Below are 144179 nucleotides of genomic sequence, written 5' to 3'. Positions count from 1 at the left end.
GGGGTCGTGGCGGGTCGTGGCGGGTCTTGGGGGGGTCGTGGCGGGTCGTGGCGGGTCGTGGCGGGTCGTGGCGGGTCGTGGCGGGTCTTGGGGGGGTCGTGGCGGGTCGTGGCGGGTCGTGGCGGGTCTTGGGGGGGTCGTGGCGGGTCGTGGCGGGTCTTGGGGGGGTCGTGGCGGGTCATGGCGGGTCTTGGGGGGGTCGTGGCGGGTCTTGGGGGGGTCGTGGCGGGTCTTGGGGGGGTCGTGGCGGGTCGTGGCGGGTCTTGGGGGGGTCGTGGCGGGTCTTGGGGGGGTCGTGGCGGGTCGTGGCGGGTCTTGGGGGGGTCGTGGCGGGTCTTGGGGGGGTCGTGGCGGGTCTTGGGGGGGTCGTGGCGGGTCTTGGGGGGGTCGTGGCGGGTCTTGGGGGGGTCGTGGCGGGTCTTGGGGGGGTCGTGGCGGGTCGTGGCGGGTCTTGGGGGGGTCGTGGCGGGTCGTGGCGGGTCTTGGGGGGGTCGTGGCGGGTCTTGAGGGGGTCGTGGCGGGTCTTGGGCGGGTCGTGGCGGGTCTTGGGGGGGTCGTGGCGGGTCGTGGTGGGTCGTGGCGGGTCTTGGGGGGGTCGTGGCGGGTCTTGGGGGGGTCGTGGCGGGTCGTGGCGGGTCGTGGCGGGTCTTGGGGGGGTCGTGGCGGGTCTTGGGCGGGTCGTGGCGGGTCTTGGGGGGGTCGTGGCGGGTCGTGGCGGGTCTTGGGGGGGTCGTGGCGGGTCTTGGGGGGGTCGTGGCGGGTCGTGGCGGGTCTTGGGGGGGTCGTGGCGGGTCTTGGGGGGGTCGTGGCGGGTCGTGGCGGGTCTTGGGGGGGTCGTGGCGGGTCGTGGCGGGTCTTGGGGGGGTCGTGGCGGGTCTTGAGGGGGTCGTGGCGGGTCGTGGCGGGTCTTGGGCGGGTCGTGGCGGGTCTTGGGGGGGTCGTGGCGGGTCTTGGGGGGGTCGTGGCGGGTCGTGGTGGGTCGTGGCGGGTCTTGGGGGGGTCGTGGCGGGTCGTGGCGGGTCTTGGGGGGGTCGTGGCGGGTCGTGGCGGGTCTTGGCGGGGTCGTGGCGGGTCGTGGCGGGTCTTGGGGGGGTCGTGGCGGGTCTTGGGGGGGTCGTGGCGGGTCGTGGCGGGTCTTGGGGGGGTCGTGGCGGGTCGTGGCGGGTCTTGGGGGGGTCGTGGCGGGTCTTGAGGGGGTCGTGGCGGGTCTTGGGCGGGTCGTGGCGGGTCTTGGGGGGGTCGTGGCGGGTCGTGGCGGGTCGTGGCGGGTCTTGGGGGGGTCGTGGCGGGTCGTGGCGGGTCTTGGGGGGGTCGTGGCGGGTCGTGGCGGGTCGTGGCGGGTCTTGGGGGGGGTCGTGGCGGGTCTTGGGGGGGTCGTGGCGGGTCTTGGGGGGGTCGTGGCGGGTCGTGGCGGGTCTTGGGGGGGTCGTGGCGGGTCGTGGCGGGTCTTGGGGGGGTCGTGGCGGGTCTTGGGGGGGTCGTGGCGGGTCTTGGGGGGGTCGTGGCGGGTCTTGGGGGGGTCGTGGCGGGTCTTGGGGGGGTCGTGGCGGGTCGTGGCGGGTCTTGGGGGGGTCGTGGCGGGTCTTGGGGGGGTCGTGGCGGGTCTTGGGGGGGTCGTGGCGGGTCTTGGGGGGGTCGTGGCGGGTCTTGGGGGGGTCGTGGCGGGTCGTGGCGGGTCTTGGGGGGGTCGTGGCGGGTCTTGGGGGGGTCGTGGCGGGTCGTGGCGGGTCTTGGGGGGGTCGTGGAGGGTCTTGGGGGGGTCGTGGCGGGTCGTGGCGGGTCTTGGGGGGGTCGTGGCGGGTCGTGGCGGGTCTTGGGGGGGTCGTGGCGGGTCTTGGGGGGGTCGTGGCGGGTCGTGGTGGGTCGTGGCGGGTCTTGGGGGGGTCGTGGCGGGTCGTGGCGGGTCTTGGGCGGGTCGTGGCGGGTCTTGGGGGGGTCGTGGCGGGTCGTGGTGGGTCGTGGCGGGTCTTGGGGGGGTCGTGGCGGGTCGTGGCGGGTCTTGGGGGGGTCGTGGCGGGTCTTGGGGGGGTCGTGGCGGGTCTTGGGGGGGTCGTGGCGGGTCTTGGGGGGGTCGTGGCGGGTCTTGGGGGGGTCGTGGCGGGTCTTGGGGGGGTCGTGGCGGGTCTTGGGGGGGTCGTGGTGGGTCGTGGCGGGTCTTGGGGGGGTCGTGGCGGGTCTTGGGGGGGTCGTGGCGGGTCTTGGGGGGGTCGTGGCGGGTCTTGGGGGGGTCGTGGCGGGTCGTGGCGGGTCTTGGGGGGGTCGTGGCGGGTCTTGGGGGGGTCGTGGCGGGTCTTGGGGGGGTCGTGGCGGGTCTTGGGGGGCTGTTTTTGTCTCACCTCTTTCAGGATTCTCTCGTTGAAAAACTGTTGCAGTTTCTCGTTGCAGTAGTTGATGCAGAACTGTTCAAAACTGTTGTGCTCAAAGTATTCTGGGAAAACACAAGTTGTTCATTTAGTCAACCCGACCCGCCCCGCTCGCCCCGCCCCGCGTGCGCTCGCCCCGCCCCGCGTGCGCTCGCCCCGCCCCGCGTGCGCTCGGCCCGCCCCGCGTGTGCCCGACCCGCCCCGCGTGTGCCCCGACCCGCCCCGCCTGTGCCCCGACCCGCCCCGCCTGTGCCCCGACCCGCCCCGCCTGTGCCCCGCCCCGCCCCGCCTGTGCCCCGCCCCGCCCCGCCTGTGCCCGCCCCGCCCCGCCTGTGCCCGCCCCGCCTGTGCTCGCCCCGCCCCGCCCGTGCCCGCCCCGCCCGTGCTCGCCCCGCCCCGCCTGTGCCCGCCCCGCCCCGCCTGTGCTCGCCCCGCCCCGCCTGTGCCCGCCCGTGCCCGCCCCGCCCCGCCTGTGCTCGCCCCGCCCGTGCCCGCCCCGCCCCGCCTGTGCTCGCCCCGCCCGTGCCCGCCCCGCCCCGCCTGTGCTCGCCCCGCCCCGCGTGTCATGCTTGTGCTTGTATAAGTGGTGTTGCGGTTGTGGCTGTGACTGACCGAAGCCGGCGATGTCCAGAACTCCAATGAAGTTGGACGAGGCCTTGAAGGGGAAGCACTGGTTCACTCTGGTCACCACGTGGTCAAAGAGGCGACTGTACACGGCTTTGGCCAGAGCGTCTCGAGCGTTATTGGCCTGCTCCACCTTCAGAGGAACTCTACAGGAACCAAAAGAACCTGGTTATTTAGGACTCTACAGGAACCAAAAGAACCTGTGCGTCTCATGAGTGTGAGAAGTGTGCGTCTCATGAGTGTGAGAAGTGTGCGTCTCATGAGTGTGAGAAGTGTGCGTCTCATGAGTGTGAGAAGTGTGCGTCTCATGAGTGTGAGAAGTGTGCGTCTCATGAGTGAGAAGTGTGCGTCTCATGAGAGTGAGAAGTGTGCGTCTCATGAGAGTGAGAAGTGTGCGTCTCATGAGAGTGAGAAGTGTGCGTCTCATGAGAGTGAGAAGTGTGCGTCTCATGAGTGTGAGAAGTGTGCGTCTCATGAGTGTGAGAAGTGTGCGTCTCATGAGAGTGAGAAGTGTGCGTCTCATGAGTGTGAGAAGTGTGCGTCTCATGAGAGTGAGAAGTGTGCGTCTCATGAGAGTGAGAAGTGTGCGTCTCATGAGAGTGAGAAGTGTGCGTCTCATGAGAGTGAGAAGTGTGCGTCTCATGAGTGTGAGAAGTGTGCGTCTCATGAGTGTGAGAAGTGTGCGTCTCATGAGTGTGAGAAGTGTGCGTCTCATGAGTGTGAGAAGTGTGCGTCTCATGAGAGTGAGAAGTGTGCGTCTCATGAGTGTGAGAAGTGTGCGTCTCATGAGAGTGAGAAGTGTGCGTCTCATGAGAGTGAGAAGTGTGCGTCTCATGAGTGTGAGAAGTGTGCGTCTCATGAGTGTGAGAAGTGTGCGTCTCATGAGAGTGAGAAGTGTGCGTCTCATGAGTGTGAGAAGTGTGCGTCTCATGAGAGTGAAAAGTGTGCGTCTCATGAGTGTGAGAAGTGTGCGTCTCATGAGAGTGAGAAGTGTGCGTCTCATGAGTGAGAAGTGTGCGTCTCATGAGAGTGAGAAGTGTGCGTCTCATGAGTGTGAGAAGTGTGCGTCTCATGAGAGTGAAAAGTGTGCGTCTCATGAGTGTGAGAAGTGTGCGTCTCATGAGAGTGAGAAGTGTGCGTCTCATGAGTGAGAAGTGTGCGTCTCATGAGAGTGAGAAGTGTGCGTCTCATGAGTGTGAGAAGTGTGCGTCTCATGAGTGTGAGAAGTGTGCGTCTCATGAGAGTGAGAAGTGTGCGTCTCATGAGAGTGAGAAGTGTGCGTCTCATGAGAGTGAAAAGTGTGCGTCTCATGAGTGTGAGAAGTGTGCGTCTCATGAGAGTGAAAAGTGTGCGTCTCATGAGTGTGAGAAGTGTGCGTCTCATGAGAGTGAGAAGTGTGCGTCTCATGAGTGAGAAGTGTGCGTCTCATGAGAGTGAGAAGTGTGCGTCTCATGAGTGTGAGAAGTGTGCGTCTCATGAGTGTGAGAAGTGTGCGTCTCATGAGAGTGAAAAGTGTGCGTCTCATGAGAGTGAAAAGTGTGCGTCTCATGAGTGTGAGAAGTGTGCGTCTCATGAGAGTGAGAAGTGTGCGTCTCATGAGTGAGAAGTGTGCGTCTCATGAGTGTGAGAAGTGTGCGTCTCATGAGAGTGAGAAGTGTGCGTCTCATGAGAGTGAGAAGTGTGCGTCTCATGAGAGTGAAAAGTGTGCGTCTCATGAGTGAGAAGTGTGCGTCTCATGAGAGTGAGAAGTGTGCGTCTCATGAGAGTGAGAAGTGTGCGTCTCATGAGTGAGAAGTGTGCGTCTCATGAGTGAGAAGTGTGCGTCTCATGAGTGTGAGAAGTGTGCGTCTCATGAGTGAGAAGTGTGCGTCTCATGAGTGAGAAGTGTGCGTCTCATGAGAGTGAGAAGTGTGCGTCTCATGAGTGTGAGAAGTGTTCGTCTCATGAGAGTGAGAAGTGTGCGTCTCATGAGTGAGAAGTGTGCGTCTCATGAGTGTGAGAAGTGTGCGTCTCATGAGAGTGAGAAGTGTGCGTCTCATGAGAGTGAGAAGTGTGCGTCTCATGAGAGTGAGAAGTGTGCGTCTCATGAGAGTGAGAAGTGTGCGTCTCATGAGTGTGAGAAGTGTGCGTCTCATGAGTGTGAGAAGTGTGCGTCTCATGAGAGTGAGAAGTGTGCGTCTCATGAGTGTGAGAAGTGTGCGTCTCATGAGAGTGAGAAGTGTGCGTCTCATGAGTGTGAGAAGTGTGCGTCTCATGAGTGTGAGAAGTGTGCGTCTCATGAGAGTGAGAAGTGTGCGTCTCATGAGTGTGAGAAGTGTGCGTCTCATGAGAGTGAGAAGTGTGCGTCTCATGAGTGTGAGAAGTGTGCGTCTCATGAGTGTGAGAAGTGTGCGTCTCATGAGTGTGAGAAGTGTGCGTCTCATGAGAGTGAGAAGTGTGCGTCTCATGAGTGTGAGAAGTGTGCGTCTCATGAGAGTGAGAAGTGTGCGTCTCATGAGAGTGAGAAGTGTGCGTCTCATGAGTGTGAGAAGTGTGCGTCTCATGAGTGTGAGAAGTGTGCGTCTCATGAGAGTGAGAAGTGTGCGTCTCATGAGAGTGAGAAGTGTGCGTCTCATGAGAGTGAAAAGTGTGCGTCTCATGAGTGTGAGAAGTGTGCGTCTCATGAGAGTGAAAAGTGTGCGTCTCATGAGTGTGAGAAGTGTGCGTCTCATGAGAGTGAGAAGTGTGCGTCTCATGAGTGAGAAGTGTGCGTCTCATGAGAGTGAGAAGTGTGCGTCTCATGAGTGTGAGAAGTGTGCGTCTCATGAGTGTGAGAAGTGTGCGTCTCATGAGAGTGAGAAGTGTGCGTCTCATGAGAGTGAGAAGTGTGCGTCTCATGAGAGTGAAAAGTGTGCGTCTCATGAGTGTGAGAAGTGTGCGTCTCATGAGAGTGAAAAGTGTGCGTCTCATGAGTGTGAGAAGTGTGCGTCTCATGAGAGTGAGAAGTGTGCGTCTCATGAGTGAGAAGTGTGCGTCTCATGAGAGTGAGAAGTGTGCGTCTCATGAGTGTGAGAAGTGTGCGTCTCATGAGTGTGAGAAGTGTGCGTCTCATGAGAGTGAAAAGTGTGCGTCTCATGAGAGTGAAAAGTGTGCGTCTCATGAGTGTGAGAAGTGTGCGTCTCATGAGAGTGAGAAGTGTGCGTCTCATGAGTGAGAAGTGTGCGTCTCATGAGTGTGAGAAGTGTGCGTCTCATGAGAGTGAGAAGTGTGCGTCTCATGAGAGTGAGAAGTGTGCGTCTCATGAGAGTGAAAAGTGTGCGTCTCATGAGTGTGAGAAGTGTGCGTCTCATGAGTGAGAAGTGTGCGTCTCATGAGAGTGAGAAGTGTGCGTCTCATGAGAGTGAGAAGTGTGCGTCTCATGAGAGTGAGAAGTGTGCGTCTCATGAGAGTGAGAAGTGTGCGTCTCATGAGTGAGAAGTGTGCGTCTCATGAGTGAGAAGTGTGCGTCTCATGAGTGTGAGAAGTGTGCGTCTCATGAGAGTGAGAAGTGTGCGTCTCATGAGAGTGAGAAGTGTGCGTCTCATGAGTGAGAAGTGTGCGTCTCATGAGTGTGAGAAGTGTGCGTCTCATGAGAGTGAGAAGTGTGCGTCTCATGAGTGAGAAGTGTGCGTCTCATGAGAGTGAGAAGTGTGCGTCTCATGAGTGAGAAGTGTGCGTCTCATGAGAGTGAGAAGTGTGCGTCTCATGAGTGAGAAGTGTGCGTCTCATGAGAGTGAGAAGTGTGCGTCTCATGAGAGTGAGAAGTGTGCGTCTCATGAGTGTGAGAAGTGTGCGTCTCATGAGTGAGAAGTGTGCGTCTCATGAGTGTGAGAAGTGTGCGTCTCATGAGAGTGAGAAGTGTGCGTCTCATGAGAGTGAGAAGTGTGCGTCTCATGAGAGTGAGAAGTGTGCGTCTCATGAGTGTGAGAAGTGTGCGTCTCATGAGTGAGAAGTGTGCGTCTCATGAGTGTGAGAAGTGTGCGTCTCATGAGTGTGAGAAGTGTGCGTCTCATGAGTGAGAAGTGTGCGTCTCATGAGAGTGAGAAGTGTGCGTCTCATGAGAGTGAGAAGTGTGCGTCTCATGAGAGTGAGAAGTGTGCGTCTCATGAGTGAGAAGTGTGCGTCTCATGAGAGTGAGAAGTGTGCGTCTCATGAGAGTGAGAAGTGTGCGTCTCATGAGTGAGAAGTGTGCGTCTCATGAGTGAGAAGTGTGCGTCTCATGAGTGTGAGAAGTGTGCGTCTCATGAGAGTGAGAAGTGTGCGTCTCATGAGTGAGAAGTGTGCGTCTCATGAGTGTGAGAAGTGTGCGTCTCATGAGTGTGAGAAGTGTGCGTCTCATGAGTGTGAGAAGTGTGCGTCTCATGAGTGAGAAGTGTGCGTCTCATGAGTGTGAGAAGTGTGCGTCTCATGAGAGTGAGAAGTGTGCGTCTCATGAGAGTGAGAAGTGTGCGTCTCATGAGAGTGAGAAGTGTGCGTCTCATGAGTGTGAGAAGTGTGCGTCTCATGAGAGTGAGAAGTGTGCGTCTCATGAGAGTGAGAAGTGTGCGTCTCATGAGTGAGAAGTGTGCGTCTCATGAGAGTGAGAAGTGTGCGTCTCATGAGTGTGAGAAGTGTGCGTCTCATGAGAGTGAGAAGTGTGCGTCTCATGAGAGTGAGAAGTGTGCGTCTCATGAGAGTGAGAAGTGTGCGTCTCATGAGTGTGAGAAGTGTGCGTCTCATGAGTGTGAGAAGTGTGCGTCTCATGAGTGTGAGAAGTGTGCGTCTCATGAGAGTGAGAAGTGTGCGTCTCATGAGTGAGAAGTGTGCGTCTCATGAGTGTGAGAAGTGTGCGTCTCATGAGAGTGAGAAGTGTGCGTCTCATGAGAGTGAGAAGTGTGCGTCTCATGAGAGTGAAAAGTGTGCGTCTCATGAGTGTGAGAAGTGTGCGTCTCATGAGTGAGAAGTGTGCGTCTCATGAGTGTGAGAAGTGTGCGTCTCATGAGTGTGAGAAGTGTGCGTCTCATGAGTGTGAGAAGTGTGCGTCTCATGAGTGAGAAGTGTGCGTCTCATGAGTGTGAGAAGTGTGCGTCTCATGAGAGTGAGAAGTGTGCGTCTCATGAGTGAGAAGTGTGCGTCTCATGAGAGTGAGAAGTGTGCGTCTCATGAGAGTGAGAAGTGTGCGTCTCATGAGAGTGAGAAGTGTGCGTCTCATGAGAGTGAGAAGTGTGCGTCTCATGAGTGAGAAGTGTGCGTCTCATGAGTGAGAAGTGTGCGTCTCATGAGTGTGAGAAGTGTGCGTCTCATGAGTGTGAGAAGTGTGCGTCTCATGAGTGTGAGAAGTGTGCGTCTCATGAGTGAGAAGTGTGCGTCTCATGAGTGTGAGAAGTGTGCGTCTCATGAGAGTGAGAAGTGTGCGTCTCATGAGAGTGAGAAGTGTGCGTCTCATGAGTGACAAGTGTGCGTCTCATGAGAGTGAGAAGTGTGCGTCTCATGAGAGTGAGAAGTGTGCGTCTCATGAGTGAGAAGTGTGCGTCTCATGAGTGAGAAGTGTGCGTCTCATGAGTGTGAGAAGTGTGCGTCTCATGAGTGTGAGAAGTGTGCGTCTCATGAGTGAGAAGTGTGCGTCTCATGAGTGTGAGAAGTGTGCGTCTCATGAGTGTGAGAAGTGTGCGTCTCATGAGAGTGAGAAGTGTGCGTCTCATGAGAGTGAGAAGTGTGCGTCTCATGAGAGTGAGAAGTGTGCGTCTCATGAGAGTGAGAAGTGTGCGTCTCATGAGAGTGAGAAGTGTGCGTCTCATGAGAGTGAGAAGTGTGCGTCTCATGAGTGAGAAGTGTGCGTCTCATGAGAGTGAGAAGTGTGCGTCTCATGAGTGTGAGAAGTGTGCGTCTCATGAGAGTGAGAAGTGTGCGTCTCATGAGTGAGAGAAGTGTGCGTCTCATGAGTGTGAGAAGTGTGCGTCTCATGAGAGTGAGAAGTGTGCGTCTCATGAGAGTGAGAAGTGTGCGTCTCATGAGAGTGAGAAGTGTGCGTCTCATGAGTGTGAGAAGTGTGCGTCTCATGAGTGAGAAGTGTGCGTCTCATGAGAGTGAGAAGTGTGCGTCTCATGAGAGTGAGAAGTGTGCGTCTCATGAGAGTGAGAAGTGTGCGTCTCATGAGTGTGAGAAGTGTGCGTCTCATGAGAGTGAGAAGTGTGCGTCTCATGAGTGAGAGAAGTGTGCGTCTCATGAGAGTGAGAAGTGTGCGTCTCATGAGAGTGAGAAGTGTGCGTCTCATGAGTGAGAGAAGTGTGCGTCTCATGAGTGTGAGAAGTGTGCGTCTCATGAGTGTGAGAAGTGTGCGTCTCATGAGAGTGAGAAGTGTGCGTCTCATGAGAGTGAGAAGTGTGGGTCTCATGAGAGTGAGAAGTGTGGGTCTCATGAGAGTGAGAAGTGTGCGTCTCATGAGAGTGAGAAGTGTGCGTCTCATGAGTGAGAAGTGTGCGTCTCATGAGAGTGAGAAGTGTGCGTCTCATGAGTGTGAGAAGTGTGCGTCTCATGAGAGTGAGAAGTGTGCGTCTCATGAGTGTGAGAAGTGTGCGTCTCATGAGAGTGAGAAGTGTGCGTCTCATGAGTGAGAGAAGTGTGCGTCTCATGAGTGTGAGAAGTGTGCGTCTCATGAGTGAGAAGTGTGCGTCTCATGAGAGTGAGAAGTGTGCGTCTCATGAGAGTGAGAAGTGTGCGTCTCATTAGAGTGAGAAGTGTGCATCTCATGAGAGTGAGAAGTGTGCGTCTCATGAGAGTGAGAAGTGTGCGTCTCATGAGTGTGAGAAGTGTGCGTCTCATGAGAGTGAGAAGTGTGCGTCTCATGAGTGTGAGAAGTGTGCGTCTCATGAGAGTGAGAAGTGTGCGTCTCATGAGAGTGAGAAGTGTGCGTCTCATGAGAGTGAGAAGTGTGCGTCTCATGAGAGTGAGAAGTGTGCGTCTCATGAGAGTGAGAAGTGTGCGTCTCATGAGTGTGAGAAGTGTGCGTCTCATGAGTGTGAGAAGTGTGCGTCTCATGAGAGTGAGAAGTGTGCGTCTCATGAGAGTGAGAAGTGTGCGTCTCATGAGAGTGAGAAGTGTGCGTCTCGTCTTCAGCTGGACACATTGCACTTTAGGACACACAGGTGCTTCTTACTTGATGACGGTGCCTTTAGCGCCCCCTGCAGACGTGAGCATGACTCTGGAGGTCAGGCTGACCTTCAGATCCTCCTGTTCCAAACCCAGAAGATCAGCACAAAACTCCACCGACTCACTGCACTGGCTCCTGATCGCACAACCTCCTGAGACACACACGAGAGACACACATGAGACACACACGAGAGACACACATGAGACACACATGAGACACACACATGAGACACACATGAGACACACAAGAGACACACAAGAGACACACACGAGACACACACATGACACACAACCTCCTGAAACACACACATGAGACACACAACCTCCTGCAGGACTAAAGCAGGTCTAAAGCAGGACTAAAGCAGGTCTAAAGCAGGACTAAAGCAGGTCTAAAGCAGGACTAAAGCAGGACTAAAGCAGGACTAAAGCAGGTCTAAAGCAGGACTAAAGCAGGACTAAAGCAGGTCTAAAGCAGGACTAAAGCAGGTCTAAAGCAGGTCTAAAGCAGGACTAAAGCAGGTCTAAAGCAGGACTAAAGCAGGACTAAAGCAGGACTAAAGCAGGTCTAAAGCAGGACTAAAGCAGGACTAAAGCAGGACTAAAGCAGGACTAAAGCAGGTCTAAAGCAGGACTAAAGCAGGACTAAAGCAGGTCTAAAGCAGGACTAAAGCAGGACTAAAGCAGGTCTAAAGCAGGACTAAAGCAGGTCTAAAGCAGGACTAAAGCAGGACTAAAGCAGGACTAAAGCAGGACTAAAGCAGGACTAAAGCAGGTCTAAAGCAGGACTAAAGCAGGTCTAAAGCAGGACTAAAGCAGGACTAAAGCAGGACTAAAGCAGGACTAAAGCAGGACTAAAGCAGGACTAAAGCAGGACTAAGGCAGGTCTAAAGCAGGTCTAAAGCAGGACTAAAGCAGGACTAAAGCAGGTCTAAAGCAGGACTAAAGCAGGACTAAAGCAGGACTAAAGCAGGTCTAAAGCAGGTCTAAAGCAGGACTAAAGCAGGTCTAAAGCAGGACTAAAGCAGGTCTAAAGCAGGACTAAAGCAGGTCTAAAGCAGGACTAAAGCGGGACTAAAGCAGGACTAAAGCAGGACTAAAGCAGGACTAAAGTGGGTCTAAAGCAGGTCTAAAGCAGGACTAAAGCAGGTCTAAAGCAGGACTAAAGCAGGTCTAAAGCAGGACTAAAGCAGGTCTAAAGCAGGACTAAAGCAGGTCTAAAGCAGGACTAAAGCAGGTCTAAAGCAGGTCTAAAGCAGGACTAAAGCAGGACTAAAGCAGGACTAAAGCAGGACTAAAGCAGGTCTAAAGCAGGTCTAAGGCAGGACTAAAGCAGGACTAAAGCAGGACTAAAGCAGGACTAAAGCAGGTCTAAGGCAGGACTAAAGCAGGACTAAAGCAGGTCTAAGGCAGGACTAAAGCAGGACTAAAGCAGGTCTAAAGCGGGACTAAAGCGGGTCTAAAGCAGGACTAAAGCAGGTCTAAAGCAGGACTAAAGCAGGACTAAAGCAGGTCTAAGGCAGGACTAAAGCAGGACTAAAGCAGGACTAAAGCAGGTCTAAGGCAGGACTAAAGCAGGACTAAAGCGGGTCTAAAGCGGGACTAAAGCGGGTCTAAAGCAGGACTAAAGCAGGACTAAAGCGGGACTAAAGCGGGACTAAAGCGGGTCTAAAGCAGGACTAAAGCAGGTCTAAAGCAGGTCTAAGGCAGGACTAAAGCAGGACTAAAGCAGGACTAAAGCAGGACTAAAGCAGGTCTAAGGCAGGACTAAAGCAGGACTAAAGCAGGACTAAAGCAGGTCTAAGGCAGGACTAAAGCAGGACTAAAGCAGGTCTAAAGCAGGACTAAAGCAGGACTAAAGCAGGTCTAAAGCAGGTCTAAAGCAGGACTAAAGCAGGACTAAAGCAGGACTAAAGCAGGACTAAAGCAGGACTAAAGCAGGACTAAAGCAGGTCTAAGGCAGGACTAAAGCAGGACTAAAGCAGGACTAAAGCAGGTCTAAGGCAGGACTAAAGCAGGACTAAAGCAGGACTAAAGCAGGTCTAAAGCAGGACTAAAGCAGGTCTAAAGCAGGTCTAAGGCAGGACTAAAGCAGGACTAAAGCAGGACTAAAGCAGGTCTAAGGCAGGACTAAAGCAGGACTAAAGCAGGACTAAAGCAGGACTAAAGCAGGACTAAAGCAGGTCTAAAGCAGGACTAAAGCAGGACTAAAGCAGGTCTAAGGCAGGACTAAAGCAGGTCTAAAGCAGGTCTAAGGCAGGTCTAAAGCAGGACTAAAGCAGGACTAAAGCAGGTCTAAGGCAGGACTAAAGCAGGACTAAAGCAGGACTAAAGCAGGACTAAAGCAGGACTAAAGCAGATCTGTAGTATCTGCAGTATCTGCAGTATCTGCAGTAACTGCAGTATCTGCAGTAACTGCAGTAACTGCAGTGTCTGCAGTATCTGTAGTATCTGCAGTATCTGCAGTATCTGCAGTAACTGCAGTATCTGCAGTAACTGCAGTATCTGCAGTAACTGCAGTAACTGCAGTATCTGCAGTATCTGCAGTAACTGCAGTATCTGCAGTAACTGCAGTATCTGCAGTATCTGCAGTATCTGCAGTATCTGCAGTATCTGCAGTAACTGCAGTAACTGCAGTAACTGCAGTATCTGTAGTATCTGCAGTAACTGCAGTAACTGCAGTATCTGTAGTATCTGCAGTATCTGCAGTATCTGCAGTATCTGCAGTATCTGTAGTATCTGCAGTAACTGCAGTATCTGCAGTAACTGCAGTAACTGCAGTAACTGCAGTATCTGTAGTATCTGCAGTAACTGCAGTAACTGCAGTATCTGTAGTATCTGCAGTATCTGCAGTAACTGCAGTATCTGCAGTAACTGCAGTAACTGCAGTATCTGTAGTATCTGCAGTATCTGTAGTAACTGCAGTTACTGCAGTTACTGCAGTAACCGCAGTAACCGTAGTAACCGTAGTATCCGTAGTATCCGTAGTATCCGTAGTATCTGTAGTATCTGTAGTAACTGTAGTAACTGCAGTATCTGCAGTATCAGTAGTATCTGTAGTATCTGTAGTAACTGCAGTATCTGCAGTATCAGTAGTATCTGTAGTATCTGTAGTAACTGCAGTATCTGCAGTAATTGTAGTAACTGTAGTATCAGTAGTAACTGCAGTATCTGTTGTAAAAGTAGTAAAAGTACACACCTGAAGTACTCCCGGCCTCCTCAAAGTCGATGTTCCCCAGGTGCATTACTCCTGCCACGGTCCTGAACAGGTCCAGCTTCTCCGACTGGTCCAGACCGATCTTCTTCATGGCGTCGCTCATTCGGCTGAAGTCCAACTGATCGTCCAGGAGAGGATCCTTCAGAGGACCATGTTTAACATGCTAAAGAACACGGAACAGAACAGTCAGAGAACAGCCAGAGAACGGTCAGAGAACAGTCGGAGAACAACCAGAGAAGAGTCCAAGAACAGCCATAGAACAGCCAGAACAGCCAGAACAGTCAGAGAACAGCCAGAACAGCCAGAACAGCCAGAGAACAGCCAGAGAACGGCCGGAGAACAGCCGGAGAACGGCCGGAGAACGGTCGGAGAACAGCCCGAGAACAGCCCGAGAACAGCCCGAGAACAGTCGGAGAACAGTCGGAGAACAGTCGGAGAACAGTCGGAGAACAGTCGGAGAACAGTCGGAGAACAGTCGGAGAACAGTCGGAGAACAGTCGGAGAACAGTCGGAGAACAGTCGGAGAACAGTCCGAGAACAGTCCGAGAACAGTCCGAGAACAGTCCGAGAACAGTCCGAGAACAGTCCGAGAACAGTCCGAGAACAGTCCGAGAACAGTCCGAGAACAGTCCGAGAACAGTCCGAGAACAGTCGGAGAACAGTCGGAGAACAGTCGGAGAACAGTCAGAGAACAGTCGGAGAACAGTCGGAGAACAGTCGGAGAACAGTCGGAGAACAGTCGGAGAACAGTCGGAGAACGGTCCGAGAACGGTCCGAGAACGGTCGGAGAACGGCCGGAGAACGGCCGGAGAACAGCCGGAGAACAGTCCGAGAACAGTCCGAGAACGGTCGGAGAACAGCCGGAGAACAGCCGGAGAACAGTCCGAGAACAGTCGGAGAACAGAACAGTATCTCGAGCTTTATCAGAAACATGAGTAAAATACTGTTGAAAAGAAAAATCTTTGAAAAGTTTGTTTATTGTTGTTGTGTTGTTGTGTGTTAAAGGCCCTCTCGGGGTCCGGGCCCCATCGGCCCCATGTTTGAGGCGGAGCTACTGAACCGTCTTTCAATATATTTTCACGAAACTTTCACTCAAAATGAATACTTTTTGATCCCTCTCACGAGCATATCCATCCTTGTTTACTAGTCAATTTGTGCGTTTTTACAGCCCCCAGATAGAATTTGAATAAGACCGTCGCCGTGGCGACTCTCGTCCTTCGGCTCGGGCCGAATGAATTCCATTCCGTGTTTAAGCCTGAGATAAAGTTTATGATTTTTGAAAAAGACTATTAGGTTGAAATCAGTATGTTCATAAAGTTGTTGATTATTCTAATGTTTGCTGCCATCTCATTTTTCACTGCTGTTTTCTGACACTTTTTTAAAACTCATATAAAAGTTATGTTTTTTTCTGTTTTTAATCTGTGAAAGTTTCTGATGAAGTGTCAACTTCACCTCAGTTTAATCTCTCCAAGTGTCACTGCCAAAACCTCCACTTGTCAACAACATCCTGTGTCAGATGCCCTCCCCTTAGTCCCGCTTTAGTCCCGCTTTAGACCCGCTTTAGTCCCGCTTTAGTCCCGCTTTAGACCCGCTTTAGACCCGGTTTAGTCCCGGTTTAGTCCCGGTTTAGTCCTTACTTCGGGGCTCTTGCGGTTCTGGAGGATCTTTTTGTCCGTGTCTTTGGTGGCGAAGAACCTGGTGCAGCCGTTCTTCAGATACTGAAACACAAAGAAAACGTGAATCAGTCCAGTTCAAACACGACAGTTTGATTCTACACCATTTATACACAGCAGAGGGAAGCGTCTGGGGAGGTGGAGAGGCACTAACAGTATTTGCATGTGTTTGCAGCAGCATGTGGTCAGAGGCTGTGGTCAGAGGCTGTGGTCAGAGGCTGTGGTCAGAGGCTGTGGTCAGCAGATGGACATGAAACTGCACATTATCCTCAAATGTTCATAAACATCTGCTTCTATTTCAACAGAGAAAGTCAAACCTCACCACAGCAGGGTCCAGAGCCCACCACAGCAGGGTCCAGAGCCCACCACAGCAGGGTCCAGAGCCCACCACAGCAGGGTTCAGAACCCACCACAGCAGGGTCCAGAGCCCACCACAGCAGGGTCCAGAGCCCACCACAGCAGGGTCCAGAGCCCACCACAGCAGGGTTCAGAACCCACCACAGCAGGGTCCAGAGCCCACCACAGCAGGGTTCAGAGCCCACCACAGCAGGGTTCAGAACCCACCACAGCAGGGTCCAGAGCCCACCACAGCAGGGTTCAGAGCCCACCACAGCAGGGTCCAGAGCCCACCACAGCAGTGTTCAGAGCCCACCACAGCAGTGTTCAGAGCCCACCACAGCAGGGTCCAGAGCCCACCACAGCAGGGTCCAGAGCCCACCACAGCAGGGTCCAGAGCCCACCACAGCAGGGTTCAGAGCCCACCACAGCAGTGTCCAGAGCCCACCACAGCAGGGTCCAGAGCCCACCACAGCAGTGTTCAGAGCCCACCACAGCAGGGTCCAGAGCCCACCACAGCAGTGTTCAGAGCCCACCACAGCAGGGTCCAGAGCCCACCACAGCAGGGTCCAGAGCCCACCACAGCAGGGTCCAGAGCCCACCACAGCAGTGTTCAGAGCCCACCACAGCAGGGTCCAGAGCCCACCACAGCAGGGTCCAGAGCCCACCACAGCAGGGTCCAGAGCCCACCACAGCAGGGTCCAGAGCCCACCACAGCAGTGTTCAGAGCCCACCACAGCAGGGTCCAGAGCCCACCACAGCAGGGTCCAGAGCCCACCACAGCAGGGTCCAGAGCCCACCACAGCAGGGTTCAGAGCCCACCACAGCAGGGTCCAGAGCCCACCACAGCAGGGTTCAGAGCCCACCACAGCAGGGTTCAGAGCCCACCACAGCAGGGTTCAGAGCCCACCACAGCAGGGTTCAGAGCCCACCACAGCAGGGTCCAGAACCCACCACAGCAGGGTTCAGAGCCCACCACAGCAGGGTCCAGAGCCCACCACAGCAGGGTCCAGAGCCCACCACAGCAGGGTCCAGAGCCCACCACAGCAGGGTCCAGAGCCCACCACAGCAGGGTTCAGAGCCCACCACAGCAGGGTCCAGAGCCCACCACAGCAGGGTCCAGAGCCCACCACAGCAGGGTCCAGAGCCCACCACAGCACTGAAACTGCACTAGTTAAAGTCACAAATGATTTGTCATTAGCCGCTGATGATGGACTGGTCTCAGTCCTGGTTCTGACCTCAGCGTTTGACCATCGACCACAACATTCTACTGCAGAGGTTAGAATGTGATGTAGGTGTCAGAGGCCCCGCCCTCAGAGGCCCCGCCCTCAGCTGCTTTACATCCCATTTATCTGATTGGTACCAGTTTGTTCATGTAAACCAGAGCTCCTCCCCTTGTTCTAAAGTAATTTACGGCGTGCCACAGGGGTCAGTACTCGGTCCAATTCTGTTTCCTCTTTACATGCTGCCGTTAGGTCACATGATCAGGTCACATGATCAGACAGACTTAGAGCTCGTGTGAAGTAGATAAAAACCTGGAGGACACTTAATGATCTGCTTCTTAACCCTGAACAAACCGAGGTCATTGTGCTGGAGGTCATTGTGCTGGAGGTCACTGTGCTGGAGGTCACTGTGCTGGAGGTCACTGTGCTGGAGGTCACTGTGCTGGAGGTCACTGTGCTGGAGGTCCTTGTGCTGGAGGTCCTTGTGCTGGAGGTCCTTGTGCTGGAGGTCCTTGTGCTGGAGGTCCTTGTGCTGGAGGTCATTGTGCTGGAGGTCATTGTGCTGGAGGTCATGGTGCGGGAGGTCATTGTGCGGAAGGTCATTGTGCTGGAGGTCATTGTGCTGGAGGTCATGGTGCTGGAGGTCATGGTGCTGGAGGTCATGGTGCTGGAGGTCATGGTGCTGGAGGTCATTGTGCTGGAGGTCATTGTGCTAGAGGTCATTGTGCTGGAGGTCATTGTGCTGGAGGTCATTGTGCTGGCGGTCATTGTGCTGGCGGTCATTGTGCTGGCGGTCATTGTGCTGGAGGTCATTGTGCTGGAGGTCATTGTGCTGGAGGTCATGGTGCTGGAGGTCATGGTGCAGGAGGTCATTGTGCGGAAGGTCATTGTGCTGGAGGTCATTGTGCTGGAGGTCATTGTGCTGGAGGTCACTGTGCTGGAGGTCACTGTGCTGGAGGTCACGGTGCAGGAGGTCACTGTGCAGGAGGTCACAGTGCAGGAGGTCACTGTGCAGGAGGTCACTGTGCAGGAGGTCACTGTGCTGGAGGTCACTGTGCTGGAGGTCACTGTGCTGGAGGTCACTGTGCTGGAGGTCACTGTGCTGGAGGTCATTGTGCTGGAGGTCATTGTGCTGGAGGTCCTTGTGCTGGAGGTCATTATGCTGGAGGTCATTGTGCTGGAGGTCATTGTGCAGGAGGTCATTGTGCTGGAGGTCATTGTGCTGGAGGTCATTGTGCTGGAGGTCCTTGTGCTGGAGGTCCTTGTGCTGGAGGTCCTTGTGCTGGAGGTCCTTGTGCTGGAGGTCCTTGTGCTGGAGGTCATTGTGCTGGAGGTCATTGTGCTGGAGGTCACTGTGCTGGAGGTCACTGTGCTGGAGGTCACTGTGCTGGAGGTCACTGTGCTGGAGGTCCTTGTGCTGGAGGTCCTTGTGCTGGAGGTCATTGTGCTGGAGGTCATTGTGCTGGAGGTCATTGTGCTGGAGGTCATTGTGCTGGAGGTCATTGTGCTGGCGGTCATTGTGCTGGAGGTCATTGTGCTGGCGGTCATTGTGCTGGCGGTCATTGTGCTGGAGGTCATTGTGCTGGAGGTCATTGTGCTGGCGGTCATTGTGCTGGCGGTCATTGTGCTGGAGGTCATTGTGCTGGCGGTCACTGTGCTGGAGGTCACTGTGCTGGCGGTCACTGTGCTGGAGGTCACTGTGCTGGAGGTCATTGTGCTGGAGGTCATTGTGCTGGAGGTCATTGTGCAGGAGGTCATTGTGCTGGAGGTCATTGTGCTGGAGGTCATTGTGCTGGAGGTCATTGTGCTAGAGGTCATTGTGCTGGAGGTCATTGTGCTGGAGGTCATTGTGCTGGAGGTCATGGTGCTGGAGGTCATTGTGCTGGCGGTCATTGTGCTGGAGGTCATTGTGCTGGCGGTCATTGTGCTGGCGGTCATTGTGCTGGAGGTCATTGTGCTGGAGGTCATTGTGCTGGCGGTCATTGTGCTGGAGGTCATTGTGCTGGCGGTCATTGTGCTGGAGGTCATTGTGCTGGAGGTCATTGTGCTGGCGGTCATTGTGCAGGAGGTCATGGTGCTGGAGGTCATTGTGCAGGAGGTCACTGTGCTGGAGGTCACTGTGCTGGAGGTCACTGTGCTGGAGGTCACTGTGCTGGAGGTCACTGTGCTGGAGGTCACTGTGCTGGAGGTCACTGTGCTGGAGGTCATTGTGCAGGAGGTCATTGTGCAGGAGGTCATTGTGCAGGAGGTCATTGTGCTGGAGGTCATTGTGCTGGAGGTCATTGTGCTGGAGGTCATTGTGCTGGAGGTCACTGTGCTGGCGGTCATTGTGCTGGAGGTCATTGTGCTGGAGGTCATTGTGCTGGAGGTCATTGTGCTGAAGGTCATTGTGCTGAAGGTCATTGTGCTGGAGGTCATTGTGCTGGAGGTCATTGTGCTGGAGGTCATTGTGCTGGCGGTCATTGTGCTGGAGGTCACTGTGCTGGCGGTCACTGTGCTGGCGGTCACTGTGCTGGCGGTCACTGTGCTGGAGGTCACTGTGCTGGCGGTCACTGTGCTGGAGGTCATTGTGCTGGAGGTCATTGTGCTGAAGGTCACTGTGCTGGAGGTCACTGTGCTGGAGGTCACTGTGCTGGAGGTCATTGTGCTGGAGGTCACTGTGCTGGAGGTCATTGTGCAGGAGGTCATTGTGCAGGAGGTCATTGTGCAGGAGGTCATTGTGCTGGAGGTCATTGTGCTGGAGGTCATTGTGCTGGAGGTCATTGTGCTGGAGGTCACTGTGCTGGCGGTCACTGTGCTGGCGGTCACTGTGCTGGAGGTCATTGTGCTGGAGGTCATTGTGCTGGAGGTCATTGTGCTGGAGGTCATTGTGCTGGAGGTCATTGTGCAGGAGGTCATTGTGCTGGAGGTCATTGTGCAGGAGGTCATTGTGCTGGAGGTCATTGTGCTGGAGGTCATTGTGCAGGAGGTCATTGTGCTGGAGGTCATTGTGCTGGCGGTCATTGTGCTGGAGGTCATTGTGCTGGCAGTCATTGTGCTGGAGGTCACTGTGCTGGCGGTCACTGTGCTGGCGGTCACTGTGCTGGAGGTCATTGTGCAGGAGGTCATTGTGCTGAAGGTCATTGTGCTGGAGGTCATTGTGCTGGCGGTCATTGTGCTGGAGGTCATTGTGCTGGAGGTCATTGTACTGGAGGTCATTGTGCTGGAGGTCATTGTACTGGAGGTCATTGTGCAGGAGGTCCTTGTGCTGGAGGTCATTGTGCTGAAGGTCATTGTGCAGGAGGTCATTGTGCTGGAGGTCATTGTGCAGGAGGTCACTGTGCTGGAGGTCACTGTGCTGGAGGTCACTGTGCTGGAGGTCACTGTGCTGGAGGTCACTGTGCTGGAGGTCATTGTGCTGGAGGTCATTGTGCTGGAGGTCCTTGTGCTGGAGGTCATTATGCTGGAGGTCATTGTGCTGGAGGTCATTGTGCTGGAGGTCACTGTGCTGGAGGTCACTGTGCTGGAGGTCATTGTGCTGGAGGTCATTGTGCTGGAGGTCCTTGTGCTGGAGGTCATTGTGCTGGAGGTCATTGTGCTGGAGGTCATTGTGCTGGAGGTCATTGTGCTGGAGGTCATTGTGCTGGCGGTCATTGTGCTGGAGGTCATTGTGCTGGAGGTCCTTGTGCTGGAGGTCATTGTGCTGGAGGTCATTGTGCTGGAGGTCATTGTGCTGGAGGTCATTGTGCTGGAGGTCATTGTGCTGAAGGTCATTGTGCTGGAGGTCATTGTGCTGAAGGTCATTGTGCAGGAGGTCATGGTGCTGAAGGTCATTGTGCTGAAGGTCCTTGTGCTGGAGGTCATTGTGCTGAAGGTCATTGTGCAGGAGGTCATTGTGCAGGAGGTCATTGTGCTGGAGGTCATTGTGCAGATAGTCCCACTGAAGCCTCCAGTTCTACTGTAAGAAACCTCAGAGTCTGATTGGACCAGGAGCTCTCATTTAAAGCTCATATAAATCACATCAGTAAAACAGACTCTTTCCATTTGCGCAACAAGAGCCAAAATCAGAAGAATCCGGCCTAAAAGTGAAGCTGAAACGTCTCCTGCATTTGTAACGTCTCGATTCTCCTGTAACTCCTGCTCACAGCAGGTCCTAAAAGCTCCATAAAAAGCTTTAACTGGTTCAAAATGCAGCAGCAAGATTACAAACAGGAACAAAAAGAAGAGAGCACATTACGCCGGTGCTGGAGTCTCTTCACTGGCTCCTGTCCAGTTTAGAATCACATTTAAACTCCTCCTCCTGATTTACAAAGCCATCAATTACGTCACAAAGGCGCCGGTCCAGCTGGCAGCCCGGTGTAACGCCCGCTCTTTTCTCACACCTTTTTCACACTTATTGTGCTTTATCTTTTGTATTTTGTAAATATTTTTTCGACTTTACTTGTACGATCGGGACACGCGCTGGAATCGCTTTAATTCAACTTGTTTTGACTTTGTTCGGCTGGATTATTGAGTGTTTTCGTCGTTGCGATGTGCCCCCGGGGCCCCCGGCCGGCGCCGTACCGCGTTTACACAAAGGAGGAACTCATGAAACTGCGGAGAACCGTCGTCTTACCCGGAGATCGTCACGTTATCCCGGCGGACATCCTAAGATTTTTAAAAGAGATCTTCTACTGAGACTGTTTTTGAAACTTCCTATAAATTATCTGTTCTTTTCCTCTGTATCTACCTGCGTTGCAACAATGAAATTTCCCCATGTGGGACAATAAAGGAATATCTTATCTTATCTTAAATGACATGGCCCCTCCCACCTCAAAGATGCTATAGAACCATCTCATCCAATCAGAGCTCTTCACTCTCAATGCTGGACTTCTGGTGCCAAGAGTCTCTAAAAGCACAGTAGGAGGTGGAGTCCTGTCCATGTTAAAGAGGCGACACAGTCTCTTCATTTAAGTCCAGGCTTAAACGTTCCTCTTTGAAATGACTTATGGTCAGACTAGTTAGGAACAGAAACATAAACCCACAGCTTCAGCTCCGCTGCCCTAGCAGCAACTCAGGGGGAAGTATGAGCTCTGTCCTCTGAGAAACACTTATTCTATCACACTATATTTTCACTTGTTTTGTTCATCGTCTTTTCTTCTTCTCTCACTTCCTGTCGAGAGTGAAACAGACTCATCCCTGATGTGGATCCAGATGATCCTGGAGAAACATCTACTCCAGAGGAACGGTTCTCCTCCTGAAGAACCGGTTCTCCTCCTGAAGAACCGGTTCTCCTCCTGAAGAACCGGTTCTCCTCCTGAAGAACCGGTTCTGGGACATGTGTCTAAGGACAGAGGACTCTGGGACACGTGTCTAAGGACAGAGGACACTGGGACACGTGTCTACGGATAGAGGACTCTGGGACACGTGTCTAAGGACAGAGGACTCTGGGACATGTGTCTAAGGACAGAGGACTCTGGGACACGTGTCTAAGGACAGAGGACACTGGGACACGTGTCTACGGATAGAGGACTCTGGGACACGTGTCTAAGGATAGAGGACTCTGGGACACGTGTCTACGGACAGAGGACTCTGGGACATGTGTCTAAGGACAGAGGACTCTGGGACACGTGTCTAAGGACAGAGGACACTGGGACACGTGTCTACGGATAGAGGACTCTGGGACACGTGTCTAAGGACAGAGGACTCTGGGACATGTGTCCAAGGACAGAGGACTCTGGGACACGTGTCTACGGACAGAGGACTCTGGGACACGTGTCTAAGGATAGAGGACTCTGGGACATGTGTCTAAGGACAGAGGACTCTGGGACACGTGTCTAAGGACAGAGGACACTGGGACACGTGTCTACGGATAGAGGACTCTGGGACATGTGTCCAAGGACAGAGGACTCTGGGACACGTGTCCAAGGACAGAGGACTCTGGGACACGTGTCTAAGGACAGAGGACTCTGGGACATGTGTCTAAGGACAGAGGACTCTGGGACACGTGTCTAAGGATAGAGGACTCTGGGACACGTGTCTAAGGATAGAGGACTCTGGGACATGTGTCTAAGGACAGAGGACACTGGGACATGTGTCTAAGGACAGAGGACTCTGGGACACGTGTCTAAGGACAGAGGACTCTGGGACACGTGTCTACGGACAGAGGACTCTGGGACACGTGTCTAAGGACAGAGGACTCTGGGACACGTGTCTAAGGACAGAGGACACTGGGACATGTGTCTAAGGACAGAGGACTCTGGGACATGTGTCTAAGGACAGAGGACTCTGGGACATGTGTCTAAGGACAGAGGACTCTGGGACACGTGTCTAAGGATAGAGGACTCTGGGACATGTGTCTAAGGACAGAGGACACTGGGACATGTGTCTAAGGACAGAGGACTCTGGGACACGTGTCTAAGGACAGAGGACTCTGGGACACGTGTCTACGGACAGAGGACTCTGGGACACGTGTCTAAGGACAGAGGACTCTGGGACACGTGTCTAAGGACAGAGGACACTGGGACATGTGTCTAAGGACAGAGGACTCTGGGACATGTGTCTAAGGACAGAGGACTCTGGGACATGTGTCTAAGGACAGAGGACTCTGGGACATGTGTCTAAGGACAGAGGACACTGGGACATGTGTCTAAGGACATTGTGAAATGGTTCCATTCTCGAGTGAGTTGAAGACGGTTTTAGTTCTGCTTTAGACCCTTTCCAGTCCCACTTCTTGGTCTTTATTGCAGCCAGAGCCAGAGGAGCCCACAGAGCCAGAGGAGCCCACAGAGCCAGAGCGGAGCCCACAGAGCCAGAGCGGAGCCCACAGAGCCAGAGCGGAGCCCACAGAGCCAGAGGAGCCCACAGAGCCAGCGGAGCCCACAGAGCCAGAGGAGCCCACAGAGCCAGAGCGGAGCCCACAGAGCCAGAGGAGCCCACAGAGCCAGAGGAGCCCACAGAGCCAGAGGAGCCCACAGAGCCAGAGGAGCCCACAGAGCCAGAGCGGAGCCCACAGAGCCAGAGCGGAGCCCACAGAGCCAGAGGAGCCCACAGAGCCAGCGGAGCCCACAGAGCCAGAGGAGCCCACAGAGCCAGAGGAGCCCACAGAGCCAGAGGAGCCCACAGAGCCAGAGCGGAGCCCACAGAGCCAGAGCGGAGCCCACAGAGCCAGAGCGGAGCCCACAGAGCCAGAGCGGAGCCCACAGAGCCAGAGCGGAGCCCACAGAGCCAGAGGAGCCCACAGAGCCAGAGCGGAGCCCACAGAGCCAGAGCGGAGCCCACAGAGCCAGAGGAGCCCACAGAGCCAGCGGAGCCCACAGAGCCAGAGGAGCCCACAGAGCCAGAGCGGAGCCCACAGAGCCAGAGGAGCCCACAGAGCCAGAGCGGAGCCCACAGAGCCAGAGGAGCCCACAGAGCCAGAGGAGCCCACAGAGCCAGAGGAGCCCACAGAGCCAGAGGAGCCCACAGAGCCAGAGGAGCCCACAGAGCCAGAGCGGAGCCCACAGAGCCAGAGCGGAGCCCACAGAGCCAGAGGAGCCCACAGAGCCAGAGGAGCCCACAGAGCCAGAGCGGAGCCCACAGAGCCAGAGCGGAGCCCACAGAGCCAGAGCGGAGCCCACAGAGCCAGAGCGGAGCCCACAGAGCCAGCGGAGCCCACAGAGCCAGAGGAGCCCACAGAGCCAGAGGAGCCCACAGAGCCAGAGCGGAGCCCACAGAGCCAGAGGAGCCCACAGAGCCAGAGGAGCCCACAGAGCCAGAGCGGAGCCCACAGAGCCAGAGCGGAGCCCACAGAGCCAGAGGAGCCCACAGAGCCAGAGCGGAGCCCACAGAGCCAGAGCGGAGCCCACAGAGCCAGAGGAGCCCACAGAGCCAGAGGAGCCCACAGAGCCAGAGGAGCCCACAGAGCCAGAGCGGAGCCCACAGAGCCAGAGGAGCCCACAGAGCCAGAGGAGCCCACAGAGCCAGAGGAGCCCACAGAGCCAGAGGAGCCCACAGAGCCAGAGCGGAGCCCACAGAGCCAGAGCGGAGCCCACAGAGCCAGAGCGGAGCCCACAGAGCCAGAGGAGCCCACAGAGCCAGCGGAGCCCACAGAGCCAGAGCGGAGCCCACAGAGCCAGAGGAGCCCACAGAGCCAGAGGAGCCCACAGAGCCAGAGGAGCCCACAGAGCCAGAGGAGCCCACAGAGCCAGAGGAGCCCACAGAGCCAGAGGAGCCCACAGAGCCAGAGCGGAGCCCACAGAGCCAGAGCGGAGCCCACAGAGCCAGAGCGGAGCCCACAGAGCCAGAGGAGCCCACAGAGCCAGAGGAGCCCACAGAGCCAGCGGAGCCCACAGAGCCAGAGGAGCCCACAGAGCCAGAGGAGCCCACAGAGCCAGAGCGGAGCCCACAGAGCCATGAGTCGTGCGGTTTCTACAGTCGAGTTCCTGAGTCACAGCCTGAGACTGAAGAGTGTTCTAGGCCTGGTCAGTTACAGCAGAACCTCAACCTCTCACTGCACAGACTGTTCAGCACCACAGGGCTTGAGCCATTAGGTCATTTGAGGGCCTGGTCCTCCCCCCCGCTGCTGGACCTCCCCCTGCTGGACCTCCCCCCTGCTGGACCTCCCCCCTGCTGGACCTCCCCCCTGCTGGACCTCCCCGCTGCTGGACCTCCCCCCTGCTGGACCTCCCCCCTGCTGGACCTCCCCCCTGCTGGACCTCCTGCTGCTGCTGGACCTCCTGCTGCTGCTGGACCTCCTGCTGCTGCTGGACCTCCTGCTGCTGCTGGACCTCCCCGCTGCTGGACCTCCCCCCTGCTGGTCCTCCCCCCTGCTGGACCTCCTGCTGCTGCTGGACCTCCTGCTGCTGCTGGACCTCCTGCTGCTGCTGGACCTCCTGCTGCTGCTGGACCTCCTGCTGCTGCTGGACCTCCTGCTGCTGCTGGACCTGCTGCTGCTGCTGCTGGACCCCCTGCTGCTGGACCTCCTGCTGCTGCTGGACCTCCTGCTGCTGCTGGACCTCCTGCTGCTGGACCTCCTGCTGCTGGACCCTCTGCAGGTCTGCGGACGACCCCATCAACCTGGCTCTTCAGTTCACCTGCAGCACCTGGACTCCTCCTCCACCAGGATCAACACCACCTCCTGCTCTGCTCCAGGACAAGCTCTCCCAGCTCAACGTGCCGACTCCACCTGCGGGAGGAGCACTGACGAGAGGCCGCTCCCCTCAGGCAGGAGGCCGCTCCCCTCAGGCAGGAGGCCGCTCCCCTCAGGCAGGAGGCCGCTCCCCTCAGGCAGGAGGCCGCTCCCCTCAGGCAGGAGGCCGCTCCCCTCAGGCAGGAGGCCGCTCCCCTCAGGCAGGAGGCCGCTCCCCTCAGGCAGGAGGCCACTCCCCTCAGGCAGGAGGCCACTCCCCTCAGGCAGGAGGCCACTCAGGGTCAGGTCCAAGAGGCACAAGCTTTGACTCTCAGGATTAGACTGTACTTTGGACTGTACTTTAGACTGTGTGTGTGTCCACTTTGAACCAGGTTTACAGTCAAATGAATCCAATTAAACACATTTGTTTAGACCTGGTTTAGTCCTGGTTTAGTCCTGGTTTAGTCCTGGTTTAGTCCTGGTTTAGTCCTGGTTTAGTCCTGGTTTAGTCCTTTAGACATAATGAATGAGTTTAATCTCATTAAAACAGAATCGTCTTTAGTTTGTCTTAGTTTTAAAATAACGTTCGTTAAATCAGATTTATGACTCGTTCTGTTCTTTCCATCTTCACGTTCTATTCAAACCATAAAGCTCAGGGTTCAGCACCACGGACAGCGATCAGGAATAAACTGCTTTTATCTGTGAAAGGCTCTAAACACAGGTGTAAACAGGGCTCTAAACGACTCAAACACAGGTGTAAACAGGGCTCTAAATGACTCAAACACAGCTGTAAACAGGGCTCTAAACGACTCAAACACAGGTGTAAACAGGGCTCTAAATGACTCAAACACAGGTGTAAACAGGGCTCTAAACGACTCAAACACAGGTGTAAACAGGGCTCTAAATGACTCAAACACAGGTGTAAACAGGGCTCTAAACAACTCAAACACAGGTGTAAACAGGGCTCTAAACGACTCAAACACAGGTGTAAACAGGGCTCTAAACGACTCAAACACAGGTGTAAACTGGGCTCTAAACAACTCAAACACAGCTGTAAACAGGGCTCTAAACGACTCAAACACAGGTGTAAACAGGGCTCTAAACGACTCAAACACAGGTGTAAACAGGGCTCTAAACGACTCAAACACAGGTGTAAACAGGGCTCTAAACGACTCAAACACAGGTGTAAACAGGGCTCTAAACAACTCAAACACAGCTGTAAACAGGGCTCTAAACGACTCAAACACAGGTGTAAACAGGGCTCTAAACGACTCAAACACAGGTGTAAACAGCTCAAACACAGGTGTAAACAGGGCTCTACACGACTCAAACACAGGTGTAAACAGGGCTCTAAACGACTCAAACACAGGTGTAAACAGGGCTCTAAACGACTCAAACACAGTTGTAAACAGGGCTCTAAACGACTCAAACACAGGTGTAAACAGCTCAAACACAGGTGTAAACAGGGCTCTACACGACTCAAACACAGGTGTAAACAGGGCTCTAAACGACTCAAACACAGGTGTAAACAGCTCAAACACAGGTGTAAACAGGGCTCTAAACGACTCAAACACAGGTGTAAACAGGGCTCTAAACGACTCAAACACAGGTGTAAACAGGGCTCTAAACGACTCAAACACAGGTGTAAACAGGGCTCTAAACGACTCAAACACAGGTGTAAACAGGGCTCTAAACGACTCAAACACAGGGCCACTCCCCTCAGGCAGGAGGCCACGCCCCTCAGGCAGGAGGCCACGCCCCTCAGGCAGGAGGCCACGCCCCTCAGGCAGGAGGCCACGCCCCTCAGGCAGGAGGCCTCTCTCATTGTTACTCTTGTCATGAGCAGATTTAAATTGTTCTTTTGACTTGTCAGTGCCAAAGTCTGGTTCTGGTGCGGCCAGGGTCAGGATTAGGGTCAGGGTCAGGATTAGGGTCAGGATTAGGGTGAGGATTAGGGTCAGGGTCAGGATTAGGGTCAGGATTAGGGTGAGGATTAGGGTCAGGGTCAGGATTAGGGTCAGGATTAGGGTGAGGATTAGGGTCAGGGTCAGGATTAGGGTCAGGATTAGGGTGAGGATTAGGGTCAGGGTCAGGATTAGGGTCAGGGTCAGGATTAGGGTCAGGATTAGGGTCAGGATTAGGGTCAGGGTCAGGATTAGGGTCAGGGTCAGGATTAGGGTCAGGATTAGGGTGAGGATTAGGGTCAGGATTAGGGTCAGGATTAGAGTTAGGGTCAGTGCTAGGGTCAGGATCAGGGTCAGGGTTAGGGGTCAGGATCACCCTGGTCTTACCCTAAAGGTGTCCGGGGCCTTCAGGTGCAGCCTCTCCCTCATCTCCTCGGGGGCCCCTGCACACAGGCGGTAGAAGATGTGGTAGTTCCTCTCCTCGTGGCTCTGGGTGCAGATCCGAGACTTCTCCAGGAGATAATGAGACACAAATCCACCGACCACAGCGTTCTGCAGAGAAGAGGCACCAAAGACAGGGTCAGGGTCAGGTCAAGGGTCAGATCCAGGGTCAGGGTCAGGTCCAGGGTTAGATCCAGGGTCAGATCCAGGGTCAGGTCCAGGGTCAGGTCCAGGGTCAGGGTCAGGTCCAGGGTCAGATCCAGGGTCAGATCCAGGGTCAGATCCAGGGTCAGGGTCAGGTCCAGGGTCAGGTCCAGGGTCAGATCCAGGGTCAGATCCAGGGTCAGATCCAGGTCCAGGGTCAGATCCAGGTCCAGGGTCAGATCCAGGTCCAGGGTCAGGGTCAGGTCCAGGGTCAGGGTCAGGTCCAGGGTCAGGTCCAGGGTCAGGTCCAGGGTCAGGTCCAGGGTCAGGTCCAGGGTCAGGGTCAGGTCCAGGGTCAGGTCCAGGGTCAGGTCCAGGGTCAGGTCCAGGGTCAGGTCCAGGGTCAGGTCCAGGGTCAGGGTCAGGTCCAGGGTCAGATCCAGGGTCAGATCCAGGTCCAGGGTCAGGGTCAGGTCCAGGGTCAGGTCCAGGGTCAGGGTCAGGTCCAGGGTTAGATCCAGGGTCAGGTCCAGGGTCAGGGTCAGGTCCAGGGTCAGGTCCAGGGTCAGGTCCAGGGTCAGGTCCAGGGTCAGGTCCAGGGTCAGGTCCAGGGTCAGGGTCAGGTCCAGGGTCAGATCCAGGGTCAGATCCAGGTCCAGGGTCAGGTCCAGGGTCAGATCCAGGGTCAGGTCCAGGGTCAGATCCAGGGTCAGGGTCAGGTCCAGGGTCAGGTCCAGGGTCATGTCCAGGGTCAGGTCCAGGGTCAGGGTCAGATCCAGGGTCAGGTCCAGGGTCAGGACCAGGGTCAGGACCAGGGTCAGGTCCAGGGTCAGGTCCAGGGTCAGGTCCAGGGTCAGGTCCAGGGTCAGATCCAGGGTCAGATCCAGGGTCAGATCCAGGGTCAGGGTCAGGGTCAGGTCCAGGGTCAGGGTCAGATCCAGGGTCAGGACCAGGGTCAGGTCCAGGGTCAGGACCAGGGTCAGGACCAGGGTCAGGTCCAGGGTCAGGTCCAGGGTCAGATCCAGGGTCAGATCCAGGGTCAGATCCAGGGTCAGATCCAGGGTCAGATCCAGGGTCAGATCCAGGGTCAGGGTCAGGGTCAGGTCCAGGGTCAGGGTCAGATCCAGGGTCAGGACCAGGGTCAGGTCCAGGGTCAGGTCCAGGGTCAGGTCCAGGGTCAGGTCCAGGGTCAGGGTCAGGTCCTGGGTCAGGTCCTGGGTCAGGTCCTGGGTCAGGTCCTGGGTCAGATCCAGGGTCAGGGTCAGGACCAGGGTCAGATCCAGGGTCAGATCCAGGGTCAGATCCAGGGTCAGATCCAGGGTCAGGACCAGGGTCAGGTCCAGGGTCAGGTCCAGGGTCAGGTCCAGGGTCAGGTCCAGGGTCAGGGTCAGGTCCTGGGTCAGGTCCTGGGTCAGGTCCTGGGTCAGGTCCTGGGTCAGATCCAGGGTCAGGGTCAGATCCAGGGTCAGGACCAGGGTCAGATCCAGGGTCAGATCCAGGGTCAGATCCAGGGTCAGGACCAGGGTCAGGTCCAGGGTCAGATCCAGGGTCAGATCCAGGGTCAGATCCAGGGTCAGATCCAGGGTCAGGTCCAGGGTCAGATCCAGGGTCAGATCCAGGGTCAGATCCAGGGTCAGGTCCAGGGTCAGATCCAGGGTCAGATCCAGGGTCAGGTCCAGGGTCAGGTCCAGGGTCAGATCCAGGGTCAGGTCCAGGGTCAGGTCCTGGGTCAGGTCCTGGGTCAGGTCCTGGGTCAGATCCAGGGTCAGGTCCAGGGTCAGGTCCAGGGTCAGATCCAGGGTCAGGTCCAAGAGGCACAAGCTTTGACTCTCAGGATTAGAATGTACTTTAGACTGTACTTTAGACTGTACTTTAGACTGTACTTTAGAATGTACTTTAGAATGTACTTCAGACTGTACTTTAGACTGTACTTTAGACTGTACTTTAGAATGTACTTTAGACTGTACTTTAGAATGTACTTTAGACTGTACTTTAGAATGTACTTTAGAATGTACTTTAGACTGTACTTTAGAATGTACTTTAGACTGTACTTTAGACTGTACTTTAGACTGTACTTTAGACTGTACTTTAGACTGTGTGTGTGTCCACTTTGAACCAGGTTTACAGTTAAATTAATCCAATTACACAATTGGATGCCAACCGCCATAAAACAACAACAACAACAACAACAACAACGGGAGATGGCGGAGGAGAGTGGATCGGTGGTCGAAGACGTTCTGGACGGCGTGGAGGAGCAGCCTTTTCTGGCTGCACGTGCCCGGAAACGTAAAAAGTCCCTTAGCTCGTCCGAGGGTTCTGGGAATGAGCAGCAGGATGAGGCTGAAGCTATTGATATCCGGGGTGAGAGCAAAGACTGTAAGGTGATCATAAAGCTTGCACAGGATAGTGCATCCTTTAAGGAGTGGAATTCAGTGGCATTGTCAAAGAGCCTAACTGTAGCTGTGGGAGTGATCAAGAGTGCGAGTGTCCTTAGAGATGGCTCGCTGCTGGTCGTGTGCAAGGACGCGGCTCAGCAACGGAAGGCGATTGGAACTAAACGTCTGGGTGGAAAGGACATTCTTGTGTCTGATGCTGAAAGGAACATGGTCAGAGGAGTTATCGTAGGTGTCCCTACGGCGACGTCTGTGGATGAAGTTAAGGAGAATTTGACGGGAGTTACGGTGGTGGACGCTAGGCGTTTGAAGGTGACCCGGTTTGGGGTAAGATGTGACAGCTTGTCGGTAATGGTAACACTTGAAGGGAGGTGCCTGCCTAGTAAGGTGTTCATTGGGTTCATGTGCCCTGACGTTAGGCCATATGTTCCACCGCCCCTGCGTTGCTTCAAGTGCCAGCGCTTTGGGCATATTGCAGCGGTCTGTAGAGGGAGGCAAAGGTGTGGTAAATGTGCAGGAGATCACGAGTATGGGAAGTGTGACGTGGGAGCAAAACTGAAGTGCTGTAACTGTGGGGAAGAACATAGCTCTGCCTACGGGGGATGCAGGTTTAGCAAAAGAGCTGCTGAGGTGCAGAAAATAAAGGTCTCTCAAGGTATATCCTATGCAGATGCAGTCAAGAAAGTTTCAAGTAACGAGTTTAGAGTAAATACAGAGAGAGGAGCCAGCGCTGCTCCCAGCCAGGGCGAAATGAGAGAGGCCAGCGTGGCTCCCAAGAAGTGTGAAGGTTTCAAGAGTGGAGGTCCCAAGTGTGCAGGTTCCAGAATGAATGAGAATACCCTGGTTGTGGATAGAGAGGATTTTGTACTCTTTATGGTGGATGTTGTAAACTGTGCTGCTCAGACTCAAAGCAGAACTGAAAGGATCGGGATCGTTGCTAAAGCTGCAGGGAGATTCCTTGGAACAAAGGAGCTTGATTGGGCAGATATAGAAAACAGGCTAAAGGCGCTAAATGGGAGTCGGAGTGATGGGGGTCTGCTTGTGGGGAGTCAGAGTGATCAGAGTGACGAGATGGGGGTGGGGGTGGTCTCCTGTCCTCGCCCAGTCTCGTAGACGCACGGCTACCAAGCGGCGACATCAGTGGAAATATTAGAGCCTATAGAATGAAGCCTGAAGAATAAAGCTGTACGGTGGAAGCACCGAACGTCAAAGAAGGAGAGGAAGATGAAGAAGAGTCTCCCTGGAATAAAGCCGGTCGGTCTCTGAAACAGCAACAACTATTCTAGTCACAAAGACATATCATGGGCTTTGTAACACCAAAGCAATGGAAGGAGTACTTTTACGGACTACGACAGAGTCTGAGGACTACAGTCTGGCGGTAATGCAACACTCGGACGCCAACCGCCATAAAACAACAACAACAATTAAACACATTTGTTTAGTCCTGGTTTAGTCCTGGTTTAGTCCTGGTTTAGTCCTGGTTTAGTCCTGGTTTAGTCCTGGTTTAGTCCTGGTTTAGTCCTGGTTTAGTCCTTTAGACATAATGAATGAGTTTAATCTCATTAAAACAGAATCGTCTTTAGTTTGTCTTAGTTTTAAAATAACGTTCGTTAAATCAGATTTATGACTCGTTCTGTTCTTTCCATCTTCACGTTCTATTCAAACCATAAAGCTCAGGGTTCAGCACCACGGACAGCGATCAGGAATAAACTGCTTTTATCTGTGAAAGGCTCTAAACACAGGTGTAAACAGGGCTCTAAACGACTCAAACACAGGTGTAAACAGGGCTCTAAACGACTCAAACACAGGTGTAAACAGGGCTCTAAACGACTCAAACACAGGTGTAAACTGGGCTCTAAACAACTCAAACACAGCTGTAAACAGGGCTCTAAACGACTCAAACACAGGTGTAAACAGGGCTCTAAACGACTCAAACACAGGTGTAAACAGCTCAAACACAGGTGTAAACAGGGCTCTACACGACTCAAACACAGGTGTAAACAGGGCTCTAAACGACTCAAACACAGGTGTAAACTGGGCTCTAAACAACTCAAACACAGCTGTAAACAGGGCTCTAAACGACTCAAACACAGGTGTAAACAGGGCTCTAAACGACTCAAACACAGGTGTAAACAGCTCAAACACAGGTGTAAACAGGGCTCTACACGACTCAAACACAGGTGTAAACAGGGCTCTAAACGACTCAAACACAGGTGTAAACAGCTCAAACACAGGTGTAAACAGGGCTCTACACGACTCAAACACGGGTGTAAACAGGGCTCTAAACGACTCAAACACAGGTGTAAACAGGGCTCTAAACGACTCAAACACAGGTGTAAACAGCTCAAACACAGGTGTAAACAGGGCTCTAAACGACTCAAACACAGGTGTAAACAGGGCTCTAAACGACTCAAACACAGGTGTAAACAGGGCTCTAAACGACTCAAACACAGGTGTAAACAGGGCTCTACACGACTCAAACACAGGTGTAAACAGGGCTCTAAACGACTCAAACACAGGTGTAAACAGGGCTCTAAACGACTCAAACACAGGTGTAAACTGGGCTCTAAACGACTCAAACACAGGTGTAAACTGGGCTCTAAACGACTCAAACACAGGTGTAAACAGGGCTCTAAACGACTCAAACACAGGTGTAAACAGGGCTCTAAACGACTCAAACACAGGTGTAAACAGGGCTCTAAACGACTCAAACACAGGTGTAAACAGGGCTCTACACGACTCAAACACAGGTGTAAACAGGGCTCTAAACGACTCAAACACAGGTGTAAACAGGGCTCTAAACGACACAATCGAGAGTAGAGTTTATTCACCTTCTCGTGAAAGTGAATCTCCACAAACTTCCCGAATCGGCTGCTGTTGTTGTTTCGGACGGTTTTGGCGTTTCCAAACGCCTCCAGCAGCGGGTTCGCTGTGAACGCCACAGGAAAGTACATTAGGATACGATTATATTGTACTGCAGTATACATACTGCATTATACATACTGCATACTACATACACTGCATACTACATACACTGCATTATACATACTGCATTATACATACTGCATTATACATACTGCATTATATATACTGCATTATACATACTGCATTATACATACTGCATTATACATACTGCATTATACATACTGCATTATACATACTGCATTATATACACTGCATTATACATACTGCATTATACATACTGCATTATACATACTGCATTATACATACTGCATTATATACACTGCATTATACATACTGCATTATACATACTGCATTATACATACTGCATTATACATACTGCATTATACATACTGCATTATACATACTGCATTATATATACTGCATTATACATACTGCATTATATACACTGCATTATACATACTGCATTATACATACTGCATTATACATACTGCATTATACATACTGCATTATACATACTGCATTATATATACTGCATTATACATACTGCATTATATACATACTGCATTATACATACTGCATTTTACATACTGCATTATACATACTGCATTATATATACTGCAGTATACATACTGCATTATACATACTGCAGTATATATACGGCATTATACATACTGCATTATATATACGGCATTATATATACGGCATTATACATACTGCATTATATATACTGCATTATACATACTGCATTATACATACTGCATTATACATACTGCATTATACATACTGCATTATATATACGGCATTATACATACTGCATTATATATACTGCATTATATATACTGCATTATACATACTGCATTATACATACTGCATTATACATACTGCAGTATATATACTGCATTATACATACTGCATTATATACACTGCATTATACATACACTGCATTATACATACACTGCATTATACATACTGCATTATACATACACTGCATTATACATACTGCATTATACATACTGCAGTATACATACTGCATTATACATACTGCAGTATACATACGGCATTATACATACTGCATTATACATACTGCATTATACATACTGCATTATACATACTGCATTATACATACTGCATTATATATACGGCATTATACATACTGCATTATATATACTGCATTATATATACTGCATTATATATACTGCAGTATATATACTGCATTATACATACTGCATTATACACACTGCATTATACATACTGCATTATACATACACTGCATTATACATACTGCATTATATATACTGCAGTATACATACTGCATTATACATACTGCAGTATATATACTGCATTATACATACTGCATTATACATACTGCATTATACATACTGCATTATACATACTGCATTATATATACTGCATTATACATACTGCATTATACATACTGCATTATATATACTGCATTATACATACTGCATTATACATACTGCATTATACATACTGCATTATATACACTGCATTATACATACTGCATTATACATACTGCATTATACATACTGCATTATACATACTGCATTATACATACACTGCATTATACATACACTGCATTATACATACTGCATTATATATACTGCATTATACATACTGCATTATATACACTGCATTATATACACTGCATTATACATACACTGCATTATACATACACTGCATTATACATACTGCATTATACATACTGCATTATACATACTGCATTATATATACTGCATTATACATACTGCATTATACACACTGCATTATACATACTGCATTATACATACTGCATTATACATACTGCAGTATACATACTGCAGTATATATACGGCATTATACATACTGCATTATATATACTGCATTATATATACTGCATTTTACATACTGCATTATATATACTGCATTATATATACTGCAGTATACATACTGCATTATACATACTGCAGTATATATACGGCATTATACATACTGCATTATATATACTGCATTATATACACTGCATTTTACATACTGCATTATATATACTGCATTATATATACTGCAGTATACATACTGCAGTATATATACGGCATTATACATACTGCATTATATATACGGCATTATATATACGGCATTATACATACTGCATTATATATACTGCATTATATATACTGCATTATATATACGGCATTATACATACTGCATTATACATACTGCATTATACATACTGCATTATATATACGGCATTATACATACTGCAGTATATATACTGCATTATACATACTGCATTATATACACTGCATTATATACACTGCATTATACATACTGCATTATACATACACTGCATTATACATACTGCATTATATATACTGCAGTATACATACTGCATTATACATACTGCAGTATATATACGGCATTATACATACTGCATTATATATACTGCATTATACATACTGCATTATACATACTGCATTATATATACTGCATTATACATACTGCAGTATACATACTGCATTATACATACTGCATTATATATACTGCAGTATACATACTGCATTATACATACTGCATTATACATACTGCATTATATATACTGCAGTATACATACTGCATTATACATACTGCATTATACATACTGCATTATATATACACGGCATTATACATACTGCATTATACATACTGCATTATACATACTGCATTATACATACTGCATTATACATACTGCATTATACATACTGCATTATACATACTGCATTATATATACACGGCATTATACATACTGCATTATACATACTGCATTATACATACTGCATTATACATACTGCATTATATATACTGCATTATACATACTGCATTATATATACGGCATTATATATACTGCATTATATATACTGCATTATACATACTGTATTTTACTGACCTTTTTTTCATAGTTTTGGCCGAGGTGCAACTTATACTCTGGAGCGACTTATGTGATATTATGTCTTTTTCTTCTCTATCATGCATTTTTTTCGATGGTGTAATTTATAGTCCAGAAAATATAAGTACTGAATATAAGTACTCGGGGTGTGTTTTCTGCGTTTGAACATGTCGTACCTTCTACGATGCGCTCGTCGATGTCCTGCCCAGTGCCGTACGACGTGGTCAGATATCTGAGAAGAGCAAAGTGTCTACATATAAATTATGTACACACACACACACACACACACACACACACACACACACACACACACACACACACACACACACACACACACACACACACACACACACACACACACACACACACACACACACACACACACACACACACACACACACACACACACACACACACACACACACACACACACACACACACACACACACACACACACACACACACACACACACACACACACACACACACAGCTCTGACCTGAGGACAAACTTGGTGTTTTCCGTCTTTCCTGCTCCAGATTCTCCAGAAACGATGATGGACTGACTCATCTTCAGCACCTTCATGTCTCTGTACGCTTTGTCCGCTGAAACAAGAGTGAAACCAGGTCTAAACCAGGTCTAAACCAGGCCTAAACCAGGCCTAAACCAGGCCTAAACCAGGCCTAAACCAGGCCTAAACCAGGCCTAAACCAGGCCTAACACACAGCAGGTTCTGACAGTCCCACAGTGCTCTCTGGTGGTGATATTTCAAACTGCAGCCTCATGTCCTGAGCAGCTCTGAAGTGTTAGTGTGTACCATGCAGTAGTACATGCAGTAGTACATGCAGTAGTACATGCAGTAGTACATGCAGTAGTACATGCAGTAGTACATGCAGTAGTACATGCAGTAGAACATGCAGTAGTACATGCAGTAGTACATGCAGTAGTACATGCAGTAGTACATGCAGTAGTACATGCAGTAGTACATGCAGTAGTACATGCAGTAGAACATGCAGTAGTACATGCAGTAGTACATGCAGTAGTACATGCAGTAGTACATGCAGTAGTACATGCAGTAGTACATGCAGTAGAACATGCAGTAGAACATGCAGTAGTACATGCAGTAGTAGTAGTATTTGCAGTACCTATAGCGTAGACGTGAGGAGGCAGCGTCCCCAGAGAACGACCTCGATATTGTTTGATGGTTTCTGGAGCGTAGAGTTTGGGCAGGTCATAGTACGGATTCACCGCGATCAGGATGTTCGCCACGTACGTCTGAAACACACAGGTCATCACTGCGCCGCTCCACAGACCTGATCCAACATGTGTGTGCGCGCCGCTCCACAGACCTGATCCAACATGTGTGTGCGCCGCTCCACAGACCTGATCTAACATGTGTGTGCGCCGCTCCACAGACCTGATCTAGCATGTGTGCGCGCCGCTCCACAGACCTGATCTAACATGTGTGCGCGCCGCTCCACAGACCTGATCCAACATGTGTGTGCGCGCCGCTCCACAGACCTGATCTAACATGTGTGTGCGCCGCTCCACAGACCTGATCTAACATGTGTGTGCGCCGCTCCACAGACCTGATCCAACATGTGTGTGCGCGCCGCTCCACAGACCTGATCTAACATGTGTGTGCGCCGCTCCACAGACCTGATCTAACATGTGTGTGCGCCGCTCCACAGACCTGATCCAACATGTGTGTGCGCGCCGCTCCACAGACCTGATCTAACATGTGTGTGCGCCGCTCCACAGACCTGATCTAACATGTGTGTGCGCCGCTCCACAGACCTGATCCAACATGTGTGTGCGCGCCGCTCCACAGACCTGATCTAACATGTGTGTGCGCCGCTCCACAGACCTGATCTAACATGTGTGTGCGCCGCTCCACAGACCTGATCTAACATGTGTGTGCGCCGCTCCACAGACCTGATCTAACATGTGTGTGCGCCGCTCCACAGACCTGATCTAACATGTGTGTGCGCCGCTCCACAGACCTGATCTAACATGTGTGTGCGCCGCTCCACAGACCTGATCTAACATGTGTGCGCGCCGCTCCACAGACCTGATCTAACATGTGTGCGCGCCGCTCCACAGACCTGATCTAACATGTGTGCGCGCCGCTCCACAGACCTGATCTAACATGTGTGCGCCGCTCCACAGACCTGATCTAACATGTGTGTGCGCCGCTCCACAGACCTGATCTAACATGTGTGTGCGCCGCTCCACAGACCTGATCTAACATGTGTGTGCGCCGCTCCACAGACCTGATCTAACATGTGTGTGCGCCGCTCCACAGACCTGATCTAGCATGTGTGTGCGCCGCTCCACAGACCTGATCTAACATGTGTGTGCGCCGCTCCACAGACCTGATCTAACATGTGTGTGCGCCGCTCCACAGACCTGATCTAACATGTGTGTGCGCCGCTCCACAGACCTGATCTAACATGTGTGTGCGCCGCTCCACAGACCTGATCTAACATGTGTGTGCGCCGCTCCACAGACCTGATCTAACATGTGTGTGCGCCGCTCCACAGACCTGATCTAACATGTGTGTGCGCCGCTCCACAGACCTGATCTAACATGTGTGTGCGCCGCTCCACGGACCTGATCTAACATGTGTGTGCGCCGCTCCACAGACCTGATCTAACATGTGTGTGCGCCGCTCCACAGACCTGATCTAACACACGTGTGCGCCGCTCCACAGACCTGATCTAACATGTGTGTGCGCCGCTCCACAGACCTGATCTAACACACGTGTGCGCCGCTCCACAGACCTGATCTAACACGTGTGTGCGCCGCTCCACAGACCTGATCTAACATGTGTGTGCGCCGCTCCACAGACCTGATCTAACATGTGTGTGCGCCGCTCCACAGACCTGATCTAACATGTGTGTGCGCCGCTCCACAGACCTGATCTAACATGTGTGTGCGCCGCTCCACAGACCTGATCTAACATGTGTGTGCGCCGCTCCACAGACCTGATCTAACATGTGTGTGCGCCGCTCCACAGACCTGATCTAACATGTGTGCGCGCCGCTCCACAGACCTGATCTAACATGTGTGTGCGCCGCTCCACAGACCTGATCTAACACATCATGTAAGTCATGAACTTTCATTGAAGCGTCCCTTTGAGGCCACAAGGTGTCACTGTTGTACTTCACTCACATTCATGACAAAGAGAAAGGCTTTATCAGAGAGGCATCTGACCCAGTGTGGAACGGGGACACATTTGACCCACACTGATGGGGGACACATTTGACCCACACTGATGGGGGACACATTTGACCCACACTGATGGGGGACACATTTGATCCACACTGATGGGGGACACATTTGATCCACACTGATGGGGGACACATTTGATCCACACTGATGGGGGACACATTTGATCCACACTGATGGGGGACACATTTGATCCACACTGATGGGGGACACATTTGACCCAGTGGGAGGGACTTACGTAGATGTGGTCTTTGCTGTATCGGACTCTGACGTTGTTGAGTAAAGTGGCTTCATTCAGATACATGAGAGAACCTGAAACACAGACACACTTAGTCAATGTTCCTCACATTTGACCCAGTGTGGGAGGGACGTAGACATTTGACCCAGTGTGGGAGGGACGTAGACATTTGACCCAGTGTGGGAGGGACGTAGACATTTGACCCAGTGTGGGAGGGACGGAGACATTTGACCCAGTGTGGGAGGGACGTAGACATTTGACCCAGTGTGGGAGGGACGGAGACATTTGACCCAGTGTGGGAGGGACGGAGACATTTGACCCAGTGTGGGAGGGACGGAGACATTTGACCCAGTGTGGGAGGGACGGAGACATTTGACCCAGTGTGGGAGGGACGGAGACATTTGACCCAGTGTGGGAGGGACGGAGACATTTGACCCAGTGTGGGAGGGACGGAGACATTTGACCCAGTGTGGGAGGGACGGAGACATTTGACCCAGTGAGGGAGGGACGGAGACATTTGACCCAGTGTGGGAGGGACGGAGCCCTCTGCGGGCTCTAGCGCCCTAGCGCCCTCTGCGGGCTGTAGGGCCCTAGCGCCCTCTGCGGGCTGTAGGGCCCTAGCGCCCTCTGCGGGCTGTAGGGCCCTAGCGCCCTCTGCGGGCTGTAGCGCCCTCTGCGGGCTGTAGCGCCCTAGCGCCCTCTGCGGGCTGTAGCGCCCTCTGCGGGCTGTAGCGCCCTCTGCGGGCTGTAGCGCCCTAGCGCCCTCTGCGGGCCGTAGCGCCCAAGCGCCCTCTGCGGGCCGTAGCGCCCAAGCGCCCTCTGCGGGCCGTAGCGCCCAAGCGCCCTCTGCGGGCCGTAGCGCCCAAGCGCCCTCTGCGGGCCGTAGCGCCCAAGCGCCCTCTGCGGGCCGTAGCGCCCAAGCGCCCTCTGCGGGCCGTAGCGCCCTCTGCGCTCTGCGGTCCGTAGCGCCCTCTGCGCTCTGCGGTCCGTAGCGCCCTCTGCGGGCTGTAGCGCCGTGGCGCCCTCTGCGGGCTGTAGCGCCGTAGCGCCCTCTGCGGGCTGTAGCGCCCTCTGCGGGCTGTAGCGCCCTCTGCGGGCTGTAGCGCCCTCTGCGGGCCTCTGCGGGCTGTAGCGCCCTCTGCGGGCTCTAGCGCCCTCTGCAAGCCACAATCTTTCATGTTTCATGAATAAAAGACTGAAAACTATTATAGAACGAGTTCATTTGTGACGGGGCAAAATGCCACAGAGTCACATGACTCTAGCTCGAGTTCTTACGGGAAAATCGTCTGAAAAAAGCTTCTGGTATTGATAGGCCCGAGCCCCAGCAGGGGGCGGAGGGCCTATTGCTCGCGTTGCAACTGTGCCCGCATGTTTGGTGCCCTGTCGCCCCTGGCAAGTACAGTGAACTAGCCCATGCCGAAGGCATGGATCATGCATACTTACTCCTGCTATGACAGAAATAGTCAACAATGAGTGAATGGGCGTACTCACTAACGCACTCCTTCACTCACGCACGCCCTGTGCATACTAATTAGTAGTAGGAAAATGGAACATTACCGTTGTAAACGGGTGAAGCCCGTGCAAAAGTGCGCACTAAACGAGCACTTTACATTTCGCGGCCGTCATCCCCATATAAAGCACTCATTTGCGCTAAGTAGCTCACGAATACGTTCCCCATCTCTTGCATGTTCCGTTCATATAAACATGTAATGCAAAAAATTAACATTATTACTGTATAGAGGGCCAAAAACACAAAGTGGGCGGAGCCCACTCAAAATTAACGAAAGTACCCGTCAGTGACCAGGGACCCCAAAAATGGGAAACATTGTTTTCGCATCGGAATATTATTCTTTCTTCTTCTTCTCGGGACACGCCCCCCTATATTTCACCCAGTGACATTGACGAAAAGTCACAAAACTGTTCACACCTCTAAAAATCGTGCCTCTACATTCTGGCTATTTCCCTTTTCTAAAATAAAAAAAATTGGCGCGTCAGCGCCCCCAAATGTACCAAAAATGCATTGAGATAGGAAATGACCCAAAAAAAATCTGATCGTAGAACTCCTCCCCCTCAGGGCGTTAGACATATTAACCTGAAATTTGGTGAGACTCATCTTCAGGACCATCAAAAGTGATCCACATTTTTATTCAAAGAGTCACGGTGTCTGTGCGGCAGAGCCGCACATTTTGCCAAGAATTCAAAATAAAATGTCTTTTTGATGTAAAACAAAGTGAGAAGATGTGACAGCGTCACAGATTCAGCAGTAGGTGTAATAAAAGGACAATTGGGGCGCGTTAGCCCCGCCCCCTCCTCTTCCGGCGTGACGATGAGGGCCGATCATTGCCGCTTGCGGCTTTAATTGTAATTTTTTTCCCTCCCACAAACCACAATGTTTCTGCGGGGGAGGGGCCAGAGGTGCTGTCCCAGGGGGGAGGGGCCAGAGGTATTGTCCCAGGAGGAGGGGGAGGGGCCAGGGGGTCTTTATAATTATAATGATGAGTATGTCTCACAGTTGTCCTCCACTTGTTTGTCCACATCATCTTCTGCTGGAAACACCTGGTTTATTGGCGCCAGAAAAGTCTGAAAAACAGAAAATATCAACAAAAGTGTCTGAAGCTCCAGGACGTTGTCCCTGATGTCCCTGATGTCCCTCATGCTCCTGATGTCCCTCGTGCTCCTGATGTCCCTCATGTCCCTCGTGCTCCTGATGTCCCTCATGTCCCTGTCCTCATCACTATCCCAGAGTGTCCAGAGCAGAGGTAGGAACAATCTGCAGCTGTGTTTTCAGAGGGACACATTAGTGAGGCGCGCTCAGGTCGTTTCTATGGAGACGGACAGTTTAAGTCTGATGTATGTGAGACAGGTTCATTACAGAGACAAACAGAGACATGAACCCTAACCACCTGGACCTGGACCTGGACCTGGACCTGGACCTGGACCTGGACCTGGACCTGGACCTGGACCTGGACCTGGACCTGGAGCGCTCGCACCCAAAAGTATGGAAAGCCAATATGATGAGACTCTCAGGAGCGTCGTCTGGCGTAAATTGCAGCGCTCATTTACGGCGTTAAAAGCGCCGCTTTAATTTGTAAAAGCATCGGAAAATACGGCGCTCGAAGAGGCGGAGTCTGATCATATCGGCCGCAAGCGCCGAAGGCGCGAGCGCACATTTTTAAGTCCTTATTACTAGCGCCGCCTACGGCGGTGTCCCACCCTCAAACCTCAGCCCCGCGAGAGTATAAAGAGTGTAGTCCATCTGCAGTACTGACAGTACTTGAAGTATAAAGAGTGTAGTCCATCTGCAGTACTGACAGTACTTGAAGTATAAAGAGTGTAGTCCATCTGCAGTACTGACAGTACTTGAAGTATAAAGAGTGTAGTCCATCTGCAGTACTGACAGTCCTTGAAGTATAAAGAGTGTAGTCCATCTGCAGTACTGACAGTACTTGAAGTATAAAGAGTGTAGTCCATCTGCAGTACTGACAGTACTTGAAGTATAAAGAGTGTAGTCCATCTGCAGTACTGACAGTACTTGAAGTATAAAGAGTGTAGTCCATCTGCAGTACTGACAGTACTTGAAGTATAAAGTACCTTTGTGTTTCCTTTGAGTGGCTCAATGGTCAGAGAGTCGGGTCCGATGTCGACGATGGTCCCGAGCTGAAAACCATCAGTGGGGTGAGGGGCCCACACGGGCCTCCCGTCCTCCATCCTCCTGTTACACACAATACTACTGCTACTACTACATACACAATATACACACACATATATAATTTAGAGGTGCACCGATCTATATCGGCCACGACTTATGTCATGTGACCAGGTCATGTGACCAGGTCATGTGACCAGGTCATGTGACCAGGTCATGTGATCAGGTCATGTGACCAGGTCATGTGATCAGGTCATGTGACCAGGTCATGTGATCAGGTCATGTGACCAGGTCATGTGACCAGGTCATGTGATCAGGTCGTCCAGGGGAAGTGACCGATCTGACCACTTGACCATGAATTCTCTGAAGTCTGCTTTGATGTTGCAGCACCGTTAAAACAGAAGGTCATTAGGTCAAAGCGCCTCCTCCTGGTACAACTGAGAACTGCACTGACATAAACAAAGAGTTAGAACACGATAAAGAGCCTTAGGCCCCTCCCACAAAGAAGAATCTCTAAAAGCTCCTGTCCAATCAGCAGGCTCCGTGTGAGGCCCAAACCAGAGACTATTCACATCTAAGAGAAGCAACACACTGTAACCATGGTAACACACTGTCACACTGTAGTCATGGTAACACACTGTCACACTGTAGTCATGGTAACACACTGTCACACTGTAGTCATGGTAACACACTGTCACACTGTAGCCATGGTAACACACTGTCACAGCTGTAGCCATGGTAACACACTGTCACAGCTGTAGCCATGGTAACACACTGTCAAACTGTAACCATGGTAACACACTGTCACACTGTAGCCATGGTAACACACTGTCACACTGTAGTCATGGTAACACACTGTCACAGCTGTAGCCATGGTAACACACTGTCACACTGTAACCATGGTAACACACTGTCACACTGTAGCCATGGTAACACACTGTCACACTGTAACCATGGTAACACACTGTCACACTGTAGTCATGGTAACACACTGTCACAGCTGTAGCCATGGTAACACACTGTCACAGCTGTAGCCATGGTAACACACTGTCACACTGTAACCATGGTAACACACTGTCACACTGTAGCCATGGTAACACACTGTCACACTGTAGTCATGGTAACACACTGTCACACTGTAACCATGGTAACACACTGTCACACTGTAGCCATGGTAACACACTGTCACACTGTAGCCATGGTAACAGTGTCACACTGTAACCATGGTAACACACTGTCACACTGTAGCCATGGTAACACACTGTCACACTGTAACCATGGTAACACACTGTCACACTGTAACCATGGTAACACACTGTCACACTGTAGCCATGGTAACACAGTGTCACACTGTAGCCATGGTAACACAGTGTCACACTGTAGCCATGGTAACACACTGTCACACTGTAGTCATGGTAACACACTGTCACACTGTAGTCATGGTAACACACTGTCACACTGTAGCCATGGTAACACACTGTCACACTGTAGCCATGGTAACACACTGTCACACTGTAGCCATGGTAACACACTGTCACACTGTAGCCATGGTAACACACTGTCACACTGTAGCCATGGTAACACACTGTCACACTGTAACCATGGTAACACACTGTCACGCTGTAGCCATGGTAACACACTGTCACGCTGTAACCATGGTAACACACTGTCACGCTGTAGCCATGGTAACACACTGTCACGCTGTAACCATGGTAACACACTGTCACGCTGTAACCATGGTAACACACTGTCACGCTGTAACCATGGTAACACACTGTCACGCTGTAGCCATGGTAACACAGTGTCACGCTGTAACCATGGTAACACACTGTCACGCTGTAACCATGGTAACACAGTGTCACGCTGTAACCATGGTAACACACTGTCACGCTGTAACCATGGTAACACAGTGTCACACTGTAACCATGGTAACACACTGTCACACTGTAACCATGGTAACACACTGTCACACTGTAGCCATGGTAACACAGTGTCACACTGTAACCATGGTAACACACTGTCACACTGTAGCCATGGTAACACAGTGTCACGCTGTAGCCATGGTAACACACTGTCACGCTGTAGCCATGGTAACACACTGTCACGCTGTAGCCATGGTAACACACTGTCACGCTGTAACCATGGTAACACAGTGTCACGCTGTAACCATGGTAACACAGTGTCACGCTGTAGCCATGGTAACAGTGTCACACTGTAACCATGGTAACACACTGTCACACTGTAGCCATGGTAACACACTGTCACACTGTAGCCATGGTAACACACTGTCACACTGTAACCATGGTAACACACTGTCAAACTGTAACCATGGTAACACACTGTCACACTGTAGCCATGGTAACACACTGTCACACTGTAGCCATGGTAACACACTGTCACACTGTAGCCATGGTAACACACTGTCACAGCTGTAGCCATGGTAACACACTGTCACACTGTAACCATGGTAACACACTGTCACACTGTAGCCATGGTAACACACTGTCACACTGTAACCATGGTAACACACTGTCACACTGTAGCCATGGTAACACACTGTCACACTGTAGCCATGGTAACACACTGTCACACTGTAGCCATGGTAACACACTGTCACACTGTAGCCATGGTAACACACTGTCACACTGTAGCCATGGTAACACACTGTCACACTGTAACCATGGTAACACACTGTCACGCTGTAACCATGGTAACACACTGTCACGCTGTAACCATGGTAACACACTGTCACGCTGTAGCCATGGTAACACACTGTCACACTGTAGCCATGGTAACACAGTGTCACGCTGTAACCATGGTAACACACTGTCACGCTGTAACCATGGTAACACACTGTCACGCTGTAGCCATGGTAACACACTGTCACGCTGTAGCCATGGTAACACAGTGTCACACTGTAACCATGGTAACACACTGTCACGCTGTAACCATGGTAACACAGTGTCACACTGTAACCATGGTAACACAGTGTCACACTGTAACCATGGTAACACAGTGTCACATTGTAACCATGGTAACACAGTGTCACACTGTAACCATGGTAACACACTGTCACACTGTAGCCATGGTAACACAGTGTCACACTGTAACCATGGTAACACACTGTCACACTGTAGCCATGGTAACACACTGTCACACTGTAGCCATGGTAACACACTGTCACACTGTAGCCATGGTAACACACTGTCACACTGTAGCCATGGTAACACACTGTCACGCTGTAGCCATGGTAACACACTGTCACACTGTAACCATGGTAACACAGTGTCACGCTGTAGCCATGGTAACACAGTGTCACACTGTAACCATGGTAACACAGTGTCACGCTGTAGCCATGGTAACACAGTGTCACACTGTAACCATGGTAACACAGTGTCACACTGTAACCATGGTAACACAGTGTCACACTGTAGCCATGGTAACACACTGTCACACTGTAGCCATGGTAACACAGTGTCACACTGTAGCCATGGTAACACACTGTCACACTGTAACCATGGTAACACACTGTCACACTGTAACCATGGTAACACAGTGTCACACTGTAGCCATGGTAACACACTGTCACACTGTAACCAGGGTAACACAGTGTCACGCTGTAGCCATGGTAACACACTGTCACGCTGTAGCCATGGTAACACACTGTCACGCTGTAGCCATGGTAACACACTGTCACGCTGTAGCCATGGTAACACACTGTCACGCTGTAGCCATGGTAACACACTGTCACGCTGTAACCATGGTAACACACTGTCACACTGTAACCATGGTAACACACTGTCACGCTGTAACCATGGTAACACACTGTCACACTGTAACCATGGTAACACAGTGTCACACTGTAGCCATGGTAACACAGTGTCACACTGTAACCATGGTAACACACTGTCACACTGTAGCCATGGTAACACACTGTCACACTGTAGCCATGGTAACACACTGTCACACTGTAGCCATGGTAACACAGTGTCACGCTGTAGCCATGGTAACACACTGTCACACTGTAGCCATGGTAACACAGTGTCACGCTGTAGCCATGGTAACACACTGTCACACTGTAGCCATGGTAACACACTGTCACGCTGTAGCCATGGTAACACACTGTCACACTGTAGCCATGGTAACACACTGTCACACTGTAACCATGGTAACACACTGTCACACTGTAACCATGGTAACACAGTGTCACACTGTAACCATGGTAACACACTGTCACACTGTAACCATGGTAACACACTGTCACACTGTAGCCATGGTAACACACTGTCACACTGTAACCATGGTAACACACCGTCACACTGTAGCCATGGTAACACACTGTCACACTGTAACCATGGTAACACACCGTCACACTGTAGCCATGGTAACACACTGTCACACTGTAGCCATGGTAACACACTGTCACACTGTAACCATGGTAACACACTGTCACACTGTAACCATGGTAACACACTGCCACACTGTATCCATGGTAACACACTGTCACACTGTAGCCATGGTAACACACTGTCACACTGTAGCCATGGTAACACACTGTCACACTGTAGCCATGGTAACACAGTGTCACACTGTAACCATGGTAACACACTGTAGCCATGGTAACACACTGTCACACTGTAGCCATGGTAACACACTGTCACACTGTAGCCATGGTAACACACTGTCACACTGTAGCCATGGTAACACAGTGTCACACTGTAACCATGGTAACACACTGTAGCCATGGTAACACACTGTCACACTGTAGCCATGGTAACACACTGTCACACTGTAGCCATGGTAACACACTGTCACGCTGTAGCCATGGTAACACACTGTCACGCTGTAGCCATGGTAACACACTGTCACACTGTAGCCATGGTAACACAGTGTCACGCTGTAACCATGGTAACACAGTGTCACACTGTAACCATGGTAACACAGTGTCACGCTGTAGCCATGGTAACACAGTGTCACACTGTAACCATGGTAACACACTGTCACGCTGTAGCCATGGTAACACAGTGTCACACTGTAACCATGGTAACACACTGTCACACTGTAACCATGGTAACACACTGTCGCACTGTAGCCATGGTAACACACTGTCACACTGTAGCCATGGTAACACACTGTCACACTGTAGCCATGGTAACACACTGTCACGCTGTAGCCATGGTAACACACTGTCACACTGTAGCCATGGTAACACACTGTCACACTGTAGCCATGGTAACACACTGTCACACTGTAGCCATGGTAACACACTGTCACGCTGTAACCATGGTAACACACTGTCACACTGTCCCTCGCTGGGGGGAGGAGCCTGAGCTTGAGCTGGAGGTGGAGCCTCACCTCCAGCTCAGTTTGGGCTCTGGAACCATCTCCAGAGGAGCCGGTCACTTCTCTGGTGCTGCCCATGAGGAGAGGCGGGGCTGGTGTGGGCGGGGCTGGTGTGGGCGGGGCTGGTGTGGGCGGGGCTGGTGTGGGCTTATAGCCCCTCAGCTCAGCCGCCACGTGTTGGAGTTCACCCCGGTGGACGAGAGGGTCCCTTCGTCTTCGGGTGGGGGACATGTTCCTTGGGAGGTCTAAAGCAGGTCTAAAGCAGGTCTAAAGCAGGTCTAAAGCAGGACTAAAGCAGGACTAAAGCAGGACTAAAGCAGGTCTAAAGCAGGACTAAAGCAGGTCTAAAGCAGGACTAAAGCAGGACTAAAGCAGGTCTAAAGCAGGACTAAAGCAGGACTAAAGCAGGACTAAAGCAGGTCTAAAGCAGGTCTAAAGCAGGACTAAAGCAGGACTAAAGCAGGACTAAAGCAGGTCTAAACCAGGTCTAAACCAGGTCTAAACCAGGACTAAAGCAGGTCTAAAGCAGGTCTAAAGCAGGTCTAAAGCAGGTCTAAAGCAGGTCTAAACCAGGTCTAAACCAGGTCTAAAGCAGGACTAAAGCAGGACTAAAGCAGGTCTAAAGCAGGTCTAAACCAGGTCTAAACCAGGACTAAAGCAGGTCTAAAGCAGGTCTAAAGCAGGTCTAAAGCAGGTCTAAAGCAGGTCTAAACCAGGTCTAAACCAGGTCTAAACCAGGACTAAAGCAGGACTAAAGCAGGTCTAAAGCAGGTCTAAAGCAGGTCTAAAGCAGGACTAAAGCAGGTCTAAAGCAGGACTAAAGCAGGACTAAAGCAGGACTAAAGCAGGTCTAAAGCAGGACTAAAGCAGGACTAAACCAGGTCTAAAGCAGGACTAAAGCAGGTCTAAAGCAGGTCTAAAGCAGGTCTAAAGCAGGTCTAAAGCAGGACTAAAGCAGGACTAAAGCAGGTCTAAAGCAGGTCTAAAGCAGGTCTAAACCAGGACTAAAGCAGGTCTAAAGCAGGTCTAAACCGGGACTAAAGCGGGACTAAAGCGGGACTAAAGCGGGACTAAAGCGGGTCTAAAGCGGGACTAAAGCGGGACTAAAGCGGGACTAAAGCGGGACTAAAGCGGGTCTAAAGCGGGACTAAAGCGGGACTAAAGCGGGTCTAAAGCAGGTCTAAAGCAGGACTAAAGCAGGTCTAAAGCAGGACTAAAGCGGGACTAAAGCGGGTCTAAAGCGGGTCTAAAGCGGGTCTAAAGCGGGACTAAAGCGGGACTAAAGCGGGTCTAAAGCGGGACTAAAGCGGGACTAAAGCGGGTCTAAAGCAGGACTAAAGCAGGTCTAAAGCAGGACTAAAGCAGGTCTAAACCAGGTCTAAACCAGGTCTAAACCAGGTCTAAAGCAGGTCTAAAGCAGGACTAAAGCAGGTCTAAAGCAGGACTAAAGCAGGACTAAAGCAGGTCTAAAGCAGGACTAAAGCAGGACTAAAGCAGGACTAAAGCAGGTCTAAAGCAGGACTAAAGCAGGACTAAAGCAGGACTAAAGCAGGTCTAAAGCAGGTCTAAAGCAGGACTAAAGCAGGTCTAAAGCAGGTCTAAAGCAGGTCTAAAGCAGGTCTAAAGCAGGTCTAAAGCAGGTCTAAAGCAGGTCTAAAGCAGGTCTAAAGCAGGACTAAAGCAGGTCTAAAGCAGGTCTAAACCAGGTCTAAAGCAGGACTAAAGCAGGACTAAAGCAGGTCTAAACCAGGTCTAAACCAGGTCTAAAGCAGGACTAAAGCAGGACTAAAGCAGGACTAAAGCAGGACTAAAGCAGGACTAAAGCAGGACTAAAGCAGGTCTAAAGCAGGTCTAAAGCAGGACTAAAGCAGGACTAAAGCAGGTCTAAAGCAGGTCTAAAGCAGGACTAAAGCAGGACTAAAGCAGGACTAAACCAGGACTAAAGCAGGACTAAAGCAGGTCTAAAGCAGGTCTAAAGCAGGTCTAAAGCAGGACTAAAGCAGGTCTAAAGCAGCACTAAAGCAGGACTAAAGCAGGACTAAAGCAGGTCTAAAGCAGGACTAAAGCAGGACTAAAGCAGGACTAAAGCAGGACTAAAGCAGGACTAAAGCAGGACTAAAGCAGGTCTAAAGCAGGTCTAAAGCAGGACTAAAGCAGGACTAAAGCAGGACTAAAGCAGGTCTAAAGCAGGACTAAAGCAGGACTAAAGCAGGACTAAAGCAGGACTAAGGCAGGACTAAAGCAGGACTAAGGCAGGACTAAAGCAGGACTAAAGCAGGACTAAAGCAGGACTAAAGCAGGACTAAAGCAGGACTAAAGCAGGTCTAAAGCAGGTCTAAAGCAGGACTAAAGCAGGTCTAAAGCAGGACTAAAGCAGGACTAAAGCAGGACTAAAGCAGGACTAAAGCAGGACTAAGGCAGGACTAAAGCAGGACTAAAGCAGGTCTAAAGCAGGACTAAAGCAGGACTAAAGCAGGACTAAAGCAGGACTAAAGCAGGACTAAAGCAGGACTAAAGCAGGTCTAAAGCAGGTCTAAAGCAGGACTAAAGCAGGTCTAAAGCAGGACTAAAGCAGGTCTAAAGCAGGACTAAAGCAGGACTAAAGCAGGACTAAAGCAGGACTAAAGCAGGACTAAAGCAGGTCTAAAGCAGGACTAAAGCAGGTCTAAAGCAGGACTAAAGCAGGTCTAAAGCAGGACTAAAGCAGGACTAAAGCAGGACTAAAGCAGGACTAAAGCAGGACTAAAGCAGGACTAAAGCAGGACTAAAGCAGGTCTAAAGCAGGACTAAAGCAGGACTAAAGCAGGTCTAAAGCAGGACTAAAGCAGGACTAAAGCAGGACTAAAGCAGGACTAAAGCAGGAGTAAAGCAGGACTAAAGCAGGTCTAAAGCAGGACTAAAGCAGGACTAAAGCAGGACTAAAGCAGGACTAAAGCAGGACTAAAGCAGGTCTAAAGCAGGACTAAAGCAGGACTAAAGCAGGACTAAGGCAGGACTAAAGCAGGACTAAAGCAGGACTAAAGCAGGACTAAGGCAGGTCTAAAGCAGGTTGTTTTGCTTCTTTTGTCCCTCACATTAACCTGACACAAGAACCACGCCCTGAGTAAACTTTATCTTACGCCCACGAGGAAACTCTCTCTCCGTCTCAAACCAGTCTAGTGTTGGTCAGATCTTTACGTGGAGCGTTTGGTACATGTTTTGTGATGACTAAACCAGGTCTAAAGCAGGACTAAAGCAGGTCTAAAGCAGGTCTAAACCAGGTCTAAAGCAGGACTAAAGCAGGACTAAAGCAGGTCTAAAGCAGGACTAAAGCAGGACTAAAGCAGGTCTAAAGCAGGTCTAAAGCAGGACTAAAGCAGGACTAAAGCAGGACTAAAGCAGGTCTAAAGCAGGTCTAAAGCAGGTCTAAAGCAGGTCTAAAGCAGGTCTAAAGCAGGTCTAAAGCAGGACTAAAGCAGGACTAAAGCAGGTCTAAAGCAGGACTAAAGCAGGACTAAAGCAGGACTAAAGCAGGTCTAAAGCAGGACTAAAGCAGGACTAAAGCAGGACTAAAGCAGGACTAAAGCAGGTCTAAAGCAGGTCTAAAGCAGGTCTAAAGCAGGTCTAAAGCAGGTCTAAAGCAGGACTAAAGCAGGACTAAAGCAGGACTAAAGCAGGACTAAAGCAGGTCTAAAGCAGGTCTAAAGCAGGTCTAAAGCAGGACTAAAGCAGGTCTAAAGCAGGTCTAAAGCAGGTCTAAAGCAGGTCTAAAGCAGGACTAAAGCAGGACTAAAGCAGGTCTAAAGCAGGTCTAAAGCAGGTCTAAAGCAGGACTAAAGCAGGACTAAAGCAGGACTAAAGCAGGTCTAAAGCAGGACTAAAGCAGGTCTAAACCAGGTCTAAACCAGGTCTAAAGCAGGTCTAAACCAGGTCTAAACCAGGTCTAAAGCAGGACTAAAGCAGGTCTAAAGCAGGACTAAAGCAGGTCTAAAGCAGGTCTAAAGCAGGTCTAAAGCAGGTCTAAAGCAGGACTAAAGCAGGACTAAAGCAGGACTAAAGCAGGACTAAAGCAGGACTAAAGCAGGACTAAAGCAGGTCTAAAGCAGGACTAAAGCAGGTCTAAAGCAGGACTAAAGCAGGACTAAAGCAGGTCTAAAGCAGGTCTAAAGCAGGTCTAAAGCAGGACTAAAGCAGGACTAAAGCAGGACTAAAGCAGGACTAAAGCAGGTCTAAAGCAGGACTAAACCAGGTCTAAAGCAGGTCTAAAGCAGGTCTAAAGCAGGACTAAAGCAGGACTAAAGCAGGTCTAAAGCAGGACTAAAGCAGGACTAAAGCAGGACTAAAGCAGGACTAAACCAGGACTGGTCCTGGTCTGGTCCTGGTCTGGTCCTGGTGTGCCTGAGGCTGGAGCTGTGGAGGACTCTGTGGTTTATGTCTGAACAGTGAGTCATGACACATTAACTCCTTTTATCACCTTTGACCTTTGACCTGACCGTTCAGGGCAATCGTCAAATCTAAAATGACTGTCACATCTGATCCCCCTCTCTTCTGCTGCTGGAGCCTCTACAGGCACTGAGCAGAACTGCAGGAAGCTCGGTGCTTCTTCTCCAGCAGCTGCTCAGTCTGTGGGCGTGTTCAGAGCCCCGTTCATGCTCCGCCCCCTAACATGAGCTCTAACTGAGCATGTGCAGAGGAGAGAAGCTCTAACTGAGCATGTGCAGAGGAGAAAAGCTCTAACTGAGCATGTGCAGAGGAGAGAAGCTCTAACTGAGCATGTGCAGAGGAGAGAAGCTCTAACTGAGCATGTGCAGAGGAGAGAAGCTCTAACTGAGCATGTGCAGAGGAGAAGCTCTAACTGAGCATGTGCAGAGGAGAAGCTCTAACTGAGCATGTGCAGAGGAGAAGAGAATTATAAACGTCTCTAAACCTTTTACAGGCTGGACTCTGGCCTCATTAAAAATGTGATGAAGCAGCTTCATAACATGAGAAGGGTCAGAGGTCAAAGTCCAGTCCCAGTTTAGTCTTGGTTTAGTCCCGGTTTAGTCCCGGTTTAGTCCCGGTTTAGTCCCGGTTTAGACCCGGTTTAGTCCATTATTGCTATTGAACATTTGGACTAAACACATTTGAAACTAATAAAAGGAGTAAATATGAGACAGAAGCTTCTAGAGAGAATAGTTATGACTAAAGTGTTTGTGATAAAACATTATAATCATAGACTCGATGTCTTTATTGTGCTAAAGATGAAATCCTCCACAACAAAAGGACAAGTCGCGGATTAAAGGCAAAATGATGAAAATAGAATCAAATTGAGTCAATATTGTCTTTGCTTTGTCACTTTAAGAATGTCTCTGTGAAAGTGGCTTCTTTTCAGCTCCAGAATGAGCCATTGTCCGCCTCCCACAAAGAGCCGCTTACATAACACCAAACCCGGGCTCAACCTGCGGCTCGGCCCGGCCCCTTTACCCGGACACAGAGCTCCGAGCCCCGGCCACATCCACCGGACCCCGGCGCCACAATACACCGAGCTCCACGCACCCAGAGCCGGGTAGAAGCCGGGTAGAAGCCGGGTAGAAGCAGGCCTGCACCCGGCTAATCAAGCGAGAGACAACATGCCAGAACCTGATAGAGAAACACGCCAATGGATGCCACAACTTTCTTCCTCGTGACTTCAGCGTGATGACCACTGAGGCGTCACATCTTTGGACTCCGGCGGCTCCGGGCGTGAGTCCGGCGCGGGTCAAACACGACGCGTCTGTTCGGCTGCGGCACAATCACTTTTCAAACACGTTTAATGATCATTCCATGTGTCATTATCGGCTGAGCGCTCCATCCAGCGCGAGCGCGTCGCCGCAGGGTTTCCCTCAGAAAGTTGAACATTGACAGAAAATACGTGACTATTCTCACTTTGAACTCAAGCCGAAACCACCGTCACACGCCTCAACGTTCAAAACTTCAACTAAATATCAGATGATTCGACCCATGCGCCGTTTAGTTCGTAATAAAATGTTGAAAAGTACTTTTTCTCAATGGACACTCGGGTGAGAAGGGGAAGGCTGAGATTTCTGATCGGAATCGATGTTGTTTCTCTGAGGCGCGCGCGTCTTTCCTTCGGCGGAATGTTTCAAACTTGTTGTGAGATTATTTGGAACAAGTTGCGTGGAAGTTGAGGCCTTTAAGAGGATTGTTTCCCCGGTTTAAAGCCTCCATAAGCGGTGACAGTTGACGGCGCCGCTCGGTATTAGCTCCCCGTGTTTAGCGGCTCTTACCTCGGCTCCGGTGAAGTGTCAGGGCCCCGCAGCGGCTCGTTTCCCGGTGAAACGCGGATAAACGCGGGGTAAAGTTGTCCCGTGTCCGCACCGCCTCCGGGCGCTCCAGATGCTCGGTGTCCGCTCAGGAGACGCTCTGCTCGGCCACCGTCTGCGCCCCGCCCCGCTGCGTGACCCGGAAACAGACCCGCGAAAGAAACGCTAGAGCGATTCTGACGCCGAGGCGGCCATTTTGTGAGTGTAGAACAGCCTAAAGAGAATAATGTGGGAAAGAATATTCAGCCTAAAACGATGTCTATGAATCCAATTTAATCTAATATTTACACAATAGTTCAAAAATATATCTAAATAATCCAGTTTCCCCCTCTCTTCTGCTGCTGGAGCCTCTACAGGCGCTGAGCAGAACTGCAGGAAGCTCGGTGCTTCTTCTCCAGAGCTGCTCAGTCTGTGGGCGTGTTCAGAGCCCCGTTCATGCTCCGCCCCCTAACATGAGCTCTAACTGAGCATGTGCAGAGGAGAGAAGCTCTAACTGAGCATGTGCAGAGGAGAGAAGCTCTAACTGAGCATGTGCAGAGGAGAGAAGCTCTAACTGAGCATGTGCAGAGGAGAGAAGCTCTAACTGAGCATGTGCAGAGGAGAGAAGCTCTAACTGAGCATGTGCAGAGGAGAAGAGAAGCTCTAACTGAGCATGTGCAGAGGAGAAGCTCTAGCTGAGCATGTGCAAATACAATAGAGCTTCATCTGCAGCAGGTCATTTTAAGTTCCGTCCCATCGACTGTAACTCTGTGAATTATTTCTGATTGTCTCATAAATTGAGTCAATGGTTCCACACAGCAAACAGGGGGAGGGACCAGGCACAGCCCTGTCTCACTCCCCTTTTCAGATGATTTTTTATAATTAAATGAAATTTACTCAGCACTTTAAAAAAATAAGTCCAGCTACAGAATCTTCTCCTTCTCCTCGTCCAGACTTATTCCTGTCGGTGTTTAGTCTGTACAGACTGCGAGAGGCGAAGATCGTTCTCAAGTTCTTTATTTGATGAAAACATGGAAAAACAGGCAAAACAGCAGCATGTTGTTCGTCTGCAGCTGAGATTCGACTCTCCACAAGAATTATCTGTGTTTTATATCGCTGTTGTTTGGGTCTGATAAACATGGCCTGAACTTCACTATGACGTCCGCTTTAAGAGTGTTTAGACGAGTCCACAGATGAACAGAAAATACACAGAATAGTTCATTGTGACCCATAAGCAGCAAGATCGTCTTGACTCATGATAAACAGGACACAGACATGACAATAATTGATCAATATCCACAATTCCTCAATCTTTGTTTAGTTGTGTTTGTGTGTGTCTCATTGTGTGTAAAGATGGTCTTATGTCCTCTTGTGTGTCTCATTGTGTGTAAAGATGGTCTTATGTCCTCTTGTGTGTCTCATTGTGTGTAAAGATGGTCTTATGTCGTCTTGTGTGTGTCTCATTGTGTGTAAAGATGGTCTTATGTCGTCTTGTGTGTGTCTCATTGTGTGTAAAGATGGTCTTATGTCCTCTTGTGTGTCTCATTGTGTGTAAAGATGGTCTTATGTCCTCTTGTGTCTTTGTGGATTGGTTTGGGAGGATTTGTTCCGTTCTTTTGGACAGAATTGAGGTGAATAAACGTCACATTCAGAATAGAAATAGTCTCTATGAGGCACAGTCCTGTCGCTCCTTCTTTTGGTCTCAGGGACATGATGCTTTAGAGCTTTAGACACTCTGAAGTGTGTCTTTGTGGTTTGCCCTGGCACAAAGCTTAGGAATCATCTCAAAATGGGTTGAAGCTGAAAAGACTTAATATTTTTCATCCTGGGGGGGCGGGGCCTGGGCCTGGGGGGGCGGGGCCTGGGGGGCGGGGCCTGGGCCTGGGGGGCGGGGCCTGGGGGGGCGAGGCCTGGGGGGCGGGGCCGGGGGGGCGGGGCCTGGGGGGTTGAACCTACATTTCGTCTTTTTGTTGCTTTAAAGCTTTAATACATCGTTGTGTCAGTCATTGTTTTGAAATGCTAAAAAACTCTCAGCAACGAGCATTAGGCCGACATTAGGCGGAGGGTGCGCACGGGGGAGCACGGCGCACTGTGGCCAGCGCGGGGGGCAGGGCAGGAGCGGGAGCGGGGCGGGGCGGGAGCGGGAGCGGGGCGGGAGCGGGGCGGGGCGGGAGCAGGGCGGGAGCGGGGCGGAGCGGGAGCAGGGCTGGGCGGGAGCGGGAGCAGGGCTGGGCGGGAGCGGGGCGGAGCGGGAGCGGGGCGGGAGCGGGAGCAGGGCGGGAGCGGGGCGGGAGCAGGGCGGGGCGGGAGCAGGGCGGGGCGGGAGCGGGGCGGGAGCAGGGCGGGGCGGGAGCAGGGCGGGGCGGGAGCGGGGCGTCGCCAGCGCGGCTGGTGCAGAGAAGTTGGAAAAGCTTTTTTGCGGCAAGACGCGGCGCAGCAAATGATCAAGAGATTTGGCCGTTGTCACGTGCGACGCACTGAAGAACGACCAACACAAACCTGCATGAGGTTTCGACCAATCACAGAAGACGTGAGATTCTCACTGAGACAAAAGGGCGTGTCCTGCTCCTGTCACTCAGACATGTCTCAGGTCTAAACTCAGACAAGTGACAATTACAGGTTTTGACAAGAAACATGAGCTTCTCACTTTCTCATCTCAATGTGGTCGTCTCACAGTTTGGGTTGAATGGGATGTGCCCTAGGGCCCCTAGGGCCCCTAGGGGCCCTGGACCATGTGGATTGAGTAAACAAACGTGAGTGACAGGTGACAGTTCATAACTTCTAAATATAAACTTACTAAAGGATGTTCAGGATGTTCACTAGAGGTGAAGCAGCTCCATCAAGATACTATCGTTTTATCAACGCGTCACATGTGATGTGAGGGGAGGGGCCAGCACATGAGGGGGAGGGGCCAGCACATGAGGGGGAGGGGCCAGCACATGAGGGGGAGGGGCCAGCACATGAGGGGGAGGGGCCAGCACATGAGGGGGAGGGGCCAGCACATGAGGGGGAGGGGCCAGCACATGAGGGGGAGGGGCCAGAGAGAGACAAAAAAAAATTGAGTCTTTTCAGCTTCAACCCATTTTGAGATGATCCCTAACCCTGGCCCAAAGCTAACCCTGGCCCAAAGTTAACCCTGGCCCAAAGCTAACCCTAACCCTGGCCCAAAGCTAACCCTGGCCCAAAGTTAACCCTGGCCCAAAGCTAACCCTAACCCTGGCCCAAAGCTAACCCTAACCCTGACCCAAAGCTAACCCAGGCCCAAAGCTAACCCTGGCCCAAAGCTAACCCTGGCCCAAAGCTAACCCTAACCCTGGCCCAAAGCTAACCCAGGCCCAAAGCTAACCCTGGCCCAAAGCTAACCCTGGCCCAAAGCTAACCCTGGCCCAAAGCTAACCCTAACCCTGGCCCAAAGCTAACCCTAACCCTGACCCAAAGCTAACCCAGGCCCAAAGCTAACCCTGGCCCAAAGCTAACCCTAACCCTGGCCCAAAGCTAACCCTAACCCTGACCCAAAGCTAACCCAGGCCCAAAGCTAACCCTGGCCCAAAGCTAACCCTAACCCTGGCCAAAAGCTAACCCTAACCTTGGCCCAAAGCTAACCCTAACCCTGGCCCAAAGCTAACCCTAACCTTGGCCCAAAGCTAACCCTAACCCTGGCCCAAAGCTAACCCTAACCCTGGCCCAAAGCTAACCCTAACCCTGACCCAAAGCTAACCCAGGCCCAAAGCTAACCCTGGCCCAAAGCTAACCCTAACCCTGGCCCAAAGCTAACCCTAACCCTGACCCAAAGCTAACCCAGGCCCAAAGCTAACCCTGGCCCAAAGCTAACCCTAACCCTGGCCAAAAGCTAACCCTAACCTTGGCCCAAAGCTAACCCTAACCCTGGCCCAAAGCTAACCCTAACCTTGGCCCAATGCTAACCCTAACCCTGGCCCAAAGCTAACCCTAACCCTGGCCCAAATCTAACCCTAACCTTGGCCCAAAGCTAACCCTAACCCTGGCCCAAAGCTAACCCTAACCCTGGCCCAAAGCTAACCCTAACCCTGACCCAAAGCTAACCCAGGCCCAAAGCTAACCCTGGCCCAAAGCTAACCCTAACCCTGGCCCAAAGCTAACCCTAACCCTGGCCCAAAGCTAACCCTAACCTTGGCCCAAAGCTAACCCTAACCCTGGCCCAAAGCTAACCCTAACCTTGGCCCAAAGCTAACCCTAACCCTGGCCCAAAGCTAACCCTAACCCTGGCCCAAAGCTAACCCTAACCTTGGCCCAAAGCTAACACTAACCCTTGCCCAAAGCTAACCCTAACCTTGGCCCAAAGCTAACCCTAACCCTTGCCCAAAGCTAACCCTAACCCTGGCACAAAGCTAACCCTGGCCCAAAGCTAACCCTAACCCTGGCCCAAAGCTAACCCTAACCCTGGCGCGAAGCTAACCCTAACCCTGGCCCAAAGCTAACCCTAACCCTGGCCCAAAGCTAACCCTAACCCTTGCCCGAAGCTAACCCTAACCCTGGCCCAAAGCTAACCCTAACCCTGGCCCAAAGCTAACCCTAACCTTGGCCCAAAGCTAACCCTAACCCTGGCCCAAAGCTAACCCTAACCCTGGCCCAAAGCTAACCCTAACCTTGGCCCAAAGCTAACCCTAACCCTTGCCCAAAGCTAACCCAGGCCCAAAGCTAACCCTAACCCTGGCCCAAAGCTAACCCTAACCCTGACCCAAAGCTAACCCAGGCCCAAAGCTAACCCTGGCCCAAAGCTAACCCTAACCCTGGCCCAAAGCTAACCCTAACCCTGGCCCAAAGCTAACCCTAACCTTGGCCCAAAGCTAACCCTAACCCTGGCCCAAAGCTAACCCTAACCTTGGCCCAAAGCTAACCCAGGCCCAAAGCTAACCCTGGCCCAAAGCTAACCCTAACCCTGGCCCAAAGCTAACCCTAACCCTGACCCAAAGCTAACCCAGGCCCAAAGCTAACCCTGGCCCAAAGCTAACCCTAACCCTGGCCCAAAGCTAACCCTAACCCTGGCCCAAAGCTAACCCTAACCTTGGCCCAAAGCTAACCCTAACCCTGGCCCAAAGCTAACCCTAACCTTGGCCCAAAGCTAACCCTAACCCTGGCCCAAAGCTAACCCTAACCCTGGCCCAAAGCTAACCCTAACCTTGGCCCAAAGCTAACCCTAACCCTTGCCCAAAGCTAACCCTAACCTTGGCCCAAAGCTAACCCTAACCCTTGCCCAAAGCTAACCCTAACCCTGGCACAAAGCTAACCCTGGCCCAAAGCTAACCCTAACCCTGGCCCAAAGCTAACCCTAACCCTGGCGCGAAGCTAACCCTAACCCTGGCCCAAAGCTAACCCTAACCCTGGCCCAAAGCTAACCCTAACCCTGACCCAAAGCTAACCCAGGCCCAAAGCTAACCCTGGCCCAAAGCTAACCCTAACCCTGGCCCAAAGCTAACCCTAACCCTGACCCAAAGCTAACCCAGGCCCAAAGCTAACCCTGGCCCAAAGCTAACCCTAACCCTGGCCAAAAGCTAACCCTAACCTTGGCCCAAAGCTAACCCTAACCCTGGCCCAAAGCTAACCCTAACCTTGGCCCAATGCTAACCCTAACCCTGGCCCAAAGCTAACCCTAACCCTGGCCCAAATCTAACCCTAACCTTGGCCCAAAGCTAACCCTAACCCTGGCCCAAAGCTAACCCTAACCCTGGCCCAAAGCTAACCCTAACCCTGACCCAAAGCTAACCCAGGCCCAAAGCTAACCCTGGCCCAAAGCTAACCCTAACCCTGGCCCAAAGCTAACCCTAACCCTGGCCCAAAGCTAACCCTAACCTTGGCCCAAAGCTAACCCTAACCCTGGCCCAAAGCTAACCCTAACCTTGGCCCAAAGCTAACCCTAACCCTGGCCCAAAGCTAACCCTAACCCTGGCCCAAAGCTAACCCTAACCTTGGCCCAAAGCTAACACTAACCCTTGCCCAAAGCTAACCCTAACCTTGGCCCAAAGCTAACCCTAACCCTTGCCCAAAGCTAACCCTAACCCTGGCACAAAGCTAACCCTGGCCCAAAGCTAACCCTAACCCTGGCCCAAAGCTAACCCTAACCCTGGCGCGAAGCTAACCCTAACCCTGGCCCAAAGCTAACCCTAACCCTGGCCCAAAGCTAACCCTAACCCTTGCCCGAAGCTAACCCTAACCCTGGCCCAAAGCTAACCCTAACCCTGGCCCAAAGCTAACCCTAACCTTGGCCCAAAGCTAACCCTAACCCTGGCCCAAAGCTAACCCTAACCCTGGCCCAAAGCTAACCCTAACCTTGGCCCAAAGCTAACCCTAACCCTTGCCCAAAGCTAACCCTAACCTTGGCCCAAAGCTAACCCAGGCCCAAAGCTAACCCTGGCCCAAAGCTAACCCTAACCCTGGCCCAAAGCTAACCCTAACCCTGACCCAAAGCTAACCCAGGCCCAAAGCTAACCCTGGCCCAAAGCTAACCCTAACCCTGGCCCAAAGCTAACCCTAACCCTGGCCCAAAGCTAACCCTAACCTTGGCCCAAAGCTAACCCTAACCCTGGCCCAAAGCTAACCCTAACCTTGGCCCAAAGCTAACCCTAACCCTGGCCCAAAGCTAACCCTAACCCTGGCCCAAAGCTAACCCTAACCTTGGCCCAAAGCTAACCCTAACCCTTGCCCAAAGCTAACCCTAACCTTGGCCCAAAGCTAACCCTAACCCTTGCCCAAAGCTAACCCTAACCCTGGCACAAAGCTAACCCTGGCCCAAAGCTAACCCTAACCCTGGCCCAAAGCTAACCCTAACCCTGGCGCGAAGCTAACCCTAACCCTGGCCCAAAGCTAACCCTAACCCTGGCCCAAAGCTAACCCTAACCCTGACCCAAAGCTAACCCAGGCCCAAAGCTAACCCTGGCCCAAAGCTAACCCTAACCCTGGCCCAAAGCTAACCCTAACCTTGGCCCAAAGCTAACCCTAACCCTGGCCCAAAGCTAACCCTAACCTTGGCCCAAAGCTAACCCTAACCCTGGCCCAAAGCTAACCCTAACCCTGGCCCAAAGCTAACCCTAACCTTGGCCCAAAGCTAACCCTAACCCTTGCCCAAAGCTAACCCTAACCTTGGCCCAAAGCTAACCCAGGCCCAAAGCTAACCCTGGCCCAAAGCTAACCCTAACCCTGGCCCAAAGCTAACCCTAACCCTGACCCAAAGCTAACCCAGGCCCAAAGCTAACCCTGGCCCAAAGCTAACCCTAACCCTGGCCCAAAGCTAACCCTAACCCTGACCCAAAGCTAACCCAGGCCCAAAGCTAACCCTGGCCCAAAGCTAACCCTAACCTTGGCCCAAAGCTAACCCTAACCCTGGCCCAAAGCTAACCCTAACCCTGGCCCAAAGCTAACCCTAACCTTGGCCCAAAGCTAACCCTAACCCTTGCCCAAAGCTAACCCTAACCTTGGCCCAAAGCTAACCCTAACCCTTGCCCAAAGCTAACCCTAACCCTGGCACAAAGCTAACCCTGGCCCAAAGCTAACCCTAACCCTGGCCCAAAGCTAACCCTAACCCTGGCGCGAAGCTAACCCTAACCCTGGCCCAAAGCTAACCCTAACCCTGGCCCAAAGCTAACCCTAACCCTTGCCCGAAGCTAACCCTAACCCTGGCCCAAAGCTAACCCTAACCCTGGCCCAAAGCTAACCCTAACCCTGACCCAAAGCTAACCCAGGCCCAAAGCTAACCCTGGCCCAAAGCTAACCCTAACCCTGGCCCAAAGCTAACCCTAACCTTGGCCCAAAGCTAACCCTAACCCTGGCCCAAAGCTAACCCTAACCCTGGCCCAAAGCTAACCCAGGCCCAAAGCTAACCCTGGCCCAAAGCTAACCCTAACCCTGGCCCAAAGCTAACCCTAACCCTGACCCAAAGCTAACCCAGGCCCAAAGCTAACCCTGGCCCAAAGCTAACCCTAACCCTGGCCCAAAGCTAACCCTAACCCTGACCCAAAGCTAACCCAGGCCCAAAGCTAACCCTGGCCCAAAGCTAACCCTAACCCTGGCCCAAAGCTAACCCTAACCTTGGCCCAAAGCTAACCCTAACCCTGGCCCAAAGCTAACCCTAACCTTGGCCCAAAGCTAACCCTAACCCTGGCCCAAAGCTAACCCTAACCTTGGCCCAAAGCTAACCCTAACCCTGGCCCAAAGCTAACCCTAACCCTGGCCCAAAGCTAACCCTAACCTTGGCCCAAAGCTAACCCTAACCTTGGCCCAAAGCTAACCCTAACCCTGGCACAAAGCTAACCCTGGCCCAAAGCTAACCCTAACCCTGGCCCAAAGCTAACCCTGGCCCAAAGCTAACCCTAACCCTGGCCCAAAGCTAACTCTAACCCTGGCCCAAAGCTAACCCTAACCTTGGCCCAAAGCTAACCCTAACCCTGGCCCAAAGCTAACCCTAACCTTGGCCCAAAGCTAACCCTAACCCTGGCCCAAAGCTAACCCTAACCTTGGCCCAAAGCTAACCCTAACCCTGGCCCAAAGCTAACCCTAACCTTGGCCCAAAGCTAACCCTAACCCTGGCCCAAAGCTAACCCTAACCCTGGCCCAAAGCTAACCCTAACCTTGGCCCAAAGCTAACCCTAACCCTGGCCCAAAGCTAACCCTAACCTTGGCCCAAAGCTAACCCTAACCCTGGCCCAAAGCTAACCCTGGCCCAAAGCTAACCCTAACCCTGGCACAAAGCTAACCCTAACCCTGACCCAAAGCTAACCCAGGCCCAAAGCTAACCCTGGCCCAAAGCTAACCCTAACCCTGGCCCAAAGCTAACCCTAACCTTGGCCCAAAGCTAACCCTAACCCTGACCCAAAGCTAACCCAGGCCCAAAGCTAACCCTGGCCCAAAGCTAACCCTAACCTTGGCCCAAAGCTAACCCTAACCCTGGCCCAAAGCTAACCCTAACCCTGGCCCAAAGCTAACCCTAACCTTGGCCCAAAGCTAACCCTAACCCTTGCCCAAAGCTAACCCTAACCTTGGCCCAAAGCTAACCCTAACCCTTGCCCAAAGCTAACCCTAACCCTGGCACAAAGCTAACCCTGGCCCAAAGCTAACCCTAACCCTGGCCCAAAGCTAACCCTAACCCTGGCGCGAAGCTAACCCTAACCCTGGCCCAAAGCTAACCCTAACCCTGGCCCAAAGCTAACCCTAACCCTTGCCCGAAGCTAACCCTAACCCTGGCCCAAAGCTAACCCTAACCCTGGCCCAAAGCTAACCCTAACCCTGACCCAAAGCTAACCCAGGCCCAAAGCTAACCCTGGCCCAAAGCTAACCCTAACCCTGGCCCAAAGCTAACCCTAACCTTGGCCCAAAGCTAACCCTAACCCTGGCCCAAAGCTAACCCTAACCCTGGCCCAAAGCTAACCCAGGCCCAAAGCTAACCCTGGCCCAAAGCTAACCCTAACCCTGGCCCAAAGCTAACCCTAACCCTGACCCAAAGCTAACCCAGGCCCAAAGCTAACCCTGGCCCAAAGCTAACCCTAACCCTGGCCCAAAGCTAACCCTAACCCTGACCCAAAGCTAACCCAGGCCCAAAGCTAACCCTGGCCCAAAGCTAACCCTAACCCTGGCCCAAAGCTAACCCTAACCTTGGCCCAAAGCTAACCCTAACCCTGGCCCAAAGCTAACCCTAACCTTGGCCCAAAGCTAACCCTAACCCTGGCCCAAAGCTAACCCTAACCTTGGCCCAAAGCTAACCCTAACCCTGGCCCAAAGCTAACCCCAACCCTGGCCCAAAGCTAACCCTAACCTTGGCCCAAAGCTAACCCTAACCCTTGCCCAAAGCTAACCCTAACCCTGGCCCAAAGCTAACCCTGGCCCAAAGCTAACCCTAACCCTGGCCCAAAGCTAACCCTAACCCTGGCGCGAAGCTAACCCTAACCCTGGCCCAAAGCTAACCCTAACCCTGGCCCAAAGCTAACCCTAACCCTTGCCCGAAGCTAACCCTAACCCTGGCCCAAAGCTAACCCTAACCCTGGCCCAAAGCTAACCCTAACCCTGACCCAAAGCTAACCCAGGCCCAAAGCTAACCCTGGCCCAAAGCTAACCCTAACCCTGGCCCAAAGCTAACCCTAACCTTGGCCCAAAGCTAACCCTAACCCTGGCCCAAAGCTAACCCTAACCTTGGCCCAAAGCTAACCCTAACCCTGGCCCAAAGCTAACCCTAACCTTGGCCCAAAGCTAACCCTAACCCTGGCCCAAAGCTAACCCTAACCTTGGCCCAAAGCTAACCCTAACCTTGGCCCAAAGCTAACCCTAACCCTGGCCCAAAGCTAACCCTAACCCTGGCCCAAAGCTAACCCTAACCTTGGCCCAAAGCTAACCCTAACCCTTGCCCAAAGCTAACCCTAACCTTGGCCCAAAGCTAACCCTAACCCTTGCCCAAAGCTAACCCTAACCTTGGCCCAAAGCTAACCCTAACCCTGGCACAAAGCTAACCCTGGCCCAAAGCTAACCCTAACCCTGGCCCAAAGCTAACCCTAACCCTGGCGCGAAGCTAACCCTAACCCTGGCCCAAAGCTAACCCTAACCCTGGCCCAAAGCTAACCCTAACCCTTGCCCGAAGCTAACCCTAACCCTGGCCCAAAGCTAACCCTAACCCTGGCCCAAAGCTAACCCTAACCCTGACCCAAAGCTAACCCAGGCCCAAAGCTAACCCTAACCCTGGCCCAAAGCTAACCCTAACCCTGGCCCAAAGCTAACCCTAACCTTGGCCCAAAGCTAACCCTAACCCTGACCCAAAGCTAACCCAGGCCCAAAGCTAACCCTGGCCCAAAGCTAACCCTGGCCCAAAGCTAACCCTAACCCTGGCCCAAAGCTAACCCTAACCCTGACCCAAAGCTAACCCAGGCCCAAAGCTAACCCTGGCCCAAAGCTAACCCTGGCCCAAAGCTAACCCTGGCCCAAAGCTAACCCTAACCCTGGCCCAAAGCTAACCCTAACCCTGACCCAAAGCTAACCCAGGCCCAAAGCTAACCCTGGCCCAAAGCTAACCCTAACCCTGGCCCAAAGCTAACCCTAACCCTGACCCAAAGCTAACCCAGGCCCAAAGCTAACCCTGGCCCAAAGCTAACCCTAACCCTGGCCAAAAGCTAACCCTAACCTTGGCCCAAAGCTAACCCTAACCCTGGCCCAAAGCTAACCCTAACCCTGGCCCAAAGCTAACCCTAACCCTGACCCAAAGCTAACCCAGGCCCAAAGCTAACCCTGGCCCAAAGCTAACCCTAACCCTGGCCCAAAGCTAACCCTAACCCTGACCCAAAGCTAACCCAGGCCCAAAGCTAACCCTGGCCCAAAGCTAACCCTAACCCTGGCCAAAAGCTAACCCTAACCTTGGCCCAAAGCTAACCCTAACCCTGGCCCAAAGCTAACCCTAACCTTGGCCCAATGCTAACCCTAACCCTGGCCCAAAGCTAACCCTAACCCTGGCCCAAATCTAACCCTAACCTTGGCCCAAAGCTAACCCTAACCCTGGCCCAAAGCTAACCCTAACCCTGGCCCAAAGCTAACCCTAACCCTGACCCAAAGCTAACCCAGGCCCAAAGCTAACCCTGGCCCAAAGCTAACCCTAACCCTGGCCCAAAGCTAACCCTAACCCTGGCCCAAAGCTAACCCTAACCTTGGCCCAAAGCTGACCCTAACCCTGGCCCAAAGCTAACCCTAACCTTGGCCCAAAGCTAACCCTAACCCTGGCCCAAAGCTAACCCTAACCCTGGCCCAAAGCTAACCCTAACCTTGGCCCAAAGCTAACACTAACCCTTGCCCAAAGCTAACCCTAACCTTGGCCCAAAGCTAACCCTAACCCTTGCCCAAAGCTAACCCTAACCCTGGCACAAAGCTAACCCTGGCCCAAAGCTAACCCTAACCCTGGCCCAAAGCTAACCCTAACCCTGGCGCGAAGCTAACCCTAACCCTGGCCCAAAGCTAACCCTAACCCTGGCCCAAAGCTAACCCTAACCCTTGCCCGAAGCTAACCCTAACCCTGGCCCAAAGCTAACCCTAACCCTGGCCCAAATCTAACCCTAACCTTGGCCCAAAGCTAACCCTAACCCTGGCCCAAAGCTAACCCTAACCCTGGCCCAAAGCTAACCCTAACCTTGGCCCAAAGCTAACCCTAACCCTTGCCCAAAGCTAACCCTAACCTTGGCCCAAAGCTAACCCAGGCCCAAAGCTAACCCTGGCCCAAAGCTAACCCTAACCCTGGCCCAAAGCTAACCCTAACCCTGACCCAAAGCTAACCCAGGCCCAAAGCTAACCCTGAGCCAAAGCTAACCCTAACCCTGGCCCAAAGCTAACCCTAACCCTGGCCCAAAGCTAACCCTAACCTTGGCCCAAAGCTAACCCTAACCCTGGCCCAAAGCTAACCCTAACCTTGGCCCAAAGCTAACCCTAACCCTGGCCCAAAGCTAACCCTAACCCTGGCCCAAAGCTAACCCTAACCTTGGCCCAAAGCTAACCCTAACCCTTGCCCAAAGCTAACCCTAACCTTGGCCCAAAGCTAACCCTAACCCTTGCCCAAAGCTAACCCTAACCCTGGCACAAAGCTAACCCTGGCCCAAAGCTAACCCTAACCCTGGCCCAAAGCTAACCCTAACCCTGGCGCGAAGCTAACCCTAACCCTGGCCCAAAGCTAACCCTAACCCTGGCCCAAAGCTAACCCTAACCCTGACCCAAAGCTAACCCAGGCCCAAAGCTAACCCTGGCCCAAAGCTAACCCTAACCCTGGCCCAAAGCTAACCCTAACCTTGGCCCAAAGCTAACCCTAACCTTGGCCCAAAGCTAACCCAGGCCCAAAGCTAACCCTGGCCCAAAGCTAACCCTAACCCTGGCCCAAAGCTAACCCTAACCCTGACCCAAAGCTAACCCAGGCCCAAAGCTAACCCTGAGCCAAAGCTAACCCTAACCCTGGCCCAAAGCTAACCCTAACCCTGGCCCAAAGCTAACCCTAACCTTGGCCCAAAGCTAACCCTAACCCTGGCCCAAAGCTAACCCTAACCTTGGCCCAAAGCTAACCCTAACCCTGGCCCAAAGCTAACCCTAACCCTGGCCCAAAGCTAACCCTAACCTTGGCCCAAAGCTAACCCTAACCCTTGCCCAAAGCTAACCCTAACCTTGGCCCAAAGCTAACCCTAACCCTTGCCCAAAGCTAACCCTAACCCTGGCACAAAGCTAACCCTGGCCCAAAGCTAACCCTAACCCTGGCCCAAAGCTAACCCTAACCCTGGCGCGAAGCTAACCCTAACCCTGGCCCAAAGCTAACCCTAACCCTGGCCCAAAGCTAACCCTAACCCTGACCCAAAGCTAACCCAGGCCCAAAGCTAACCCTGGCCCAAAGCTAACCCTAACCCTGGCCCAAAGCTAACCCTAACCTTGGCCCAAAGCTAACCCTAACCCTGGCCCAAAGCTAACCCTAACCTTGGCCCAAAGCTAACCCTAACCCTGGCCCAAAGCTAACCCTAACCTTGGCCCAAAGCTAACCCTAACCCTGGCCCAAAGCTAACCCTAACCCTGGCCCAAAGCTAACCCTAACCTTGGCCCAAAGCTAACCCTAACCCTTGCCCAAAGCTAACCCTAACCTTGGCCCAAAGCTAACCCAGGCCCAAAGCTAACCCTGGCCCAAAGCTAACCCTAACCCTGGCCCAAAGCTAACCCTAACCCTGACCCAAAGCTAACCCAGGCCCAAAGCTAACCCTGGCCCAAAGCTAACCCTAACCCTGGCCCAAAGCTAACCCTAACCCTGACCCAAAGCTAACCCAGGCCCAAAGCTAACCCTGGCCCAAAGCTAACCCTAACCCTGGCCCAAAGCTAACCCTAACCTTGGCCCAAAGCTAACCCTAACCCTTGCCCAAAGCTAACCCTAACCTTGGCCCAAAGCTAACCCTAACCCTTGCCCAAAGCTAACCCTAACCCTGGCACAAAGCTAACCCTGGCCCAAAGCTAACCCTAACCCTGGCCCAAAGCTAACCCTAACCCTGGCGCGAAGCTAACCCTAACCCTGGCCCAAAGCTAACCCTAACCCTGGCCCAAAGCTAACCCTAACCCTTGCCCGAAGCTAACCCTAACCCTGGCCCAAAGCTAACCCTAACCCTGGCCCAAAGCTAACCCTAACCCTGACCCAAAGCTAACCCAGGCCCAAAGCTAACCCTGGCCCAAAGCTAAGCCTAACCCTGGCCCAAAGCTAACCCTAACCTTGGCCCAAAGCTAACCCTAACCCTGGCCCAAAGCTAACCCTAACCCTGGCCCAAAGCTAACCCAGGCCCAAAGCTAACCCTGGCCCAAAGCTAACCCTAACCCTGGCCCAAAGCTAACCCTAACCCTGACCCAAAGCTAACCCAGGCCCAAAGCTAACCCTGGCCCAAAGCTAACCCTAACCCTGGCCCAAAGCTAACCCTAACCCTGACCCAAAGCTAACCCAGGCCCAAAGCTAACCCTGGCCCAAAGCTAACCCTAACCCTGGCCCAAAGCTAACCCTAACCTTGGCCCAAAGCTAACCCTAACCCTGGCCCAAAGCTAACCCTAACCTTGGCCCAAAGCTAACCCTAACCCTGGCCCAAAGCTAACCCTAACCTTGGCCCAAAGCTAACCCTAACCCTGGCCCAAAGCTAACCCTAACCCTGGCCCAAAGCTAACCCTAACCTTGGCCCAAAGCTAACCCTAACCCTTGCCCAAAGCTAACCCTAACCCTGGCACAAAGCTAACCCTGGCCCAAAGCTAACCCTAACCCTGGCCCAAAGCTAACCCTGGCCCAAAGCTAACCCTAACCCTGGCCCAAAGCTAACTCTAACCCTGGCCCAAAGCTAACCCTAACCTTGGCCCAAAGCTAACCCTAACCCTGGCCCAAAGCTAACCCTAACCTTGGCCCAAAGCTAACCCTAACCCTGGCCCAAAGCTAACCCTAACCTTGGCCCAAAGCTAACCCTAACCCTGGCCCAAAGCTAACCCTAACCTTGGCCCAAAGCTAACCCTAACCCTGGCCCAAAGCTAACCCTAACCCTGGCCCAAAGCTAACCCTAACCTTGGCCCAAAGCTAACCCTAACCCTGGCCCAAAGCTAACCCTAACCTTGGCCCAAAGCTAACCCTAACCCTGGCCCAAAGCTAACCCTGGCCCAAAGCTAACCCTAACCCTGGCACAAAGCTAACCCTAACCCTGACCCAAAGCTAACCCAGGCCCAAAGCTAACCCTGGCCCAAAGCTAACCCTAACCCTGGCCCAAAGCTAACCCTAACCTTGGCCCAAAGCTAACCCTAACCCTGACCCAAAGCTAACCCAGGCCCAAAGCTAACCCTGGCCCAAAGCTAACCCTAACCTTGGCCCAAAGCTAACCCTAACCCTGGCCCAAAGCTAACCCTAACCCTGGCCCAAAGCTAACCCTAACCTTGGCCCAAAGCTAACCCTAACCCTTGCCCAAAGCTAACCCTAACCTTGGCCCAAAGCTAACCCTAACCCTTGCCCAAAGCTAACCCTAACCCTGGCACAAAGCTAACCCTGGCCCAAAGCTAACCCTAACCCTGGCCCAAAGCTAACCCTAACCCTGGCGCGAAGCTAACCCTAACCCTGGCCCAAAGCTAACCCTAACCCTGGCCCAAAGCTAACCCTAACCCTTGCCCGAAGCTAACCCTAACCCTGGCCCAAAGCTAACCCTAACCCTGGCCCAAAGCTAACCCTAACCCTGACCCAAAGCTAACCCAGGCCCAAAGCTAACCCTGGCCCAAAGCTAACCCTAACCCTGGCCCAAAGCTAACCCTAACCTTGGCCCAAAGCTAACCCTAACCCTGGCCCAAAGCTAACCCTAACCCTGGCCCAAAGCTAACCCAGGCCCAAAGCTAACCCTGGCCCAAAGCTAACCCTAACCCTGGCCCAAAGCTAACCCTAACCCTGACCCAAAGCTAACCCAGGCCCAAAGCTAACCCTGGCCCAAAGCTAACCCTAACCCTGGCCCAAAGCTAACCCTAACCCTGACCCAAAGCTAACCCAGGCCCAAAGCTAACCCTGGCCCAAAGCTAACCCTAACCCTGGCCCAAAGCTAACCCTAACCTTGGCCCAAAGCTAACCCTAACCCTGGCCCAAAGCTAACCCTAACCTTGGCCCAAAGCTAACCCTAACCCTGGCCCAAAGCTAACCCTAACCTTGGCCCAAAGCTAACCCTAACCCTGGCCCAAAGCTAACCCTAACCCTGGCCCAAAGCTAACCCTAACCCTGGCACAAAGCTAACCCTGGCCCAAAGCTAACCCTAACCCATGCCCAAAGCTAACCCTAACCCTGACCCAAAGCTAACCCAGGCCCAAAGCTAACCCTGGCCCAAAGCTAACCCTAACCCTGGCCCAAAGCTAACCCTAACCTTGGCCCAAAGCTAACCCTAACCCTGGCCCAAAGCTAACCCTAACCTTGGCCCAAAGCTAACCCTAACCCTGGCCCAAAGCTAACCCTAACCTTGGCCCAAAGCTAACCCTAACCCTGGCCCAAAGCTAACCCTAACCCTGGCCCAAAGCTAACCCTAACCTTGGCCCAAAGCTAACCCTAACCCTTGCCCAAAGCTAACCCTAACCCTGGCACAAAGCTAACCCTGGCCCAAAGCTAACCCTAACCCTGGCCCAAAGCTAACCCTGGCCCAAAGCTAACCCTAACCCTGGCCCAAAGCTAACTCTAACCCTGGCCCAAAGCTAACCCTAACCTTGGCCCAAAGCTAACCCTAACCCTGGCCCAAAGCTAACCCTAACCTTGGCCCAAAGCTAACCCTAACCCTGGCCCAAAGCTAACCCTAACCTTGGCCCAAAGCTAACCCTAACCCTGGCCCAAAGCTAACCCTAACCTTGGCCCAAAGCTAACCCTAACCCTGGCCCAAAGCTAACCCTAACCCTGGCCCAAAGCTAACCCTAACCTTGGCCCAAAGCTAACCCTAACCCTGGCCCAAAGCTAACCCTAACCTTGGCCCAAAGCTAACCCTAACCCTGGCCCAAAGCTAACCCTGGCCCAAAGCTAACCCTAACCCTGGCACAAAGCTAACCCTAACCCTGACCCAAAGCTAACCCAGGCCCAAAGCTAACCCTGGCCCAAAGCTAACCCTAACCCTGGCCCAAAGCTAACCCTAACCTTGGCCCAAAGCTAACCCTAACCCTGACCCAAAGCTAACCCAGGCCCAAAGCTAACCCTGGCCCAAAGCTAACCCTAACCCTGGCCCAAAGCTAACCCTAACCCTGACCCAAAGCTAACCCAGGCCCAAAGCTAACCCTGGCCCAAAGCTAACCCTAACCCTGGCCCAAAGCTAACCCTAACCTTGGCCCAAAGCTAACCCTAACCCTGGCCCAAAGCTAACCCTAACCTTGGCCCAAAGCTAACCCTAACCCTGGCCCAAAGCTAACCCTAACCTTGGCCCAAAGCTAACCCTAACCCTGGCCCAAAGCTAACCCTAACCCTGGCCCAAAGCTAACCCTAACCCTGGCACAAAGCTAACCCTGGCCCAAAGCTAACCCTAACCCTGGCCCAAAGCTAACCCTAACCCTGGCGCGAAGCTAACCCTAACCCTGGCCCAAAGCTAACCCTAACCCTGGCCCAAAGCTAACCCTAACCCTTGCCCGAAGCTAACCCTAACCCTGGCCCAAAGCTAACCCTAACCCTGGCCCAAAGCTAACCCTAACCCTGACCCAAAGCTAACCCAGGCCCAAAGCTAACCCTGGCCCAAAGCTAAGCCTAACCCTGGCCCAAAGCTAACCCTAACCTTGGCCCAAAGCTAACCCTAACCCTGGCCCAAAGCTAACCCTAACCCTGGCCCAAAGCTAACCCAGGCCCAAAGCTAACCCTGGCCCAAAGCTAACCCTAACCCTGGCCCAAAGCTAACCCTAACCCTGACCCAAAGCTAACCCAGGCCCAAAGCTAACCCTGGCCCAAAGCTAACCCTAACCCATGCCCAAAGCTAACCCTAACCCTGACCCAAAGCTAACCCAGGCCCAAAGCTAACCCTGGCCCAAAGCTAACCCTAACCCTGGCCCAAAGCTAACCCTAACCTTGGCCCAAAGCTAACCCTAACCCTGGCCCAAAGCTAACCCTAACCTTGGCCCAAAGCTAACCCTAACCCTGGCCCAAAGCTAACCCTAACCTTGGCCCAAAGCTAACCCTAACCCTGGCCCAAAGCTAACCCTAACCCTGGCCCAAAGCTAACCCTAACCTTGGCCCAAAGCTAACCCTAACCCTTGCCCAAAGCTAACCCTAACCCTGGCACAAAGCTAACCCTGGCCCAAAGCTAACCCTAACCCTGGCCCAAAGCTAACCCTGGCCCAAAGCTAACCCTAACCCTGGCCCAAAGCTAACTCTAACCCTGGCCCAAAGCTAACCCTAACCTTGGCCCAAAGCTAACCCTAACCCTGGCCCAAAGCTAACCCTAACCTTGGCCCAAAGCTAACCCTAACCCTGGCCCAAAGCTAACCCTAACCTTGGCCCAAAGCTAACCCTAACCCTGGCCCAAAGCTAACCCTAACCTTGGCCCAAAGCTAACCCTAACCCTGGCCCAAAGCTAACCCTAACCCTGGCCCAAAGCTAACCCTAACCTTGGCCCAAAGCTAACACTAACCCTGGCCCAAAGCTAACCCTAACCTTGGCCCAAAGCTAACCCTAACCCTGGCCCAAAGCTAACCCTGGCCCAAAGCTAACCCTAACCCTGGCACAAAGCTAACCCTAACCCTGACCCAAAGCTAACCCAGGCCCAAAGCTAACCCTGGCCCAAAGCTAACCCTAACCCTGGCCCAAAGCTAACCCTAACCTTGGCCCAAAGCTAACCCTAACCCTGACCCAAAGCTAACCCAGGCCCAAAGCTAACCCTGGCCCAAAGCTAACCCTAACCTTGGCCCAAAGCTAACCCTAACCCTGGCCCAAAGCTAACCCTAACCCTGGCCCAAAGCTAACCCTAACCTTGGCCCAAAGCTAACCCTAACCCTTGCCCAAAGCTAACCCTAACCTTGGCCCAAAGCTAACCCTAACCCTTGCCCAAAGCTAACCCTAACCCTGGCACAAAGCTAACCCTGGCCCAAAGCTAACCCTAACCCTGGCCCAAAGCTAACCCTAACCCTGGCGCGAAGCTAACCCTAACCCTGGCCCAAAGCTAACCCTAACCCTGGCCCAAAGCTAACCCTAACCCTTGCCCGAAGCTAACCCTAACCCTGGCCCAAAGCTAACCCTAACCCTGGCCCAAAGCTAACCCTAACCCTGACCCAAAGCTAACCCAGGCCCAAAGCTAACCCTGGCCCAAAGCTAACCCTAACCCTGGCCCAAAGCTAACCCTAACCTTGGCCCAAAGCTAACCCTAACCCTGGCCCAAAGCTAACCCTAACCCTGGCCCAAAGCTAACCCAGGCCCAAAGCTAACCCTGGCCCAAAGCTAACCCTAACCCTGGCCCAAAGCTAACCCTAACCCTGACCCAAAGCTAACCCAGGCCCAAAGCTAACCCTGGCCCAAAGCTAACCCTAACCCTGGCCCAAAGCTAACCCTAACCCTGACCCAAAGCTAACCCAGGCCCAAAGCTAACCCTGGCCCAAAGCTAACCCTAACCCTGGCCCAAAGCTAACCCTAACCTTGGCCCAAAGCTAACCCTAACCCTGGCCCAAAGCTAACCCTAACCTTGGCCCAAAGCTAACCCTAACCCTGGCCCAAAGCTAACCCTAACCTTGGCCCAAAGCTAACCCTAACCCTGGCCCAAAGCTAACCCTAACCCTGGCCCAAAGCTAACCCTAACCTTGGCCCAAAGCTAACCCTAACCCTTGCCCAAAGCTAACCCTAACCCTGGCACAAAGCTAACCCTGGCCCAAAGCTAACCCTAACCCTGGCCCAAAGCTAACCCTAACCCTGGCGCGAAGCTAACCCTAACCCTGGCCCAAAGCTAACCCTAACCCTGGCCCAAAGCTAACCCTAACCCTTGCCCGAAGCTAACCCTAACCCTGGCCCAAAGCTAACCCTAACCCTGGCCCAAAGCTAACCCTAACCCTGACCCAAAGCTAACCCAGGCCCAAAGCTAACCCTGGCCCAAAGCTAACCCTAACCCTGGCCCAAAGCTAACCCTAACCTTGGCCCAAAGCTAACCCTAACCCTGGCCCAAAGCTAACCCTAACCTTGGCCCAAAGCTAACCCTAACCCTGGCCCAAAGCTAACCCTAACCTTGGCCCAAAGCTAACCCTAACCCTGGCCCAAAGCTAACCCTAACCTTGGCCCAAAGCTAACCCTAACCTTGGCCCAAAGCTAACCCTAACCCTGGCCCAAAGCTAACCCTAACCCTGGCCCAAAGCTAACCCTAACCTTGGCCCAAAGCTAACCCTAACCCTTGCCCAAAGCTAACCCTAACCTTGGCCCAAAGCTAACCCTAACCCTTGCCCAAAGCTAACCCTAACCTTGGCCCAAAGCTAACCCTAACCCTGGCACAAAGCTAACCCTGGCCCAAAGCTAACCCTAACCCTGGCCCAAAGCTAACCCTAACCCTGGCGCGAAGCTAACCCTAACCCTGGCCCAAAGCTAACCCTAACCCTGGCCCAAAGCTAACCCTAACCCTTGCCCGAAGCTAACCCTAACCCTGGCCCAAAGCTAACCCTAACCCTGGCCCAAAGCTAACCCTAACCCTGACCCAAAGCTAACCCAGGCCCAAAGCTAACCCTAACCCTGGCCCAAAGCTAACCCTAACCCTGGCCCAAAGCTAACCCTAACCTTGGCCCAAAGCTAACCCTAACACTGACCCAAAGCTAACCCAGGCCCAAAGCTAACCCTGGCCCAAAGCTAACCCTAACCCTGGCCCAAAGCTAACCCTAACCTTGGCCCAAAGCTAACCCTAACCCTGGCCCAAAGCTAACCCTAACCCTGGCACAAAGCTAACCCTGGCCCAAAGCTAACCCTAACCCTGGCCCAAAGCTAACCCTAACCCTGGCGCGAAGCTAACCCTAACCCTGGCCCAAAGCTAACCCTAACCCTGGCCCAAAGCTAACCCTAACCCTTGCCCGAAGCTAACCCTAACCCTGGCCCAAAGCTAACCCTAACCCTGGCCCAAAGCTAACCCTAACCCTGACCCAAAGCTAACCCAGGCCCAAAGCTAACCCTGGCCCAAAGCTAACCCTAACCCTGGCCCAAAGCTAACCCTAACCTTGGCCCAAAGCTAACCCTAACCCTGACCCAAAGCTAACCCAGGCCCAAAGCTAACCCTGGCCCAAAGCTAACCCTAACCCTGGCCCAAAGCTAACCCTAACCTTGGCCCAAAGCTAACCCTAACCCTGGCCCAAAGCTAACCCTAACCCTGGCCCAAAGCTAACCCTAACCTTGGCCCAAAGCTAACCCTAACCCTGGCCCAAAGCTAACCCTAACCTTGGCCCAAAGCTAACCCTAACCCTGGCCCAAAGCTAACCCTAACCTTGGCCCAAAGCTAACCCTAACCCTGGCCCAAAGCTAACCCTAACCCTGGCCCAAAGCTAACCCTAACCTTGGCCCAAAGCTAACCCTAACCCTTGCCCAAAGCTTACCCTAACCCTTGCCCAAAGCTAACCCTAACCTTGGCCCAAAGCTAACCTTAACCCTGGCACAAAGCTAACCCTGGCCCAAAGCTAACCCTGGCCCAAAGCTAACCTTAACCCTGGCACAAAGCTAACCCTAACCCTGGCGCGAAGCTAACCCTAACCCTGGCCCAAAGCTAACCCTAACCCTGGCCCAAAGCTAACCCTAACCCTTGCCCGAAGCTAACCCTAACCCTTGCCCGAAGCTAACCCTAACCCTGGCCCAAAGCTAACCCTAACCCTGGCCCAAAGCTAACCCTAACCCTGGCCCAAAGCTAACCCTGGCCCAAAGCTAACCCTAACCCTGGCCCAAAGCTAACCCTAACCCTGGCCCAAAGCTAACCCTAACCTTGGCCCAAAGCTAACCCTAACCCTGGCCCAAAGCTTACCCTAACCTTGGCCCAAAGCTAACCCTAACCTTGGCCCAAAGCTAACCCTAACCCTGGCCCAAAGCTAACCCTAACCTTGGCCCAAAGCTAACCCTAACCCTTGCCCAAAGCTAACCCTAACCCTTGCCCAAAGCTAACCCTAACCTTGGCCCAAAGCTAACCCTAACCCTGGCACAAAGCTAACCCTGGCCCAAAGCTAACCCTAACCCTGGCCCAAAGCTAACCCTAACCCTGGCGCGAAGCTAACCCTAACCCTGGCCCAAAGCTAACCCTAACCCTGGCCCAAAGCTAACCCTAACCCTGGCCCAAAGCTAACCCTGGCCCAAAGCTAACCCTAACCCTGGCCCAAAGCTAACCCTAACCCTGGCCCAAAGCTAACCCTAACCTTGGCCCAAAGCTAACCCTAACCCTGGCCCAAAGCTAACCCTAACCTTGGCCCAAAGCTAACCCTAACCCTGGCCCAAAGCTAACCCTAACCTTGGCCCAAAGCTAACCCTAACCCTGGCCCAAAGCTAACCCTAACCTTGGCCCAAAGCTAACCCTAACCCTGGCCCAAAGCTAACCCTAACCCTGGCCCAAAGCTAACCCTAACCTTGGCCCAAAGCTAACCCTAACCCTGGCCCAAAGCTAACCCTAACCTTGGCCCAAAGCTAACCCTAACCCTGGCCCAAAGCTAACCCTGGCCCAAAGCTAACCCTAACCCTGGCACAAAGCTAACCCTAACCCTGGCCCAAAGCTAACCCTCGCCCAAAGCTAACCCTAACCTTGGCCCAAAGCTAACCCTAACCCTGGCCCAAAGCTAACCCTGGCCCAAAGCTAACCCTAACCCTGGCACAAAGCTAACCCTAACCCTGGCCCAAAGCTAACCCTAAGCCTGGCACAAAGCTAACCCTGGCCCACTTGGCCCGTTTGAAAATGAACCACAGTAAAAGTTACAGAATGAACAGATTTTATGAGAATCAAAGAAACAAATGTTTAAATTACTTTTTAGTTTTAAATTAAAAAAAAAACACGTTTTTATTTTTTTAAGGCAACGAAACATAAATAAACCTTGAACTTTTTCTACTGCAGAGTTTAATGAAGCAAATGGACACGTTGAAACTTCCATATGATTATTCTACATGTTCTTAAATTAACGGAGCCACAGTGATAAATGTGTCACAGTTCATGTTCTGTCAGTACAAAGTCTGTATCCCCCAAAAGCAGCAGTTTGTGAGGTTTCAGGGAGCTTCAGAGGCTTCAGGGAGCTTCAGGGAGCTTCAGGGAGCTTCAGGGAGCTTCAGAGGCTTCAGGGAGCTTCAGGGAGCTTCAGAGGCTGAGAAGTGGCTGTGACGGAGCAGTTTCTTGGATTTCGGGTTCTTCTGACGAGCCTGCAGCACAGTCTGGATTGGGAGGGTTTTGCCTTTGCAGTTGTTGCGATTGAAGTCCTAAAATCAGGTCCTTGATTTCCTTGCGCTTGGTCTTCATCCGCTGAGGAGGAAACCAGTCCGACAGGTTCAGAGGAAAATGGAAACTAAGGATGGGATTCTGCAAAAGAGAAAGTCTTGGCTTTAGTTCTGGTTTGACCCATGAAACATTCTGAAGGTGGAGATGTTCTGACCTGGAAGAAGCTCTCCACGTACTGCAGCACGTACACGCCGCAGTCACTGAAGTTGTCCTGCTGAGGAACTCTGGGACTCGAGCCTTTCATCACCTCTTTGTTAAAGCTCCTCCCAGAGCTGCGACGCACCTCCCACTCCACCTCCAGGTACCTGCAACAAGCGCCCAGAGTGAAACAAGCGCACCTCCCACTCCACCTCCAGGTACCTGCAACAAGCGCCCAGAGTGAAACAAGCGCACCTGCCACTCCACCTCCAGGTACCTGCAACAAGCGCCCAGAGTGAAACAAGCGCACCTCCCACTCCACCTCCAGGTACCTGCAACAAGCGCCCAGAGTGAAACAAGCGCACCTCCCACTCCACCTCCAGGTACCTGCAACAAGCGCCCAGAGTGAAACAAGCGCACCTCCCACTCCACCTCCAGGTACCTGCAACAAGCGCCCAGAGTGAAACAAGCGCACCTCCCACTCCACCTCCAGGTACCTGCAACAAGCGCCCAGAGTGAAACAAGCGCACCTCCCACTCCACCTCCAGGTACCTGCAACAAGCGCCCAGAGTGAAACAAGCGCACCTGCCACTCCACCTCCAGGTACCTGCAACAAGCGCCCAGAGTGAAACAAGCGCACCTGCCACTCCACCTCCAGGTACCTGCAACAAGCGCCCAGAGTGAAACAAGCGCACCTGCCACTCCACCTCCAGGTACCTGCAACAAGCGCCCAGAGTGAAACAAGCGCACCTGCCACTCCACCTCCAGGTACCTGCAACAAGCGCCCAGAGTGAAACAAGCGCACCTGCCACTCCACCTCCAGGTACCTGCAACAAGCGCCCAGAGTGAAACAAGCGCACCTGCCACTCCACCTCCAGGTACCTGCAACAAGCGCCCAGAGTGTGAAACAAGCGCAGCTGGTTGTGTGTGTGTTTGACTCACTCTCGAAGTGTCTTGACGACACTGGACCGAGCTGGACCTCTGAGAGAATCCATGATGAGGATACAAGGCCTGTGAGAAGAGAAGAGCTTTAGTCCTGGTGCGGGCCCCGCGGGCCCCCCGGCCTCGCGGGCCCCCCGGCCTCGCGGGCCCCCCGGCCCCCCTGGTACATGTACTCACTGTTTACAGAGCGTTGGTTTTAAGGCTAAATTGGAGGTGTCGTTGGGGGCGTCGACAGCGAGAGCTCCATCTTCACTGCACTCGTCCTGAACAGAAAGATGAAGATGATCATGTGCCCCGCCCCTGTGCCCCGCCCCTGTGCCCCGCCCCTGTGCCCCGCCCCTGTAGAGCAGACCTGACAGGAGCTGTGGTCGTCAGAGAAAGTGAAAGGATCCTCGTCTTTCCCTCGAGAACCGTAACAGACGCTGATCCTGTGAAGTTCACCTGAAACACCAGATCATCATCACAAAGGCTTCAGGAGAACTCCTCCCCCCTACTGTGAAACTCCTCCCTCCTACTGTGAAACTCCTCCCTCCTACTGTGAAACTCCTCCCTCCTACTGTGAAACTCCTCCCTCCTACTGTGAAACTCCTCCCTCCTACTGTGAAACTCCTCCCTCCTACTGTGAAACTCCTCCCTCCTACTGTGAAACTCCTCCCTCCTAGTGTGAAACTCCTCCCTCCTAGTCTGAAACTCCTCCCTCCTAGTCTGAAACTCCTCCCTCCTAGTCTGAAACTCCTCCCTCCTCGTGTGTAAGAGTCCATCATGTCCCTGAGACCAAAAGAAGGAGCGACAGGACTGTGCCTCATAGAGACTATTTCTATTCTGAATGTGACGTTTATTCACCTCAATTCTGTCCAAAAGAACGGAACAAATCCTCCCAAACCAATCCACAAAGACACAAGAGGACATAAGACCATCTTTACACACAATGAGACACACAAGAGGACATAAGACCATCTTTACACACAATGAGACACACACAAGACGACATAAGACCATCTTTACACACAATGACACACACACAAGAGGACATAAGACCATCTTTACACACAATGAGACACACACAAGAGACATAAGACCATCTTTACACACAATGAGACACACACAAGAGGACATAAGACCATCTTTACACACAATGAGACACACAAGAGGACATAAGACCATCTTTACACACAATGACACACACAAGACGACATAAGACCATCTTTACACACAATGACACACACACAAGAGGACATAAGACCATCTTTACACACAATGACACACACAAGAGGACATAAGACCATCTTTACACACAATGAGACACACACAAGAGGACATAAGACCATCTTTACACACAATGAGACACACACAAGACGACATAAGACCATCTTTACACACAATGAGACACACACAAGACGACATAAGACCATCTTTACACACAATGAGACACACACAAGACGACATAAGACCATCTTTACACACAATGACACACACACAAGAGGACATAAGACCATCTTTACAGTTGGATTTATTAAATATGTTTTCTGAACTAATGAAATAATGTATTATGCTTTTTACCTTTGCCCTAGAAAACAGGCGTGTGCTGTTGTCAATCAGGGGAGGGGCCAAAAGGGAAGACCTCATGTGAGTTGGGGTCTAATAACGTCAGCTCTCGCTGAGGAGGAGGAGCAGGTATGTTCCTGTATAAGGCAGGGGCCCGAGGGGCCCGAGGGGCCCGAGATGCCTCTGCTGAAAGTCTTCAACAGTTTAATGTGATTATTCACCAGTGTCTTGTGTCTTGTCAGAACTGTTTTGGACCCCAGTCCCTTAGAGCAGTTCAGACCATATGTGATGAAGAGCCCTAAAGGCCGGAACATGTCGGCCTCAGTGAAACTGAGATAAAGCGGAATTATTATATATATATTTTTTCAAATGTGTGATTTCTCATGAATACATTTGTATCATGTACATATCACCATTTCCTATTGCACTACATCACTTTATATATTCTATATTTCATGGACATGTCATGCCCTTTAGTGCTCAGAGTTCAATGTGTGTGTTGCACCCACTGATACTGATACTGATACTGATACTGATACTGATACTGATACTGATACTGATACTGATACTGATACTGATACTGATACTGATACTGATACTGATACTGATACTGATTCTGATACTGATACTGATACTGATACTGATACTGATACTGATACTGATACTGATTCTGATTCTGATTCTGATTCTGATACTGATACTGATACTGATACTGATACTGATACTGATACTGATTCTGATTCTGATTCTGATTCTGATACTGATACTGATACTGATACTGATACTGATACTGATACTGATACTGATACTGATACTGATTCTGATTCTGATTCTGATTCTGATACTGATACTGATACTGATACTGATACTGATACTGATACTGATTCTGATTCTGATACTGATACTGATACTGATACTGATTCTGATTCTGATACTGATACTGATACTGATACTTGGATTATAAAAGGCCCTGAAGAGCATCAAAGTATTTCCATTTTAATATAGTAACTTCTAATTCTGATTCAAGTCCAGTTCACATCAAGAACACTCCTCTTGAGTCTTTAGTGACAGCTGTACAGGGAGGTGCTGTCAGTGTGACAGGGGGAGGTGCTGTCAGTGTGACAGGGGGAGGTGCTGTCAGTGTGACAGGGGGAGGTGCTGTCAGTGTGACAGGGGGAGGTGCTGTGACAGGGGGAGGTGCTGTCAGTGTGACAGGGGGAGGTGCTGTGACAGGGGGAGGTGCTGTCAGTGTGACAGGGGGAGGTGCTGTGACAGGGGGAGGTGCTGTCAGTGTGACAGGGGGAGGTGCTGTGACAGGGGGAGGTGCTGTCAGTGTGACAGGGGGAGGTGCTGTGACAGGGGGAGGTGCTGTCAGTGTGACAGGGGGAGGTGCTGTGACAGGGGGAGGTGCTGTCAGTGTGACAGGGGGAGGTGCTGTGACAGGGGGAGGTGCTGTCAGTGTGACAGGGGGAGGTGCTGTCAGTGTGACAGGGGGAGGTGCTGTGACAGGGGGAGGTGCTGTGACAGGGGGAGGTGCTGTGACAGGGGGAGGTGCTGTCAGTGTGACAGGGGGAGGTGCTGTCAGTGTGACAGGGGGAGGTGCTGTGACAGGGGGAGGTGCTGTGACAGGGGGAGGTGCTGTGACAGGGGGAGGTGCTGTGACAGGGGGAGGTGCTGTGACAGGGGGAGGTGCTGTGACAGGGGGAGGTGCTGTGACAGGGGGAGGTGCTGTCAGTGTGACAGGGGGAGGTGCTGTGACAGGGGGAAGTGCTGTCAGTGTGACAGGGGGAGGTGCTGTGACAGGGGGAGGTGCTGTCAGTGTGACAGGGGGAGGTGCTGTGACAGGGGGAGGTGCTGTCAGTGTGACAGGGGGAGGTGCTGTGACAGGGGGAGGTGCTGTCAGTGTGACAGGGGGAGGTGCTGTCAGTGTGACAGGGGGAGGTGCTGTGACAGGGGGAGGTGCTGTGACAGGGGGAGGTGCTGTGACAGGGGGAGGTGCTGTGACAGGGGGAGGTGCTGTGACAGGGGGAGGTGCTGTCAGTGTGACAGGGGGAGGTGCTGTGACAGGGGGAGGTGCTGTCAGTGTGACAGGGGGAGGTGCTGTGACAGGGGGAGGTGCTGTCAGTGTGACAGGGGGAGGTGCTGTGACAGGGGGAGGTGCTGTCAGTGTGACAGGGGGAGGTGCTGTGACAGGGGGAGGTGCTGTCAGTGTGACAGGGGGAGGTGCTGTGACAGGGGGAGGTGCTGTGACAGGGGGAGGTGCTGTGACAGGGGGAGGTGCTGTCAGTGTGACAGGGGGAGGTGCTGTGACAGGGGGAGGTGCTGTGACAGGGGGAGGTGCTGTGACAGGGGGAGGTGCTGTGACAGGGGGAGGTGCTGTGACAGGGGGAGGTGCTGTGACAGGGGGAGGTGCTGTCAGTGTGACAGGGGGAGGTGCTGTCAGTGTGACAGGGGGAGGTGCTGTGACAGGGGGAGGTGCTGTGACAGGGGGAGGTGCTGTGACAGGGGGAGGTGCTGTGACAGGGGGAGGTGCTGTGACAGGGGGAGGTGCTGTGACAGGGGGAGGTGCTGTGACAGGGGGAGGTGCTGTGACAGGGGGAGGTGCTGTGACAGGGGGAGGTGCTGTCAGTGTGACAGGGGGAGGTGCTGTCAGTGTGACAGGGGGAGGTGCTGTGACAGGGGGAGGTGCTGTGACAGGGGGAGGTGCTGTGACAGGGGGAGGTGCTGTCAGTGTGACAGGGGGAGGTGCTGTCAGTGTGACAGGGGGAGGTGCTGTGACAGGGGGAGGTGCTGTGACAGGGGGAGGTGCTGTGACAGGGGGAGGTGCTGTGACAGGGGGAGGTGCTGTGACAGGGGGAGGTGCTGTCAGTGTGATCTATTCTCTCTCCGGATAATTGAACTTATTGTTTCTTTGTCTCTTCTTCTCTCTGTGAATATTAATGATCGGGTTTGTGCAGATTTAGATCCATCATTTACACAATGAGACAAACACAACTAAACAAAGATGGAAGAATAAGTCTGGACGAGGAGAAGGAGAAGATTCTGTAACTGGACTTATTTATTTAAAGTGATAAACACATTTCCAAAACCAGGTCTCAGAAGTCGCAGGAAGTCACTGAAGTCTCAGGAAGTCAATGAAGTCACAGGAAGTCGCAGGAAGTCAATGAAGTCACAGGAAGTCGCAGGAAGTCACAAGAAGTCGCAGGAAGTCACTGAAGTCACAAGAAGTCACAAGAAGTCACTGAAGTCTCAAGAAGTCACTGAAGTCTCAAGTCACAAGAAGACACAAGAAGTCACAAGAAGTCACAGGAAGTCACAGGAAGTCACAAGAAGTCACAGGAAGTCACAGGAAGTCACTGAAGTCACAAGAAGTCACTGAAGTCTCAAGAAGTCTCAAGAAGTCACTGAAGTCTCAAGTCACAAGAAGACACAAGAAGTCACAAGAAGTCACAGGAAGTCACAGGAAGTCACAGGAAGTCACAGGAAGTCACAAGAAGTCACAGGAAGTCACAGGAAGTCACTGAAGTCACAAGAAGTCACAAGAAGTCACTGAAGTCTCAAGAAGTCTCAAGAAGTCACTGAAGTCTCAAGTCACAAGAAGTCACAGGAAGTCACAAGAAGTCACAGGAAGTCACAGGAAGTCACAAGAAGTCACAGGAAGTCACAGGAAGTCACAAGAAGTCACAGGAAGTCACAGGAAGTCAAAAGTAGTCACAGGAAGTCACAGGAAGTTACAGGAAGTCACAGAAGTCACTGAAGTCTCAAGAAGTCACTGAAGTCACAGGAAGTCAATGAAGTCACTGAAGTCACAGGAAGTCACAGAAGTCACTGAAGTCACAAGAAGTCACAGGAAGTCACAAGAAGTCACAGGAAGTCACAGGAAGTTACAGGAAGTCACTGAAGTCACAAGAAGTCACAGGAAGTCACAGGAAATCACAAGAAGTCACTGAAGTCACAAGAAGTCACAGGAAGTCACAGAAGTCACAGGAAGTCACAAGAAGTCACAGGAAGTCACAAGAAGTCACAGAAGTCACAAGAAGTCACAGGAAGTCACAAGAAGACACAAGAAGTCACAGGAAGTCACAAGAAGTCACAGAAGTCACAAGAAGACACAGAAGTCACAAGAAGACACAAGAAGACACAAGAAGTCACAAGAAGTCACAAGAAGTCACAGGAAGTCACAAGAAGTCACAGGAAGTCACAGGAAGTCACAGGAAGTCACAGGAAGTCACAAGAAGACACAAGAAGTCACAAGAAGTCACAAGAAGTCACAGAAGTCACAAGAAGTCACAGGAAGTCACAAGAAGACACAAGAAGTCACAGGAAGTCACAAGAAGTCACAGAAGTCACAAGAAGACACAGAAGTCACAAGAAGACACAAGAAGACACAAGAAGTCACAAGAAGTCACAAGAAGTCACAGGAAGTCACAAGAAGTCACAGGAAGTCACAGGAAGTCACAGGAAGTCACAAGAAGACACAAGAAGTCACAAGAAGTCACTGAAGTCACAAGAAGTCACAGGAAGTCACAGAGGTCTCAGAAGTCACAGAGGTCTGACGCTCATTAACGTTTGTAGCTGTTTAACTCAGAAACAGAAACACGTCCGCTCCAAGTCTCAAGTCAAAGTCGTGCCTTTAAAGGACAGAAACAGGAGTGGGACTCACTGGTGAAGCTCTGTTCCGGCACATTCTCCTGGTTCTCGTCCTGGATCTCGTCCTGGATCTCCTCATCCTGGCTCTCCTCTTGGGTCTCCTCTTGGGTCTCCTCTTGGGTCTCCTCTTGGGTCTCCTCTTGGGTCTCCTCTTGGGTCTTCTCTTGGGTCTCCTCTCCGTCCGTCCCCCGGGTCTCGTCCGGCTCGGGGGACGGACAGGGCGACAGCGGGCGACAGTGGTCAGGGATGGGCTCCTCCGTTTGGGGCTGGAGAATTGGACTCTGGCCCTGGAACTGAGGGTTTGGCTCCAGCAGAGGGCGCTCCAGGCCAGGGAAGCAGATGACAGCCAGGTACCAGTGAGCCCTAAGAAGAAGAGTCAGGACTGTGGCAAAGACCTAAAGCAGGACTAACTGTGGCAAAGACCTAAAGCAGGACTAACTGTGGCAAAGACCTAAAGCAGGACTAACTGTGGCAAAGACCTAAAGCAGGACTAACTGTGGCAAAGACCTAAAGCAGGACTAACTGTGGCAAAGACCTAAAGCAGGACTAAAGCAGGACTAAAGCGGGTCTAAAGCAGGTCTAAAGCAGGACTAAAGCAGGACTAAAGCAGGACTAAAGCAGGTCTAAAGCAGGTCTAAAGCAGGACTAAAGCAGGTCTAACGCAGGACTAAAGCAGGACTAAAGCAGGACTAAAGCAGGACTAAAGCAGGTCTAAAGCAGGACTAAAGCAGGACTAAAGCGGGTCTAAAGCAGGTCTAAAGCAGGTCTAAAGCAGGACTAAAGCAGGACTAAAGCAGGACTAAAGCAGGTCTAAAGCAGGTCTAAAGCAGGACTAAAGCAGGACTAAAGCAGGACTAAAGCAGGTCTAAAGCAGGACTAAAGCAGGACTAAAGCGGGTCTAAAGCAGGTCTAAAGCAGGACTAAAGCAGGTCTAAAGCAGGACTAAAGCAGGACTAAAGCAGGACTAAAGCAGGTCTAAAGCGGGTCTAAAGCAGGTCTAAAGCAGGTCTAAAGCAGGACTAAAGCGGGACTAAAGCAGGACTAAAGCAGGACTAAAGCAGGACTAAAGCAGGTCTAAAGCGGGACTAAAGCAGGACTAAAGCAGGACTAAAGCAGGTCTAAAGCAGGACTAAAGCAGGACTAAAGCGGGACTAAAGCAGGACTAAAGCAGGACTAAAGCAGGACTTCACTCACGACTCGTTAATGGGGACAAAGATGAAGTCCTTCTGAAACAGGTCCACGTGTCGAGTCCAGGTCTTCACGCGGTTGTGCTTCTTCTTCTGGAGCCTGAGCACAAGGCAAGGCAAGTTTATTTGTAGAGCACATTTCATACACAAGGCAAATCAAAGTGCTTCACAGCAGGAAAAATGCATTCAAATCACAAAGAAATTACAGAAATACAATAAAATTAACTAAATTAAAAATTATCAATCCAACTGATTTTCTAAACTAATAAAATCACAAACAAAGAGAAGAGTGCAAAGAAAAAATCCCTTCAGTCATATGCGCAGCTAAACAAAACTGTTTTTAGCTTAGATTTGAACATTGTCAGAGTAGAAGCCTGTCTCACATCTTCAGGAAGAATGTTCCAGATTTTAGCTGCATAAAACTGAAACGCAGATTCCCCATGTTTTGTCCTGACTCTGGGCACCAGCAGGAGGCCGGTCCATGTTTAGTCCTGACTCTGGCACCAGCAGGAGGCCGGTCCCTGAGGTCCTCAGAGTCCGAGATGGTTCATATGGCACTAACATATCCAAGATGTACTTTGGTGCTAGGCCATGGAGAGACTTGTACACAAGCAGAGCTGCTTTAAAGTCTATTCTCTGAGCCACAGGGGGCCAGTGCAGAGACCTGAGAACAGGACTAATGTGATCATACTTCCTGGTTCTAGTCAGGACCCGAGCAGCAGCGTTCTGGATGTACTGCAGCTGTTTTACAACTCGTTTGGAGAGACCAGTGAGCAGGCCGTTACAGTAGTCTAATCTACTGGAGACAAACGCATGGATGAGTCTCTCTAAATCTGGTTTTGACACTATATTTTTGATTTTGGCAATGTTTTTTAGATGGTAAAAAGCTGCTGATGTTATTGATTTGACGTGGCTATTAAAGTTCAAGTCTGAGTCCATTATTACCCCCAGATTTCTAACTTGGTTTGTAGGTTTTAGAGCGAGACTCTGGAGGTGACCGCTAACACTTTCTCTTTGTTTCTGTGACAAAAACGATTATTTCAGTCTTGTCTGAGTTCAGCTGGAGAAAGTTGTTTTGCCTCCACAAACTGATCTGTTGGATGCAGTGACAGAGTGAATCTACTGGTCCATAGTCACCTGCCGACAGTGAAACATAGATCTGAGTGTCGTCTGCATCATTGTGATAGGACACATTTTCACTGCGTATCAACTGACCTAACGGCAGCATGTAGAGGTTGAACAGAAGGGGACCCAGGACTGACCCTTGGGGCACTCCACAGGTCAGGGTCATGTGGTCTGAGACACAGCTACCAATTTCAACAAAGTACTTCCTGTCTTCCAGATAGGACCTTAACCAGTTTAGGGCAGTGCCAGTGATGCCCACCCAGTCCTCTAGTCTCTGTAAGAGGATCCCATGATCGACAGTGTCAAAAGCAGCACTCAGATCTAACAGAATTAAGACTGAGGCTTTGCCCGTGTCAGTGTTCAGGAGGATGTCATTTGTCACCTTGACAAGAGCAGTCTCAGTGCTGTGATGAGGTCTAAAACCTGACTGAAAAACATCAAATGAGTTGTTTATTAAGAGGAAATCTGTGAGCTGTTGGTAAACAACCTTTTCAAGGACTTTGCCCAAAAATGGCAGATTAGAGATGGGCCGGTAATGACTCAGTACTGCGGCATCAAGACTGCTCTTCTTTAGGAGAGGCTTTATGACCGCAGTTTTCAAAGACATTGGGAATGTTCCAGATTGAAGCGACATGTTAATTATGTGAGTGAATGGTGCTAACAAACTGTTCAGCACAGACTTTAGAAATCTGGTGGGTAACACATCAAGGCAGCATGTAGATGAACTCAGACTGGTGATGATCTCATGGACAGTTTTGTCAGTTACTGGTGCAAAGTGAGTTAGCTCTAAGTGTCTTGGTGGTTTTAGGGTAATTTTTTGCATTGTGGGATTTATAGCATTTTTAATGCCCTGAACTTTGTCATTAAAGAATAATGCAAACTCATTACACTTGGATGTGGAAATGAGTTCTAACGGCAGCTGAGCTGGAGGGTTTGTTAATCTGTTTACTGTGGCAAACAGGACACGCGAGTTGTTACTGCAGCTTCCAATTATTTCAGAAAAATATCTTTCCCTAGTTCTACATAAGATTAGGTTGTACATGTTCAGCTTTTCTTTGTAAATCTCTTTTTGAACCTGGAGCTTTGACTTGCGCCATTTCCGTTCGGCCCTGCGGCACTCCCTTTTCTGTGCCCTGACCGAATCATCATTTCTCCACGGCGCCTTCTGCTTATTTTTAACCATTTTAGCCTTTATAGGGGCGATGGTGTCCAGAACATTCAAAACACTAAATGTAACAGAGTTCAACAAATCATTTACATTAGAACATGAGACATTTTCAAAGTTTATCATTTCCATAAACAGTGCACCTGTGCCATCACTTATGTGTCTCCGCTGAACAACTGGAGGACCAACCGGAGGTTTGGGAGAAACAGACAGGTCAAAGAAGACACAGAAATGATCAGACAGAGCAACATCGATCACATTAACATTTGAAATATTTACCCCCTTTGTAATTATGAGATCTAGAGTGTGTCCTTTGCTGTGGGTGGAGCCTCTCACATGCTGAGTAAGACTGAAGGTTTCAAGGACAGCATCAAGCTCTTTAGCGTTTCTGTCACAAATATTATCAACACAGACACAAACCCTGTAATAATGTGGGACACGGCGCCCCCTGCGGGTGAGTGTGAGACGTACGGCAGGTTGGAAGGGTCCGGCCCGTTACGTCGCTCTCTCTGATTCAGACGTTTGTAAAAGAAGGAGCTGAACACGTGGATCCTCTGAGCGTCCTCCTTTTTCAACTTCTCCAGAACCAAATACCTGCAAAAGTCTTTCATGAGTGACAAAAGCATAAACACAGCAGCTTCTTCCATCATTTCTTTCTTTCCTTTAGTTGACACTTGATTGACATGTGTAACGTGCTGTGTAACTGCACAAAGAGCAGCTCCTCACTTTAAGTAAAAGTCTATGATGACGTCGTTGAGGAACTCTCCGTCGTTCAGACAGTGCAAGTCCTCGTTAGTGACGGAGATGCCGCCTTTGGCCGGAGGCGGAGGATACACCATCAGCCTGCAACGAGAGAGAGCACCATCAAGCACCACCAAGCACCATCAAGCACCACCAAGCACCATCAGCCTGCAACGAGAGAAAGCGATGAAGGTTGGCTAGTCCGAAGGTTCATGTGCCCTTTTTGTAGGGAGGTTTGCCCTGTTTTTAAATCACACTTTGTCCTTCTGAAATCATGGACTCCCTTGGGTCATGGACTCCCTTGGGTAATGGACTCCCTTGGGTAATGGACTCCCTTGGGTAATGGACTCCCTTGGGCACCCTTGGGTCATGGACTCCCTTGGGTCATGGACACCCTTGGGTCATGGACTCCCTTGGGTCATGGACTCCCTTGGGTCATGGACTCCCTTGGGCACCCTTGGGTCATGGACACCCTTGGGTCATGGACTCCCTTGGGTCATGGACTCCCTTGGGTCATGGACTCTCCTGGTTAAATAAAGGTTAGATTAAAGGTCTCGTACTTGACGATTGGGCCGGTGAACGTCGGCTGCAGCTCCATCATCTCGTCGTCGGACTCAAAGTCGTTGGGTTTGTGCCTCGTGGACATTCGGGTCCTGAGCGATCCTGGACTGGGTCTGGAAGGAACGGGTTTAACCTGGAACACAAATGACACTTCACCAGTGAGTGACAGGTTCTGTAACTCTGAAGTGTCTGAGCAGCTTTATGAAACCACACGTTCTAGATCTGAAACATTTCTAATGTCTTTGAAAACAGTGGTCATGAAGAAGAGCAGGGGTCAGGGGTCATAAAGCCTCTCCTAAAGAAGAGCAGGGGTCAGGGGTCATAAAGCCTCTCCTGAAGAAGAGCAGGGGTCAGGGGTCATAAAGCCTCTCCTAAAGAAGAGCAGGGGTCAGTGGGAGTGGTCAGGGGGAGGGGCAGTCCTGAGTCATTATCGGCCCATCTCAGATTTCCTCTTAATAAACACCTCATTAGATGTTTTTCAGGTTTTAGTGCTGCTGTTGTCATGGTGACTGAGACTATTGTCATGGTGACTGAGACTATTGTCATGGTGACTGAGACTGCTGTTGTCATGGTGACTGAGACTATTGTCATGGTGACTGAGACTATTGTCATGGTGACTGAGACTGCTGTTGTCATGGTGACTGAGACTGCTGTTGTCATGGAGACTGCTGTTGTCATGGAGACTGAGACTGCTGTTGTCATGGTGACTGAGACTGTTGTCATAGTGACTGAGACTGCTGTTGTCATGGTGACTGAGACTGTTGTCATGGTGACTGAGACTGCTGTTGTCATGGTGACTGAGACTGCTGTTGTCATGGTGACTGAGACTGTTGTCATGGAGACAGACTGCTGTTGTCATGGAGACTGAGACTGCTGTTGTCATGGCGACTGAGACTGCTGTTGTCATGGCGACTGAGACTGCTGTTGTCATGGCGACTGAGACTGCTGTTGTCATGGTGACTGAGACTGCTGTTGTCATGGTGACTGAGACTGCTGTTGTCATGGTGACTGAGACTGCTGTTGTCATGGTGACTGAGACTGTTGTCATGGAGACAGACTGCTGTTGTCATGGCGACTGAGACTGCTGTTGTCATGGCGACTGAGACTGCTGTTGTCATGGAGACTGAGACTGCTGTTGTCATGGTGACTGAGACTGCTCTTGTCATGGTGACAAATGACATCCTCCTGAACACTGACACGGGCAAAGCCTCAGTCTTAATTCTGTTGGATCTGATACTGCTTTTGACACTGTCCATCATGGGACCCTCTTACAGAGACTAGAGGACAGGGTGGGACCCTCTTACAGAGACTAGAGGACAGGGTGGGACCCTCTTACAGAGACTAGAGGACAGGGTGGGACCCTCTTACAGAGACTAGAGGACAGGGTGGGACCCTCTTACAGAGACTAGAGGACAGGGTGGGACCCTCTTACAGGGACTAGAGGACAGGGTGGGACCCTCTTACAGAGACTAGAGGACAGGGTGGGACCCTCTTACAGAGACTAGAGGACAGGGTGGGACCCTCTTACAGAGACTAGAGGACAGGGTGGGACCCTCTTACAGAGACTAGAGGACAGGGTGGGCATCACTGGCCCCGCCCTAAACTGGTGAAGGTCCCATCTGGAAGACAAAAAGTACTTTGTGTCTCAGACCACATGACCCTGACCTGTGGAGCGCCCCAAGGGTCAGTCCTGGGTCCCCTTCTGTTCAACCTCTACATCAGGGGTGGGACTACGGCAAACTGTTTTTTTAAATTTATTTATTTTTCCTTTTTTGCCCTCAGGCATCTGTCTGCACTTGTGTCCTTAATAATATGACGTGAAATGACTTAATAGATTCAATAGCCTTTATTTGACGGAAAAGTGATATTTTATTTTTGTATTTTTTTACACCAATGATGGCCTCAGCTACAGGCCTGGATTCAAATACGGCCCTCGGAGGAAAATAATTGCCCACCCCTGGTCTACATGCTGCTGTTAGGTCATGGAGCGGCCTCCTGCTGGTGCCAGAGTCAGGACTAAACATGGACCGGCCTCCTGCTGGTGCCAGAGTCACGACTAAACATGGACCGGCCTCCTGCTGGTGCCAGAGTCAGGACTAAACATGGACCGGCCTCCTGCTGGTGCCAGAGTCACGACTAAACATGGACCGGCCTCCTGCTGGTGCCAGAGTCAGGACTAAACATGGACCGGCCTCCTGCTGGTGCCAGAGTCAGGACTAAACATGGAGCGGCCTCCTGCTGGTGCCAGAGTCAGGACTAAACATGGAGCGGCCTCCTGCTGGTGCCAGAGTCAGGACTAAACATGGAGCGGCCTCCTGCTGGTGCCAGAGTCAGGACTAAACATGGACCGGCCTCCTGCTGGTGCCAGAGTCAGGACTAAACATGGACCGGCCTCCTGCTGGTGCCAGAGTCAGGACTAAACATGGACCGGCCTCCTGCTGGTGCCAGAGTCAGGACTAAACATGGAGCGGCCTCCTGCTGGTGCCAGAGTCAGGACTAAACATGGAGCGGCCTCCTGCTGGTGCCAGAGTCAGGACTAAACATGGACCGGCCTCCTGCTGGTGCCAGAGTCAGGACTAAACATGGAGCGGCCTCCTGCTGGTGCCAGAGTCAGGACTAAACATGGACCGGCCTCCTGCTGGTGCCAGAGTCAGGACTAAACATGGACCAGCCTCCTGCTGGTGCCAGAGTCAGGACTAAACATGGACCGGCCTCCTGCTGGTGCCAGAGACTCTTCATAATAAAAGCACACATGTTCAGACTCTTCATAATAAAAGCACACATGTTCAGACTCTTCATAATAAAAGCACACATGTTCAGACTCTTCATAATAAAAGCACACATGTTCAGACTCTTCATAATAAAAGCACACATGTTCAGACTCTTCATAATAAAAGCACACATGTTCAGACTCTTCATAATAAAAGCACACATGTTCAGACTCTTCATAATAAAAGCACACATGTTCAGACTCTTCATAATAAAAGCACACATGTTCAGACTCTTCATAATAAAAGCACACATGTTCAGACTCTTCATAATAAAAGCACACATGTTCCGGGTACAGACCTGGTCGTCCTTTCGTTCCGTGGCCTTGTTGTAGTTGACCAGTCGTAGATTTGCTTCATCGAAGGAGATTTTGGAGGGAAACTCTCCGACGTTGTTGTTTTGTCCGATTTCGCCCAAAATGTCCTCGAGAATGACCTGCTGCTCCATGGGAAGCCCGTTCTCAAAGATCAGCACGATGTACTTCTCGTCCGGGTCTGAAGGACACGAGCAGATCAGACCAGGGGCCAAACCAAGACACAAGGGCCTCATTTATAAAGCCGGGGACCCCAACCCACGAGTCCAGTTTAAACCTACGAGGGGCCTCATTTAGGGGGTTTAGGACGGTTTTGGAGGCTCAGACTCGCGTGTTTTGGACAGTTTTGGAGGCTCAGACTCGCGTGTTTTGGACGCTCAGACTGGCGTGTTTTGGACAGTTTTGGACGCTCAGACTGGCGTGTTTTGGACAGTTTTGGACGCTCAGACTCGCGTGTTTTGGACAGTTTTGGACGCTCAGACTCGCGTGTTTTGGACAGTTTTGGACGCTCAGACTGGCGTGTTTTGGACAGTTTTGGACGCTCAGACTGGCGTGTTTTGGACAGTTTTGGAGGCTCAGACTCGCGTGTTTTGGACAGTTTTGGACGCTCAGACTGGCGTGTTTTGGACAGTTTTGGACGCTCAGACTCGCGTGTTTTGGACAGTTTTGGACGCTCAGACTGGCGTGTTTTGGACAGTTTTGGACGCTCAGACTGGCGTGTTTTGGACAGTTTTGGACGCTCAGACTCGCGTGTTTTGGACAGTTTTGGACGCTCAGACTGGCGTGTTTTGGACAGTTTTGGACGCTCAGACTGGCGTGTTTTGGACAGTTTTGGACGCTCAGACCCGCGTGTTTTGGACAGTTTTGGAGGCTCAGACTCGCGTGTTTTGGACAGTTTTGGAGGCTCAGACTCGCGTGTTTTGGACAGTTTTGGACGCTCAGACTGGCGTGTTTTGGACAGTTTTGGACGCTCAGACTCGCGTGTTTTGGACAGTTTTGGACGCTCAGACTGGCGTGTTTTGGACAGTTTTGGACGCTCAGACTGGCGTGTTTTGGACAGTTTTGGACGCTCAGACTGGCGTGTTTTGGACAGTTTTGGACGCTCAGACTGGCGTGTTTTGGACAGTTTTGGACGCTCAGACTGGCGTGTTTTGGACAGTTTTGGACGCTCAGACTGGCGTGTTTTGGACAGTTTTGGACGCTCAGACTGGCGTGTTTTGGACAGTTTTGGACGCTCAGACTGGCGTGTTTTGGACAGTTTTGGACGCTCAGACTGGCGTGTTTTGGACAGTTTTGGACGCTCAGACTGGCGTGTTTTGGACAGTTTTGGACGCTCAGACTCGCGTGTTTTGGACAGTTTTGGACGCTCAGACTCGCGTGTTTTGGACAGTTTTGGACGCTCAGACTGGCGTGTTTGACAGTTTTGGACGCTCAGACTCGCGTGTTTTGGACAGTTTTGGACGCTCAGACTGGCGTGTTTTGGACAGTTTTGGAGGCTCAGACTCGCGTGTTTTGGACAGTTTTGGAGGCTCAGACTCGCGTGTTTTGGACAGTTTTGGACGCTCAGACTGGCGTGTTTTGGACAGTTTTGGAGGCTCAGACTCGCGTGTTTTGGACAGTTTTGGAGGCTCAGACTGGCGTGTTTTGGACAGTTTTGGACGCTCAGACTCGCGTGTTTTGGACAGTTTTGGAGGCTCAGACTCGCGTGTTTTGGACAGTTTTGGACGCTCAGACTGGCGTGTTTTGGACAGTTTTGGACGCTCAGACTGGCGTGTTTTGGACAGTTTTGGACGCTCAGACTGGCGTGTTTTGGACAGTTTTGGACGCTCAGACTCGCGTGTTTTGGACAGTTTTGGACGCTCAGACTCGCGTGTTTTGGACGCTCAGACTCACGTGAGGAGGCACAGTCGATCCAGTCCTCTCCTGCATCGCGGCTCATCTGCAGCTCTTCTCTCAGGCGAGCACACTCCTGCTCAGTACTTTGGAAGAACAACACGGGAAGTTTACGAACGCTGCACCATTCACAGCTGAGCAGCTCCGAGGCCCGAAAGATGACGGCCTCAGAGCGACCCAGAGGACCTAAGGGAGAGAGAGGGACACAAAGGGTTAAACACAGACCAAAGACTCAAAAAGACACAAACATGAGGCGCTAAAACTGGGTCAAAGTGGAACTAAAGCTAAACTAAAATGAGACAAAACCAGGTCTGAAACAGAGTCTGAAACAGAGTCTGAAACAGGTCTGAAACGGGGTCTGAAACGGGGTCTGAAACGGGGTCTGAAACAGGACTGAAACAGGACTGAAACGGGGTCTGAAACAGGACTGAAACAGGACTGAAACAGGGTCTGAAACAGGGTCTGAAACAGGGTCTGAAACAGGTCTGAAACAGGACTGAAACAGGACTGAAACAGGGTCTGAAACAGGGTCTGAAACAGGGTCTGAAACAGGACTGAAACAGGGTCTGAAACAGGACTGAAACAGGTTCTGAAACAGGGTCTGAAACAGGGTCTGAAACAGGGTCTGAAACAGGTTCTGAAACAGGGTCTGAAACAGGGTCTGAAACAGGTCTGAAACAGGGTCTGAAACAGGGTCTGAAACAGGACTGAAACAGGGTCTGAAACAGGACTGAAACAGGTCTGAAACAGGACTGAAACAGGACTGAAACAGGGTCTGAAACAGGGTCTGAAACAGGACTGAAACAGGACTGAAACAGGACTGAAACAGGGTCTGAAACAGGGTCTGAAACAGGTCTGAAACAGGGTCTGAAACAGGACTGAAACAGGTCTGAAACAGGACTGAAACAGGACTGAAACAGGACTGAAACAGGACTGAAACAGGGTCTGAAACAGGACTGAAACAGGTCTGAAACAGGACTGAAACAGGACTGAAACAGGGTCTGAAACAGGGTCTGAAACAGGGTCTGAAACAGGTCTGAAACAGGTCTGAAACAGGGACTGAAACAGGGACTGAAACAGGGACTGAAACAGGTCTGAAACAGGACTGAAACAGGGACTGAAACAGGGACTGAAACAGGGACTGAAACAGGGTCTGAAACAGGGTCTGAAACAGGTCCTGAAACAGGGTCTGAAACAGGACTGAAACAGGGTCTGAAACAGGGACTGAAACAGGACTGAAACAGGGTCTGAAACAGGGTCTGAAACAGGGTCTGAAACAGGACTGAAACAGGACTGAAACAGGACTGAAACAGGACTGAAACAGGGTCTGAAACAGGGTCTGAAACAGAGTCTGAAACAGCATCTGAAACAGCATCTGAAACAGGACTGAAACAGGTCTGAAACAAGGTCTGAAACGGGTCTGAAACGGGTCTGAAACGGGTCTGAAACGGGTCTGAAACGGGACTGAAACGGGTCTGAAACGGGGTCTGAAACGGGGTCTGAAACAGGACTGAAACAGGGTCTGAAACAGGGTCTGAAACAGGGTCTGAAACAGGACTGAAACAGGACTGAAACAGGACTGAAACAGGACTGAAACAGGGTCTGAAACAGGACAGGTCTGAAACAGGTCTGAAACAGGGTCTGAAACAGGGTCTGAAACAGGTCTGAAACAGGACTGAAACAGGTCTGAAACAGGACTGAAACAGGGTCTGAAACAGGGTCTGAAACAGGTCTGAAACAGGACTGAAACAGGACTGAAACAGGGTCTGAAACAGGTCTGAAACAGGACTGAAACAGGGTCTGAAACAGGACTGAAACAGGTTCTGAAACAGGGTCTGAAACAGGGTCTGAAACAGGGTCTGAAACAGGTTCTGAAACAGGGTCTGAAACAGGGTCTGAAACAGGTCTGAAACAGGGTCTGAAACAGGGTCCGAAACAGGACTGAAACAGGGTCTGAAACAGGACTGAAACAGGTCTGAAACAGGACTGAAACAGGACTGAAACAGGGTCTGAAACAGGGTCTGAAACAGGACTGAAACAGGACTGAAACAGGACTGAAACAGGGTCTGAAACAGGGTCTGAAACAGGTCTGAAACAGGGTCTGAAACAGGACTGAAACAGGTCTGAAACAGGACTGAAACAGGACTGAAACAGGACTGAAACAGGACTGAAACAGGGTCTGAAACAGGACTGAAACAGGTCTGAAACAGGACTGAAACAGGACTGAAACAGGGTCTGAAACAGGGTCTGAAACAGGGTCTGAAACAGGTCTGAAACAGGTCTGAAACAGGGACTGAAACAGGGACTGAAACAGGGACTGAAACAGGGACTGAAACAGGTCTGAAACAGGACTGAAACAGGGACTGAAACAGGGACTGAAACAGGGACTGAAACAGGGTCTGAAACAGGGTCTGAAACAGGTCCTGAAACAGGGTCTGAAACAGGACTGAAACAGGGTCTGAAACAGGGACTGAAACAGGACTGAAACAGGGTCTGAAACAGGGTCTGAAACAGGGTCTGAAACAGGACTGAAACAGGACTGAAACAGGACTGAAACAGGACTGAAACAGGGTCTGAAACAGGGTCTGAAACAGAGTCTGAAACAGCATCTGAAACAGCATCTGAAACAGGACTGAAACAGGTCTGAAACAAGGTCTGAAACGGGTCTGAAACGGGTCTGAAACGGGTCTGAAACGGGTCTGAAACGGGACTGAAACGGGTCTGAAACGGGGTCTGAAACGGGGTCTGAAACAGGACTGAAACAGGGTCTGAAACAGGGTCTGAAACAGGGTCTGAAACAGGACTGAAACAGGACTGAAACAGGACTGAAACAGGACTGAAACAGGGTCTGAAACAGGACAGGTCTGAAACAGGTCTGAAACAGGGTCTGAAACAGGGTCTGAAACAGGTCTGAAACAGGACTGAAACAGGTCTGAAACAGGACTGAAACAGGGTCTGAAACAGGGTCTGAAACAGGTCTGAAACAGGACTGAAACAGGACTGAAACAGGGTCTGAAACAGGGTCTGAAACAGGACTGAAACAGGACTGAAACAGGGTCTGAAACAGGGTCTGAAACAGGGTCTGAAACAGGACTGAAACAGGGTCTGAAACAGGGTCTGAAACGGACTGAAACAGGTCTGAAACAGGACTGAAACAGGTCTGAAACAGGTCTGAAACAGGACTGAAACAGGGTCTGAAACAGGGTCTGAAACAGGGTCTGAAACAGGTCTGAAACAGCACTGAAACAGGACTGAAACAGGACTGAAACAGGACTGAAACAGGTCTGAAACAGGGTCTGAAACAGGGTCTGAAACAGGGTCTGAAACAGGTCTGAAACAGGACTGAAACAGGGTCTGAAACAGGGTCTGAAACAGGGGGTCTGAAACAGGGTCTGAAACAGGGTCTGAAACAGGTCTGAAACAGGGTCTGAAACAGGGTCTGAAACAGGACTGAAACAGGGTCTGAAACAGGGTCTGAAACAGGGTCTGAAACAGGGTCTGAAAACAGGACTGAAACAGGACTGAAACAGGGTCTGAAACAGGGTCTGAAACAGGGTCTGAAACAGGGTCTGAAACAGGACTGAAACAGGACTGAAACAGGTCTGAAACAGGACTGAAACAGGTCTGAAACAGGTCTGAAACAGGGTCTGAAACAGGGTCTGAAACAGGGTCTGAAACAGGACTGAAACAGGACTGAAACAGGGTCTGAAACAGGGTCTGAAACAGGGTCTTGAAACAGGGTCTGAAACAGGACTGAAACAGGACTGAAACACGGACTGAAACAGGGTCTGAAACAGGGTCTGAAACAGGTCTGAAACAGGTCTGAAACAGGTCTGAAACAGGGTCTGAAACAGGGTCTGAAACAGGGTCTGAAACAGAGTCTGAAACAGCGTCTGAAACAGGACTGAAACAGGGTCTGAAACAGGGTCTGAAACAGGGTCTGAAACAGGTCTGAAACAGGTCTGAACAGGACTGAAACAGGTCTGAAACAGGACTGAAAAAGACTGAAACAGGACTGAAACAGGGTCTGAAACAGGTCTGAAACAGGGTCTGAAACAGGGTCTGAAACAGGGTCTGAAACAGGGTCTGAAACAGGGTCTGAAACAGGGTCTGAACCAGGGTCTGAAACAGGACTGAAACAGGTCTGAAACAGGGTCTGAAACAGGTCTGAAACAGGGTCTGAAACAGGACTGAAACAGGACTGAAACAGGACTGAAACAGGGTCTGAAACAGGTCTGAAACAGGTCTGAAACAGGGTCTGAAACAGGACTGAAACATGGTCTGAAACAGGTCTGAAAACAGGGTCTGAAACAGGTCTGAAACAGGGTCTGAAACAGGACAAACAGGGTCTGAAACAGGGTCTGAAACAGGGTCTGAAACAGGGTCTGAAACAGGGTCTGAAACAGGGTCTGAACCAGGGTCTGAAACAGGACTGAAACAGGTCTGAAACAGGGTCTGAAACAGGTCTGAAACAGGGTCTGAAACAGGACTGAAACAGGGTCTGAAACAGGACAAACAGGGTCTGAAACAGGGTCTGAAACAGGGTCTGAAACAGGGTCTGAAACAGGGTCTGAAACAGGGTCTGAACCAGGGTCTGAAACAGGACTGAAACAGGTCTGAAACAGGGTCTGAAACAGGTCTGAAACAGGGTCTGAAACAGGACTGAAACAGGACTGAAACAGGACTGAAACAGGGTCTGAAACAGGTCTGAAACAGGTCTGAAACAGGGTCTGAAACAGGACTGAAACATGGTCTGAAACAGGTCTGAAACAGGGTCTGAAACAGGTCTGAAACAGGGTCTGAAACAGGTCTGAAACAGGACTGAAACAGGGTCTGAAACAGGACAAACAGGGTCTGAAACAGGGTCTGAAACAGGGTCTGAAACAGGGTCTGAAACAGGGTCTGAAACAGGGTCTGAAACAGGACTGAAACAGGTCTGAAACAGGGTCTGAAACAGGTCTGAAACAGGTCTGAAACAGGGTCTGAAACAGGACTGAAACATGTCTGAAACAGGTCTGAAACAGGGTCTGAAACAGGTCTGAAACAGGACTGAAACAGGGTCTGAAACAGGGTCTGAAACAGGGTCTGAAACAGGGTCTGAAACAGGGTCTGAAACAGGGTCTGAACCAGGGTCTGAAACAGGTCTGAAACAGGGTCTGAAACAGGACTGAAACAGGACTGAAACAGGGTCTGAAACAGGACTGAAACAGGGTCTGAAACAGGGTCTGAAACAGGGTCTGAAACAGGGTCTGAAACAGGTCTGAAACAGGTCTGAAACAGGGTCTGAAACAGGACTGAAACAGGACAGAAACAGGACTGAAAAAGGTCTGAAACAGGACTGAAACAGGACTGAAACAGGTCTGAAATAGGACTGAAACGGGGTCTGAAACGGGGTCTGAAACGGGGTCTGAAACGGGGACTGAAACGGGGACTGAAACAGGACTGAAACAGGACTGAAACAGGGTCTGAAACAGGACTGAAACAGGTCTGAAACAGGGTCTGAAACAGGGTCTGAAACAGGACTGAAACATGTCTGAAACAGGGTCTGAAACAGGGTCTGAAACAGGGTCTGAAACAGGTCTGAAACAGGACTGAAACAGGACTGAAACAGGGTCTGAAACAGGGACTGAAACAGGACTGAAACAGGGTCTGAAACAGGGTCTGAAACAGGGTCTGAAACAGGGTCTGAAACAGGGTCTGAAACAGGACTGAAACAGGACTGAAACAGGACTGAAACAGGACTGAAACAGGACTGAAACAGGACTGAAACAGGGTCTGAAACAGGGTCTGAAACAGAGTCTGAAACAGCATCTGAAACAGCATCTGAAACAGGACTGAAACAGGTCTGAAACAGGACTGAAACAGGTCTGAAACAGGACTGAAACAGGGTCTGAAACAGGGTCTGAAACAGGTCTGAAACAGGACTGAAACAGGACTGAAACAGGGTCTGAAACAGGGTCTGAAACAGGACTGAAACAGGGTCTGAAACAGGGTCTGAAACAGGACTGAAACAGGTCTGAAACAGGACTGAAACAGGTCTGAAACAGGTCTGAAACAGGACTGAAACAGGGTCTGAAACAGGGTCTGAAACAGGGTCTGAAACAGGTCTGAAACAGCACTGAAACAGGACTGAAACAGGACTGAAACAGGACTGAAACAGGTCTGAAACAGGGTCTGAAACAGGGTCTGAAACAGGGTCTGAAACAGGTCTGAAACAGGACTGAAACAGGGTCTGAAACAGGGTCTGAAACAGGGTCTGAAACAGGGTCTGAAACAGGGTCTGAAACAGGTCTGAAACAGGGTCTGAAACAGGGTCTGAAACAGGACTGAAACAGGGTCTGAAACAGGGTCTGAAACAGGGTCTGAAACAGGACTGAAACAGGACTGAAACAGGGTCTGAAACAGGACTGAAACAGGACTGAAACAGGGTCTGAAACAGGGTCTGAAACAGGGTCTGAAACAGGGTCTGAAACAGGACTGAAACAGGACTGAAACAGGTCTGAAACAGGACTGAAACAGGTCTGAAACAGGTCTGAAACAGGGTCTGAAACAGGGTCTGAAACAGGGTCTGAAACAGGACTGAAACAGGACTGAAACAGGGTCTGAAACAGGGTCTGAAACAGGGTCTGAAACAGGGTCTGAAACAGGACTGAAACAGGACTGAAACAGGACTGAAACAGGGTCTGAAACAGGGTCTGAAACAGGTCTGAAACAGGTCTGAAACAGGTCTGAAACAGGGTCTGAAACAGGGTCTGAAACAGGGTCTGAAACAGAGTCTGAAACAGCGTCTGAAACAGGACTGAAACAGGGTCTGAAACAGGGTCTGAAACAGGGTCTGAAACAGGTCTGAAACAGGACTGAAAAAGGACTGAAACAGGACTGAAACAGGGTCTGAAACAGGTCTGAAACAGGACTGAAACAGGGTCTGAAACAGGACAAACAGGGTCTGAAACAGGGTCTGAAACAGGGTCTGAAACAGGGTCTGAACCAGGGTCTGAAACAGGGTCTGAACCAGGGTCTGAAACAGGACTGAAACAGGTCTGAAACAGGGTCTGAAACAGGTCTGAAACAGGTCTGAAACAGGGTCTGAAACAGGACTGAAACAGGACTGAAACAGGGTCTGAAACAGGGTCTGAAACAGGTCTGAAACAGGTCTGAAACAGGGTCTGAAACAGGACTGAAACATGGTCTGAAACAGGTCTGAAACAGGGTCTGAAACAGGTCTGAAACAGGGTCTGAAACAGGTCTGAAACAGGACTGAAACAGGGTCTGAAACAGGACAAACAGGGTCTGAAACAGGGTCTGAAACAGGGTCTGAAACAGGGTCTGAAACAGGGTCTGAAACAGGGTCTGAAACAGGACTGAAACAGGTCTGAAACAGGGTCTGAAACAGGTCTGAAACAGGTCTGAAACAGGGTCTGAAACAGGACTGAAACATGTCTGAAACAGGTCTGAAACAGGGTCTGAAACAGGTCTGAAACAGGACTGAAACAGGGTCTGAAACAGGGTCTGAAACAGGGTCTGAAACAGGGTCTGAAACAGGGTCTGAAACAGGGTCTGAAACAGGGTCTGAACCAGGGTCTGAAACAGGTCTGAAACAGGGTCTGAAACAGGACTGAAACAGGACTGAAACAGGGTCTGAAACAGGACTGAAACAGGGTCTGAAACAGGGTCTGAAACAGGGTCTGAAACAGGGTCTGAAACAGGTCTGAAACAGGTCTGAAACAGGGTCTGAAACAGGACTGAAACAGGACAGAAACAGGACTGAAAAAGGTCTGAAACAGGACTGAAACAGGACTGAAACAGGTCTGAAATAGGACTGAAACGGGGTCTGAAACGGGGTCTGAAACGGGGTCTGAAACGGGGACTGAAACGGGGACTGAAACAGGACTGAAACAGGACTGAAACAGGGTCTGAAACAGGACTGAAACAGGTCTGAAACATGTCTGAAACAGGGTCTGAAACAGGACTGAAACATGTCTGAAACAGGGTCTGAAACAGGGTCTGAAACAGGGTCTGAAACAGGGTCTGAAACAGGACTGAAACAGGACTGAAACAGGGTCTGAAACAGGGACTGAAACAGGACTGAAACAGGGTCTGAAACAGGGTCTGAAACAGGGTCTGAAACAGGGTCTGAAACAGGGTCTGAAACAGGACTGAAACAGGACTGAAACAGGACTGAAACAGGACTGAAACAGGACTGAAACAGGACTGAAACAGGGTCTGAAACAGGGTCTGAAACAGAGTCTGAAACAGCATCTGAAACAGCATCTGAAACAGGACTGAAACAGGTCTGAAACAAGGTCTGAAACAGGGTCTGAAACAGGACTGAAACGGGACTGAAACAGGGTCTGAAACAGGTCTGAAACGGGACTGAAACGGGTCTGAAACGGGTCTGAAACGGGACTGAAACGGGTCTGAAACGGGTCTGAAACGGGTCTGAAACGGGACTGAAACGGGGTCTGAAACAGGACTGAAACAGGACTGAAACAGGGTCTGAAACAGGGTCTGAAACAGGGTCTGAAACAGGACTGAAACAGGACTGAAACAGGACTGAAACAGGACTGAAACAGGGTCTGAAACAGGACAGGTCTGAAACAGGGTCTGAAACAGGGTCTGAAACAGGGTCTGAAACAGGGTCTGAAACAGGGTCTGAAACAGGTCTGAAACAGGACTGAAACAGGTCTGAAACAGGGACTGAAACAGGGACTGAAACAGGACTGAAACAGGGTCTGAAACAGGGTCTGAAACAGGACTGAAACAGGACTGAAACAGGGTCTGAAACAGGACTGAAACAGGGTCTGAAACAGGGACTGAAACAGGGACTGAAACAGGGACTGAAACAGGGTCTGAAACAGGGTCTGAAACAGGGTCTGAAACAGGACTGAAACAGGGTCTGAAACAGGACTGAAACAGGGTCTGAAACAGGACTGAAACAGGACTGAAACAGGACTGAAACAGGGTCTGAAACAGGTCTGAAACAGGTCTGAAACAGGACTGAAACAGGACTGAAACAGGGTCTGAAACAGGACTGAAACAGGACTGAAACAGGGTCTGAAACAGGGTCTGAAACAGGGTCTGAAACAGGGTCTGAAACAGGACTGAAACAGGACTGAAACAGGACTGAAACAGGTCTGAAACAGGGTCTGAAACAGGGTCTGAAACAGGGTCTGAAACAGGGTCTGAAACAGGGTCTGAAACAGGACTGAAACAGGACTGAAACAGGGTCTGAAACAGGGTCTGAAACAGGGTCTGAAACAGGACTGAAACAGGACTGAAACAGGGTCTGAAACAGGGTCTGAAACAGGGTCTGAAACAGGGTCTGAAACAGGGTCTGAAACAGGACTGAAACAGGACTGAAACAGGACTGAAACAGGTCTGAAACAGGACTGAAACAGGACTGAAACAGGGTCTGAAACAGGTCTGAAACAGGACTGAAACAGGTCTGAAACAGGTCTGAAACAGGACTGAAACAGGGTCTGAAACAGGGTCTGAAACAGGTCTGAAACAGGACTGAAACAGGACTGAAACAGGACTGAAACAGGACTGAAACAGGTCTGAAACAGGTCTGAAACAGGGTCTGAAACAGGGTCTGAAACAGGTCTGAAACAGGACTGAAACAGGGTCTGAAACAGGGTCTGAAACAGGGTCTGAAACAGGACTGAAACAGGGTCTGAAACAGGGTCTGAAACAGGGTCTGAAACAGGTCTGAAACAGGGTCTGAAACAGGGTCTGAAACAGGACTGAAACAGGACTGAAACAGGGTCTGAAACAGGACTGAAACAGGTCTGAAACAGGACTGAAACAGGACTGAAACAGGGTCTGAAACAGGACTGAAACAGGGTCTGAAACAGGGTCTGAAACAGGGTCTGAAACAGGGTCTGAAACAGGACTGAAACAGGACTGAAACAGGTCTGAAACAGGGTCTGAAACAGGGTCTGAAACAGGGTCTGAAACAGGACTGAAACAGGACTGAAACAGGGTCTGAAACAGGGTCTGAAACAGGGTCTGAAACAGGGTCTGAAACAGGACTGAAACAGGGTCTGAAACAGGGTCTGAAACAGGGTCTGAAACAGGTCTGAAACAGGTCTGAAACAGGTCTGAAACAGGGTCTGAAACAGGGTCTGAAACAGGGTCTGAAACAGGGTCTGAAACAGGACTGAAACAGGTCTGAAACAGGGTCTGAAACAGGGTCTGAAACAGGTGAAACAGAGTCTGAAACAGCGTCTGAAACAGGGTCTGAAACAGGGTCTGAAACAGGGTCTGAAACAGGGTCTGAAACAGGTCTGAAACAGGTCTGAAACAGGACTGAAACAGGTCTGAAACAGGGTCTGAAACAGGTCTGAAACAGGGTCTGAAACAGGTCTGAAACAGGGTCTGAAACAGGTCTGAAACAGGTCTGAAACAGGTCTGAAACAGGGTCTGAAACAGGGTCTGAAACAGGACTGAAACAGGGTCTGAAACAGGACTGAAACAGGTCTGAAACAGGACTGAAACAGGACTGAAACGGGTCTGAAACAGGGTCTGAAACAGGACTGAAACAGGACTGAAACAGGGTCTGAAACAGGACTGAAACAGGGTCTGAAACAGGGTCTGAAACGGGTCTGAAACAGGGTCTGAAACAGGGTCTGAACCAGGGTCTGAAACAGGTCTGAAACAGGGTCTGAAACAGGGTCTGAAACAGGACTGAAACAGGACTGAAACAGGGTCTGAAACAGGACTGAAACAGGGTCTGAAACGGGGACTGAAACGGGGTCTGAAACAGGACTGAAACAGGACGGAAACAGGGTCTGAAACAGGACTGAAACAGGTCTGAAACAGGGTCTGAAACAGGGTCTGAAACAGGACTGAAACATGTCTGAAACAGGGTCTGAAACAGGGTCTGAAACAGGGTCTGAAACAGGTCTGAAACAGGACTGAAACAGGTCTGAAACAGGTCTGAAACAGGGTCTGAAACAGGTCTGAAACAGGGTCTGAAACAGGACTGAAACATGTCTAAAACAGGTCTGAAACAGGACTGAAACAGGGTCTGAAACAGGACAAACAGGGTCTGAAACAGGTCTGAAACAGGGTCTGAAACAGGGTCTGAAACAGGACTGAAACATGTCTGAAACAGGGTCTGAAACAGGTCTGAAACAGGACTGAAACAGGTCTGAAACAGGGTCTGAAACAGGTCTGAAACAGGGTCTGAAACAGGACTGAAACATGTCTAAAACAGGTCTGAAACAGGGTCTGAAACAGGTCTGAAACAGGACTGAAACAGGGTCTGAAACAGGGTCTGAAACAGGGTCTGAAACAGGGTCTGAACCAGGGTCTGAAACAGGACTGAAACAGGACTGAAACAGGACTGAAACAGGGTCTGAAACAGGGTCTGAAACAGGTCTGAAACAGGTCTGAAACAGGGTCTGAAACAGGACTGAAACATGTCTGAAACAGGTCTGAAACAGGGTCTGAAACAGGTCTGAAACAGGACTGAAACAGGGTCTGAAACAGGACAAACAGGGTCTGAAACAGGGTCTGAAACAGGGTCTGAAACAGGGTCTGAAACAGGGTCTGAACCAGGGTCTGAACCAGGGTCTGAAACAGGACTGAAACAGGACTGAAACAGGACTGAAACAGGGTCTGAAACAGGGTCTGAAACAGGGTCTGAAACAGGGTCTGAAACAGGACTGAAACAGGGTCTGAAACAGGGTCTGAAACAGGGTCTGAAACAGGGTCTGAAACAGGGTCTGAAACAGAGTCTGAAACAGAGTCTGAAACAGCGTCTGAAACAGCGTCTGAAACAGGGTCTGAAACAGGGTCTGAAACAGGGTCTGAAACAGGGTCTGAAACAGGGTCTGAAACAGGTCTGAAACAGGTCTGAAACAGGACTGAAACAGGACTGAAACAGGACTGAAAAAGGACTGAAACAGGACTGAAACAGGTCTGAAACAGGGTCTGAAACAGGGTCTGAAACAGGGTCTGAAACAGGACTGAAACAGGTCTGAAACAGGGTCTGAAACAGGGTCTGAAACAGGTCTGAAACAGGGTCTGAAACAGGGTCTGAAACAGGTCTGAAACAGGTCTGAAACAGGTCTGAAACAGGTCTGAAACAGGGTCTGAAACAGGGTCTGAAACAGGGTCTGAAACAGGACTGAAACAGGGTCTGAAACAGGACTGAAACAGGTCTGAAACAGGACTGAAACAGGACTGAAACGGGTCTGAAACAGGGTCTGAAACAGGACTGAAACAGGACTGAAACAGGGTCTGAAACAGGACTGAAACAGGGTCTGAAACAGGGTCTGAAACGGGTCTGAAACAGGGTCTGAAACAGGGTCTGAACCAGGGTCTGAAACAGGGTCTGAAACAGGGTCTGAAACAGGACTGAAACAGGACTGAAACAGGGTCTGAAACAGGACTGAAACAGGGTCTGAAACAGGGTCTGAAACAGGACTGAAACAGGGTCTGAAACAGGGTCTGAAACAGGGTCTGAAACAGGTCTGAAACAGGTCTGAAACAGGGTCTGAAACAGGGTCTGAAACAGGGTCTGAAACAGGGTCTGAAACAGGGTCTGAAACAGGTCTGAAACAGGTCTGAAACAGGTCTGAAACAGGGTCTGAAACAGGACTGAAACAGGACTGAAACAGGACTGAAAAAGGTCTGAAACAGGACTGAAACAGGACTGAAACAGGTCTGAAACAGGACTGAAACGGGGTCTGAAACGGGGTCTGAAACGGGGTCTGAAACGGGGACTGAAACAGGTCTGAAACAGGACTGAAACAGGACTGAAACAGGGTCTGAAACAGGACTGAAACAGGTCTGAAACAGGGTCTGAAACAGGGTCTGAAACAGGACTGAAACATGTCTGAAACAGGGTCTGAAACAGGGTCTGAAACAGGGTCTGAAACAGGTCTGAAACAGGACTGAAACAGGTCTGAAACAGGTCTGAAACAGGGTCTGAAACAGGTCTGAAACAGGGTCTGAAACAGGACTGAAACATGTCTAAAACAGGTCTGAAACAGGGTCTGAAACAGGTCTGAAACAGGACTGAAACAGGGTCTGAAACAGGACAAACAGGGTCTGAAACAGGTCTGAAACAGGGTCTGAAACAGGGTCTGAAACAGGACTGAAACATGTCTGAAACAGGGTCTGAAACAGGGTCTGAAACAGGGTCTGAAACAGGTCTGAAACAGGACTGAAACAGGTCTGAAACAGGGTCTGAAACAGGTCTGAAACAGGGTCTGAAACAGGACTGAAACATGTCTAAAACAGGTCTGAAACAGGGTCTGAAACAGGTCTGAAACAGGACTGAAACAGGGTCTGAAACAGGGTCTGAAACAGGGTCTGAACCAGGGTCTGAAACAGGACTGAAACAGGACTGAAACAGGACTGAAACAGGGTCTGAAACAGGGTCTGAAACAGGTCTGAAACAGGTCTGAAACAGGGTCTGAAACAGGACTGAAACATGTCTGAAACAGGTCTGAAACAGGGTCTGAAACAGGTCTGAAACAGGACTGAAACAGGGTCTGAAACAGGACAAACAGGGTCTGAAACAGGGTCTGAAACAGGGTCTGAAACAGGGTCTGAAACAGGGTCTGAACCAGGGTCTGAAACAGGACTGAAACAGGACTGAAACAGGACTGAAACAGGACTGAAACAGGACTGAAACAGGGTCTGAAACAGGGTCTGAAACAGGTCTGAAACAGGTCTGAAACAGGGTCTGAAACAGGACTGAAACATGTCTGAAACAGGTCTGAAACAGGGTCTGAAACAGGTCTGAAACAGGACTGAAACAGGGTCTGAAACAGGACAAACAGGGTCTGAAACAGGGTCTGAAACAGGGTCTGAAACAGGGTCTGAAACAGGGTCTGAAACAGGGTCTGAACCAGGGTCTGAAACAGGGTCTGAAACAGGGTCTGAAACAGGGTCTGAAACAGGACTGAAACAGGACTGAAACAGGACTGAAACAGGGTCTGAAACAGGGTCTGAAACAGGTCTGAAACAGGTCTGAAACAGGGTCTGAAACAGGGTCTGAAACAGGTCTGAAACAGGACTGAAACAGGACTGAAACAGGGTCTGAAACAGGGTCTGAAACAGGTCTGAAACAGGTCTGAAACAGGTCTGAAACAGGTCTGAAACAGGGTCTGAAACAGGACTGAAACAGGACTGAAACAGGACTGAAAAAGGTCTGAAACAGGACTGAAACAGGACTGAAACAGGTCTGAAATAGGACTGAAACGGGGTCTGAAACGGGGTCTGAAACGGGGTCTGAAACGGGGACTGAAACGGGGACTGAAACAGGACTGAAACAGGACTGAAACAGGGTCTGAAACAGGACTGAAACAGGTCTGAAACAGGGTCTGAAACAGGGTCTGAAACAGGACTGAAACATGTCTGAAACAGGGTCTGAAACAGGGTCTGAAACAGGGTCTGAAACAGGGTCTGAAACAGGGTCTGAAACAGGTCTGAAACAGGACTGAAACAGGACTGAAACAGGACTGAAACAGGGTCTGAAACAGGGTCTGAAACAGGTCTGAAACAGGGTCTGAAACAGGACTGAAACAGGGTCTGAAACAGGTCTGAAACAGGGTCTGAAACAGGGTCTGAAACAGGTCTGAAACAGGACTGAAACAGGGTCTGAAACAGGACAAACAGGGTCTGAAACAGGTCTGAAACAGGACTGAAACAGGGTCTGAAACAGGACTGAAACAGGGTCTGAAACAGGTCTGAAACAGGACTGAAACAGGGTCTGAAACAGGGTCTGAAACAGGGTCTGAAACAGGGTCTGAAACAGGACTGAAACAGGGTCTGAAACAGGTCTGAAACAGGACTGAAACAGGGTCTGAAACAGGGTCTGAAACAGGACTGAAACAGGGTCTGAAACAGGTCTGAAACAGGACTGAAACAGGTCTGAAACAGGGTCTGAAACAGGTCTGAAACAGGACTGAAACAGGTCTGAAACAGGGTCTCTTGTACCTGCTTCCGAAGAGTGCACACGCTTTTTTGCTCGCTCCGCTTGCTATCGCTGCTTTCCTTATTTATTTTGCTTTTTAATCAGTTTTTGTCTTCCAAACATTTTTGCTTTAGACTTTTTCAAGTAAACCAAGGATTTTAAGAACATTTTTCCAGTTTTAACGACATATCTGACGCCAGCGACATGTCCGGGAGAAGTAGTGAGAAAGACTGTGAACGCTGTCGGAAATATCAACAAGAAATGAATGAGCTGAAAACACGGATATTTGTTTTGGAATCTGAAAAAGTTCTTCACGATACCATTCCTGTGTCAACCGACGGTAAGAAGAGCACACTTTTTACAAGAAAAACTGCTACTTTCAACCTAAACCGCAGTGACTCTGTGTCGTTTCCAAAACTGTCTAAAAACCAGAAAGACCAGGCTGTTTCTTGGAACAAACTTGGAGCAAAGCCTAAACGATACAAAGATAACGTGAAGTCACCTAAAATACAGCTCACCAACAGATTTTTACCACTTTCAGAGATGGAATTAAATGAAAAAAGGAACGATGACGTGGCCAAAATACAGCGAGGAGGATCTGTGCCAGGAGCCAAGGTCATTGTTTTAGTTGGGGACGGGGCGATAAGTCACGTGACGCATGAAAAGATAAACACACATTCTTTTCCAAGCGCCACTGTTTCTGAGATAACGTCACTCCTTCCAAATATTATGGCTAAGCATGGAGGAGCTAAACAGCTGATTGTGCACGTGGGTGCAGTGGACATGCGGCGGGAACAGACTGAAGTTTTGAAAAAAGACTTCTTGAAGTTATTCGACGTGCTTGATAAAATGGAAATCAAAACATTCATAAGTGGACCTCTTCCAAACATCGACAGGAGGATAAACAAGTTTAGCCGGCTTCTTCAGCTGAACACATGGCTGTCCAAAGAGTGTTCCCCGAGAGGACTACACTACATTGAGAACTTCTATCTATTCTGGAAACGAGAGGACCTGTTTAAGAGAAATGGCCCCCACCTATGCAGAGGTGGAGTGAGGGTGCTGACAGAGAACCTGCTCCACGCTCTGAGGCATTGGACTGGGCCTGGACAGGGTCCTGAGCAGATAGTTAGAGAAGAGAGGAATGAGAGAAGAATTCCTGCTCCATCAGCCAAAGACTGAGCCAATGTTTCAACATCAAAAGCACCACAACCTCAGCCTCCACCAAAGGATTCATCAGCAGCTGCTCCACCACCACCAGCAAAGGATTCAGCTCCAGCTGCTCCACATTCACCTCCACCGCCTCCAGCAAAGGAACAATCTTCAAAGGCCTTGGACCCATCTGTGACAAGCCCAACAACATCCCTGTCATCGCCCCTGCCTTCACACCAGCCCTGGGTTCCCCCTGCAACATCTACTCCCACTAAAGATTCATCATTCTCCTTCTCATCTCCACTCTCACCCATGGGCCTTCCCAGCCATTTTGAAAGTCTGATCAAATCAGGCATTAAGATGGCTCCACTCACGCCCAATATAGCAAGGGCTATGCCGACTACACCAACAAAAGCCCCACCACCCATCCCCCCTCGCCTCTCACCTGGTCCCAAACTCTCCTTGGCTACAAAAGCCCCACCACCCATCCCCCCTCGCCTCTCACCTGGTCCCAAACTCTCCTTGGCTACAAAAGCCCCACCACCCATCCAACCTCGCCTTTTACCTGGTATCTCCCATAGCTAGGATGCACTGGGTCTCAGCGTTGCCGGGACTTATTGTCACATTAAAAATCATACCAACCCGGGGCCCTATGTAAAAAGAGCCCCCCCTAGTGCTATTTCTGTAGTCACATCATCACACAGATGGAAAAACAAAATGCGAGTCAGGCCCAATCTGAGAAATGTGATTCATATTCCCTGTGAAAAGATAAAGCCCAGTCCCACTGAAACTAGTCTGAAACTTGCTGTGCTAAATGTCAGATCCTTATGTAACAAATCTCTCTTAATTAATAATTTTATTTCTTCTTATAATCTTGATTTTATGTTTTTAACTGAAACATGGCTTGACAAAAACACAGGAAATGTAGTTCTGATAGAATCTGCTCCACCCAACTTTAAGTTTGAATCTGAAACACGAGAAAACAAAAAAGGGGGTGGAGTCTGTGCTGTCTTTAGAGATGAAATAATTACCCGCAGGTTGTTCTTTTGGGGTGTTTTCATCATTTGAGTATGTATCCTTTAAAATGGAGCTAAAACGGTCTCCATCCATTCTCTTCATTGTTTTATACAAGCCTCCCCAGCACTGCCAAAGTTTTATTGATGATTTTACTGAGATGCTTTCAGTCGTATGCACAGACTTTGATGGTTTGGTCATTACAGGTGATTTCAATGTGCATGTTGATAATATTTGTGACAGAAACGCTAAAGAGCTTGATGCTGTCCTTGAAACCTTCAGTCTTACTCAGCATGTGAGAGGCCCCACCCACAGCAAAGGACACACTCTAGATCTCATAATTACAAAGGGGGTAAATATTTCAAATGTTAATGTGATCGATGTTGCTCTGTCTGATCATTTCTGTGTCTTCTTTGACCTGTCTGTTTCTCCCAAACCTCTGGTTGGTCCTCCAGTTGTTCAGCGGAGACACATAAGTGATGGCACAGGTGCACTGTTTATGGAAATGATAAACTTTGAAAATGTCTCATGTTCTAATGTAAATGATTTGTTGAACTCTGTTACATTTAGTGTTTTGAATGTTCTGGACACCATCGCCCCTATAAAGGCTAAAATGGTTAAAAATAAGCAGAAGGCGCCGTGGAGAAATGATGATTCGGTCAGGGCACAGAAAAGGGAGTGCCGCAGGGCCGAACGGAAATGGCGCAAGTCAAAGCTCCAGGTTCAAAAAGAGATTTACAAAGAAAAGCTGAACATGTACAACCTAATCTTATGTAGAACTAGGGAAAGATATTTTTCTGAAATAATTGGAAGCTGCAGTAACAACTCGCGTGTCCTGTTTGCCACAGTAAACAGATTAACAAACCCTCCAGCTCAGCTGCCGTTAGAACTCATTTCCACATCCAAGTGTAATGAGTTTGCATTATTCTTTAATGACAAAGTTCAGGGCATTAAAAATGCTATAAATCCCACAATGCAAAAAATTACCCTAAAACCACCAAGACACTTAGAGCTAACTCACTTTGCACCAGTAACTGACAAAACTGTCCATGAGATCATCACCAGTCTGAGTTCATCTACATGCTGCCTTGATGTGTTACCCACCAGATTTCTAAAGTCTGTGCTGAACAGTTTGTTAGCACCATTCACTCACATAATTAACATGTCGCTTCAATCTGGAACATTCCCAATGTCTTTGAAAACTGCGGTCATAAAGCCTCTCCTAAAGAAGAGCAGTCTTGATGCCGCAGTACTGAGTCATTACCGGCCCATCTCTAATCTGCCATTTTTGGGCAAAGTCCTTGAAAAGGTTGTTTACCAACAGCTCACAGATTTCCTCTTAATAAACAACTCATTTGATGTTTTTCAGTCAGGTTTTAGACCTCATCACAGCACTGAGACTGCTCTTGTCAAGGTGACAAATGACATCCGCCTGAACACTGACACGGGCAAAGCCTCAGTCTTAATTCTGTTAGATCTGAGTGCTGCTTTTGACACTGTCGATCATGGGATCCTCTTACAGAGACTAGAGGACTGGGTGGGCATCACTGGCACTGCCCTAAACTGGTTAAGGTCCTATCTGGAAGACAGGAAGTACTTTGTTGAAATTGGTAGCTGTGTCTCAGACCACATGACCCTGACCTGTGGAGTGCCCCGAGGGTCAGTCCTGGGTCCCCTTCTGTTCAACCTCTACATGCTGCCGTTGGGTCAGTTGATACGCAGTGAAAATGTGTCCTATCACAATTATGCAGACGACACTCAGATCTATGTTTCACTATCGGCAGGTGACTATGGACCAGTAGATTCACTCTGTCACTGCATCCAACAGATCAGTTTGTGGATGCAAAACAACTTTCTCCAGCTGAACTCAGACAAGACTGAAATAATCGTTTACGGCCCACAGAAACAAAGAGAAAGTGTTAGCGGTCACCTCCAGAGTCTCGCTCTAAAACCTACAAACCAAGTTAGAAATCTGGGGGTAATAATGGACTCAGACTTGAACTTTAATAGCCACGTCAAATCAATAACATCAGCAGCTTTTTACCATCTAAAAAACATTGCCAAAATCAAAAATATAGTGTCAAAACCAGATTTAGAGAGACTTATCCATGCGTTTGTCTCCAGTAGATTAGACTACTGTAACGGCCTGCTCACTGGTCTCTCCAAACGAGCTGTAAAACAGCTGCAGTACATCCAGAACGCTGCTGCTCGGGTCCTGACTAGAACCAGGAAGTATGATCACATTAGTCCTGTTCTCAGGTCTCTGCACTGGCCCCCTGTGGCTCAGAGAATAGACTTTAAAGCAGCTCTGCTTGTGTACAAGTCTCTCCATGGCCTAGCACCAAAGTACATCTTGGATATGTTAGTGCCATATGAACCATCTCGGACTCTGAGGACCTCAGGGACCGGCCTCCTGCTGGTGCCAGAGTCAGGACAAAACATGGGGAATCTGCGTTTCAGTTTTATGCAGCTAAAATCTGGAACATTCTTCCTGAAGATGTGAGACAGGCTTCTACTCTGACAATGTTCAAATCTAAGCTAAAAACAGTTTTGTTTAGCTGCGCATATGACTGAAAGGATTTTTTCTTTGCACTCTTCTCTTTTGTTTGTGATTTTATTAGTTTAGAAAATCAGTTGGATTGATAATTTTTAATTTAGTTAATTTTATTGTATTTCTGTAATTTCTTTGTGATTTGAATGCATTTTTCCTGCTGTGAAGCACTTTGAATTGCCTTGTGTATGAAATGTGCTCTACAAATAAACTTGCCTTGCCTTGCCTTGAAACAGGGTCTGAAACAGGGTCTGAAACAGGGTCTGAAACAGGACTGAAACAGGGTCTGAAACAGGGTCTGAAACAGGGTCTGAAACAGGACTGAAACTGGACTGAAACAGGGTCTGAAACAGGGACTGAAACAGGACTGAAACAGGGTCTGAAACAGGGTCTGAAACAGGGTCTGAAACAGGACTAAAACAGGACTGAAACAGGGTCTGAAACAGGGTCTGAAACAGGACTGAAACAGGACTGAAACAGGGTCTGAAACAGGTCTGAAACAGGACTGAAACAGGACTGAAACAGGACTGAAACAGGACTGAAACAGGACTGAAACAGGACTGAAACAGGGTCTGAAACAGGACTGAAACAGGACTGAAACAGGACTGAAACAGGACTGAAACAGGACTGAAACAGGGTCTGAAACAAGACTGAAACAGGACTGAAACAGGTCTGAAACAGGACTGAAACAGGACTGAAACAGGGTCTGAAACAGGGTCTGAAACAGGGTCTGAAACCGGACTGAAACAGGACTGAAACAGGACTGAAACAGGACTGAAACAGGGTCTGAAACAGGGTCTGAAACAGGGTCTGAAACAGGACTGAAACAGGACTGAAACAGGACTGAAACAGGACTGAAACAGGGTCTGAAACAGGGTCTGAAACAGAGTCTGAAACAGGGTCTGAAACAGGGTCTGAAACAGGGTCTGAAACAGGGTCTGAAACAGGGTCTGAAACAGGGTCTGAAACAGGACTGAAACAGGACTGAAACAGGACTGAAACAGGGTCTGAAACAGGACTGAAACAGGACTGAAACAGGGTCTGAAACAGGGTCTGAAACAGGTCTGAAACAGGGTCTGAAACAGGTCTGAAACAGGGTCTGAAACAGGGTCTGAAACAGGGTCTGAAACAGGACTGAAACAGGGTCTGAAACAGGGTCTGAAACAGGGTCTGAAACAGGGTCTGAAACAGGTCTGAAACAGGACTGAAACAGGACTGAAACAGGACTGAAACAGGGTCTGAAACAGGGTCTGAAACAGGGTCTGAAACAGGGTCTGAAACAGGGCCTGAAACAGGGCCTGAAACAGGGCCTGAAACAGGGTCTGAAACAGGGTCTGAAACAGGGTCTGAAACAGGACTGAAACAGGACTGAAACAGGACTGAAACAGGGTCTGAAACAGGGTCTGAAACAGGGTCTGAAACAGGGTCTGAAACATGTCTGAAACAGGTCTGAAACAGGACTGAAACAGGTCTGAAACAGGTCTGAAACAGGGTCTGAAACAGGGTCTGAAACAGGGTCTGAAACAGGGTCTGAAACAGGACTGAAACAGGGTCTGAAACAGGACTGAAACAGGGTCTGAAACAGGTCTGAAACAGGGTCTGAAACAGGTCTGAAACAGGTCTGAAACAGGGTCTGAAACAGGACTGAAACAGGGTCTGAAACAGGTCTGAAACAGGGTCTGAAACAGGACTGAAACAGGGTCTGAAACAGGACTGAAACAGGGTCTGAAACAGGTCTGAAACAGGTCTGAAACAGGTCTGAAACAGGACTGAAACAGGTCTGAAACAGGACTGAAACGGGGTCTGAAACAGGTCTGAAACAGGACTGAAACAGGACTGAAACGGGGTCTGAAACAGGTCTGAAACAGGTCTGAAACAGGACTGAAACGGGGTCTGAAACAGGTCTGAAACAGGACTGAAACAGGACTGAAACGGGGTCTGAAACAGGTCTGAAACAGGTCTGAAACAGGACTGAAACAGGACTGAAACAGGTCGTCACCTTCAGTGTCCAGTTGGATGTGTTCTGTGGTGAACTGTTGAGAGAAGATGAAAAATGTTAAACAAAGTTTACTCTGGCGTTTACAGGAAGTGAACATTTGAAACAGGAAGTGACGTACCACCACAGGTTTGCGCACGACTCGCCGCAGCGTTCCGATCCTGATGCTGCGACACTCCAGGATGATACTGGAACATTTAGACGGAAGTTTGGACTTTTTCTGCCGCGGAGGCTCCGGAGGCGTCTGCCCGAACTGAAGAAACAAGTGTCAGCGTTTAACCCAAGCCTGAACTTCAAATTCCACTTCAAGCTCTGAGGTTCAGCTCTGAGGTTCAGCTCTGAGGTTCAGCTCTGAGGTTCAGCTCTGAGGTTCAGCTCTGAGGTTCAGCTCTGAGGTTCAGCTCTGAGGTCCAGCTCTAAGGTTCAGCTCTGAGGTTCAGCTCTGAGGTTCAGCTCTGAGGTCCAGCTCTAAGGTTCAGCTCTGAGGTTCAGCTCTGAGGTTCAGCTCTGAGGTTCAGCTCTGAGGTTCAGCTCTGAGGTTCAGCTCTGAGGTCCAGCTCTAAGGTTCAGCTCTGAGGTTCAGCTCTGAGGTTCAGCTCTGAGGTTCAGCTCTAAGGTTCAGCTCTGAGGTTCAGCTCTGAGGTTCAGCTCTGAGGTCCAGCTCTAAGGTTCAGCTCTGAGGTCCAACTCTTAGGCATTTTGCATGATTAATTATCATGTTTATTATTTATCAAATTCTCAATAATTCTCAATTCATGTTCCATTTGTGTTTTATCCTGTATTTGTTCTTTATTCTGTGTTGTGTTTTAACAGGTGAAAACAAGGTTTTCCCTTTATAAAGAAAGAAATAAACAAGTGAAATAAACAAGTGCGCGCGTTTGAACAAGTGTTTAACTTGTTTCCATCCACCTATTTCGCCCTGTGCACACTGGTCAGACCTGTGCACACTGGTCAGACCTGTGCACACTGGTCAGACCTGTGCACACTGGTCAGACCTGTGCACACTGGTCAGACCTGTGCACACTGGTCAGACCTGTGCACACTGGTTGGACCCAAATGGCATTGCTTATTAAAAGAGGATCTTATGTTCCACATGTGAGTGTGATGCATCATTAGAAAGCTTAGGCCTTCTAGTTTCTGCAGATGTGCACATGACACTATGACACTGTCAGGGCTTCAGAACTTACACCACAGAAGCACAAACATGAACAAAACATCCTTTTTTAGTCTCGCCTGAATATTGTTAATTTGTAATGGTCCTGAGCAGGACATACTTCATTGTGTTTATGCTGTTCACTGCACATGCTGTTGTCATGACAACAACTGTGTCAAGTTTCAGATCTCTAGGAACAGGCATTTTGGTGCTGTTGACCTTTTTGTATCAAAAAGTATATTCAAGTGATCCAAATATGTGCCAACTGTGCCAAACTGTTTTATTACAATTTTAGCTCCTTTATGATCATAAAACATACATTTTGATGTTTTGTAGGCCACTAATACTATTATAACTGCTAAAAACAATATATGTGAAAATGTGTAAATATGAGTTTAACCATGAATTTCCCAAATAGAGGTGAAAAAAAAGAAAAAGAAAATTATAATATTTTTATTTTATTTTTATATTGGTATAATAATACATATATCTAACAAAATGCACGTGCAAAAGGCTAATAAAATCAGAAAACGTTATGCGCAAAATCCTGTAGAGAAATCTGTCTCTTTACAGCCTTCCCGGAGCCTTACGCACGAGAATACAGAAGATTCTGTGTCAATAAGCCCTTTGTCCCGCCCCTCTTTCTAAAGCTATTCTTATTGGCTAGAATAATATGTCATTCAAAGTCTGCTACGTCGCTAGCATGCGGCGCTATTTAGATGTAAACAGAGTAATCCATGTGCGTCGCAAGCGGCGCATTTATTTTTGCGGAGGCTGTAGCAAACAAACCCGTGGACAGAAAAATTGGTGGATGGTCTCATTCTGTAGGAAACAGTCTGAAGAAAAGAAGGATACCCAACATTATCTTATAGGTCAAACAGGTCATTTGTTATGGACGGAGAAATGCGCCGGACAAGCGCATTCTCGTCCGGCGAGAAACGAGGAAAAGTTTGTTTACTTGTCATTATCTGGAAATGTGAAAACTTCAGTAAAAACACAAGTGTATATTGTTGTTCATGTTCTTTACGGACAGACTGAGCACAAGGATGAACAGAATTAAAGCCGTTTCCTCCGTCATAAACACAAACAGGACATGAGTTTGTAAAAGTTGAGACTTTCTCACAAACTATTGGCAATTGCTTCTTGGGGCAAATTATTCAATGTAAATCAATGAAATATTTGTTTTGTTGAGAAAATAATCTTTAAAATGATGTATAACTTATGGTATTGACCACGGAAATAAAAGTGATGATGTAAGAGAATATTTGAGATATAGAAAATGCACCGGCCTCAGGAGGATGGGAAGAGGTTAAGAGCGCGCGTTTGAACAAGTGTGTAAAAAACATGCTTCACCTGGTCCTTCATGTTAAACACATATAAAACATGCTTCACCTGGTCCTTCATGTTAAACACATAAAACATGCTTCACCTGGTCCTTCATGTTAAACACATATAAAACATGCTTCACCTGGTCCTTCATGTTAAACACATATAAAACATGCTTCACCTGGTCCTTCATGTTAAACACATATAAAACATGCTTCACCTGGTCCTTCATGTTAAACACATATAAAACATGCTTCACCTGGTCCTTCATGTTAAACACATATAAAACATGCTTCACCTGGTCCTTCATGTTAAACACATATAAAACATGCTTCACCTGGTCCTTCATGTTAAACACATATAAAACATGCTTCACCTGGTCCTTCATGTTAAACACATATAAAACATGCTTCACCTGGTCCTTCATGTTAAACACATATAAAACATGCTTCACCTGGTCCTTCATGTTAAACACACATAAAACATGCTTCACCTGGTCCTTCATGTTAAACACATATAAAACATGCTTCACCTGGTCCTTCATGTTAAACACATATAAAACATGCTTCACCTGGTCCTTCATGTTAAACACATATAAAACATGCTTCACCTGGTCCTTCATGTTAAACACATATAAAACATGCTTCACCTGGTCCTTCATGTTAAACACATATAAAACATGCTTCACCTGGTCCTTCATGTTAAACACATATAAAACATGCTTCACCTGGTCCTTCATGTTAAACACACATAAAACATGCTTCACCTGGTCCTTCATGTTAAACACACATAAAACATGCTTCACCTGGTCCTTCATGTTAAACACATATAAAACATGCTTCACCTGGTCCTTCATGTTAAACACATATAAAACATGCTTCACCTGGTCCTTCATGTTAAACACATATAAAACATGCTTCACCTGGTCCTTCATGTTAAACACATATAAAACATGCTTCACCTGGTCCTTCATGTTAAACACATATAAAACATGCTTCACCTGGTCCTTCATGTTAAACACACATAAAACATGCTTCACCTGGTCCTTCATGTTAAACACATATAAAACATGCTTCACCTGGTCCTTCATGTTAAACACATATAAAACATGCTTCACCTGGTCCTTCATGTTAAACACATATAAAACATGCTTCACCTGGTCCTTCATGTTAAACACATATAAAACATGCTTCACCTGGTCCTTCATGTTAAACACATATAAAACATGCTTCACCTGGTCCTTCATGTTAAACACATATAAAACATGCTTCACCTGGTCCTTCATGTTAAACACACATAAAACATGCTTCACCTGGTCCTTCATGTTAAACACATAAAACATGCTTCACCTGGTCCTTCATGTTAAACACATAAAACATGCTTCACCTGGTCCTTCATGTTAAACACATAAAACATGCTTCACCTGGTCCTTCATGTTAAACACATATAAAACATGCTTCACCTGGTCCTTCATGTTAAACACATATAAAACATGCTTCACCTGGTCCTTCATGTTAAACACATAAAACATGCTTCACCTGGTCCTTCATGTTAAACACATAAAACATGCTTCACCTGGTCCTTCATGTTAAACACATATAAAACATGCTTCACCTGGTCCTTCATGTTAAACACATATAAAACATGCTTCACCTGGTCCTTCATGTTAAACACATATAAAACATGCTTCACCTGGTCCTTCATGTTAAACACATATAAAACATGCTTCACCTGGTCCTTCATGTTAAACACACATAAAACATGCTTCACCTGGTCCTTCATGTTAAACACATATAAAACATGCTTCACCTGGTCCTTCATGTTAAACACATATAAAACATGCTTCACCTGGTCCTTCATGTTAAACACATATAAAACATGCTTCACCTGGTCCTTCATGTTAAACACATATAAAACATGCTTCACCTGGTCCTTCATGTTAAACACATATAAAACATGCTTCACCTGGTCCTTCATGTTAAACACATATAAAACATGCTTCACCTGGTCCTTCATGTTAAACACATATAAAACATGCTTCACCTGGTCCTTCATGTTAAACACATAAAACATGCTTCACCTGGTCCTTCATGTTAAACACATATAAAACATGCTTCACCTGGTCCTTCATGTTAAACACACATAAAACATGCTTCACCTGGTCCTTCATGTTAAACACATATAAAACATGCTTCACCTGGTCCTTCATGTTAAACACATAAAACATGCTTCACCTGGTCCTTCATGTTAAACACACATAAAACATGCTTCACCTGGTCCTTCATGTTAAACATATAAAACATGCTTCACCTGGTCCTTCATGTTAAACACATATAAAACATGCTTCACCTGGTCCTTCATGTTAAACACATATAAAACATGCTTCACCTGGTCCTTCATGTTAAACACATAAAACATGCTTCACCTGGTCCTTCATGTTAAACACATATAAAACATGCTTCACCTGGTCCTTCATGTTAAACACACATAAAACATGCTTCACCTGGTCCTTCATGTTAAACACATATAAAACATGCTTCACCTGGTCCTTCATGTTAAACACACATAAAACATGCTTCACCTGGTCCTTCATGTTAAACACATATAAAACATGCTTCACCTGGTCCTTCATGTTAAACACATATAAAACATGCTTCACCTGGTCCTTCATGTTAAACACATATAAAACATGCTTCACCTGGTCCTTCATGTTAAACACATAAAACATGCTTCACCTGGTCCTTCATGTTAAACACATATAAAACATGCTTCACCTGGTCCTTCATGTTAAACACATATAAAACATGCTTCACCTGGTCCTTCATGTTAAACACATATAAAACATGCTTCACCTGGTCCTTCATGTTAAACACATATAAAACATGCTTCACCTGGTCCTTCATGTTAAACACATATAAAACATGCTTCACCTGGTCCTTCATGTTAAACACATATAAAACATGCTTCACCTGGTCCTTCATGTTAAACACATATAAAACATGCTTCACCTGGTCCTTCATGTTAAACACACATAAAACATGCTTCACCTGGTCCTTCATGTTAAACACATATAAAACATGCTTCACCTGGTCCTTCATGTTAAACACATATAAAACATGCTTCACCTGGTCCTTCATGTTAAACACATATAAAACATGCTTCACCTGGTCCTTCATGTTAAACACATATAAAACATGCTTCACCTGGTCCTTCATGTTAAACACATATAAAACATGCTTCACCTGGTCCTTCATGTTAAACACACATAAAACATGCTTCACCTGGTCCTTCATGTTAAACACATATAAAACATGCTTCACCTGGTCCTTCATGCGCGCTCTCCGGGGAATACTGATCTTCAAGTTGACGTCCTCTAAGAAATCTGCTCCTGGTTCTTCATGTTCCGTCACGCTCTTCACCGCCGCCTCCACTTTGCCTCCAGAGGGCGCTGGAGAGGAGTGAGCAGAGTCTGCAGGACGAGGAGAGATGTTCTCCAGACGAGAACTGCCTGTGCTCGCATTATCAGCCTCATCCTCCTCTTCATCACTCGAGAGGACGACTGAGGAGGAGAGGAGCAGAGGGTCAGAGGAGGAGAGGAGCAGAGGAGGAGAGGAGCAGAGGAGGAGCAGAGGGTCAGAGGAGGAGAGGAGCAGAGGAGGAGAGGGTCAGAGGAGGAGCAGAGGGTCAGAGGAGAGGAGGGTCAGAGGAGCAGAGGAGGAGAGGAGGAGAGGAGCAGAGGAGGAGAGGAGGAGAGGGTCAGAGGAGGAGAGGAGAGGGTCAGAGGAGGAGAGGGTCAGAGGAGAAGAGGGTCAGAGGAGGAGAGGGTCAGAGGAGGAGAGGGTCAGAGGAGGAGAGGAGGAGAGGGTCAGAGGAGAGGGTCAGAGGAGGAGAGGAGCAGAGGAGAAGAGGAGGAGAGGGTCAGAGGAGGAGAGGAGCAGAGGAGAAGGTCAGAGGAGGAGAGGGTCAGAGGAGGAGAGGAGGAGAGGGTCAGAGGAGGAGAGGAGCAGAGGAGCAGAGGAAGAGAGGGTCAGAGGAGGAGAGGAGGAGAGGAGCAAAGGGTCAGAGGAGGAGAGGGTCAGAGGAGCAGAGGAGCAAAGGGTCAGAGGAGGAGAGGAGCAGAGGGTCAGAGGAGGAGAGGAGCAGAGGGTCAGAGGAGGAGAGGAGCAGAGGGTCAGAGGAGGAGAGGAGGAGAGGAGCAGAGGAGGAGAGGGTCAGAGGAGGAGAGGAGCAGAGGAGAAGGAGGAGAGGGTCAGAGGAGGAGAGGAGGAGAGGGTCAGAGGAGGAGAGGAGGAGAGGGTCAGAGGAGGAGAGGAGGAGAGGGTCAGAGGAGGAGAGGAGGAGAGGGTCAGAGGAGGAGAGGGTCAGAGGAGGAGAGGAGGAGAGGGTCAGAGGAGGAGAGGGTCAGAGGAGGAGAGGAGGAGAGGGTCAGAGGAGGAGAGGAGCAGAGGAGAAGGTCAGAGGTCACTCACTGGGGTCGTTGAGCTTGTGGACCCTCTTGTTGTGAGTTCTGGTCACTCTCACAGGGAGCGAGGGGGCCGGTCTGTAGAACCCGTGCACCGGCTGCAGATCCTGCAGTGGCCCAGTGTGAGGCCGGGCCGGGGCCGGGGCCTGGGCCGAGGCCGAGGCCGAGGCCAGTCTGATGGGTGGACGGGGCGTCGGCGAGGAGGCGGGGCCAAGAGAACCACAGTTTGAACATGTCTCTGATTGGTCTTTGGGTTTTTTACAGTTCAGACACAGCAGTGGATACGGAGACGGCCACGACTGGACCAACTGCAACACAAGAGCAAAGCCACGTGAGCGTCCCCCAGGGGGCGGCCCCGCCTGTGAGCGTCCCCCAGGGGGCGCCGCCGCCTGTGAGCGTCCCCCAGGGGGCGGCGCCGCCTGTGAGCGTCCCCCAGGGGGCGGCGCCGCCTGTGAGCGTCCCCCAGGGGGCGGCGCCGCCTGTGAGCGTCCCCCAGGGGGCGGCGCCGCCTGTGAGCGTCCCCCAGGGGGCGGCGCCGCCTGTGAGCGTCCCCCAGGGGGCGCCGCCGCCTGTGAGCGTCCCCCAGGGGGCGGCGCCGCCTGTGAGCGTCCCCCAGGGGGCGCCGCCGCCTGTGAGCGTCCCCCAGGGGGCGCCGCCGCCTGTGAGCGTCCCCCAGGGGGCGCCGCCGCCTGTGAGCGTCCCCCAGGGGGCGCCGCCGCCTGTGAGCGTCCCCCAGGGGGCGGTGCCGCCTGTGAGCGTCCCCCAGGGGGCGGCGCCGCCTGTGAGCGTCCCCCAGAGGGAACTCAAACTGTTGCCTATTATGCTCTTATCATTAACATTTTGATAAGATGTTAATTAATGCTCCACTTTCAGGACACTTCACCATCAGGAATTTTAAAAACACAGGAGCGCTGCTGGACGACCACCTGATGACATCACGCAGTGGAACAAAGCGTTCCTGAAACTGGAGGGCAAACTGCACTGACCCCTGCTGGTGAAGGGAAGGTACGACAGTCCTGCAGCGGCTGCCGTCTCGGAGCGACGCGACGCTTCACGCTCAAACACTCGCCTTCTGTGAGAGACACACGAGAGGTCAGACACACACACACATACACACACACACACACATACACACACACACAATAACACACACACACAATAACACACACACACAATAACACACACACACACAATAACACACACACACAATAACACACACACACACAATAACACACACACACACACACACACACACACACAATAACACACACACATACACACACACACAATAACACACACACACACACACAATAACACACACACACACACACAATAACACACACACACACACACAATAACACACACACACAATAACACACACACACAATAACACACACACACAATAACACACACACACACACACACACACAATAACACACACACACAATAACACACACACACAATAACACACACACACACACAATAACACATACATACACACACACACACACAATAACACACACATACATACACACACACACACACACTAACACACACACACACACACACTAACACACACACACACACACACACAATAACACACACACACACACTAACACACACACACACACACACACAATAACACACACACACACAATAACACACACACACACAATAACACACACACACACAATAACACACACACACACACACACACAATAACACACACACACAATAACACACACACACACACACACAATAACACACACACACACACACACACACACACACACAATAACACACACACACACACACACTAACACACACACACACACACACAATAACACACACACACACAATAACACACACACACACAATAACACACACACACACACACACAATAACACACACAATAACACACACACACACCTGACACGTCTGGACACGTGAGCACGATGCTGTCCATCTGGACCGGCGGTTGTGTTGGTGGAAAGTCGCTGTGAAACACAAACACGTTTATTAAACAAAGACTGAAGTAAAGCTGATCCAGGCTGTGGCCCAGGGGCCAAATGCGGCCCTCTGATCTATCTTTGCTGTCCTCCTGGAGAAAGCTTGTGACATCACAAAATTCTAATGCTTCCGACTACGACTGACGACGACTGAGGACGACCGACTGACGACGACCGACTGACGACGACCGAGGACGACTGATGGCGACGACTGACAACGACCGACTACGACTGAGGACGGCCGACAACGACTGAGGACGACTGAGGACGACCGACGACAACCGACTACGACTGAGGACGACCGACAACGACCGACTACGACTGACGAGGATTGAGGACGACCGACTGACGACGACTGAGGACGACCGACGACGACCGACGGCGACGACTGACAACGACCGACTACGACTGAGGACGGCCGACAACGACCGACTACGACCTACTACGACTGAGGACGACTGAGGACGACCGACTGACGACGACCGAGGACGATCGACGACGACGACTGACAACGACCGACTACGACTGAGGACGGCCGACGACGACCGACAACGACCGACTACGACTGACGAGGATTGAGGACGACCGACTACGACTGACGAGGACTGAGGACGACCGACGGCGACGACTGACAACGACCGACTACGACTGAGGACGGCCGACAACGACCGACTACGACTGAGGACGGCCGACTGAGGACGGCCGACGACGACCGACTACGACCTACTACGACTGAGGACGACCGACTGACGACGACCGAGGACGATCGACGACGACGACTGACAACGACCGACTACGACTGAGGACGGCCGACAACGACTGAGGACGACTGAGGACGACCGACGACAACCGACTACGACTGAGGACGACCGACAACGACCGACTACGACTGACGAGGATTGAGGACGACCGACTGACGACGACTGAGGACGACCGACGACGACCGACGGCGACGACTGACAACGACCGACTACGACTGAGGACGGCCGACAACGACCGACTACGACCTACTACGACTGAGGACGACTGAGGACGACCGACTGACGACGACCGAGGACGATCGACGACGACGACTGACAACGACCGACTACGACTGAGGACGGCCGACGACGACCGACAACGACCGACTACGACTGACGAGGATTGAGGACGACCGACTACGACTGACGAGGACTGAGGACGACCGACGGCGACGACTGACAACGACCGACTACGACTGAGGACGGCCGACAACGACCGACTACGACTGACGAGGATTGAGGACGACCGACTGACGACGACTGAGGACGACCGACGACGACCGACGGCGACGACTGACAACGACCGACTACGACTGAGGACGGCCGACAACGACCGACTACGACCTACTACGACTGAGGACGACTGAGGACGACCGACTGACGACGACCGAGGACGATCGACGACGACGACTGACAACGACCGACTACGACTGAGGACGGCCGACGACGACCGACAACGACCGACTACGACTGACGAGGATTGAGGACGACCGACTACGACTGACGAGGACTGAGGACGACCGACGGCGACGACTGACAACGACCGACTACGACTGAGGACGGCCGACAACGACCGACTACGACTGACGACGACTGAGGACGGCCGACGACGACCGACAACGACCGACTACGACTGACGAGGATTGAGGACGACCGACTACGACTGACGAGGACTGAGGACGACCGACGGCGACGACTGACAACGACCGACTACGACTGAGGACGGCCGACAACGACCGACTACGACTGAGGACGGCCGACTGAGGACGGCCGACGACGACCGACTACGACCTACTACGACTGAGGACGACCGACTGACGACGACCGAGGACGATCGACGACGACGACTGACAACGACCGACTACGACTGAGGACGGCCGACAACGACTGAGGACGACTGAGGACGACCGACGACAACCGACTACGACTGAGGACGACCGACAACGACCGACTACGACTGACGAGGATTGAGGACGACCGACTGACGACGACTGAGGACGACCGACGACGACCGACGGCGACGACTGACAACGACCGACTACGACTGAGGACGGCCGACAACGACCGACTACGACCTACTACGACTGAGGACGACTGAGGACGACCGACTGACGACGACCGAGGACGATCGACGACGACGACTGACAACGACCGACTACGACTGAGGACGGCCGACGACGACCGACAACGACCGACTACGACTGACGAGGATTGAGGACGACCGACTACGACTGACGAGGACTGAGGACGACCGACGGCGACGACTGACAACGACCGACTACGACTGAGGACGGCCGACAACGACCGACTACGACTGAGGACGGCCGACTGAGGACGGCCGACGACGACCGACTACGACCTACTACGACTGAGGACGACCGACTGACGACGACCGAGGACGATCGACGACGACGACTGACAACGACCGACTACGACTGAGGACGGCCGACAACGACTGAGGACGACTGAGGACGACCGACGACAACCGACTACGACTGAGGACGACCGACAACGACCGACTACGACTGACGAGGATTGAGGACGACCGACTGACGACGACTGAGGACGACCGACGACGACCGACGGCGACGACTGACAACGACCGACTACGACTGAGGACGGCCGACAACGACCGACTACGACCTACTACGACTGAGGACGACTGAGGACGACCGACTGACGACGACCGAGGACGATCGACGACGACGACTGACAACGACCGACTACGACTGAGGACGGCCGACGACGACCGACAACGACCGACTAAGACTGACGAGGATTGAGGACGACCGACTACGACTGACGAGGACTGAGGACGACCGACGGCGACGACTGACAACGACCGACTACGACTGAGGACGGCCGACAACGACCGACTACGACTGACGAGGATTGAGGACGACCGACTGACGACGACTGAGGACGACCGACGACGACCGACGGCGACGACTGACAACGACCGACTACGACTGAGGACGGCCGACAACGACCGACTACGACCTACTACGACTGAGGACGACTGAGGACGACCGACTGACGACGACCGAGGACGATCGACGACGACGACTGACAACGACCGACTACGACTGAGGACGGCCGACGACGACCGACAACGACCGACTACGACTGACGAGGATTGAGGACGACCGACTACGACTGACGAGGACTGAGGACGACCGACGGCGACGACTGACAACGACCGACTACGACTGAGGACGGCCGACAACGACCGACTACGACTGACGACGACTGAGGACGGCCGACGACGACCGACAACGACCGACTACGACTGACGAGGATTGAGGACGACCGACTACGACTGACGAGGACTGAGGACGACCGACGGCGACGACTGACAACGACCGACTACGACTGAGGACGGCCGACAACGACCGACTACGACTGAGGACGGCCGACTGAGGACGGCCGACGACGACCGACTACGACCTACTACGACTGAGGACGACCGACTGACGACGACCGAGGACGATCGACGACGACGACTGACAACGACCGACTACGACTGAGGACGGCCGACAACGACTGAGGACGACTGAGGACGACCGACGACAACCGACTACGACTGAGGACGACCGACAACGACCGACTACGACTGACGAGGATTGAGGACGACCGACTGACGACGACTGAGGACGACCGACGACGACCGACGGCGACGACTGACAACGACCGACTACGACTGAGGACGGCCGACAACGACCGACTACGACCTACTACGACTGAGGACGACTGAGGACGACCGACTGACGACGACCGAGGACGATCGACGACGACGACTGACAACGACCGACTACGACTGAGGACGGCCGACGACGACCGACAACGACCGACTACGACTGACGAGGATTGAGGACGACCGACTACGACTGACGAGGACTGAGGACGACCGACGGCGACGACTGACAACGACCGACTACGACTGAGGACGGCCGACAACGACCGACTACGACTGAGGACGGCCGACTGAGGACGGCCGACGACGACCGACTACGACCTACTACGACTGAGGACGACCGACTGACGACGACCGAGGACGATCGACGACGACGACTGACAACGACCGACTACGACTGAGGACGGCCGACGACGACCGACTACGACCGACGACGACCGACAACGACTGAGGACGACCGACGACGACTGAGGACGGCCGACGACGACTGAGGACGACTGAGGACGACCGACAACGACTGAGGACGACTGAGGACGACCGACGACAACCGACTACGACTGAGGACGACCGACAACGACCGACTACGACTGACGAGGATTGAGGACGACCGACTGACGACGACTGAGGACGACCGACGACGACCGACGGCGACGACTGACAACGACCGACTACGACTGAGGACGGCCGACAACGACCGACTACGACCTACTACGACTGAGGACGACTGAGGACGACCGACTGACGACGACCGAGGACGATCGACGACGACGACTGACAACGACCGACTACGACTGAGGACGGCCGACGACGACCGACAACGACCGACTACGACTGACGAGGATTGAGGACGACCGACTACGACTGACGAGGACTGAGGACGACCGACGGCGACGACTGACAACGACCGACTACGACTGAGGACGGCCGACAACGACCGACTACGACTGACGACGACTGAGGACGGCCGACGACGACCGACTACGACCTACTACGACTGAGGACGACCGACTGACGACGACCGAGGACGATCGACGACGACGACTGACAACGACCGACTACGACTGAGGACGGCCGACGACGACCGACTACGACCGACGACGACCGACAACGACTGAGGACGACCGACGACGACTGAGGACGGCCGACGACGACTGACGACGACCGACTACGACTGACGACTGACAACGGCCGACTACGACTGACGAAGACCAACAACGACCGACGACGACTGACGACGACCAACAACGACCGACGACGACCGACGACGACCGAGGACGACCGAGGACGACCGAGGACAACCAACGACGACCGACGACGACGATCGAGGACGACCGACGACGATCGAGGACGACCGACGACGACCGACGACTATCGAGGACAACCGACGACGACCGACGACGACTGAGGACGACTGACAACAGACTACGACTGAGGACGGCCGACAACGACCGACTACGACCTACTACGACTGAGGACGACCGACTGACGACGACCGAGGACGATCGACGACGACTGACAACGACTGACTACGACTGAGGACGGCCGACGACGACCGACTACGACCGACGACGACCGACGACGACCGACAACGACCGAGGACGACCGACAACGACTGAGGACGGCCGACGACGACTGACGACGACCGACTATGACCGACGACTGACAACGACTGACTACGACTGAGGACGGCCGACGACGACCGACTACGACCGACGACGACCGACAACGACCGAGGACGACCGACGACGACTGAGGACGGCCGACAACGACTGACGACGACCGACGACGACCGACTACGACCGACGACTGACAACGACCGACTACGACTGACTACGACTGACGACTGACAACGACCGACTACGACCGAGGACGACCGACGACGACGACTGACAACGACCGACTACGACTGACGACGACCGACGACGACCGAGGACGACCGAGGACGACGATCGAGGACGACCGACGACGATCGAGGACGACCGACGACAACCGAGGACGACCGAGGACGACCGAGGACGACGATCGAGGACGACCGACGACGATCGAGGACGACCGACGACAACCGAGGACGACGACTGACAACGACCAAATATGACTGAGGACGACTGAGGACGACCGACAACGACCGAGGACGACGACTGACAACGACCGACTACGACTGAGGACGACCGACTACGACTGAGGACGACCGAGGACGACCGACGATGACTGACAACGACCGACTACGACTGAGGACGGCCGACGACGACGACTGACGACGACCGACAACGACCGATGACGACCGAGGACGACCGACGATGACTGACAACGACCGACAACGACCGATGACGACCGAGGACGACCGACGATGACTGACAACGACCGACTACGACTGAGGACGACCGACTACGACTGAGGACGACCGAGGACGACCGACGATGACTGACAACGACCGACTACGACTGAGGACGGCCGACGACGACGACTGACGACGACCGACAACGACCGATGACGACCGAGGACGACCGACGATGACTGACAACGACCGACTGAGGACGACTGAGGACGACCGACTACGACTGAGGACGACCGAGGACGACCGACGATGACTGACAACGACCGACTACGACTGAGGACGGCCGACGACGACGACTGACGACGACCGACAACGACCGATGACGATCGAGGACGACGATCGAGGACGACCGACGACAACCGACGACGACGACTGACAACGACCAAATATGACTGAGGACGACCGACAACGACCGAGGACGACCGACGACGACGACTGACAACGACCGACTACGACTGAGGACGACCGACTACGACTGAGGACGACCGAGGACGACCGACGATGACTGACAACGACCGACTACGACTGAGGACGGCCGACGACTGACGACGACCGACAACGACCGATGACGACCGAGGACGACCGACGATGACTGACAACGACCGACTACGACTGAGGACGACCGAGGACGACCGACGATGACTGACAACGACCGACTACGACTGAGGACGGCCGACGACGACGACTGACGACGACCGACAACGACCGATGACGACCGACGACGACGATCGAGGACGACGATCGAGGACGACCGACGACAACCGACGACGACGACTGACAACGACCAAATATGACTGAGGACGACTGAGGACGACCGACAACGACCGAGGACGACCGACGACGACGACTGACAACGACTGACAACGACCGACTACGACTGAGGACGACCGACTACGACTGAGGACGACCGAGGACGACCGACGATGACTGACAACGACCGACTACGACTGAGGACGGCCGACGACGACGACTGACGACGACCGACAACGACCGATGACGACCGAGGACGACCGACGATGACTGACAACGACCGACTACGACTGAGGACGACCGACTACGACTGAGGACGACCGAGGACGACCGACGATGACTGACAACGACCGACTACGACTGAGGACGGCCGACGACGACGACTGACGACGACCGACAACGACCGATGACGACCGAGGACGACCGACGATGACTGACAACGACCGACTACGACTGAGGACGACTGAGGACGACCGACTACGACTGAGGACGACCGAGGACGACCGACGATGACTGACAACGACCGACTACGACTGAGGACGGCCGACGACGACGACTGACGACGACCGACAACGACCGATGACGACCGAGGACGACGATCGAGGACGACGATCGAGGACGACCGACGACAACCGACGATGACGACTGACAACGACCAAATATGACTGAGGACGACCGACAACGACCGAGGACGACCGACGACGACGACTGACAACGACCGACTACGACTGAGGACGACCGACTACGACTGAGGACGGCCGACGACTGACGACGACCGACAACGACCGATGACGACCGAGGACGACCGACGATGACTGACAACGACCGACTACGACTGAGGACGACCGACTACGACTGAGGACGACCGAGGACGACCGACGATGACTGACAACGACCGACTACGACTGAGGACGGCCGACGACGACGACTGACGACGACCGACAACGACCGATGACGACCGACGACGACGATCGAGGACGACGATCGAGGACGACCGACGACAACCGACGACGACGACTGACAACGACCAAATATGACTGAGGACGACCGACAACGACCGAGGACGACCGACGACGACGACTGACAACGACTGACAACGACCGACTACGACTGAGGACGACCGACTACGACTGAGGACGACCGAGGACGACCGACGATGACTGACAACGACCGACTACGACTGAGGACGGCCGACGACGACGACTGACGACGACCGACAACGACCGATGACGACCGACGACGACCGAGGACGACCGAGGACGACCGACTACGACTGAGGACGACCGACGACGACGACCGACTACGACTGACGACGACGACCGACGACCAGGAGGAACATTTGAGGAGTAAATGCTTGTGTACGATTGTGTTTATTTCCATAGTCGCTCCTGGTCCTGTCCCTGGTCCTGTCCCTGGTCCTGTCCCTGGTCCTGTCCCTGGTCCTGTCCCTGGTCCTGTCCCTGGTCCCTCTAAATCACATGTTTGAAGTCTCACCGTGCCAGAGGTCTGCGGGCGTGGGAGGGCATCTGAGCGTGCTGAAAGTGCCGTCCCTGGATCATGAGGCCTTGAGGCGGAGTTGGACTGATGATCACAAAGTTGGTTCTGTTCGGCATCGGGGAGTCACTGGAACCAGACGGAGCGAGAATGTGAAGGAGCTCCAGGCTTGTACAAACATGACAAAGGGTCTCACATGTGCTTCTTCGGGGCCAGTCTGTGCAGGGGCCGGCTGCTGGGGGGCCGGCTGCTGGGGGGCCGGCTGCTGGGGGGCCGGCTGCTGGGGGGCCGGTTCTCGTAGGTTCTGAGAGGATCTGATGATCTCACTGCAGGAGACTAAAGACACTGACATTACCACTAGTGTTTGAAGATCTCAACATCAAACACTCTTTGGCAAGTTCCACAAAGAAGCAATTCAACCTCAAAAGGTCCTGAGGCCCCTGAGGTCTCTGTGCAGAGGCCCCAGGGGTCTCTGCGCTGAGGCCCCAGAGGTCTCTGCGCTGAGGCCCCAGAGGTCTCTGCGCTGAGGCCCCTGAAGTCTCACCTTGCTCTCCTCAGGTGAAGTGGACTGTTCCCCGTCGCTCTGTTCCATTCTCACACTAGAACTGGACACAAAGAGTCAAAGTTAAAAACAGACATTTCTCTGACTAAAGTCCCCGGTCCCCTAGGCCCCCGGTCCCCTAGGCCCCCAGTCCCCTAGGCTCCCTAGCCCCCCGGTCCCCTAGGCTCCCTAGCCCCCCGGTCCCCTAGGCTCCCTAGCCCCCCGGTCCCCAAGACCCTGGTCCACCAGGCCCCCGGCCCCCCAGTTCAGCCCTCACTTGTGGTCCTTGTCCTCCTCAGTGGAAAAGCTCCAGTCCTTGAAGTGTCTGAATCCTCCATCTTTCCTGCTCTCAGCTCGATCCAGCCCTGAACACAACACGAGAACATCTAGAGTGACCTCGTCCAGAGAGAGGGGGACATGAGAGGGGGACATGAGAGGGGGGACATGAGAGGGGGAGGGGGACATGAGAGGGGGACATGAGAGGGGGGACATGAGAGGGGGAGGGGGACATGAGAGGGGGAGGGGGACATGAGAGGGGGAAATGAGAGGGGGGGACATGAGAGGGGGGGACATGAGAGGGGGGGAATGAGAGGGGGACATGAGAGGGGGGGAATGAGAGGGGGACATGAGAGGGGGGGACATGAGAGGGGGGGAATGAGAGGGGGGGAATGATTCAAACAATTTGAATGCGACATAAGAGCAGAACGCGAGGGGAAGAAGCTGAACAGTGTATTTCAGACAATACAGAGGATCCGCAGACACTGAGGGCCGAGACGGTCATCTGACAGATCCACTGACTCTGGACAGGGGGGTCGGACAGGGCTGTGCCTGGTCCCTTCTCATTTTGCTTTGTACTGGAACCATTGGCCCAATTCATTTATTTACAATCAAAAACAATTCAGAGTTACAATGGAAGAGACGGAACATAAATGACCTGCTGCAGATGAAGCTCTAATGTATTTAATCAAACAAGACATTTCCATACAGTGTGACGCAAAAAACTACACACACACACAATAACACACACACAATAACAATCACAATCACACACACACACAACACGCAAAACCACCAACAAACATGACGCACACAAGAACCCCGCTGGAGCCTGGGTCAGAGGTCACAAGAACCCCGCTGGAGCCTGGGTCAGAGGTCACAAGAACCCCGCTGGAGCCTGGGTCAGAGGTCATAAGAACCATCCAAATCCCGCTAGCATCACACTTTGTTCCGTGGAATCACGTTCAGCTGATTAATTAAAGGTCGGTTTGGCCAGACAAAAGGTCCAAAATGAGATATTTTCCATAAATAAAGTGCGTGGGCTGATGTTTAGTCTTGTGTTTCGAGACATTTAACGTTTGACCCTAAAAATCCGGGATAAATGCTTGTTTACCCGCTGAGCTGAGGAGCTAGCCGCGTTAGCCGCGTTAGCCTCCACTGTCACAACAATCATGCCACAACTTCATTTTTTTGGATTTTTATGGATGTTTTAGACACTTCCGTGTGTTCAGTTCTGCTGTATAGGGCTCTTTAGGTGGTTTTCGGCTGTGGGGAGCCGTCAGGGGCCCTTCTGTTGGGCTAAAGGGGCTCGGTTAGCAGCGGCGGGGCTCAGAGGCGCGTGAAGCCGCGCTTTGGAGCTCCGCGTTTGGGGCTTTTTTACACCGAGCTCCGGGAAAGTGCTCCCCGCCGCAGAGTGCACGGCTCCGGGCGGCAGCGCGGGGCTGTCACCGCTTACCTTCGAGGAAAAGGCTTCTGTTTTGGGCCATGATTCAGTCCATGAGCAGCGGCTATTGGTGGCGGCGGCGAAGTGAGCGGCACAGACTGACGGCGCGGCGGAAGTGCGGCCCTGGCGTCAACACGGACACTTCCGCCGCCTCTGACAACGTGAAAGAATCTATATTAAAAGAGTCATATGATGTTCTTTTCAGGTGCTAAGTATTCAATTATAGCACAAGAAGATCCGCTTTTTACATTTTGTTCATTTTAAAACACAATATTGATCTAAAACGGCTGAATAAAAGAAACAGAGGTCTTCATCATGACGTTTCACGTAACAAACAGTGGATTGTTATTATTTATCTCTTTTCATGATTGAAAAGTGGCTACGTGACATGAACCTTGTCATTCTAAGACTTCATTTTTCAGATAATCACAGTAAGTACAGGACGTGGGCGGGGATAGGGGGTAGATGAAAACAAGACTTTAAATACAACTGTGAGTGAACTAATAATGACGAAACACTGTTGTAAACAAGACCATCAAAGTATTTTTAAAAATGAAATATGTCCCTTTGACACATGATCCCAGAAGCTTTGTTGCTGGGGTCTTTAGGCCCCTGGTAGGGTCTTTAGGCCCCTGGTAGGGTCTTTAAGCTCCTGGTAGGGTCTTTAGGCCCCTGGTAGGGTCTTTAAGCTCCTGGTAGGGTCTTTAAGCTCCTGGTAGGGTCTTTAGGCCCCTGGTAGGGCCTCTCAAGGCAAACAAGTCCTAGCTGACGGGTCAGACCAAGAGCGGTTCAGAAGCCCCTTCTCAACAGAGAAACATCAAGCCCAGTTACGTTGCCCCATCCTGGGGCCCGGCCTGGGGTGCTTGACAGCGAGCGTCTGGTGCCCGGGCCTTTCCACTCAGGGCCCGGCCAGACACAGCCCGAACGAGTGACTTGGGGCCGTCCTCCTGAGGGCCCACCACCCGCAGGAGGATCCATAAGGGGCCAGTGCAGAGAGATCTGGGCACCAGTCGACAGCAGGGGCCTCGACGACCAGATCTCCGGACACAGAGACTAACTCTGGGGACATGTCCCTCGCTGGGGGGAGGAGCCTGAGCTTGAGCAGGAGGTGGAGCCTCACCTCCAGCACAGTTGTGTCGGCGAACAGCAGTGCAGAGGACACGGCCTTCTCTGAGTCTCTGTTGTTCTACTGGGGGACTTCAACGCCCACGTGGACAATGACAGTGACACCTGGAGAGGGGAGGAGCCCCGATCTGGACCCGAGCGGTCAGTTATTGGACTTCTGTGTCACGGATCGTCCAGAATGAACATCAGGTTCAAGTGGAAGGTCCATCAGGTCACGTGGCACCAGGACACAGGAGGTCAATGATCCACTTTGTTGTCGTGTCATCTGACCTCTGACCTCTGACCCCGTGTCTTGGACACTCGGGTGAAGAGAGGGGCGGAGCTGTAGAGCACCACCTGGTGGTGAGTTGGATCCTCTGGCGGAGGAGGAAGCCGGACCGACTTGGCCCAAGTGCATTGTGGGAATCTGTTGGGAACGTCTTGTGGAGTCTCTGTCAGGAGGGTCTTCACCTCACACCTCCAGGAGAGCTCCTCCCATGTCCCGGGGGACGCTGGGGACATTGAGTCTGAGTGGACCATGTTTTCTGTTGATGCGGCTGCTCACATGGTCCGGTGCCTGTCGCGGTGGCAACACCCGAACCCGGTGGTGGACACCAGAAGTAAGGGATGTGGTCAGGCTGAGTAAGGAGGTCTACAGGCCACTCTGGCTTGTGGGTCTCCTGAGGTCATCGACAGGTATCGGCGGGTCAGGAGTATCGCAGCTCGTGCTGTCGCGGAGGCAAAAACCCGGGGCTGGGAGGAGTTTGGGGAGGAGTTTGGGGAGGAGTTTGGGGAGGAGTTTGGGGAGGCCATGGAGGAGAACTATCGGTCGGCCCCAAAGAAATTCTGTCAAACCGTCCGGTGCCTCAGGAGGAGGAAGCAGTGCTTCACCAACACTGTTTACGGTGCAGGTGGAGACCTGCTGACCTCTGACCTCTGACCTGGACTGAGGATGTGGTCAGACGGTGGAAGGACTTTGAGGACCTCTTTAATCCCACTGTCATGTCTTCTGAAGAGGAAGCAGAGACTGAGGACTCAGACTCGTCCATCACCCGAGCTGAAGTCACTGAGGTTGTTGGCTCCTCAGTGGCTCCTCAGTGGCTCCTCAGTGGCTCCTCAGTGGCTCCTCAGTGGCTCCTCAGTGGCTCCTCAGTGGCTCCTCGGTGGCTCCTCAGTGGCTCCTCAGTGGCTCCGGGATGAGATCCTGAGGACCTAAAGTCTCCGGATGTTGTAGGACTGTCTCTGACACGTCTCTAGAACAGGGCGTGGCGGTCGGGGACAGTGTCTCTGTTCAAGAAGGGGAAGCAGAGGGTGTGTCCCACCTACAGAGGGATCACACTCCGGGGTGTCCTTTGGGGGGTGCTCCGGGAGTACGGGGCCCGGGGCCCTTTGCTCAGGGCTGTCCCTGTCTGACAGGAGCAGGAGCTGTGGTCACTGCAGTAAGTCAGACCTGTTCCCAGTGAGGGATTCCTCAGGGCTGCGCTTTGTCACTGGTTCTGTTTATAGTTTTTATGGACAGAATTTCTAGGTGTAGTCAGAGGGTGTGGTCAGGGGTCAGAGGGCGTCCGGTTTGGGGACCACAGGATCTCATCTCTGCTGTTTGCAGACGATGTTGTCCTGACGGCTTCATCAAACCTGCAGCTGCACTGGGACGGTTTGGGTGGAGGAGTTCAAGTATCTGGTGTTACCTGTCACACCTCCAGGAGCACAGAGGTGGGCGTGGCAGTGATCCCCTAAAACTAACAACACATGTCACTCATTTAAAGCCTCATGTGTCAATCACGTGTCCAAATATGAGAAACCAAAAGGAGTTTTGTTCATAGTTTTCTCACGACCTCCTGCTCCATATTCAGAGTTTAGAACAGTTTTATGACTTTAGATCAAACTTAGAGTTAGCCTTGCCTCCCCGGGGGAGACCTAGGACACGCTGGAGGGACCATGTCTCTCTGGCCCGGGAACACCTCGGGATCCCCCCGGAGGAGCTGGAGGAAGTGTCTGGGGAGGAGGAAGTCTGGGAGTCCCTGCTCAGACTGCTGCCCCCGCGACCCGGCCCCGGATGTATTTTTCTGATTCTGATTGTGGTGTATGTAGTAGCAGTGCGCCGCCACCAGAGGGCGCTGTTTACATGAGTTTTCTGTGAAACATGTTTCATCTGAGACAAACGTCATAAACCATCAAAATAAAACATGTCACAACAACTTATTCACACAAAGATCATTTGCACTATTAATCATTTCATCGACAATGCCTTCATCTAAAGCAGGTCTAAAGCAGGTCTAAACCAGGTCTAAACCAGGTCTAAACCAGGTCCAAACCAGGTCTTAACCAGGACTAAACCAGGTCTAAACCAGGTCTAAAGCAGGTCTAAAGCAGGTCTTAACCAGGTCTTAACCAGGTCTAAACCAGGTCTAAAGCAGGTCTAAACCAGGTCCAAACCAGGTCTTAACCAGGACTAAACCAGGTCTAAACCAGGTCTAAACCAGGCCTAAACCAGGACTAAACCAGGTCTAAACCAGGTCTAAACCAGGTCCAAACCAGGTCTTAACCAGGACTAAACCAGGTCTAAACCAGGTCTAAACCAGGTCTAAACCAGGTCCAAACCAGGTCTTAACCAGGACTAAACCAGGTCTAAACCAGGTCTAAACCAGGTCTTAACCAGGACTAAACCAGGTCTAAAGCAGGTCTAAAGCAGGTCTAAACCAGGACTAAACCAGGTCTAAACCAGGTCTAAAGCAGGTCTAAAGCAGGTCTAAACCAGGTCTAAACCAGGACTAAACCAGGTCTAAACCAGGTCTAAACCAGGTCTTAACCAGGACTAAACCAGGTCTAAACCAGGTCTAAACCAGGTCTTAACCAGGACTAAACCAGGTCTAAAGCAGGTCTAAAGCAGGTCTAAACCAGGACTAAACCAGGTCTAAACCAGGTCTAAAGCAGGTCTAAAGCAGGTCTAAACCAGGTCTAAACCAGGTCTTAACCAGGACTAAACCAGGTCTAAACCAGGTCTAAACCAGGTCCAAACCAGGTCTTAACCAGGACTAAACCAGGTCTAAACCAGGTCTAAACCAGGTCCAAACCAGGTCTTAACCAGGACTAAACCAGGTCTAAACCAGGTCTAAACCAGGTCTAAACCAGGTCTAAAGCAGGTCTAAACCAGGTCCAAACCAGGTCTTAACCAGGACTAAACCAGGTCTAAACCAGGTCTAAACCAGGTCTTAACCAGGACTAAACCAGGTCTAAACCAGGTCTAAACCAGGTCCAAACCAGGTCTTAACCAGGACTAAACCAGGTCTAAACCAGGTCTAAACCAGGTCTAAACCAGGTCTAAAGCAGGTCTAAACCAGGTCCAAACCAGGTCTTAACCAGGACTAAACCAGGTCTAAACCAGGTCTAAACCAGGTCCAAACCAGGTCTTAACCAGGACTAAACCAGGTCTAAACCAGGTCTAAACCAGGTCTTAACCAGGACTAAACCAGGTCTAAACCAGGTCTAAACCAGGTCTTAACCAGGACTAAACCAGGTCTAAAGCAGGTCTAAACCAGGACTAAACCAGGTCTAAACCAGGTCTAAAGCAGGTCTAAAGCAGGTCTAAACCAGGTCTAAACCAGGTCTAAACCAGGTCTTAACCAGGACTAAACCAGGTCTAAACCAGGTCTAAACCAGGTCCAAACCAGGTCTTAACCAGGACTAAACCAGGTCCAAACCAGGTCTTAACCAGGACTAAACCAGGTCTTAACCAGGACTAAACCAGGTCTAAACCAGGTCTAAACCAGGTCTTAACCAGGACTAAACCAGGTCTAAACCAGGTCTAAACCAGGTCTTAACCAGGACTAAACCAGGTCTAAAGCAGGTCTAAAGCAGGTCTTAACCAGGTCTAAACCAGGTCTTAACCAGGACTAAACCAGGTCTAAACCAGGTCCAAACCAGGTCTTAACCAGGACTAAACCAGGTCTAAACCAGGTCTAAACCAGGTCTAAACCAGGTCTAAAGCAGGTCTAAACCAGGACTAAACCAGGTCTAAACCAGGTCTAAAGCAGGTCTAAACCAGGTCTAAACCAGGTCTAAACCAGGTCTAAACCAGGTCTTAACCAGGACTAAACCAGGTCTAAACCAGGTCCAAACCAGGTCTTAACCAGGACTAAACCAGGTCTAAACCAGGTCTAAACCAGGTCCAAACCAGGTCTTAACCAGGTCTAAAGCAGGTCTAAAGCAGGTCTAAACCAGGTCTAAACCAGGTCTAAAGCAGGTCTAAAGCAGGTCTAAACCAGGTCTAAACCAGGTCTTAACCAGGACTAAACCAGGTCTAAAGCAGGTCTAAACCAGGTCCAAACCAGGTCTTAACCAGGTCTAAAGCAGGTCTAAAGCAGGTCTAAAGCAGGTCTAAACCAGGTCTAAACCAGGTCTAAACCAGGTCTTAACCAGGACTAAACCAGGTCTAAAGCAGGTCTTAACCAGGTCTAAACCAGGTCTTAACCAGGTCTAAACCAGGTCTAAAGCAGGTCTAAACCAGGTCTAAAGCAGGTCTAAACCAGGTCTAAACCAGGTCTAAACCAGGTCTAAAGCAGGTCTAAACCAGGTCTAAACCAGGTCCAAACCAGGTCTTAACCAGGACTAAACCAGGTCTAAACCAGGACTAAACCAGGTCTAAACCAGGTCTAAACCAGGTCCAAACCAGGTCTTAACCAGGACTAAACCAGGTCTAAACCAGGACTAAACCAGGTCTAAACCAGGTCTAAAGCAGGTCTAAACCAGGTCTAAAGCAGGTCTAAACCAGGTCTAAACCAGGTCTAAACCAGGACTAAAGCAGGTCTAAACCAGGTCTAAACCAGGTCTAAACCAGGTCTTAACCAGGACTAAACCAGGTCTAAACCAGGTCTAAACCAGGTCCAAACCAGGTCTTAACCAGGACTAAACCAGGTCTAAACCAGGTCTAAACCAGGTCTTAACCAGGTCTAAACCAGGTCTAAACCAGGTCTAAACCAGGTCTAAACCAGGACTAAAGCAGGTCTAAAGCAGGTCTTAACCAGGTCTAAACCAGGTCCAAACCAGGTCCAAACCAGGTCTTAACCAGGACTAAACCAGGTCTAAACCAGGTCTAAACCAGGTCTTAACCAGGTCTAAACCAGGTCTAAACCAGGTCTAAACCAGGTCTAAACCAGGTCTAAACCAGGACTAAAGCAGGTCTAAAGCAGGTCTTAACCAGGACTAAACCAGGTCTAAAGCAGGTCTTAACCAGGACTAAAGCAGGTCTAAACCAGGTCTAAAGCAGGACTAAACCAGGTCTAAAGCAGGTCTAAACCAGGTCTAAACCAGGTCTTAACCAGGACTAAACCAGGACTAAACCAGGTCTTAACCAGGACTAAACCAGGTCTAAACCAGGTCTAAACCAGGTCCAAACCAGGTCTTAACCAGGACTAAACCAGGTCTAAACCAGGTCTAAACCAGGTCCAAACCAGGTCTTAACCAGGACTAAACCAGGTCTAAACCAGGTCTAAACCAGGTCCAAACCAGGTCTAAACCAGGTCTAAAGCAGGTCTAAACCAGGTCCAAACCAGGTCTAAACCAGGTCTAAAGCAGGTCTAAAGCAGGTCTAAACCAGGTCTAAACCAGGACTAAACCAGGTCTAAACCAGGTCTAAAGCAGGTCTAAAGCAGGTCTAAACCAGGTCTAAACCAGGTCTAAACCAGGTCTTAACCAGGACTAAACCAGGTCTAAACCAGGTCTAAACCAGGTCTAAACCAGGTCTAAACCAGGTCCAAACCAGGTCTTAACCAGGACTAAACCAGGTCTTAACCAGGACTAAACCAGGTCTAAACCAGGTCTAAACCAGGTCTTAACCAGGACTAAACCAGGTCTAAAGCAGGTCTAAACCAGGTCCAAACCAGGTCTTAACCAGGTCTAAAGCAGGTCTAAACCAGGTCTAAAGCAGGTCTAAAGCAGGTCTAAACCAGGTCTAAACCAGGTCTTAACCAGGACTAAACCAGGTCTAAAGCAGGTCTAAACCAGGTCCAAACCAGGTCTTAACCAGGTCTAAAGCAGGTCTAAAGCAGGTCTAAAGCAGGTCTAAAGCAGGTCTAAACCAGGTCTAAAGCAGGTCTAAACCAGGTCTAAACCAGGTCTAAACCAGGTCTTAACCAGGACTAAACCAGGTCTAAAGCAGGACTAAACCAGGTCCAAACCAGGTCTTAACCAGGTCTAAACCAGGTCTAAACCAGGTCCAAACCAGGTCTTAACCAGGACTAAACCAGGTCTAAACCAGGACTAAACCAGGTCCAAACCAGGTCTTAACCAGGACTAAACCAGGTCTAAACCAGGACTAAACCAGGTCTAAACCAGGTCTAAAGCAGGTCTAAACCAGGTCTAAAGCAGGTCTAAACCAGGTCTAAACCAGGTCTAAACCAGGTCTAAAGCAGGTCTAAACCAGGTCTAAAC

At 51.3% G+C, this 144179-nt stretch overlaps 2 protein-coding genes across 4 annotated transcripts in view; both read right to left on the bottom strand.

Annotated features, from left to right (window-relative positions):
• The window catches only part of LOC140348225 (unconventional myosin-VI-like), a 147832-nt gene extending 104276 nt beyond the window's left edge, over positions 1-43556 (bottom strand). For all 3 annotated transcript variants that reach the window (XM_072434289.1, XM_072434290.1, XM_072434291.1), the window contains exons 1-13: positions 43433-43556; positions 42352-42421; positions 39842-39915; positions 37518-37647; positions 36872-36977; positions 36550-36605; positions 33360-33457; positions 27938-28102; positions 14985-15065; positions 13330-13510; positions 10141-10285; positions 2976-3133; positions 2337-2428 (exon numbers count right to left, since the gene is read on the bottom strand). In XM_072434289.1, the coding sequence (XP_072290390.1) occupies positions 2337-2428; positions 2976-3133; positions 10141-10285; positions 13330-13510; positions 14985-15065; positions 27938-28102; positions 33360-33457; positions 36550-36605; positions 36872-36977; positions 37518-37647; positions 39842-39915; positions 42352-42421; positions 43433-43549 (1473 nt within the window). In that variant the 5' untranslated portion in view covers positions 43550-43556. The remainder of the gene's footprint in view (positions 1-2336; positions 2429-2975; positions 3134-10140; positions 10286-13329; positions 13511-14984; positions 15066-27937; positions 28103-33359; positions 33458-36549; positions 36606-36871; positions 36978-37517; positions 37648-39841; positions 39916-42351; positions 42422-43432) is intronic.
• Positions 43557-78063: 34507 nt separating this feature from the next.
• Positions 78064-136792, bottom strand: LOC140348227 (sentrin-specific protease 6-like). Its single transcript, XM_072434294.1, has 23 exons — positions 136659-136792; positions 135204-135291; positions 134930-134990; positions 134582-134721; positions 134386-134514; positions 126013-126080; positions 125070-125155; positions 124091-124391; positions 122942-123180; positions 117264-117395; positions 117146-117179; positions 95501-95686; positions 93595-93788; positions 90525-90658; positions 89950-90066; positions 89695-89817; positions 86941-87033; positions 85760-86109; positions 79904-79992; positions 79729-79814; positions 79552-79620; positions 78626-78776; positions 78064-78552 (listed from the first exon to the last, which is right to left on the bottom strand). Exons 1-23 carry the CDS (start codon positions 136687-136689, stop codon positions 78334-78336), a joined length of 3120 nt encoding a protein of 1039 aa, XP_072290395.1. The 5' UTR covers positions 136690-136792; the 3' UTR covers positions 78064-78333.
• Positions 136793-144179: the final 7387 nt, after the last annotated feature.

This window comes from Eucyclogobius newberryi, unplaced genomic scaffold (assembly GCF_026437365.1).
Source record: "Eucyclogobius newberryi isolate DKJ021-1_F unplaced genomic scaffold, fEucNew1.0.hap1 SCAF_63, whole genome shotgun sequence".
Classification (NCBI taxonomy): Eukaryota; Metazoa; Chordata; class Actinopteri; order Gobiiformes; family Gobiidae; genus Eucyclogobius; species Eucyclogobius newberryi.
The sequence above is the reverse complement of the archived record's forward strand: the minus strand, read 5'-3'. Positions and strand labels throughout refer to the sequence as shown.

What these genes read in the sequence shown, in the direction of transcription:
- LOC140348227 (XM_072434294.1), bottom strand. Translation starts at nt 136,689, where the DNA reads ATGGCCCAAAACAGAAGCCTTTTCCTCGAAG. An exon ending in GAGCGCGCATGAAGGACCAG is followed by an intron (nt 117,396 to 122,941) that starts GTGAAGCATGTT and finishes TTGTTTCTTCAG; the next exon opens with TTCGGGCAGACGCCTCCGGA. An exon ending in TTCACCGGCCCAATCGTCAA is followed by an intron (nt 90,067 to 90,524) that starts GTACGAGACCTT and finishes CTCTCGTTGCAG; the next exon opens with GCTGATGGTGTATCCTCCGC.